This window comes from Ammospiza nelsoni, chromosome 6 (genome assembly GCF_027579445.1).
Source record: "Ammospiza nelsoni isolate bAmmNel1 chromosome 6, bAmmNel1.pri, whole genome shotgun sequence".
Taxonomy (NCBI): Eukaryota; Metazoa; Chordata; class Aves; order Passeriformes; family Passerellidae; genus Ammospiza; species Ammospiza nelsoni.
This window is the reverse complement of record NC_080638.1, coordinates 41,701,908-41,839,999: the sequence shown is the minus strand read 5'-3', so window position 1 is coordinate 41,839,999 and position 138,092 is coordinate 41,701,908. Positions and strand designations below refer to the sequence as shown.

General features: G+C 48.1%; 8 protein-coding genes and 1 long non-coding RNA gene across 12 annotated transcripts in view; 5 read left to right on the top strand and 4 right to left on the bottom strand.

Moving 5' to 3' along the window:
* LOC132074816 (uncharacterized) overlaps positions 1–919 on the bottom strand; it is a 17,215-nt gene extending 16,296 nt beyond the window's left edge. The window contains exon 1 of the long non-coding RNA XR_009418656.1: positions 853–919. This is a non-coding gene — a long non-coding RNA (uncharacterized LOC132074816). The remainder of the gene's footprint in view (positions 1–852) is intronic.
* An 11,010-nt stretch (positions 920–11,929) lies between these two features.
* Positions 11,930–14,587, bottom strand: FOS (Fos proto-oncogene, AP-1 transcription factor subunit). Its single transcript, XM_059474275.1, has 4 exons — positions 14,304–14,587; positions 13,660–13,908; positions 13,448–13,555; positions 11,930–13,327 (listed from the first exon to the last, which is right to left on the bottom strand). Exons 1-4 carry the CDS (start codon positions 14,442–14,444, stop codon positions 12,713–12,715), a joined length of 1,113 nt encoding a protein of 370 aa, XP_059330258.1. The 5' UTR covers positions 14,445–14,587; the 3' UTR covers positions 11,930–12,712.
* A 23,017-nt stretch (positions 14,588–37,604) lies between these two features.
* On the top strand, positions 37,605–54,065 carry TMED10 (transmembrane p24 trafficking protein 10). The gene is made up of 5 exons (XM_059473739.1): positions 37,605–37,872; positions 42,528–42,648; positions 47,004–47,077; positions 51,269–51,395; positions 51,837–54,065. Exons 1-5 carry the CDS (start codon positions 37,636–37,638, stop codon positions 51,956–51,958), a joined length of 681 nt encoding a protein of 226 aa, XP_059329722.1. The 5' UTR covers positions 37,605–37,635; the 3' UTR covers positions 51,959–54,065.
* A 4,347-nt stretch (positions 54,066–58,412) lies between these two features.
* NEK9 (NIMA related kinase 9) lies at positions 58,413–85,314 on the top strand. Of its 2 annotated transcripts, XM_059474463.1 has the most exons (23): positions 58,413–58,670; positions 59,061–59,090; positions 59,856–60,033; positions 62,893–62,948; positions 63,816–63,886; positions 67,617–67,722; positions 70,662–70,793; positions 71,774–71,884; positions 72,447–72,511; positions 73,502–73,552; positions 74,206–74,398; positions 75,599–75,743; positions 76,716–76,916; positions 77,300–77,346; positions 78,181–78,336; positions 78,755–78,863; positions 79,388–79,549; positions 79,918–80,088; positions 80,301–80,360; positions 80,938–81,128; positions 81,353–81,517; positions 82,193–82,405; positions 82,797–85,314. In XM_059474463.1, the coding sequence occupies exons 1-23, from the start codon at positions 58,482–58,484 to the stop codon at positions 82,917–82,919; spliced, it is 2,925 nt and encodes a 974-aa protein (XP_059330446.1). In that variant the 5' UTR covers positions 58,413–58,481; the 3' UTR covers positions 82,920–85,314. The 2 variants fall into 2 exon arrangements, with proteins under 2 accessions (XP_059330446.1, XP_059330447.1); XM_059474464.1 differs by lacking the exon at positions 59,061–59,090.
* Positions 85,315–87,538: 2,224 nt separating this feature from the next.
* On the bottom strand, positions 87,539–90,144 carry ZC2HC1C (zinc finger C2HC-type containing 1C). Its single transcript, XM_059474235.1, has 3 exons — positions 89,966–90,144; positions 88,453–89,698; positions 87,539–87,805 (listed from the first exon to the last, which is right to left on the bottom strand). Exons 2-3 carry the CDS (start codon positions 89,689–89,691, stop codon positions 87,539–87,541), a joined length of 1,506 nt encoding a protein of 501 aa, XP_059330218.1. The 5' UTR covers positions 89,692–89,698; positions 89,966–90,144.
* A 417-nt stretch (positions 90,145–90,561) lies between these two features.
* ACYP1 (acylphosphatase 1) lies at positions 90,562–91,805 on the top strand. Its single transcript, XM_059474236.1, is given in 3 exon segments — positions 90,562–90,682; positions 90,685–90,803; positions 91,158–91,805. Coding segments are annotated over 3 exon segments (456 nt in total). The 3' UTR covers positions 91,374–91,805.
* A 263-nt stretch (positions 91,806–92,068) lies between these two features.
* MLH3 (mutL homolog 3) lies at positions 92,069–112,410 on the top strand. Of its 2 annotated transcripts, XM_059474853.1 has the most exons (13): positions 92,069–92,125; positions 92,907–96,239; positions 99,744–99,842; positions 100,497–100,567; positions 101,542–101,646; positions 103,633–103,705; positions 104,347–104,418; positions 105,389–105,497; positions 108,629–108,788; positions 109,449–109,472; positions 109,672–109,753; positions 111,043–111,194; positions 111,917–112,410. In XM_059474853.1, exons 2-13 carry the CDS (start codon positions 92,966–92,968, stop codon positions 111,992–111,994), a joined length of 4,299 nt encoding a protein of 1,432 aa, XP_059330836.1. In that variant the 5' UTR covers positions 92,069–92,125; positions 92,907–92,965; the 3' UTR covers positions 111,995–112,410. The 2 variants fall into 2 exon arrangements, with proteins under 2 accessions (XP_059330836.1, XP_059330837.1); XM_059474854.1 differs by lacking the exons at positions 92,069–92,125; positions 99,744–99,842 and adding an exon at positions 92,295–92,391.
* Positions 112,411–112,767: 357 nt separating this feature from the next.
* On the bottom strand, positions 112,768–118,570 carry EIF2B2 (eukaryotic translation initiation factor 2B subunit beta). 2 transcript variants are annotated; one of them, XM_059474140.1, is made up of 8 exons: positions 118,408–118,570; positions 117,723–117,843; positions 117,046–117,194; positions 116,172–116,335; positions 115,803–115,898; positions 114,835–114,972; positions 114,239–114,269; positions 112,768–113,255 (listed from the first exon to the last, which is right to left on the bottom strand). In XM_059474140.1, exons 1-7 carry the CDS (start codon positions 118,568–118,570, stop codon positions 114,243–114,245), a joined length of 858 nt encoding a protein of 285 aa, XP_059330123.1. In that variant the 3' UTR covers positions 112,768–113,255; positions 114,239–114,242. The 2 variants fall into 2 exon arrangements, with proteins under 2 accessions (XP_059330123.1, XP_059330122.1); XM_059474139.1 differs by lacking the exon at positions 114,239–114,269 and adding an exon at positions 114,129–114,195.
* A 9,505-nt stretch (positions 118,571–128,075) lies between these two features.
* On the top strand, positions 128,076–133,513 carry PGF (placental growth factor). Its single transcript, XM_059474557.1, has 7 exons — positions 128,076–128,226; positions 128,378–128,417; positions 129,030–129,226; positions 130,331–130,407; positions 132,043–132,072; positions 132,163–132,225; positions 132,910–133,513. The coding sequence occupies exons 1-7, from the start codon at positions 128,161–128,163 to the stop codon at positions 132,929–132,931; spliced, it is 495 nt and encodes a 164-aa protein (XP_059330540.1). The 5' UTR covers positions 128,076–128,160; the 3' UTR covers positions 132,932–133,513.
* The last annotated feature ends 4,579 nt before the right edge of the window (positions 133,514–138,092 follow it).

Below are 138,092 nucleotides of genomic sequence, written 5' to 3'. Positions count from 1 at the left end.
GGTGTTTACAGGAACAGACCACTCTATCCAAAGCTTCATTAGATAAACTGCACCCAGTAGCAGCACATGTACATATTTGAGAGGATTAAGAACAAGATTCATCAAAAGGCATTGCAATTATCAGACTGCACAGCAGATACACAGCAAGGCAAAGGATTCTGAGAGCAAGCCTGGCCATGTATCAACCACCTGTCCAACCCATGAAAAGTCTACCTGCCTACTTGGTCCTGCCCCAGGTCCCTTGTGAGGCTTGGCAGTCATGGGAAAGCAGGTTGGTGAGAGGAAGGAGGGCAGCCTGAGAGCACTGTCAGTGCAGATGGGAGATGGGATCAGGTGAGTGACCAGGAAAGGGGTTTTGTGGAGAGGACTAGAGGGTCCTGGCAAAGCACACTGCTGCACAGGAGATGGAGCATCAGCTCTTTGCTTCTCACGGAGCCAATAACTGACTTTAGTTAAGCTTACAATGCCATCTACCCCTACAACTAAGCTTAGAGACAAATTAGTGAGGCACATATTTGCCTCATGAACAATGAGGTGGGTTGGAAGCTGTCTGGATCACCACACTCAACATCAGTCAGCAGTATAAAGCCCAAGTGATAACCAGTGGACTCTAGTGGCATCTCTTGAGGATCAGTACTCTGTGATGCCCTTAATAACATCCTGAATGGTGTGACAAAGCTTACAAACAGCAAATTAGTGCACAACACCAAATCAGGGGCAGTATCTAACATGCTTAGAGAGCAGTGCTACCATTTGGAGGAGCCCAAATAGGCTGGAGGAATGGCCGATAACTGTTATCATTATATCACAAAGGTTCCATATTATGGTCTCCTTAGTGCAAGAGTTTCATACCTCCTCGATGTTTCTCGTAGGCATCTCCTCTAAGCACTGACTCTTCCTTCTTCTCACAGCAACCAACTGATACCAGCTTCCCTCACCCAACCAATCCAGTCTTTTATAGCACTCTTCTTATTGGCTACAGGTGTGGCCTGTTAAAGTCAGGCCTGCTCCTAATCTTTAATAATTAACCCAGCTGCAACTCTTTAGGGGGTAAGATTACTTTCTATACTACCTTTATTTACTTATATTCTATCCCCCTACAGATAACAATTTCATATAAAATAATCAAATGCAACTCCCTTACCTGGGAGAAAATAACTCCATAAAACAGTACTGAGTGCCACCTGGCTGAGAAACCACTTCACTGAAAAAGTGTTTGGCATTTGAAAAAAAGTTTGGGAAAGCAGCAAGGAAATACTAACTCTTCAATACAAGTCCCTAAGATCCTGACTATTTACCGTAAGACCGATCAAACACTAGACCAAGTCGCCCAGAAATGTTGTAGAAACCCCATTCCCAGGGATATCTGAAATCCAACTGGACAACACAGTGAGCAACACTCTCGTTGGACCTATTTCCAGCCGGTGGCTGCAGTAGAGACCTCTGGGGTCAGAGCACCCTGATTCAATACTCCCCACCTGCCACTGGCCGCCTCCGCTTTCCTCCCCCGGTGCTCAGCTTCCCGGAGACCAGCAGGGAGCAGTGAAAGGCGAGGAATGAAGACTTACCCACCGGACCAGCAGCATTCCTGCGAGGCTGCAGACGCATGCCGGGACCGCCCAGCGCTGAAGAATGCCCAGCCCAGAGAAGCGGGAAAGGGCCCCGGGCAGCCACCGGCCAAGAAAGGGCATTGCGGGATGCCCCCCCCGGGCACGGACAGGGCCGGGACACCGGCGGCGAGCGGGGACGGAGAGCCGGGCGGGCGGCCGGGAGCGCGGGTGGCGACTGGCCAGGGGACCTGGCCAGGGGACGCAGAGTCCGGGGGTGTTTCCTACAGCCGGGGGGTCGGGCGGAGGGGCTGCCCAGCCGGCTGCACCCACGGTGCCAGCCCACGAGCCTGAGCCCCAGAACTGCGGTGAGTTTCCCGATATTGCTGCTGTCAGCGTTGGACGGTGCTTGTTGCTTCAAGCGTCTGGGGCTACAAGGTTCGTATTGCCCAACTGTCCCCTTTGATCTCGAGATATAAACACATGCTTAACAAAAACCGAAATTTAAATTCTTACATAACCACATGACTCCAGGCACTGGGATGATGAAATCCCAAGAAGCATCCAGGCTCTTTCACTGACAACAGACCCGCCAATACCCAGGAGACACTGGCCATTTTGCTGGTCAGCTTTGCTGCAGGTCGGGATAATGCTCTCACATCCATTGTGCAAATGAGCACCAAGGCCACAAAGACATTTGCATGCTGCTCTCAGTTCCAGGATAAATTTTAAATTACATTTAAATTATATATAATTTATATTACATTTAAATTATAAATTATAAGTTATAAATTACAGCATGTTGATTTAAACTATAGAACTTTATCCACGAATGACACCTACAGAAAATCAGACACAGGACAAAAAGAAGCCCCAGCAAATGGATGTCCTGGGACCCCAAAAATCTGGTGCTTTAACTCTGGGGTGAATGATTATGACTGGGGTGGTTCCAGGCATTCCCATCTAAGTCTCTCCACCCTGCTCTCCTGTCCTGGGCTAACACACCTGTTCCAGGGGAGGCAGAAGAAGAATGGGAACATCAGTCCTTGTCACTGGGCATCAGGGAGCTCTGCACAAGCCCCTTTCCTCAGTCACTTGATAAGTTAATAGCTCTGGGCATGGGCAAGGGTACAGCACAGGCTGTCACCCAGGAGAGCTAGCAACACACTGTAGACAGCAAAGATAGTATTTTAAATTGCTAGTTAGATCTGTCAGAGCATGACATCCAGATCTTATAGATTCTCGTACATAAACATAGAGATATTTCATACATCTGGAGTAGTTCCTTGCCACAAACCCTGAGTGTTACCACTCAGCTGCTTTCACACACACCACCAGGGCATTACTCGGCTCTCTGTGATACAACTGATCCAGCCATTCACACACTCAGTGCATCAACAGAAGTTGGAAGGGGTCTCTGAAGGCCACCCTTCCCCTCGAAGCAGGGTCAGTTACAGAGGGTGGCTCAGGGCCTCAGCCAGCCCAGTTTTGATCACCTCCAAGACTGGAGTTTCTACAGCCTCTCCACACAACCTGCTCCAGTTTGGCCACTTTCATGGTAAAACATAAGGATTTTAGCACATGCTCTGAAGACTGAACACTCCAAACTGAGCTTAGGCAAATCACTTAGGTCCTGGATAATCTGTTCCACAGGAGTTTATACAGTTCTGTCAGCTACAGCACTTGACTGGTTCTGCAGTAACTTTGGTCAGGGATTCAGTGCAGCCTAACTCTCCCACATAAATACATTCATTGTGCCAGTGTAACTTCCTGGACCATTTAATTGAGAGGTCAGGCTAGTAACTGTGTACAAGCCAGGAATAAAACAGAATGAAATGAATTAAGGTCTCCTGAAACTGTAGCTTCTCTGCAATAATGTAATATTGGCCTTTGCAAGGGACACAATTTTCCAAAATTTGGAGAATGAGTTCCCCAAGGACCAAGGACCCTTCAGTACCTGCCCATTCAGACTGCAAGCTCTGCTGCTTACACCTGTAGCACAAACACAATGCAACACAAAATCCGCTGGGGAGGAGAGGGGAACAAACCACACATCTGTGTATTAGTCACTTTTGAGGTTAATGGGAAAGTGTTCAGATGCTGCTTTGAATGGTTCATGGTAAGCTGCAAACTAGAACAGAACGCTTCAATCATCAGTGCCCATAAGGAATTCCAAGATCCTCAGGTGGAAATCATTATGTAATAAATACTTCATTCTCTTAAACACAGATGATTATTTCAGTGCATAATGTATCTTAAAAGGAAATACAAACCTTTGCTTAGAAGTCAGAGCCTGTCCTTACCACATTCTGTGCCTTCTCACCTGCAGGGCACAAGCTGTCATGCAATATCCAGTAATTAAGCTATATTTATTATAAGATTGGAAGCTGTGAAGTCATTCCCTGTGCTAGTACACGTGCCTTAAGCTAGCTATGATAATCATTTTCACATGCACCCAACCCATGTTTAGGCCTTCAGCCACAGTTACACTCTGATGATAAAACAGCAAGTGACAAAGTGGCACAGAGTGGAAAAATATTGCCAACTTTGGTCATAGAGTGATTTGGAAAAGAGAGATTTTGCTCGGTTTGACTGCATGGAGTTACACTCTATTCCTTATATCCAGCAAATGGAATAGGTTGGCACTTTTACTGCAAACACAGAAGTGTCACCATTCCAGAACCATCTCATTGGTTCTAGAATCATCCTTACCTACTCTATAAGGAATAAGCAAATAAGCTGAATTTATTTTGGCATGAAAATACTTGCACAGTAAAATCCTTCTCAAATTATACATTCTAAAAGATATGAAAAGAACCCCCTCAATTCTGAAGTCCTAAAGCTTTCTTGGCAAATCTTGACTTATGTAAATGACATATAACTATATGGCAGGTTTATGAAGAAGCCATGTTAATACTATTCTGGTGTAATGAGCAAGAGTCTTGCATTCCTGTAGTGCCTTTCTGCAATAAGGAGTAAAACAACAACAAAAAGAATTTCATTAGGTCTTAACTAAATGTGTCAGGACTAAGATCCAGTGAAGCATTTGCCCTTGGAACCTAAAATTTGTAGAATATAGATAAAACTTTTCTCAAATAAATATTACTCATCAGGATCATCCCTTCTGAGGGATGCAGCTCATGTGACTATTATTTCATGGTTCTTAAAGGGTGGAAACCATCCCATCAGCTTGCCATGCCCCTTGGCTTAGGTCCCAGACAGAAACAAAGATCTTGAAAATATGCATCCAGGTAGAATAATATGTTTCCATGTGTGTTATTTCACCATGTTTCCCACCAGTTAGAGCTACGTGTCTGCCATTCAGTGAAAAACATCAGTTCATGTTTCCCTTTAATCCCACTCCATATTTACGATGATGTGGAGATAATTTATCAAACACTGCTGTCATCGGGATTCCTTCTGGAGCACTGAACATGTTACACAACCCCTACAACAAGGTAAATCCTCTAACCTGCCAGAGCTTGTTTATAGCCTGGCACAGGCAGTATCTACAGTGCCAAGTGAAGCTGGGCCAGGAACTGTTCTGTGCTGGAAGGGCTGGCCAGTCACTCACCCATCAACACCACACAGCACCTGGCTGGGGGTCACCTCCAAACTACACATGGTCTTAAATAGGTATTATTTCAGGAGTGTTATTTCAAACAGGCAGATTTTAATAAAAGAGAGCTTGTGCCATAGCCCAGAGGGATGATTTACAACATGAAGCTAAAGGACTTGTCATGTGCCACAGCACAGAGGGGTGTTTGACAGTATGAAACCTGCTGGGATGTTGCTGGATCACCCAGAAGAGTGGAGGGGGTCCAGTCTCAGAGTTGTGTTCAAGGCTCACTGGACACATGCTACCCTCTGAGCTACCCCCAACCATCATCTTGGAGATTGCTGCTTGACACATGCCAAGACTGTTTCAGAAACCAGAATCATTACTGTGTAGCAGAGCACAGTGGACAAGCAGGAGTCAAATACCCAAGCTTGATTCCTCCCCTCTTTGATTCGGCAGCACAGGCATAGCCAAGGGACCCAGGCTGGTGGCACCTGGAAATTGCTGACAAATAGCAGCAAAAAACCACAGCCATGGGGGGAGGGGGGGAGAATGAAGAGGATGGGAGGATCTGAGAGGCCTGTGGATAGTTAAAGCTTTTAAGAGCTGAATTCTTTGAAAGTCTTGGAGTGGAATCCTTATCTGTGCCGAAACCCCATTCTTGGCTTTGTACTCAGTTCTTATGTAATGACAGCAAATTACTTTGTTTTATCTCCCCTGGTGTCCTCGAGGTTAGTGACACATCACCATTAGGTTACATTGCTATTTTGATTCAACTGCCATACCACATGCCTAAGTGCTGCAACAGAGCTTGTCCTTCTCCCTGTGCTACTGGCAACTGCTATTTTTCCTACAATTAGAATTCAAAGGCTTCATATCAGGAATTTCATCACTCTCATACTGAAGCACCCAATATACTTCAAAGCAGTGTCAAAATAATGTTTTATTTAAAAACCCAATTACCCTCACAATATCTGAATTCCATGTACCTTTCAGATGATATGCTTTAAGATTAACACTGCTACTGTATTTTATGGCCTTTGCAATACCATTACCTATTCAGGGAAAATATTTAATTTTGCAAACAAAACCAGATAAATACTATATTATGAGTTGCTTTCTCTTCCCTTCTTCCCGAGCATGAGAAGATTCAAGACGGGCTATTTAAAAAGCACTCAATCCTTACCAAGTGGAAGATGCAATGCAATCAGAATTAAAATTACTCCTTTAATGTTGCAGCTGGTTGTCCATAGCCAACAGAGCAAGACACAAAACATTTCTATAAAAACAGAGCTCAAATCTAATCAGTGAAGAAGAGCTGAAAATCTGTTGTGCAGACTAAAGATGCCAGGGGGTGGCAGGGGACAGGACAGCACTCCACAGAACAAGAGCTCCTTAATTGGAAATGATAAAGCTACATTGTCCACATGCTAGCTCCAGCCTTCTTTTGTTTTCCCATGATATCCTGTTGATCTAATTCCAGGTCCCTTGTGAACATCCGCTGGTTCCAAATGAGAAGAATGGGTGGTGTTGGTTTCACTTCAGCACCTCACTGGGTCACCAGCCCACCTCTGCCTGGAAAGGCTCCCGGATGCAGCTCCAAAGAACAACCTTATCAGCAAAAGATCTGAACAGATAAGGCACACGGATATATGAGATCACATCTTCTGGTAATTTAAACAATTCAAACGCCATTATCATATGGAAGCACAGGAAAAAGCAGGAGTTCAGCTAAATCCCTACAACTCCACATAGAAATAGTCATATTTGATGAAATCAAGCACAGCTTTTGCCCCTCTCTGTTATCAACCACAGTGTTCTGACACTACCTGGTAGCAACCACTTGAAGAAAGTAGTGAGGACAAAGTCAGTGGTCAGTGTGCAGTGCTGCCTCACCACTAAGGTCCCAGAAATTTCAAAATCAGGACTTGCACAGCCAAAGGGTATATTTGTGTATTTAATAGCCCTCACTAACTTTTATTTGTGTTCATTTTCTGGAGTTTCAATCTCAAAAAAAAAAACCCAAAAAACAAAAAACCTTGTCGTATAACCAAAATCAGGCAAAAAGGTTTTCTACAAGTACCCACAGATTGAGCAACCTTGTCAAATCTGGCTTTATTCCACGTTTCCCCAGGTTTTGCTTGTTTACATCATTCTTACACTGAAAGAAACCTCCCATAACTTGTGTCTGTGAAGCTGAAGAGCCCTAGTTACCTTACCTGCTTCTGACCTAGAAGCTGTCCCACACTTCCTAACATTTATCTGAACCTCTCAGAATGCTCTCTGTGCTTCTAAAGATCAGAACTGTACACAACATCCAAAGCACTGGCACACCATGGATTTATCCCGTGCCATAATGACACTCCCTGCTTTTATTCTCTTGCTCTAATTCCTTATCTCCACATACTCGATTTGCTCATTTACCAAGCCTTGAACTGGGGTTTTCACAGAGCTATTATTTTGCCAAGAGCTTGTTCCCAAGTGATAAATCAGCTTCTAAACAGGCCGTTTCTGTATGATTGAAACGGACTGTTTATCTCCCATTTAAAACACTTTACATGTATGTACATCAAATTGTACCACCCACTCACTTTGTATTGTGATGTTTTACTACATTTGCTCTCAGTCCACAGGCTCCAAATCAGATCCTTGTGAAGCTTTGAATGTTGGCTCAATCCACGGAGAAATAGTTTTGTTCTGTCTTACAGAGACCTGTCTTTGATGCAGTGTCATCTATCCACATGAAAACTTCTCTTATTTTTCAGTTCCTTCAGAAGGTTTTGCTCACAGATTTTGTTGAATACCTTTTAGAAACCCAAGTAGGAAACACCAGCTGAATGTCTCTTGTCCACATGCTTTGCTGACTCCTCACAGGACTCCAAACAATCTCTGAGGCCAGGAGTTCTCATTAGAAAGGCTCTGCCATCTTTCACAGTACCTCATTTTCTCCCTGCATCCTCTAGTTCAACTTTTAAAGTTTTCACTAACTTGGCTGGTACAGAGAACAGGCTCATTGCTCAGCAGCTCTACAGAACTTTTCAGGCTGCTGGTTTTTTTTTTTTTTTTTTTTTTTGTTTTGTTTTTTGTTTTTTGGTTTTTTGGTTTTTTTTTTGTTTTTTTTTTTTTTTTTTTTAATTGGGATATTAACTAACTTCCCTGTTTCTGTTATCAAAGCCCTTCTAAATGCAATGTTACACAAAAACCATTAGCAAGCAGCTCAGCTATTTCAGTCTTGACTTCTCTTAAAACTCTTGGATGAATATAATGCAATCCAGTTGTTCAACGCTTTTTATTTTAGCCATTTGTTTCACTACCTTTCCTACAAACCTTCAGTTTGAAACAGATCCTCTGATAAATCTTTCATAAAATCAAGTATAAGTATGGGAATATTCTTAGGTTCCTCTACAATGAGCACAGAGCAAAATATTAATTTAATTTTTCTCCAGAACCTTATCTCCTCTGAATAATCCATTTTTATTTTGACTGTCCACTGGCTCTGATACCTCTTTTGGCAAACTTTCTGTTCTATTTTGACGGAAAGCAGTTGAGTCGGATTTTTGTAACAAAATAGTAACAAAAAGTAACAAAAAGACAAATGGCAGGAGGACTAGCGGAGCGAATGTTCAAGGATGTGGGTGTCCGGTCACCCGGTATACTGCAGCCGCGTTCATAGGGCAGCTCTTGTGCTGCAACTGTAGGGAAAAAAAAAAAAAAAAAAAAAAAAAAATAGGTAATTCTTTTCTTCCACCTACTGGAGATAAAACTGGAGATAAAAGCCAGTTGTCAGCTATGGGGGAGGTTGGGGTGGTTAGTTCCATTTTGTTTTCCCACCATCACGGATCAATTCTTGATGGCTGTGGAGGTTTCCGGGTGGGGGTGATGCCACGGAAGCCAAGTTAGGGACAGCGAGAGCTGCGAACCGCCGCGTGTGAGCTCGCCCGGGACTCAGCACCCAGCTCCTTGGAATGCCCACGGCTTCTCCTGACGCCTCACCCCGCAAGGGCAACGGGAGCGCCGGAGGCGGCGGAACGGAGACCGGGCTGCCTGCTCAGCCCAGCCGGGGGCTCCACCTGCGAGGAGCCGAGTGGGGCAAGGCAGGGAGCGGTGTCGCGGGCCACGGGAGCACGGCTGGGGGGCACGGCCGCCCGTCCCGGTGCCCGTCCCCCTGCGGGCTCCTTCCCGCCGCCCGGGAAGCGCGGCGCCGCCGCCTTGCCATATATGGGCACGGCCGGAAGCGCGCGCGTCACGGCGCTGGCTCGCGGCGTCCCCGCGGGGAGCGCGACGTCACGTCACGTCCCCGGCGCGCCCGCGCGCGGCTCCCCGGCAACCAAACAGTAAACACGGGGGCGCGCAGGCGCAGAGCGGCGCGGCGGGGCGGGCCCGGTGCGAGGCGGGAGCCCCGCGCTGAGGGCAGGGACCGGCCCCGGGGCGCGGGCCGCAGGCGGGGTGCGGGCCGTGCGCTCCGCAGCGGGTCGGGACTGCCGCTGCTGTCCGCGCCGGAGCTGCCCTGGAGCCGCAGCACCCTCCTGCGGCCGGGCAGGACGTGCTGCTGGGCTGGGCAGCTCTGCTGTGTTCTGCCGTAAACGCATCTAAGGATCTTCGCGTTGTTTTACAGCTCTGCTTTCTGCTATTCGTAACAACAGTTCCACTCTGCCTTGCGTTGCGTTGCAGTTGCATTTCTAAGAATTAATTACACGACCGCCCTCAGAGGGATCAGGAGCACAGGAGGCGTCAGAAATAACACGAGAGTTCCCTACGTGTCTTATGTCGTTCCATTGTTGTGTTTCACAAAGCGTTGTGCTGGTATCTGCGTGATGGATCAGATACAGCTTGTAATTGAAGCACATGCTTATAACACATTGCAGGCAGAGATTGCTGCATTATTCCCCAGCTGAAGATAGTGGCAAGATTCTCCCTGTTTTAAGTGTGACTTCACTAAATAATTCTCAAATGCTAGGAAACAGATAAATCACGTTCATAACACAGCATAAATTTTATGTAGCATATCCTGAATTCTGGATTGTTTATGGCTGAAGGCAAGGAGTAAGGCTGGAGCCTGGGGTTAGACATAAAGTGTCTCATGTAGTGCCACTCCTGAATCTGACATCTTTGCGTAACAAATGCAAAAGCTGACGCTTAGACTTGGCACTTGCTATTATTTCTGTTAAAAAGAGAAGCCTTGGTTAGGCTGCAGAACTGATCTCTGAATTTAGCTCTAGATTTTGCTTTAGCCTGTCCGATGATCATGAGAGATGATGGGGCCAGGATCACTCCACCTAATTTGAGGTAGAAGCCACTTTTGAACCATGTGGTATTTTTGGACTTTGTGGACCCATTTGCTTTCAGCCTCTGCTGAATATCTGGTGATTTCAGCAGTGCACATGGGTTCCCAGAGACCTGAATTGTTCAGCTCTGAACTTGATGGTGTTTCAGCAAGACAGCACATTGTCATTCCAGATTTGCTGACTTCACAGGGTTACCTGTCACATAAGTCTGACTCCCCTATAGCATCACCCACCACCTACATGACTGCTTCATGGTTCAGTGCCTCTGTGCATTTGCTGCAGCTGGGTGTTACCCGTGTAAACTCAAGTGGCTATGTGAAAGTAGCTGCTGCTTAGTAGCAAGTGGGATTAGTCTTCATCACTTGTCAGCTCTGCCTACAGATTAATGTTGAAAGATGGGGAACTGCACTTGTAATATTTGCTTTTACACAGGGCAGGCCTTGTTGAGCAAGTCATGGAGCTGCAATACTCTGTGCTGAGATGAGATAGATCCTCTGTGTGTTCTGATTAGGAAAGGGGTGGAAAAAGGCAGAGCCTGCTGCAGTGACCAGGAGATGTGGACTTATAGAAACCTGACCCTGAATGCCAGCCTACAGAGACTCCCTGAGACCATGGTGTCAGGATGGCCTTCAGCTGGACACACATGGATGCACAGGTGACATCTTTGCTTTCACCTTGAGAAAGGAGTTCTCAAACTGGAGTGGCAGGGCTGGAAGCTGTCAGGGAGGCCCTGCCACTCTCAGGGGACCCTTCATGTGCAGCCTTTAGGGAGGGAGCAGACCACTGCTCTGCAAGCAGGGATAACCTGGCCCAGCTGCTGTCCTGCCAGCAGAGCACATTTCACTGCACAAGCAGCAGAGCTTACAGAGGGTAGCAGCCTTTCTCAACTGACTCAGCAGGAGAGACCACATTTCCAGAGACTCCAAGGAGGCAGCACATTCCTAGAATGTGTGTGCCATTTGCTATAACTCGTCCATTCAAGGACTGTGGTGGCTTTAATAGAAACTGAAGAGCCAGTGGTTTGCCTTTATACCACTCACCCCAAAGTAAGGAGTGCACAAGCCTTTCTCATCCCCTTATGTCCAAAGAAGATAGGCCATAGCTGCTCCTAGAGGAACCAGACCACATCCAGGGACAAGGAAGTTGAGCTGTTAGGCGCATGGAAATGATCATGTGGGGCCCAGCCTAGAGATGCCCTTTCAGCACTTTCCAGCAAGACCTTGAGCTAGCTGGTGAAAGGGCACAGCAGGTGACACACAGACACAGAAGGGGACCAGACCCAGACAGCTCAGCTGGGAAAGGCCATGGGGAGTGACCTTGGTGCCTGCCGGAATGGGTGTAACCACAGCCAGCCCTGACTAGCACCAGGACAAGGACAGGGCTGGCCTAAATGGTATTACCACCCTTATGTACCTTAGTCTCAGGCAGATTGCAGGTGTCTGCAGTTTATAAAGCCCAGACAAAATTAGAGGCTAGAGAACCCCTTTGAGGTCGCAAGGAAGCAAGTGAGAATGGTAACACAAGGACAGCTCCAGCAGTCAACTTAAATGCTTTTATTGACAATGTCTCTGAACAATAATAAGCAAACAATGCTTAAGTTTCATCCAAATTCACTTTCCACATGTCAAAAAAGACCTCAAGGTAGAAAAAAATAAAATAAAAATATAAATATCTGAGAATCCATCTTAATAAATAAATTAAAAACACAATAAAAACGTTTTCATGGAAAACTTATGTCAGAACATTCAGACCACCTCAACAATGCATGATCAGTAAAGTTACAATGAACATCAATGTAGAACTACAGTACATGGATATAGCTATTTATCTACCTACTAGAAAATAAAATAGAGTCTCTTTCCCCCCACATAAGATGGGTCATTGCTAAGTCATCAGAACACGATATTGCCAGGAACACAGTAGTTATTGTTAATCAGCTGCACTAGATACGAGTTGGAGATACCCAGCACCAGGTTAAATTCCAATCATTTAAAACCAAGAGATTAATTAGTTAATGCTAGTGATACTAAGGAGGGGAGGGAGTCACCTACCCAGCCATGTGGGACATGCTACAGACTACCAGCTCTCATGGATGGGCCACTGGGGACAAGACAAACTCCATGCGATTTGCTACATCTCTGAAGAGGTAAGAGACCTCGGTGCATGACGCTCTGCCAGGCCCCGGGGCGCCAGGCCAGACAGGGGGTGGCGGTGGCAGGGCCCTCCCCAGGCCTGGGGAGCCCCATGGGGCACAGCTGCAAGTCCGTGGGGGTGCGTGGGCAGGGGAGGGGGCCCAGCAGGTCAGTCAGTGCTGGAGCCCTTCACAAAGCCAGCAGGGTGGGGGAGCTGAGGGAGTCGGACGAGGGCTCGTTGCTGCTGCTGCCCTTCCGGTGCGCGGCAGCGCAGCTGGGGAAGGCCTCTGCCTCGGGGTAGGTGAAGACGAAGGTGGAGGTGTAGGTGCTGGGGCACGGGGTGCAGGTCACCACAGGGGTGCAGAGGGGCTCCAGCTCACCGCTGGTCCCGGCAGTCAGCGACTCCCAGTCCGACGGGTAGAAGGAGGCCCCAGGCAGGTCCATGTCGGGCACAGAGCGGGAGGCCTCCCGCGGCCCCGTGGAGAAGAGCAGCTCGTCGAAGGGCTCAGCCTTGAGCTCCAGCCCGCTGCTGCCGGTCTCCTTGGGCGGCACGGCCGGCGGCGCTTCAGGCATCAGCGGCAGAGCAAAGGCAGCCTCCTCGGTCATGGGGGGGCTGGGGGTGCCCAGGTCCAGCGCGGTAGCGGCGCTGGCAGCTGCCAGCTCCTCGGAGAAGCACAACTCCTCGGGCATCTTGCAGGCGGGCCGGTGAGCCGCCAGGATAAACTCCAGCTTCTCCTTCTCCTTCAGCAGGTTAGCAATCTCCGCCTGCAGCGCGGACTTCTCCTCCTCCAGCTGGTCGGTCTCCTGCAGAGAGAGCAGGCTGTCAGCCAGGGCCGGCATCACTCCCAGCTGGAGTCCCCTTCCTCCTGTCATCCCCGCCCCCGGTACTCCCTCTTCCCCCGCCACCTCCCGGGCAGCACTTACCGCCTGCAGCGTGTCGGTGAGCTCCCGCCGCCGGTTGCGGCACTTGGCCGCTGCCATTTTGTTCCGTTCCCGGCGGATCCTTCTCTTTTCCTCCTCCTCCGGGGACAGCTGCGGGCAGAGAGAGACAGCTCAGTCCCGGTGCCCCCCGGCCAGAGCAGCCCGCCGGCGGCGCGTCTCCCCAGTCCCCCGCAACAACTCCGATCCGCACTCACCTGTTCAACTTTGCCCCGGCGGCCGATGCTCTGTCCGCGGCCGCCCGGCGCCTTCAGCACTGCGGGGCGGGAGTAGGAGGTGGTGGGGGCGGCCGCCGAGACGCCGTAGGGGTGCCCGCGGCTCTGGGAGGGGGCCACTGAAGAGATGAGAGTGGGCTGCACCAGCCACTGCAGGTCGGGGCTGGTGGAGATAGCCGTCACCGTAGGCACAAAGCTGGCGCTGGAGGCGGCCAGGTCGGTGCAGAAGTCCTGTAGGTCAGAGGAAGGGGGGCTGCCTTCAGCGGAGCGCCCGGGCCGCTCCCCGCCGTCCCCGGGGCCGCGGCGCCGCGCTGCCAGCGCCGGCTCCACACGAGAGCGGCCTGTTATAAATATCTCTGACGTCCGCGCTGACGCAGACGCTGCTCCGGAGTCTCCTCAATGAACTCGCGTTTTATCAATGAAGCCGCTTTACACACCCGCCGCAGAGCGCGGCCCAGGCTACGGCACCCCCCAACCGCCCCACCTCGGCACCGGGGCCGCTCCCCATGCCAGTCCCCAGCCTGACCTCCTCCGCGGACACGGCCAGCCCCGCGCCACCCACTCCCGTCCCCTCCTGAGCGCTCTTGCCCCGGCCAAGAGCGCAGCCGGCACGCTCGGCAACTCACCTGCGGGTTGACAGGCGAGCCCATGCTCGAGAAGGAGTCCGCCGGAGAGGGATAGTAGGTGAGGCTGTCCCCGGCCGGGGAAGCGCTGCTGCAGCGGGAGGACGAAGCCTCGTACTCTCCGGCGAAGCCCTGATACATCATGTCGGCTCGGTGCGCGCAAGCCGAAAGTGAGAAGTGATGCGACGGTGGCGAAGCGTCCTTGGGGATGAAGCGAGGAGGGGTCGGCTGCGTGCGTCCCTGTGCCGGTCCGCGCCGCGCGTCTCTCCGCTCCACCGCCGGGGCTGCCTGAGCTGCTGGAGTACCGCGCCGTGCCTCGCTTTTATACCCCCTCCCGCCGACGTCACAGGGAACGCGCCACCCGCGCCTTTGGGGGGGGCCGCCCGCCCCACGCTCGCCCCGCGCCTCCCTGGGGCCGCCCCGCACGCCGCCTGCCCCCGCCCCCCCCGGGAGAGACGCAAGGCACGGGGCAGGGGGTGACAGCAGGGGCGGAGGGGCCCCAGGGCAGAACAGGAGGGAGCGGCCATGGAGCTTCCCCCCCCGCGCGGAGTGGTACGGCCGGGCTCGGGAACCCACTGACGCAGATATCCTTATATGGGATACATCCTGTGCGAGGGGGCGTGACTGACGGGAAGCGCTCCAGGCTGCAGCCAAGTGCGGCGGGCGGGCGGGCGGCGCGCGGGACGGGACGGGACGGTTCGGGACGCGACGGCCCCTCCCCCTCCCCCCCTCGCCTGGCGAGACCCTGCGGGGGCTGCCGTGGGGGCGCTGCCGTGGGGGCGCTGCCATGGGGGCGCTGCCATGGGGGCACTGCCATGGGGGATGCCGTCCCGTAGCAGGTGACCCTCTCCCCGGGGGCGCCGTCCCGCCCTCAAGTGATCCCCTGCCTCAGCGGGGCCCCGCACGGCCTTGCAGCCTTGGAGCAAGGTGCTCCAAGGAAGGCGGCGAAAAAGGGGCGCGGCGGGCCGGGGGTGCGCTTTGCGCTGCAAGTCAAGCCCCATCGTAAGCACTGGGCGGGGTCTGCCCGTAGCTGGGCACAGGTACTCGGCGGGCCTCAGGCAGGGAAAGCTCAGCTTAACACCCGTCCCTGCAGCGAGGAGCGCGTTATGCTCATGTGTCACTATTGACTTCCCTATTATGTGTATTTGTAATTATCGAGAGTGAGGGTAATGGCACAGGGCGATGGGAAGCCCTGCCACGGAAGCCTGAGGGGCCGCAGCCCTCCGAGAAGGTTGGGAGAGCTTGGGATGGCGGGGGGGGGGTGGGGGGGCGACTGGGATAGCCGCCAAGAGCATGGGCAAAAGGCCACCGGGAAACCACCGACGAGGAGAGAAAGGGGCGAGGCTCGTCCTTTCCTCCAGTTTGGGTTTTGTTTTGATCCTTGTTGCAGCGAAGCCCGGAGACACCCACCCACGACGGGGATGTCGGCAGCCCTGGCTCAGGTCAGGCTAAGGTGGGAGCCAGACCGCAGACTCGCCTCGCACGGGAGCCAAGAGATCGCGGCTATAGATAGTAACAGGGAAGCTGCAGCAGGGAGCGTGTTTACAGCAACAAACAGAGCCTGCAGCGCAGTCTCCAGGCAGGAGCGTCACCCAGCCAGGCTGGGATCCTGCTGGCAGCCGCTCCCTCTGTTTGAGCTCATGGGCTAAATGCAGCGCTTGATGCTGCTGCTGTTGCTGTTGCTGCGCGAGCAACCTCCGTTCTTAGAGATCTGGGCCACGGGGGCGGGAGAACTGGGCCAGCTGCTATTTCTGAACTGCCCGTCAGAGCAGAGGGGACAGCCAAGGACTGCCGCAGCTCACGGCCCCTGCCGCTCCCTGGGAAAGGACCTGCGGGGGCCCGTGCTGCTCTCAGCAGCTCAGTGCTGGCCCGCGGGCCAGTCCATCCCGGGGCAGGCATCTGCCACCCTAGGTTCCTGTGCTGCCACCGGCTCTTTGCCCCGACCAGCACTCCCCTCACGCCAGTTACTGAAATAATGGGGCAAACATGGTCTCTTTGGCAGCCCCAGGCTGCAGGTGAGGAGACCCTCAGCAATGCCCAGAGGAGGCATTGCCAGCAAATTAGCAAAGCCACAACCCTGCCATCTCTGCCAGCAGTGAGCAAAGGGCCAAACCTCTGCAGCCACAGGGCATAGGTTGACACATCGGTGCCCAGCATGGGCAAGAGCCTCTGACACAGTTTCCAGTCTCAGACATTTGCCAGGCACATTTCAGAAAAACACAGTTTAGCCCTTCTCTCTAGAAACTGCCCCAGAGTTCCTCTACCCAAAATACCTTCCCCAAAAGAAGTGTCTGGAAATCAGGGGGGGAATCCACCTCACCAAAGCCCACAATATTTTTGTGGTGCCCATGCAAACCACCTGTTGCCATCTCCACTGGTGACCAAGCATGATCTGTTTGTACCAAACGGAAAGTGCACGGATGCTGCACAGCTCTAACACGTGGAGGCAACGAAACAGAGAAAGCGAAAACACATGACGTGGGTTTGTTGTTTGCTCCAAACACAGGGTGCACACGTTTTACCACAGTATGTGTGAGAACAAAAAAAGGAAGCAGGCGATACCACAGCGACAAAACAGAGTCAGAGCATGAACCCTCCTGCCTGGGCAAGAGGGTTGCCCTCACCAGCATGCCAGGCAGATGGAGGTTCCTCACCTCCCCTGCCAGCTGAGAATGGGAAGAGGCATTAGACCCTCATAAACTACTGCGATCTGTGGAGTGGACCATGAGTTCGTTGAACACTACAACATTATTAAACCTGTACAACCAGGGCCAGCAGGGTTTTTCCAGACTCTGATGGTGCTTGACGGGGTCTCATCTGCAGGGACATGAGGGACTATTCCCTTGCTTCAGACAAGCCCACTGCACCTCCGGGTCCTATGCTAGTGAGGTGGAAGTGGCTGCTGACTGTGACCAGCAGGGAGATGGCTCTTCCCAGATGCCTGGCCAGACAGAAGAGGCCATTCCCACTGCCCTTCTTGGGCATCACAATGGTGCCGGCAGGGCAGAAGGACAGCATCCATCCAATGAGGATCTTGTCCTGCATACCAACAGAACCCCTCCACTTTACTGGCCTTCACTTTTCCTCCTAACGAGCAGGGAGATGGGAAAGCTTGCAGCTCTGAGGCTTACAGCAGAACAGTGAGATCCTAAACCTCAGAGTGCAACACTGGAACTTGGCCCCACTTTCACAGCCCTCCTTCATCTACGCTTGCAACTCAGGTTGGCCTTGCAAAACCACTGCAGAAAAGCACATGAAGTGTGGGGGCCAGTGCAACTGCACAGCCAAAACCTACTTCAGGGGCAAGAGATGGCTGTGCCTAAATCTGGCCATGCACCAGGGGAAAGTTCATGCCAGCAACACAGCCCTTTGGCAGTCACGTGACTGCCTCAACCCACTCTCTTTCAGCAGCACTGACTGCAGCATGGTTCCATATTCCCTCTCTAGACATACAACGTGATGGACATCTGCTTCCAGCTAAACAGGGACTGTTGGGGTCATTGGGAAGGAGACCAGACAGCCAGAGTTCAGCAGCAGAACTGGCATGCATTGGGCACTGCTGTGACACCATTAATAGCTCCCTGCACTGAGAAGTCATCACTGCTTGGCGAAGCATCCTGCCTACACTAACAGAGGATCAATAACCTGAGCACCTGTTGCAGTACAGATTTTATGGGCAAGATCCAGAGGCATTTGTGAAATTCTCCCCACACACACCTGCACACCCACTGCTCCTGGTGTCCCACAATGCATTCACTCCCAGCACAAGGAATCCCATCCTTCCCCTTGGCCCCAGAGAGGCTTTTAAAGCCAGGCAGAGGCTGCAGGACTTAAAAGAAAACAGGACGGAAAAGCAGAAAAGAGCATTGAAAAACCAATGGTGGGAGCCTGGCCCCTCTATTGATGTGGCTGGGGAGCAAAGGGTGGAGGAAGGGCTCATGGTATGTTATCCAAGTGTCCTGAACTCCCCCCAAGACTCACTGCACCTGTCACCCTCCCACCCAGCCTGGGAGCCTCCAGGAGGGCAGGGTTCCCACCTCTGCTGGTCTTAAAGGTACAGCGCATACCCAAAGCAAAGTATAAATAGTAATTAATAATCACAGCAGCTGGGTGTGTGATGGGGACATCCTAAAGAATAAACACCACGAGCAGAGACATCCCGGCATCTCGTGGTCGCACAGCTGCGTGCCATGGGCCGCCAATTACTGTGACTGATGCTGTTGTGCCATCCCACTCATTGTCACCGCTCTTTGCCTGCACTGTGCTGGATACAAACTCACCAGGCACAGCTGGACCTTGCTGCCCACACTGAGGAACCCATGCACTGCTCAGAGCCAGCAGGTGTGAAAGAGCTTCGCCCATCGCAGCATTTCCTCTGCGCCCTCTTGCCCAAGGCCAGGCTGGCAGCCGTCACCCCACGAGCCAGGGTTCATAACCCTGAGTAATTTGAGCACAAAGTTCTCCAGATAAAACACCAAAACTCCTGCTGCTGCCGCCACCAATGTGCCGTGTGTGTTATGGCAGTGCAACAAAGCCAGAACACCATGGCCAAGCTGGCCTCTTCCCAGCTGCAGCACCACAGGACCATCCCAGGGCATTGTGCATGCTCACAGGTATGGTTCCTGGGCACTGATCAGCTGGGAGGAGAGGAGAGGAAAATGCACTCAGTGAAAGGCAGCATGTTCAAACCCAGTGACAGACAGGATGATGCAGGACTTTTCTGATTATCAGACAAGATCCAAACAAGGCAAGCACAACTGTGATTTATTTCCTTGATGGCACCCCACGAGATGCCTGCAATAAAAACCCACACAATCAAGAGAAAGCTTGAGCTTCCTGTTGTGTCCAAGAGCCTTCTGGAGGTGGGAGCTGAATGGCCACATTACACAAGCTATCTCTTTCCTGTGTGGCTGGGCAGCAATACTGATGCTTGTGCTGGGGCCGGGGTGCAGGGGTCCTGCTCCTCTATTGGTGTAGTGGCTCTTGAGTAAAAATGGGTCAAAGGTAGCAAAGGAGGAAGTGCTGAGAAGAAGGAGGAAAATGCCACTGTGCTTAGCTAAGGAGATTTTGTTACAGATGGAGAACAAAGCAGCTGAAGTGAAGGGGCAGGATGTTGAAGATTGTTTAGCAAAGGACCGAAAGAAACCTTCTAGTTGTTGTGACTGGGGAATGCTCTGGGGAAAAAAAAGGCTCAAGGCAACTCAGGATTGACAAAGGATCGCAAAGGATAGTCTGGGAGGAAGAAAGACACACTGAGCCTTTGTCACTGCCTGGAGAAACAACCCTGCTTCACTGGAGATAGTCCCCAGGTCACCTTTCTCCTGTGCCATTGAGAGTCAGACGCCGGCATGCCAGGTGGGCTGGCTGCCCTGGAGGACAGTCATGAACACAAGTAAGATCTCTCTCTTTGAGTCCTTAACTCTTGTAGTGACGGGGCTGTCACAGGGACTCACAGAGACTCAGCCTGCCCTGGCCCACCGGCAAGTCACATTCAGTTGCTGCTGCTGAAAGGAAATGGCAAGACTTGAAGTGAGGTGTTTGCACCCTTCTCCAACTGAGCCGTGCCTCTGACTGAACAGGCAGAGCCAAAGGGAGCAGTCAGCTCAGTGCAAAGATGCTGTCACTGCAGGAATGGAGACCCCAGGAATGGAGAAAGAGAATAAATAATAAGGTATGGCTACGTGGTGAGTTGGCCTTCTCTGCCCTAGGAACAAACATTGGGAATACCCCAGGAAGCTGAGGTTCCTTAGATGGTATTTAAGAAATGTAACAAATACAAAATTCAGTATTATTAAATCGTCTGGGGTTAACAGTGCCATGAATACATAAACATGTAAACAGTGCAGAGCACTGCCAGCCCAGCCCCGAGGCTTTGATCTTCCCCATGCATTCAGATCTGCCAAGCAATTTGGTTTGGCAGGGGATAGCTGCTGGAAGAGGAAACATCTTTTGTGTTAACTCGTTCCTAAGTATCTGCACAGCCAGAGTTAAGCATATGCCTGTGCAGAGAGACCCGGGAGTAGGGCATTGACAGATCATCTGTGTGCTCTGCTCCACCTCTGCACAGTGAACAGGGTCTGGAGGAGAGTCTCTTGTGCTCATTGCTAGCAGCTCACAGCTCATCCCGAGCTGAGAAAAGCTCTTGCCATCATCCAGGCCCATACCAGACTCTGAAGAGATTGTCCATTTTCTTCGCTGTCAAGGTCACATATTAAACATGTAGACAATAATAAACATGCCGGATAATCTAGGCCTGGAAACTCAAGGACCTTTCACAGAAGGGGCACAGCAGTCCAGTTTGGGACTGTTTGACTTGGTGATTGCACATGGAGAACCTGTCCTCTGTACTTTCCTGCCAGGAGCCTGGCTGCCAGGGGCACAACTGCCAAGCCAGTGGGGTCAGGTTAACTTGCTTTGTCACTGTTTGCTTTAGGATCTCAGTAGAGCTCAACGGGCTGCAAAACTGGCACCTCTCGCCCATGTGAGATACCAGTGGACGGTGCTGGCCTCCCCGGGCACCGAGTGCCAGTGCAGATGTGGGCAGGCACCAGCCTGGAGAGAAAGGCGCCCTGTGCTCCCCAGTAAGGTAGCCCAGAGGGGTCTCTGTCCCCAGTTCCTCTAGTCAGGGGTTCCCTCCTGCCTTCTCCAAGCAAACCCAGCATTTCCCAGGGAGCTGGAGATGGCCTGGTGCTGGAGAGGAACTGGACTACAGAGCTGTGAGTTCGGGCTCTTGCGGCTGAAATGGGGCACTGTGGGCCCCACCCAGCACACAGCACCCCCACAGGGCCCAGTGTCTCCCTCCTGCCATGCACAGCTGTGCAGGACTCCTCCAGGCTGCCAGGCCCACCTGGACTAGACACTGGAGTTTTGGGGTGCTTGCTGAAGTCAACATCCCAGCCAGGCTCCCAGATCTCCCCACCCGGACAGCCGGCAGGTTCAGAGTGGCAGCAGTGGGCGTGGGACTGTATGAGCAAGTACACAGGGCAGTGGACACACCAAATGTGTTTGCACCTTACCCCCAGACAAGTGCGGAATCCAGAAAAACCAGTAAAATATTGTAAAAAGCAATGGTGCCAACCTGGCAACCCCAGAGAGACACAAAACACTGTTATGTGCTGGGGTCTGGCACTGGCCAGCAGGTGGTGAGCATTCATATTGTGCATCATTTGTTTGGTTTTACCTCCTTTCCCTTTTACTATCATTATTTGGCATGATTATAGCATGTAACTTTGTTTTCAATTATTATACTGTTCTTATCTCAACCTACAAGTTTGCCTCCTCCCCATTTCACTAGGATGGCAGGGAGAGAGGGGAGCTGAGCGAGAGGCCGTGGTGCCTGATTTCCACCCCGGTTTGAGCCCCGGCAGTCCGTTCTGTGGCCGGGGGCCCCCCGCTCCCGGGCCCACCCCAGGCGCGGCCCGGTCCCAGGCGCGGCCCGACGAGGGGGCGGTCTCGGCTCGCGCGGGCCCCGCCCCGCGTCCCTCCGGCCAATCGCGGCGCTGTTGCCGGGGCCGGGCCCGGCGCCTGACGTTACCCGGGAGACGGCGGGACGTTGACAACACACAAACCCGTGACGTCGGCGCGTGGTTCCCGTGGAAACGGAATGGCGACGTCATCGCCTCCCCCTCCCACCCCCCCGCCGGAGCGCGCGTCAGCCGCGCGGGAGGGGCGGGGCCGGGCGGCGGGCGGGGCGCGGTCGCCACGGCAGCGGGAGCGGCTGTTGTTTGTTTGGGAGGCGGCGGCCCGGCCGGGCGGGGCCTGCGGCGGCCCCGGCCCCCCCGCCGGCTCCTGCCCACGCGGCTACCGCCGGGGCACCGCGGCCCGGCCGGGCCCGGGCAGCCCCGCAGGCCGGAGTTCCCCGCGGGCAGGAGGCAGCGGTGTGGGCTGTGGGTTAGCATAGGTCCCTCCAGCCGGCAGCCCCACGGGCGGCTGGGCGCCCCTCCTCCGTGCGCCGGGAGGGCGCGGGCTGGTAACCTGAGCAGGGAGATGGGCCCGGGATTAAAATTAATGCCGCTGAGAAGGTGGGTTTATTTTTAACTGGGAACAGCGATGCAGCCCTCTGCACTGAGGAGCCTGGCTGGCAATGCGAACAGCCCAGCTGCAGGAAGAGCCCGGAGCTGGGAGAGTCGGATGGATGGATGGATGGATGGATGGATGGATGGATGGATGGATGGATGGATGGATGGATGGATGGATGGATGGATGGATGGATGGATGGATGGATGTGCACATGAGCTCCTGCCCTGCTGCAGGTACTGGCTGAGCACCCCCAGCACATGTGAACAGGTCTGCTGTGCCCATCATCCAGCTTGCTGAGTGCAGTGTGGATATAAAGTGAATGTCCAGCAAACCTGAGAAATCTAGCCTTGGAACAAGTGGAAAGAAACTAAGAAGTGAATCACAGACGTTGCAGTGTTTTCTGGTCCATCTCTTGAAGAGTGGCCTGATCCCTCAGCATCCTTTGCCAGCAGCATCGTCTGAAAAGCCTGCTCTGCCAAAGTTGCTCAGCAGACTGCCCAGTGCCATCTACACTCTTGTCACCAAGCAGCGGGGGTGCCCGGCAGAGGCGAAACAGAGCAAATGCTCTCCCTGCATTCCGGGGCAGCAGGGGCTGCTCCAGAGAGCCCTGTTCCCGGTGCATTGTTTCCGGCAGCCGGTCTTTGGGTGTTCCTTTGGGCGTCTTTCTCTCTGACATCAGCTTCCTCCCTTACAATGCGTGGCGGCTAGAGCCCTGCTAGGTGAAACACCCCATGGAGAGGCCGCTGGCGGAGGGACCCACCCACCGGCATCCCCGGTTTCCCCGTGCTAGGGCCGGCTGGGTGGCTCCTTGAAATCCCAAAAGCTGTCTTTGCAGTGGGGTTGCGCAGGAGCTGCTGGCAGACGGGAGAGGAGGGAACCTTGGGGCCGCCCCGGCCTCGGCCGCTGAGCCGGGTGCCTGCGGGGTGGGAACTCCCAGCGACTGTTCCCGCCGCCGCCATCTGCTGAGGCCAGCAAACTGGAAACCAGCTGCTTGCCCAACCCTCGCCAGCAGCCAGGCTCTTGTCATTGCTCTTGGCTTTACATCAGCTCTGTTTAGTTTGGCAGGCTGAGGGCAGCAGGTTCAATCCGGGCGATTTTACGAGGGCTGGTTCCTGTCCCACACCCCTCGGTGGGGAACACGGCGTACGCTGAGGATACCCTCGCCCTGCAGCCCCGGGGCAGGAAAGGGCGCGGCTGAAATTAGTGTTTGCTTCTCAAGGGCAAGCCTGAAGTGCCGGTGTTTGGGGAGGTAATCAGCGGGCGTGAGAAGAGGCTTTCCGCACGGTCACGGCAGCGTTCCGCATTCCGGGGGGAGCCGGTCAACTGCTCCCGGAGACCGCTGGCCGTGTGGGAAAGTGTGGGTAGGTGGCCAAAAGCGGGGATCACGCCTGGGGTTCGGGGCCGCAGTGCAGAGCATGTCCAAAGTCACTGGTCGCCAGGGCTGGAGGGATGTCCCACCAGGACATGTCCCACAGCCTTTGCCGCGGGCGCTGCCTGCCACTGACACACAGGGGGGATGCGTCTGATGCATCCAGGCAGCTGGTGCCTATGGCATGAGGGCTTCTCCTCCGTGTTTCACGTTAACACGAGAAAGGAGAGATGCCACTAATTACACCAATTATTCTTGCTGCTCCCCTTGTCCCAAAACAGGCTGTCAGCCCTCTGGCCCCATCCCATCCCAGGGCACACGCAGCAGGGCTGCTAGCACAGGCACTTGCAGCTCCTGGGCTGCAGGGAGTCACAGACACCAATTAGCCCAGTGTTCTCCTCATTTGCGCATGCCTCATCTCGATCAACTGGCCAACTGGGCTATTTTCAGTGCGCCCTGTCCTGCCAGCCAGGGCTGCTACTGGGTTGCCACCCTGTCTGCTATGGGGCCTCACCTGCAGAAAGGGAGGGAGCAGTGGGGCAGAGGACAGGGAAGGACCGGCAGTGCAGAGGACAGAGTTCAACATCCAGAAGTGCGTCTGCCCAACCCTGTTCCTGCTGCTCCATCCCAAATCTCTCCTGTCCTGTGTCACGCAGGCCCAGCTCAGTGATGCTGTGGGACAAGAGCAAGCAGCTGGACACCAGAGATGGAAGGTGGGGGGGGGGGCAATGTAGCCCTGCGGTGCTCCTAGTCCCCTCCTGCTCAAGTCACATGTTTCATTTCTTTGCAGTAGACATAGGAGCATGTAGACCTGTGGCAAGCCAGTTCAGAGAGCTGACCTGGATGGAAACAGAACACTTTATTTCAGCAGGTTGAAGGTCAGCTCAGGCTGCCTGCTGCTCGGGCTTGCCATGGGCTGAACTGTCAGGGTACCTTCACCACTGGGGGACCTCATTCCCATTCCTTGCCAGGTCCAGTTCTCAGCTGTGGTGTGGTAAGTTGCCCTCTTTTGCTAGCCCAAGAGAAAACTCTTTGCTGTTTTTTGTCAATCTGTCCTCTGCCATTTTATCATGGTGAAGTGATTGAGAGCAGAGTCAAGAGTCAGCCAGTGCATGGAGAAGGCTCCCATGGTCCCATGCCAGGAAGAGTGGGAAAAGCCAGCCCACGACAGCTCGGTGTGCATTGCTGCAGAGCTGCAACTTGGGTGGATGGGCACTCGCCTGTGCTGGCACGACACAGGGTGTGGTGCTGGCAGCCACCCCACTCCCTCCATATCAGCTGATTCAAATCTGGGAGGCACAGCCAGCACCTTCCGAGCCAAGCCGGGGTGCCCGGTGCTGCTCAGGAGCCTCGCAGTGAGCTGTGCTGGAAGACAACTAACCCCAGAAAGACAAAAGATGATGGCTTCTCTGCCAGAACAGCTCCTGGGTCTGGTTTGCCAGGCAGTTGTGTATAGTGTTGTGCTGGCACAACAGGGAGGATCTGAGTGAGCTCTGTGGGATTGGTATTGCTTACACCACTTCAAACAGCCTCAGCACCAAAAAAGGGTAAGCATGGCCACAGAGGCAACTTCAAGCTAACAGGGCTCCAGTTATCAGCAGAGTCTCTGAGTTCAAGCCTGAGACTCATCTTCACTGAATTGCTGCACTAGGAAAGGAGAGATGGATCTGAGCTCCTGCAGGAGGACTTGTCCTTTCACACAATATTTGAATATATTTGCACTTCTCTGCAGAACTCATAGGAGGCTAGTTGGCTGCTCTCCCATTTCAGTATATTCCAAGTCTGCAATATTTTCACTCCCTGAAGTATTTTAGTTTCTTCGTGCGTTTCTTGTTTGCTCTGGTGCCAGTTCTGGCAGGTTTAGTGACCTCTGCCCCCGGGCAGCATTCCACATCAGTATTGAGGGGGCTGCATTACTGCATTACTGTGCAACAGCATTACTCCTCTCCTGTGTCCGCACCCCGTGTGTAGGGTCTTACAGGGCTGCTGCTCTCTCCACACAAATACTCTCCCTCCACACCCACTCACATAATCTTTGGGATGCTCCCTCGCATCCTACACTCCTCCTCTCGGCTCTGATTATCCTCTCCCTCCCTAGCAAGAAGGAGCACTCTGGAGTGAACTACTCACTGCGATCGTGACTGTTGTGAAACAGTTTATCTTCCTACGGGAGCGGCAGCCCTTGCCTGTCAGCCTGTGCCTGGCGCTCACAACGCCTCCAGCGCTCACAACCCCGCTTCCTTCTCCCTGACGTGCACAAATGCACGCTCCTGCACGCACACCCGGCCCTCCTCCGGCATGCCTTTTGCGCCCGCCGCTTTCCCCGGGGATCATGCCAGCACAGGGGATGCGGTAGTGTGCTGAGGGGGCTGGGGCTCCTGGCGCCAGTGGGGGATGCATGAGGAAGACAGATATGGGTCCTGTTGGGAACACCCCAAGGATGTAGTTCTCCCACTCCAGCCTGTTGCAGATTGGGCGGGTGGGTGGTGGTTGCACATGGACCACAGCCCCCTTGTCCTGCGGGTTATCCCTGGCCCAGCAGTGCCTCGGGAGCAGCCAGACAGAAGGTATGGGCATTCAGGCAGGCACATGCCCGGAGGGGGAGGGAGTCGGATGCCGTGGCTGCCGCAGAGGCTCGGCGGTGTTCCCAGGAGGTGACTCTTTAGGAAGTGGGTGCGTCCTGCCGGTGCCACGGCGGGAGGCCCAGCGGGAACTGCGTGGGAGCGAGGAGAGCCACGGAGCAGGCTGGGTCCTAGCCTGACCCCTGGTCATTAGGGAGAAGGCGGCTTTGACATGAGTCAGCAGGAGAGCTGAGCACAGAGTAAGCAGCACCCAGAGACCGGAGAAGCAGGGAGGTGCCAATCAACATCGTGACACGTCCTAATTACTTTAGCTTGTGCTATTAAATTTGCTTGCTTATACAAGAAACAAAAGCAAGAGACATTCCTCAAAACTCCCAGTGGGCAGTGGGCTCTAACACCTTGCCCATATGTTGGCAGACTCTTCCAATGTCAGACGCAGAAAGGAATCCTGGTCATGCCGCCTCTTGCCAAAAATTCCCAAGCCGGCAAGCCCAAAGCTTGCTGCCCTGCCTCACTAGCCTGGGACCAAGCACCGGAGCATCTCTGACGAATGCACCACCCGCGAGGGCCAGGCGTGGAGGAGCCACAGCCCACAGGGGCGAGTAGCCCTGCCTAAAGCCTCCGCTCGCTGCGGCTGGGGAATGGCCATCGCCGAGGCTGGGCGCTGTGCTCAGCTAGCATGGGGCCGCATCCAGCGGCTGCTCACCGCGTAGTGCCTTACGTGCGGGGGGGCAGCCCCCGGGCGGCACAGCGCCTCGGCCAGAGTCAGACAGAGGTATCCCCGAGTACCAGGAACCACAGGTAGCTAGGGCACGAGCCGCCCACATCTCCTGCATCCCATGGTAACAAGCTGCCCAGCACCCAGTGCCAGTGCTTGCCTGGCTGTGCCAGGCACCTCTGCGGCCCCGGGGGCCTCCTGCACACCCGCACAGGTTCCACCGGGAGAGCAGCTTCCTCCTGCTGTGGCTGCTGCAGCTGCTGCCACCTAATGGAGCCGCTCCTCTTGCCCGGGAGAGATGAGAGCGGCGGTGCCCTGCGGCCAGAGCGTGCCCACCGCGGGCAGCCTGCAGCCGCTTGTGCCCGCTGCGCTGCCGGGGGAGCACGTGTGAAAATGCTGGCGCTGGAACGGTGAAAGCCCTGGGTGTGTGCCACACCGCACGGCAAGGAGGAGAGCCAGGCTCTCCCTATAGATGGTCGCCCCTGAATCTCGTTGGCACTCTCTCCGTCTCCGTACGCACTCACACACGGCACACACGGCACACGCTCGGCACACCTGGCCCACGCAGCCGCACGCAGGTCTCGGCTGCCGGCAGCGAGCCTCCGAGCCTCGGGTTTGAAAGCAAAGCAGCTCCCAAGCGACGCGGGTCATGGCAAGATGCTTTATATAACCCACCGCCACAGAGAAAACCAAAATAGCTGCCTCCCTGCTGCTCAGTTCGTCTCTTCCATCAAACACGGATAAAATTAGAGCAGGCCGTGACGTGCACCTACGTCTGCGCAGGGACTCCAGGGAGACGGAGGGAGCCGGCTCAGGGCTCTGCCATTAGTGGCACAGCCTGCCAGAGCTTTCAAGTAAGATCTGTCAGCAAGGCTGGTGTATGGCCGCAGGGGATGGATGTGTGGAAGAGGAGGCGGCAGGGGGGAGCACGGCTGCCGAAGGCTCACGGGGACGGCTCCATGCCTCATCGCTGCCTTTGGGGAACGCAGGCTGAGCGCTCTCACGCAAGCTGGCCTTCAGCGCTGCGCTGACCCCCGCTTTTCCAGCGTGGACACCACCGGAGGCGGAGCAGGGCTTCTCTGGAGGCTCTGGATTCACCGTGTCTGAGGCCAAACTCCCGAGCAGAGGAGTACTGGAATAGGAATACTTCTGCCAGAACTTTCCAGCAAACTTGTTTCTGTGGGCTGGAACGTGGAGCTGCTGCTGTCCCCTGGGAGGTGACCTGCAGAACTGGCCAGGTCCCCTTGTCTGCTGACTTTGCAACCTGGTAGAGCCATAGGCTGTGTAGTACTGAAAAGAGGGGAAAAGCTGCCTCTGAAAACACTGTGTGGAGACTCAGATCTTTTTAAGAAAGAAAAAAGAACAGGGAAATAAAGCCAGGAGAAAAGCCTGGAAAGAAGCTGGAAAACAGTCACTCACACTCCTGTACAGACACATAGATTAGGTCTGAGAATTTCCCTGCTGACATGAGAAATCTCAGTTGCTCAAAGCTCCTGATTACTAGGTAAAAGTAATAGTGTCATTGTCCAAAGCACACATAGATGAAGGTGTCTAACTTCTCTTTTGGATGTATTGGCTTTGATATTTTTTGCCTGGTTTACCAGTCTGAACAGAGGAATGTGGTAATCTGTTATTCTGTGACATTGCTCTTGTCTGTGACTTTGGGCACAACTTTACCTGATGTCTGTGTGTCTGTATGGGGGCTTTGGTGTCCCATCCTGAATTCTGGGGCTAATATTCTCCATCCTCATTTAACTGACATGTTGAAGACTTGTGAAGGGGAGCAAGTTAATGCAATGTCATACACTAAAGATGAGAAGAGCCCTGGAAAAAATGGCTGTGTTTTTCATTATTTATGGAAAAACAACAGCAACAACAAAAGACAAAAACTCTTCTCCTACCCTGAGGGGCATGTGCCTACTTGTGAAGGTAATATATGCTGTGTCCCCTGGACCCATGCCACCTTCTCCCTCTACCTCTGTCGTATGACCGTGCTGAATACATCTCCTTTTGGAGAGATGGCTCGGATCCCAGACAGATCCTGGAGACAGGAATCACTGATATATATATATATATATATATATATATATATATATAGCAGCATAGCAAGAGGTGAGTAGGGCAGCCACAGGAGCAGTTCCTCATGCTGGGCTCAAAAAAACCCAAACCCCAAACCACTCAGAACAAATGAAGTCTGTTCATCTTCTCCATGAGTTCCTGGAGGTGAAAGCTCAACAGGAATGAAGTGGCTGGATAAGAGAAGGAATATCCATGTCACATGGTGATGTCCCTGCTCACTCAGTCCTGCCCTCAGCCTGGCAAGGCCAGCTGGAAGTTGCTTGTGTATCCTTGGGGAAATTGTTTGCTGAGTGTCCACTGATGACTGTTATCTCTGGTTTCTGAGGAATTGCCTTGCTGCAATCCAAATGTCAACCATAAAGTGCGGAAGACCTGGTGTGTCCCTCATGTCTTCTGTTATCTTTTTCTCCTTTGGCCCATGACAATGCAATGGGGTATGGAGTGGCTGGAGTGGCACAGACTGGTGTTGTGTATTCAGTGAGGCAGTTCAGAAAGTGTGTTTGGCAATCAAAGGGCTGTACAGCAAAATCCAGCTTCCCTGGGTTGGTACCAAGGTCTGGGTGACTCTCCCAGCCACAAACTCCTCAATGCACAACTCAGTGCAGCCTCACACCCCTGTGATGCTAATCCTACTGCCCATCCCACGCGCAGGCAGAGCTCCTGGTGCTTCCTGCCAGGGGCAGGGGGCATTCATTCATCTTCTGGCTGCCCAGGTTGCCAGGTTCTTTGACTCCACTTAAATTGTGGATTTGTAGCAGAAAGCCTCTGAGAGAGCAGAGTATACAGAAGTGGAAAGGATGGGACAGGCCAGAAGGGGCCACAAAACCTGTCCTTTCCCCACAAGCCACAAGTCAGCCCTGCTCAGGCCAGGCTGGCTGTTGCTGAAGAGTTATGAGACACCTAAGGCAGGTGAGGCAGCCAGGGACCAGCTGCTGGGAAAGGGAGAGAGGGTCACACATCTCCATGGCCCAGAATATTCTAAATTTTTTGTGCTTCCACTGCACTCACACCTTGCCTGTGCCTTCTCTTACAAAGCAGCTCTTGAGGATTGGAAGATGTAACACATGCACATGAAATATCAGGGTGTATTTGCTGCAGGAAAAGGCAGGAGAGCATTGTGATATGGTCTGGGATTTCCCCGAGGCTGTTGAAGGACGGGTTTTACTAGCGGGATCTCTGCTGGGATGAGATGAATGGGAAGCAGGATTCATTTGCAATCCCTCTTACGTCAACACTTGACAGAAGACTTAATGACTGGGATTTCCCTCTGATTATCCTGGGGGAAATGGAGATCATTCTACAGCTCTTGCCCAGTGTCAGGCAAAGAGCCATTCTCAGGCTGTTAAAGTCTCTTTAGATGTCAGGAATAAAAATTGTTTCCTGTGAGCAGCAGCGATGAGTATCCTGGCACAACTGTGGTCTGAAAAGGATACTTATAACAGGAGCATCTTTTTCCTCAAACTCTCAGCATATTCCTCTTTCATAACTGTTCTGTAGCTCAAAATAACCTGTCCTGGCAGCTGGTGTTACTTGCATAAAGAGGAAGCTGAGGCCCTCAATGAGGTCAAAGGGAAGAGCACTCTGTCTAGACCAACATCCCTGGGGATTTCAGCCCCTGCCTCCTGGAAAACCCCCTGCTCCAGAATTGCCCTGGTGAGTCAGAGCACAAAGCCAGCACTGAGACAAACTCCAGAGCTATCCCAGCACTCTGACACCTCTGGGGAAGGCTTCTGCAGGGCAAAGGAAATTTCCACTTTGCTCTTACCAATTGGTCCTCATCAGTCTTCATAGCCATGCTGCAGCATGGATGAGAACCTGTGATTACACATCCTATCCATCTTCACTGTGTGTTTTTCCATTCCCTCCAGCCAGAATGCCCTCCTTGTGCAGCTCTCCAAAGGGCCTGTCACCTGATACTGTCTGTATCAGACATTGCAATGGCCAGCCAGGGCTTTGGTGCTCACTGAGACAGCCACGCTGGCAAGGCTCCCATGGCCCAGCGGCCTTGGGTACAGTGCTTAGGGGTGACTCAGTGCCTTGTTCAACAGTGAGCAAAGCACTATCTCCAAAGTACCTCTTCCCTGGGTTTTGGGGCGCCTCCTGCCCCCCCTCCCAGCCCAGCAGCTCACTCTGCCTTTGCAGAAGGAACTCCTCAATGCAGAAGTTGCCCATCTGCACCAAGTGGCCACGGAGGCTGTGGTTTGGGTGAGCCATCCTGCCCCCAGAAATCTTGCTCTAGAGGAGTTATTAATATTCCTATTGCCCACGTGCCATGCTGACTAGTTTCCAGAGATAAGTGCTCTGCTCATGTGCCTCTGGAGAGAGGGGACTTCCCAGGCCTAATTCGATGCTTCCCATTCCTGCTTTCTTATACACCAGTCTCTGTCAAGGCTATGAATATGTCCTGCTGAATCAGTGTTCATCCAGCCAACTTCCCTTTTTCACAAGGGGAAATATTTATAATCCAACAGTCAAGCTACCACGCAGTGCAGCTGGTGGAAGACATCCAATAAACATCCCATCTAACTGCTGCCTTTGCTGCCAAGCCTCCTCCCAAGAACTGGTGACTTGAGCAGCATTCAGCTGCACTGCTGTCGATATACAAGAACTCATATTCATCATGGCTTTTGCTAGGTGCTGGCCATTCTGATGAGCTGCAGGAAGGAATGTTCTTCATGCTAATCTTCAAATAATCAGCAAGGTTGTTCTGAGCTGAAAAAAATATGTGAGTCTGGAAGAATTCACTAAGCATTCTCTTCAGTGGGGAACATAGCTTGATACTCTCCATTAAATCTAGCATGAAGATATCTTTGAAATAGATATCATTACTGTGCATAGATGTCCTTTTTTTATTCTTATCAGGTGATATGAGGATAATATAATTCAGAAATCATGGCTCCATAGCTACAGCTGAGATTAGTCTTGTATTTCAAATTAGAAATTCCAACTCTATTGTCTTGGTATTTCCTCCCCAGTGTTCTTGCACTTACTCTCTATGTATAAGAAGGAAAGATCTAGGAACAGACAGATAAAAATGTTAAATATCTGAAAAGTTAAAAAATAATTAAAATTAGCCCTTGAAGAAATACAGCCTCCAGTAACAAAATGTTTCAACATTTAATCATCACTGTCATAGAATAATAAAAAGACTTCAGGCTTCCTACACAATAAAAGCTTCTTGCTATCATGTGCAAAGCCTACACAAGAGTATTTACTTTTTTAATTCCTGAATATTTTTCACATTACTTTTGACATGTGAAAGTCTCTCTGCATGGTTACATTAAGAATTCAGTTCAGAATTTTTCTTTTAAAAATACCACTGAAGTCACAGCTTGTCTTAGCTGGGAATCATTTGGAAGAGTTGCCCTTAGACACACTGATACTCAAGCCTTTCCTGGTAGCTAATCTGGTACATTTCCTCATCTATTTCCCTCAGTTGCTGTCTCCTCGCAGCTTAGGCAGACACCTTTCTTGAGAGTGAAATCAACCATGTTCCCATCAGGTACAACTGGAGGATAGGTTCTGTGACAGGATCGCAGTCATCAAAATCTGAAACTGATTCTAAGGAAATACCTTTACAGACATTGGCCAGCACCTCAGGAAAGCATCTGATTAAAGAGTTCAGCAATATTAAAACGCATTGAAATTTATATGGCTGGCAGAAAGATTCAGATTTATAAAAATGAGTGTATGTTTTAAAAAGGATAGTAAGTCTTCTTCTGAGAGCCTAGGTCTAACTCAGAGTTGTTTGATGCTGGAGCAAATATATCCTGTCCTTCTGCTGTGGACTTCTCCATTGCCCTATGCCATATCCACCTGCAGCCTTTATCAGAGAGAGGACAGTGGAGGAGCTGGTCTGAGTGCCCTGGGGATCCCCATCAGTTGGTAGGGACGAGGTGAGTGAGGGCTGGAGCTGAGCTGCATGGAGGTGGACCTGGCCAAGCAGCTGTTATTTAAGATGCTGTACACTGGGCAAGGACAGCTGTGTGCCTGACAGCACAGTCAGACTCATGCAGAGCATCACTACACAAGGTAACTGCTGATTAGACCTTGATTTCAGCATAAATTCAGTTTGAAGAAACCTGGAGTGAGATTTATCTAACCAGATTTAGATGTCTGGTTCAGGATGAGGAGACCTCTCTAGAATAACTTATTTCTCCCCATTGCTTGGAAAGGGAATGCAGCCCCCAATGCCCATGAGATGCAGAGATATGCATTTAATCAGATGGATCTCAGCTACGGTCTTTTAAGAAAAAGTAACTATAAAGTCACGCCCCAAACATAAAATGTACTCTCTTGTGTCTTGTTTTGAGCCTGCACTGTGATTCACAACTGAAAGAAAAATAATGGTATGACTTAACACTGGAGAATTTGCCTATTGAGACAAGACAATACCTCAAGCTTCTATTTTTTTACAGTTGTGGCTTAGGTAACAAAACCTCTTTTGTAGAGATTCTTGAAAGCCTGTGCAAACAGTAATTTGTTACCCTCCCTGAGCAGAGGCATGTTTATCACAAAGGTCAGAGGAGGACAGGGCTGGCACTTGAGAGGAGGTAACAAGCTAGCTGCTTCTTGCAGAGGTTGGGCGTTTCTAGGTGAACTCTGTATTGGTGTTTGCTGGAAAAGTTAATCCCAACAGTGTTGCTGGTGAGTAGGAAAGGCCAGCAGGCCTCTGCTGGACATGGTTCAAGCTGCTGGGGCTGTGGGAGAAGCAGGGCTTTGCCTGGAGCCATCCATTGGGAATGGAAGGCGATATGGGCCTCCCTTGAACTCCAGGAGGGCAGTAGGTGAAAGTTGCTGGGAAGTGAAGTGGGAGGTTTCCTCAAAAAGATGGGAGGGCTGTCAGGCTATTGCTTAAAAGTTGAAAACCTGTCTGGCAGCAGGAAATGCTCTGGGGAGAGATGAGAGAAGAATCATGAATGCTCGCTTCCTCAAAGTGGTTTGTTTGTGATTGAATCTGGGCTGTCTTTGATGAAGGACATTTTGTTTCCCTAAATGAACTCATCATTTAGGTTGAGCCTCATACAGTTGATTTCAAGCAATTCACATCCATGAAGGATTTTGAAGTACTTTGTAGGAGCAACTTTAGTCACTTGGTGAAATGGAAGCAGATACATATAAATATACTGTAACAGTAGTTCATCTCCTCAAAGGATTCAACTCTGAATGATTCTGACTATCTAAAGTTGTTTTGTTCCATGCCTCTTACCCAAATGCTATATATTTTAGCTATATGGCCAGCACACAGTACATGTCATCTCTGGGACAGATTACAGGAGAGACAAAGCAGTGCAATGCTGTTCTATGGCTGTTTAGCCACTGATTTATTTTTAGTTGGTTGAATAGCATCTCTATCTGGATTGTGATCACAATGATGACTGTGAGAGTTATATCCCAGCAATGCGTTCAAATATAGACCCTTAAAAGGAATGGCCTTGCACTTTCTAGAAGTGGTGGATGGATAATTTTGCATGGTTAGTAAAAACACTGATTAGCATCGTAAAGCATTTGTAATTTTTATAGCACTTTCTCAGTAGCTTGTAGTGGATTGCCAGGTGCAAGGCAGAATGCTAAAGGATTAGAACATAAAAGTAAGTCTAGAATAGTTTTTAAGAGGAACATTGTTTCAACTTTTTATTGTCCAAAAGAAGAAAATGCAAAAATGCCACAGCAGCTGACGCAAAAGCAGTAAAAAAAAGGTCTAATTACGTAATTCATACACATTCATACACATTGTTTCATGGAGAAAGCAAATTAGTGTTGCTTTCTGCCATTTACCATAGATAAAAGATACATTTTGGTGTGGCAGGAATTGACTTCTGCTAACACTCTGTGAACTTTGTCAGTTGGGAAAAAAATTAGAAATTTGGTGAGAAAAGGCATATTTTCTTCAATGGCCTTTGCTGTCTCAGACTCTTTAGAAATCCAAAGGTTTCCATTGCTCTTTTGCTGAAACAGATCTGAAAGCTGAATAATTCATTGCTCTTTTCATCACTTTCAAGACAGTGATAAAACTGCATTAGGGATATTTGGAAATATAAAAGATATCTTTTATCACATGAATAAAATGGTTTGAATTTTGTCAGTGCGTCACAATTGGCAGCTGATATTAATGTTTATTTTGGGGATATATCATTTGTCGATGGGTTGGTGGTAGAGAGAAGGAATACCTGCCTCCAGCTGATGCTGAGCTCCCACAGTGCTTAACACAGCAGATTAAGCTAAAATAGGTCATGGCTTCATCTGGAAAGTTGTGTAACAAGTTATCAATCTCTCCTTCACCTCTGTTAAGGGTTTTTGAATTACAGGAAGCATTTAATTTTGTTAGCCTCCACTATGTGGAAATATTAAGGCATGTCCCTGCAAGACTGTTATTTCCTAACCTGCAGCTGAAAGGATCTCCAAATGCTTTCCCTCTGCTCTAAGTTTCTTTGCACACTCAAGGGAAATTGCCCCATTGCATGTTTAAGTGCTTTTAAAAAAAGCTGAGGATTGTGAAGATACTCACAGCAGCTCTGTACCATTTTATTTCATAACACACTGAAGCACTAAAGGATCTCTGAAGGGGTTTTATAATTAGATCTGAACTTGCCTGTGTGGCAGTTTCTAGAATAATGCATCCACAGGAGGAGACTACAACAGAAAGCAGGGGATAAATTTGTTGGTCATAAGTGTAACTCATCTAAAAATGTACTGTGACAAAATGGCCACAGTAGAAAGGGATTGTAGTCAGTCATATATTTGCTTTTTGATGGTTGAGTTCACACTTTGATTCTAGAAAACGAGGCTACTTTAACATGGATGAGCCACTTCCTCTGGAAAATAAGGCAATATTGAATGTTTTAGACATGTTAGAAGGCTGGATACATATCACTGGTTTGAGGGATGTCCTGCATGAAGAAATTTGTCATGCTGTGCCAGCTTTGTGAGGAATTTTATGGTAGAACATTTCATATCTTCATATCCTAGTAATCTGTGTTTCTTAAAGTTTGTGAAATAGTTCTTTCTGCCTTAAGTGCTGCAATGGAAAGAATGTTTTCATTTGCAAATATACTTTGACATATTGCAGAAAGAGCAAAATATTTATTTTATTATGGTTACATTTCCAAATAATTTAATTGTCCAAGTAAGGGAAGGTTTGTGAACTGATAAGAGATTTAAAAATGTATTGAAATGTCCATCAAATGACTGAAAATCTCACTTCAAACAATAAACTGGAGTTTAAAGTAAGGGCAAAGGTCTAATGCTAGGAGGTTTTTGTTGTTTAGGCGGCTTTTTAGTGAATTATTTTTTTGTGAAAGTTTTTTATTTCCCTCCAAGTAATGAGGTCACTCCACCACTGTACATTTGGGCTTAGTGCCTGTTTCTGCAGGAGACCTTCACCATATTTTCTCAGTAAGTGTGAGCACAAGCAGGCAAAAAGCGCTGAACTGTTCTTTAAAATGCTCTGTAGGTGAACATCCAAGCATGAAATTTGCTGCTTAAAGCCTCTTTAGATTAAAGTTTGTACCAACTCCTTGTTATTGCTTGTCATTAAAGATATGTTTTGACCAGAGAGAGAACACAGCTGGTGAGGTTCAATGAATAAAAGTGGAACAATGGTGTAATATTTTTTTACTCAAGCAAACAGAAATAAAAAATATATTTTGCTGTCTAGCAATATTACTATCCATTTATTTCTTCCTGCTTTTCCTTATATCTTAGCACACCCAAATATTTGCAGCTGATCTCAGGAGCTGACTGCAACCGTGGTGATCATAAGCACACACCAGTGCAATTTTCCTCCTCGCTGTTCGCAGGTTATGCCACAGAGCAGTCACTGCTCCCAGCTGTGCCTGTTCTTGCTGGCAGCTGCACTGCCGGGCCAGGAGGCTGGGAATGGAGGGGATGCGGTGCCAGGGGAAGCAGCGGCCCAAAGCTGGTCAGGGTCTTCTTAATGCTGCCTTCCTAAAGAGTAAAATGTATCAACAGGGGGAAAAAAAAGAAAAACTAGATCTGAGTGTATGCTGGAAAAGGAGAGAAAAAAGTAATGCTCTGTCTTCCAAAATCATCATAATTTTATTTGCTTTTAAAAACACTGGGATACTCCTACTGAATGGTATTTGCAAGGCATTGATGCAAAGAAGAGAGACATCTGATAAAACCGAAATTTCTTGTGTGAAGAAGTCAAGAGGGAAGTTACTCTTCAAAAAATGAAAAAAACCCCCACACAATAAACAGCAAGCGTCTCTCCCAGGGAAGGACCTCAGAGATGCGGGCCGCTGGTCCGTCCCCAGAATGCTCCTGTGCCTCAGAGCACGGCTCGGTTTTGCTCTAATTTTCCAATTCTTTAACGAGGGAGATAATTATTACTCGCTCCCCTCCGTTATTACTGGATGAAGTTCATTACTCATTTGTTTCATAACGAAACAGCCCCCTCAGAGTCTCACACCGCGGCCCGGGCCCCTCACCCCGCGCCCGTCAGGCGGCCCCGCCCTGGCCCCGCCCCGCGGTGACGCGCGGCGGCGGCGGCGGCGCGGTCACGTGCGGCGGAGTCAGGCCCGGCCCGCCGCACTCGGAGCCGCCGCCATGCCGCTGCCGCCGCTGCCCGGCCGCCCCCGCCTCGGGCGGGCCCCGCTCCTGCCGCTGCTCCTGCTGCTCCTGCTGCTCCTGCTGGTGGGCCCGGCGCGGCCCATCTCCTTCCAGCTGCCGGGCAAGGCGCGGAAGTGCCTGCGGGAGGAGATCCACCGCGACACGCTGGTCACGGGCGAGTACGAGATCAGCGCCCCGCCGGGCTCCTCCAGCGGACCCTCCGCCAACCTCAAGGTGCGGCCCCGGCCGGCCGGGGGCGCGGGGGTGGCCGGGGCGGGCGGCGCGGCCCCGCCTCCCCTCGCCGGCCGTGCGGGGCGGGGATGGATGGATGGAAGGAAGGAAGGAAGGGGTGACGTGTTCCACGCGTGACACCGGCCCACGCGTGAGCCGACAGCCGCCCGGCCCCGGCCTGCACCGCACCGTGCCAGGGGACTCGCCCGGTGCGAGGGTCTACCAGCCCGCCCAGGAGCTCCGGGTGCTGGGCAGCGAGGGACCAGGGCGGCGCTTTAGCCTGAGCCAAACAGGAGCTTTTTCTCCCCAAAGATGGGGCTGCAGCGGCCCGTCCCGCAGTCTGCCATTTAATCCGCACAGATGCAGATTATCCGGCGCCTGGCGAGATGGGCCGCTGCGATAAAGCTGTAGCCAGGCTGCTGACACCGTGTGAGCAGGAAAGAGTTCTGGTGACGTGGCTTTCCCAGGGCTCCCTCCATGCGGAGGGCCTGGCACAGCGGGATCCTGGCACAGTGCAATGGGTGCTGGGAACATTTTGCTGTACCAGATTCTGGTACCCAAAATGGCTATTCTCATCTTGCTGTGTCGTGACTTGCAAGGATTTTAGGTAGGCAGATATTTGCTGCAGGGAAGAAAATGATCCTGAAGGATCTTCAGGAGGTTCAGAATTGGCAGAGTATTCATAACACATGTGTGACATGCTGCTATGAAACTTCAACATCTTCACTTTGATTCAACAAATTCACTTAAATTCTGCCCACAATCTGCCTTTCCTAGGCTTTTTTCAAAATTCCAGCCTAGCTGAATAAGGTCTGTTGCTACATAGTCAGTTCATTACAAGCTTTCTGCCCCCTTTTTTATTTCTGTCTGCATTCCCAAAAGTTTCAATACTAAGCACGCAAACGGAGACAGAATGGTCTGCTCAGGCGTTTCTGAACTTGGTGTTCTTGAGTATTTCAGACCTCCTGAAACCAGGTTGCTTTTCCAGCATCTGTCTACCAGTGTCTGAAGGCCCTGGCATTATGGACAGTTGTACTTGCTTATGGCTGGGGAAGGCTTCTTCCAGAGTCTTACTTTTTAAAAAATCATGTTGTTCTGTTCTTGCTTCATTTGTTAGAGGAAACTCATCTGTATATAGGCAGGGCCAAGCAGCATTAAGGCTTTAAAATATGGATGTGCCTGGTAAGGCACATGTATTTGAGACAGAGTGCCATGTTCTCACCTGTCTCTTAGTGCTTGGTGACCAACTCTCCTAGTTCTCAGGTTCCCCACTCTTAGGTCAGTTGACCCCAAGGTCTCTTCTAAAACTCAATTTTATGACGCAGAACTTCTCTAGGAAGGTGATGGTGAACCAATGTATCCCATGTTTAAGTCTTAGTTGGCTTTGCTGATGAAGCTAGTATCCGGGTGGTGCTACTTAGAGAAGTTCTTTTTTGTTCAAACCATAAAATGAAATAGTTTGAAAAGCTGCAAAGGAGAAAAAATAATGAATGCAGTTCTTGCTTTCCTTCTTATTGTTCAGGTATGCTGTGTCAGCAGAACAAGCCCCCAGTATGCTGGGCTTGTTCTAAGTGCTGAAACCTCTCTGCTAGTGCCTGCTTTCTCTGTGGTCTGTGCAGGAAGGGTCTGTGTAGTTGAGGGCATGATGCCTGCAGGTACTCTCTGTTCTGCTCTGGATGCTCTGCTCTGGCATCTTGGATTGGGCCAGCGAGCAGAGGAGGGTGGTGGTTAGCGGTGTCCCGGCTCAGTGGGTTCCTGCTGGTGAGCGGGGGTCTGTGTGTGTGTGTGTGTGTGTGTGTGTGTGTGTGTGTGTGTGTGTGCGCTGGCCCAGCGCTGACAGTGCCCCTCTGTTGTGGGGAGCCCGCGGCGCTGCCAGCTGCGGGGGGCGTGGGGCGCTGCCTGGCAGCCGCGTGCCTCTGCCCCACTGTGCAGCCCGACCCTATCGCGCTGTGTGTCAAGGGCAAACAATGCCCTGTCTGTAGGGGATTGTCTTACCGTAAATAACGTTAGAATAGCATGAAAAATTCCTTTCAGGTCGACTCCCCCACAAGCGTTCTGGCCGGGCTATTAGCAGCCTCTCCCGCCCTCGCACCCCGGCTGAATGGGCAGTGTGTGTGGCTCATTTGGGTAATGCTATTCAGTTTTGATGGAAGCGGATAGCAGAGCCTTTACTGTCCACAATGCTGTTCACGAGCTGCAAAGGGCAAAAGTGGATCAGGCTGCATAAAGATTAGCTCTGGTGCCTACAAAGGCATACGAAAATAGTGCTCAGAATAATAGGGGCATATGAGAGCTAAGTTCTTCTAACTCGTTTTTGTGATGGAGAACCTGGTGTACAGAATGTGTGATGTCGTGCTGATGAGGCATCTTGGTTAATTATGACCCCTGCACTAAAACAGCACATGCCACGTTGTGAAACATCCACAGTCCTTTACTGCAGAACGGCCTGCTCACTTGGGCCCAGTGCTTCCCAGTGCCTCCCAGTGCCTGGTGCCTTCCAGACAGGAGGTTGTGGGAACTCAGCACATCACTCTGGATGCCCAGAGTTACTGAGACAACCCTTGGGGGCTCGGAAATCCTGGAATGTTGCCAGAAGCACCTGGTGGTTGGATTTTGACCTTGCAAGGGATGTGCCACCTGTTTGAGGACAAGAGAGTCACTTGGGGATGAATGGCATAAGAATTAAGTATTTACAGGGTGGAAATACAGATTTTAGGATTTTGGTACAGGGAGGTTATGGAGACAAGATGGAGGGATCAGGGCATGTCTTGTCCTTCTTCTTTCTTCGTCTTGTCATCCATTTTCTGTGGTGATGTTGGCACTTTGGGATTGGTTCTTGGTGAAGGTACACTTGCTAATATGGGTGAAAGGTATTGGGAAATAAAGGTAAATATGATGTACGTAGTTTGTAGTATAAAAATAGACGACCGCCCAGTGGGAGGTCAGAGTGCCCTTGGCTGCCTTGCTGGTCAGACCTCTGTCGGGCTGGAAGAAAATTTTGTAGGTGAGAAATAATAAGCAATATCAAAGACTGAAAATCTGAAGAGTCCAGACTCGTCCTTTGAAGCGCAGGCTGTCCCAAGGCCATCCTACGCATGACCGTGCAGAGACGAACAGCCGGAGTGGTCAGGAGGTAGCTGGTGGCTTGTGGCAAGGGGATGGCAGCACAGCTGCCTGCACCTGGCTGTGCAGGCCTGCTTTCATCTGCTTGCCACTGGAAAACAGGTACAGCTCTGAGCTGCTGCATGGGGAACAGTACTCCTCTTTGTTCTCAGACACTTGACAGCATATGGTGCAGGGGCAGCTACAACAAATCCCTTAACAGGCCATTGTGGGATAATCTGTATATAGAGGAAGCTTGTTCCTGAAGTCCTGCCTGCTATGGTTTATACCATAAAGTATGAGGGTTTATATAGTTGATTGTTTTTCCTGTCTAGTGCAGCAGCTCCCATCCATGAGTAGGTCCACACTTGTTTCAAATCCAGAGAGTGCCAGAGAGTTAATTAAGTGATCTAATAAGAATAAAGAGTGTTTCTGTAGAATAGTTCTGGGTATGTAGCCCTTTGGCATGGTGTTTGTACAGGGAAAAGGGCTGGAATAAAAGAGAATGTCTGACTTACCTTTTCCTTGCCACAAATTATATTGTGTACTTTGGTCTTATTATTAAAATTATTCCCAAGCTTTTTACTTTCTTTATCTCTTAAGAGTTTCAAAGAGCCCTAGTAACTTTAGTGTCCATGCTGTTTCAGACATACCTGTTATAAATTAGCATTGAGGGAAAATGGGAAGCACTCCAGTGGATTGCACACTGTTCGTTTTCATGCAGTATTGTAACACCTTCTGTTTTTTTCACCCCTCTCCCCAGTCAGAGTTTCAGCTGGATGGAGCCTTTAATTGAGCACAATTATTCTCAAGTTTGCATCATGAAATTCGTGTCCTTTCTTTTTATACTCTTTGTTGAAGCATTTTTGTAGACCTTCCACAGTTTTTGCCTATTCTTAGTAGTTTTATAGACTTAGTGCAAGGCAGTCATTATTCTGTCTGTGTAGTCTGAATTGTCCTCTGAAGTGGCCATTTTTATGGATCTTGGCACCGAAACCTTGTGTAATTCAGGGCCACACTCATGGTTCATTTCTAGAGCAACAGATGGACCCTTCTCCATTTCACCTTCTGAGGAATGTGACTCTTGTCCCATAAGTCTTCTCCCTATCTCTGTTGCCATGGGAATTCATGATTTTTGCTTGCAAAATAAAGGCAATGAATGACAGTTTGGTTCAGCTACAATTCTTACATGTAGTATATGGGATTCATAGGAGGAAGAGAAATTAGTGGGGGTTCAGTTTGGGATTTTTTTGATTCTTTGGACAATAGATTTTTGTTGGTTTTTTTTTTTTTTTGGGAGGGGGAGTGTTGTTTTTTGGCTGATTGGTGGTTTTTGGATCTAAGACTCAATAATTACTTCTTAGTCACTCTTTGTCACCTCCTGGTGTGTGGATAAGGAGGGGAGGAATTGATGTAGTCACAAAGAAGGAGGGAAACTGTTGAAAGGAGAAAGCAGCAGATCCAAACAGGAGGCTAGGATTACTCTTGCTGCACAGGCAGCGTGAGCTCACAGCAGCAAAGTACTCTGTTTCTTACCTGCATTTTCCCTTTCACAGATAACTGACTCAGCTGGGCACATCCTGTATGCCAAGGAGGATGCCAGCAAGGGCAAGTTTGCCTTCACCACTGAAGACTATGATATGTTTGAGGCCTGCTTTGAGAGCAAGCTTCCTGTGGGTAAGTGAAACAAAATGCTGGCTGTTTCTAGCTTCTGATGAAGTTTGTGTAGCTGTGTGGATTAGGAATATGAGTAAAGTGGTCCACAGAGCACTTTTTGACTTTTAAAGCTGATTTTCAGGAGGTTGTGGCCAATCTCACTGCAGAACATGTGCTCTGTGTGTTGCATTTGAAGTAATCCCCTGTGGTTGTTGTGTAGAGCACTTGGGTTTCCTCTGAAAGGGGAATTGGGCAATTCTCCTGCAGAGGTCACCACAGTTGCAGTGAGTGGCAGTACCAGTAAGCAAACCACACTTCTTTTGCCAGTTCATGCTTCTCCCTGTCTTGCAGTTGAGCCAGGGCAGAGCTGGGTGCTATCATCTCCAGGGCCTCTTTTTCACCCCAGCAGGCCATTTCTTCCCCTTTTGTTAGAATGTGATCTATGCACAATGTGTTCTTGGTAGCTATCCTGCTACCAGGTTGACAACTGTTTAATGAGTTTGGATTTGTGTGTGTAGGGAACGTGTCCTTGATTTGCACCCACAGCTGCTCTTTAAGAGGGGAAATGAACAGGGACGTCAGCTTTGCATATGGCTGCAAGCATGGTTGCCTAACGAGGGCTGAGGCTTGTTTCCTGTGAGTGTGACGCATGTATTGCCTGAGCTCAGCTTCAGGGCAAACGTGCTGAAAGTGGCCAACGTGTGGGCAAAAGTCTCATCAGTGATGCTGTGAGTGCATGCAAGTTTGGAGGTGCTCCATATTTTCATGGCTACTGTCAGAGTTCTGCTCCTTGGGCCTGGTTTTTCTTAGGTCTTATCCTAAAAGATCCCAGAGTGTTTCACAGAGCTTTCACTAGCAGCATTCCTCAACTCATTTGAAAGGCAGCTGCTGTTTTGCTATTTCTGCTCCATATATAAGATGTAAATAGTTTGCAAGTTGAAGAGAACTTTATATAAAGAGAAGGCTATATTCTTTGCTGGGATTGGGAGGGATCTGGCTTGTAACACCTCTTCTATGGTGTTTTACAGATAAAATAGTGATTCGAAATGCTCAGGATTATGTTTTTATTTTACTCCAAAGGTAGGACTTCCAAATGTTCCCTAACACATTGAGACATGCAGGCACTTGTGACTCATCTGGGAGTCACTCATGCTATTTACTTTCCAACACCTGGGTATTTGAGAAGTCTCTAGACAGTCCTGCAGACCTTTTCATAGCTTCCATGTGATCACACACTGAAGTGGGAAAGGTTTCTTTCTTTAGTTGTGTCTAGACTCTTAGTTCGGTGCTTTTGAGTAGAGGTTTCTTGCCTAGACCAAGCCCCTTACAACTGTTTTGATTCTCAAATGTTTGATCCCTGACTGCCTTGTTGCAAGTTTGTTTTAAAGCTTTCAATATGGTTGAGGAGTAAGTATTTCTAAATGCAGTTTCTACCTTGATGACCTGTGGGGCACTGAGCTGCCAAAATATAGAGCTCATCAACTGAGCAACTGGATCCTCTTCTGGAGGCTTTGTTTTTGGACCCAAGTGCCCCAAATTCCACCTGGAGTATCTCCAGACCTCCCATGTCTCTGCTGGAAGTCAAGGAAGTATTAAAGTAAGGGACATGACGCTGTGAGGCTTGATCATCTGCAGGACTTGGTGAAGGTACTTGGAAAGAAGTGACCACGACACAAGGAAGTACCTTGTTTTCTCTGTAAGGTCAGCGTGGGAGTGGAGAAACTTAGCAAGTCTGTTTAATTCCCATGTTTCTCTTTAAAGATTAGGGTCTTTTTTCCCAGTCTCATCAAGTAAGTAATCAGGACTTAGGGCAGCAGCCAAGGAGGATGTTTGTGGAGTATTGAAAGAGACAAACTGTTGGTAGAGGAAACCTAGAGCAGTTGGATCTTAAGGGTCCAAGCAACTGAGATTTCTCAATCCCTAACCACAGAAATGAGGAAGAGGAAGTGAAAAAGAGATCCTATATTGAGGGTTCACCTTATCAGAGTGGAGGAGTTCTTAGGGTGCTTCTTGGAGCTGTGGGTATTTGCATGATGGGCTTTTTACCCTCTTCCAGGCAGTATAGTCCTGTCTTCCTGACCAGTGCTCTGCTCCCAGGCACATTTACTCTCCCATGACATGCTGATCTCAGGTGAACCGCCTGGCCTCACTGCATTCTCCCTTTAGGGCTCTTCTGTGTGCTAATCTTTAGCTGTATGCTCCCTCTGTAATCCTTCTCCTCCCAAACTTTAAGAGTGTTAGGACTCATTTTTTCTGGAATTCCTGTGGGAAAACTTTTTGATATTCAGTTCAACCATCCTGCTTTTCCACTGACTTTGCAAATTAAGAGCTCCCCTAATTTCCCAGGAAACAGTTCAGTGCTCATGTGAGATGACCACTTGAAGACTTGAGGAGTGTAGGTATCAGGAATGTAGGCATCAGTTTAGTTCATGATCTCTGAATCTGGACTGTTTTCCTCTTTGCTGCTGATGCAGCTTGCTCTGGTGAGCCTTGGCTGCCACAGAAGCAAGGGGTTTCTGAGGATTTGATGACTGTGAAGGGAGCTGCCTTGAGCTTAGTAAACTTATAGGAGAGCAGCTTGAGTTTTTCCCTGCCAGTCCCTGACAATGTCAATCTCTTGCAAAATGTCTGCTCTCCATCCCTTTGCACCTGGCAGATTTAAGGTTTCTGGTTTCTTACTTCATCTTGGCAGCTCTCCCTTTCAGTCTAAGAAATTAATTCTTCTAGCTCTGTTCTTCTGCTCACTGGTCTTTTCATCTTTCTCATCTCTTCCTGCAAACTTGAGCTCTCAAGTCAAGTTGCTATAATTTGAGCACCATTAAAAAACCTCTCATTGAACTGTGTGCTGTGAGTTTTTTTCTACAGCTGCTGTTGTCTGTCCTACCTGCCTGTCTCCATGCATGCCAGTAACGTGTGTGGCATAAGCAGTCAAAACTTGTGGTTGGGGAAAGGAGTGCTGGGGGTTGTATACAGCCTGTCTGTTAAAGAACAGTGCTGGGACTTCAGGAGTTTCTTACAGTAACCAGTCTTTTATAAGGAAACAACAAAATCCCATCCTAATCATAATTTATCTGTTGGGCTCTTATTAGTGCATTCCCATAAAGAAACTTAGGAAGCGGTTTGGTAGCTGATAATCCATTTTATCGGTGGATTATTCATTTTCCTGCTAGCAGTAGAAGGTGATTCTGCTCTGGTGTTGAAGAGCTGTTCAGTGAATGGGTAGAAAAAAAAATTGGGGATGTTGTATCAAAAGTCTGGAATATCTTCCTAGCTCCAACTGGAGTGATCCAGCATAACCTGTACATTGAATTTGTTTGTGGACTGAGGGAATGCCCACCTGGCAGCCTTCTGAGACAACATGTGAGTATTGGACATGCTCCTGGATAGAGACTCTGAAATTCATAGTTTAAGTAAATTCAGACGTTGTGTTTTGCTGGCAGCCGGTTGAGGCCAGCTGTATGTCCCAACATGCTGGGATTTGGAAATGTGTTACATACAGACGTATTTTCTTGGTGGGTGGCAGAGAATGATACTCAGATAAGCTGATGTGCAGCATTTTTGAGAGTATCTGATATGACTGTCTTATAATTTTTTTCCCTCTTGTGAATGTTCTCAGATGTGACAGTTTGTAGCAGTTGAAAGAAGCTATAAGCCACAGGTTTCCCTAGCCTGGGGGTATCAGCCTTGAAAGATACCTGCTCTGCTGGTGACTGCAGCCTTATGTGCTGTTAGTGTGGCTCCAGCTGGCAGCTCTCTGGGGCAGTGTTTTCCCAGCTTCAGAAGCCTCTTGCTCTCTCAGGGTTTGCATCAGCAGTGTGGTTCTTGGCTATCTGAGATGGCTGGTGAAGGGATTGCCTTGGCTTCTGCAGATATTCCAGTATGTAAGGCCTCATAGGCCATGTTCCTCAGTTGGAGCAGTTTATCAGTTGCTCCTTTGAATGCCATTTACAGCCATTTCAAGCCATTTACAGCCCCAGTAACCTTGACAAGTTGCTTGTTCACTTCCTGTGAACGTGGGCCTCCCACTTGAATATTTGTCCCTCCGGTGACTTGTCTTTCACTAGGCTGTCTCATAGCAGCTGGTGCTCATGTTCTAATCCTCTGCAGTTTTTACAGTGATTTGCATCTTGTAGACACTCAGTGCTTTTGGTTACAGCTTGTTCTCATTATATTTGGGAGGCTCTCCTTCAGCCAGGATTTATTGTGAAGTCTCTGTATTTTTAGGCTGGACTGCGCTGCCTCCGCAGTTAGCTGCAGACATGGAGGGAGGGGAGGGGAGGGGAGGGATTTGAGTTCTTCCTCACTGGTGGGAAGAGCTGGTGATTTCTTGGCAGACTGACTGTTTCACACAAGGAATCCTTTCATTATGCTTCCAGGAACAGGGAGGATGCCGGACCAGCTCGTGACTCTGGATATGAAGCATGGCGTTGAAGCAAAGAACTACGAGGAGGTATGTCCCCTGGCTGCCTGCACTGCAGGCTTCCCTTTCCCAGCACTCACGTGATGCTTTTGTAGATCTGGGCTCGTGATGGGAAGCTGTTTTCCCAGTGGTGATGAAAGCCTGTCTGCAAACTACAGTTGCGGTGAAGCTTTGTCTGTTACAGGAGAAAAAGAAAAAAAAGACAAACATCAACTAGAATTAATTCTGTACTCTGGGAACTGGAGCCTAATGTGTGAATTTCTTCACTAGGACAGCATGAGCCAGCTTCTGGGCATAGGTATTTAGAGGCAACAAGACACTGAGAGGTGAAGTTTCCCCAGCCCCTGCAGCAGAGGTCGTCTGAATTTAATATCAGACCCTCTCTTGAAGATCAAGTTTCAGTGTTACTAATAATAATTCCTGCCCGTAAGATGTACTGGCTCAGCAGGCCTGAAGTGGCTCTTGTGTGTTTCCAAGAACTGGCAGTGTATCAGTGTAAAGGTGCTTGGCAGAGTAGTAGCTGCTGTGAAGTGGGTATTTGGTTTGAAGGCGTGACATTGGAAATAGGCATAAAAGCCTCAACATTTCCATCTTAGGACAGCTCTTAGGCCCAAGAGCTGGCTGTAGGGTAGCAGTTATTTTGTGGCTGAGACAGTCCTGACTGGTTTGGATGCTGAATTTTTATGGCAGCTATCATGCTTTTGTCTCACTAGAATTTGGGATCAGTCATCCCCCAGTACAGAGCCTGTGCCTGAGAAAATGAGAATTATTGATGGAGAAAGAGTCCCACAGATGATTGCTGTGTCCACTCTGCCTAAGGGAGATGGGAGATGCCATAGAGGGGAGAGTGGGTAGCAGAGGAGGCTGTGCATGGTTCCAGATAGAAAATTAACAAAAAATCTGAGATGGTAATGCTGGTGTTTTTATATCCTTTCAAACTTTGGGCTGTCTGGTCTTGTGTGGTTTAAGTTGGCTGGGAGTACTTCGTATGTGGACTGTAAGGAGGTGCTTGGGGTCAGGGAAGAGCAAAGCAATCATAGCTTAAGTCAGTTGGGAGTGCATCCTACATGGAGAGTAAAAAATGTGCTGGGGGTCAGGGAAGAATGGAGCACTCACAGGGCCAGCTGTTTGTCAACCTGCTACTGAGGGATTGCAAGATGTTGAAATTTTATGGGGTGAATCCCTGAGAGCATAGCTGGGAGGATTATGTTTGCTATATTTACAAAATCCCTTTAAATACCACCCCAAAGCATACTCTGGAGTTACTTTACTGTAGTGCTACCAGAAGCACAATTGCTGTGCAGAAAGGTTCTCTTATGGCTGTGTATCTACATACGCACTGGCTGTACTGATAAAACTGTCTGGGAATGCATCTCTTATGCTCATTAAGGGAAAAGGTCCATGGACAAATACAAGAAAAGAAGAATTTAGACTTGCAGTCCCACTTGATACCAAATGCGGATCTTGGCAGCCCTGGCAATCATCCTTGACTTGTGAGGACCTCTCAAAGTTGTAGACTGTATTGAGCCTTGTTGAACAGATGCCTACAAAGGACTCAAACTGACTTATTATTTGTACAACTGCTGTTCAACCACACTGCTTTGCAATGTGTTTTTTTTTCACTATCTCTCTTCTCAGTTTGCTGTAGTAGTTTTGAGTTTTGACTTAACAGGTTGCTGTAGGGTCTCATAGGGCAGGAATGTTGCTTGGGTTTCTCTTGTGGAATTGCAGCCTTTTTGAGCCTTTTGCTTGTGATGTTCATGTGTTGTTGGGTAACAGTGACCTGTTGTACAGCCCTAGTGCTTCTTGTTGAATTGCTGCAAGGAGACTTGATTCAGGGAGTTTAATGAGGATCACTGATACTGTCCAAGTCTGGCTTCATAAACTTTCATAGATCCAGACATTCTTGGAACAAAGCAGCTGGAATAGTGAGCCAGATTAGAGAATCTAACTGCAATGTCATGTCTTAATTTTCTGGGTTTGGGAGGAATAACTTTATCCATTCAATAAGTAGAAATGAAGATTTATAAAAGTGAAAATATTTCTGGTGGCACTAAGCATGCTTGATGATCTAGGTTTTTTTCCACATTGACTACTTCTTATTAATTCTTGGCTATAGTGTATCTCTTTCTATGCTAGAAGAGAGTTAGGCTTTGACAAATCTTTTAGTGACCACTGGGAAGCTCATTGGGGTTGTTATCCTGGTGCTGGTACTCCAGATGTTCTTTCTAGGATGATGATGTTCCACTATTACAGATGGTTAGTGGGGTTTTTTACAAAATCTCTTGGAGCAGCTGTGCATATTGGGTTCATTAGGGGTAAAAGGTTCCAGGACTGCCTGGGAAAGTTGCGCGTAAGGAAAGACTGGACATGGTACTTAGTGCCATGGCCTAGTTGTCATGTGGTGTTAGGTTGGACTTGATCTAACATGTCTTTTCCACTCTAATTGATTCCACGACGCAGGATACACATCTTAGAATAATGTAGGACTAAAAGTAGCTACTAGATTGTAGCTACAACTATTAAGAGCAGCTGAAGGGGTGCAGATGGAGCAGATAAACCTTGTTTTTTCCCAGTGGAACCCTTGTAGCCTTATGTGAATGAGGAAATGAGGCCTCGAGGAAGATAAGGGAGCTGGTCAGTGCAAGGCAAGCTTGTCAGTACAGCTGCCCAGGACCTTGTGTTTGTTACAGACCTGCTGCTCTAGCAGTGTCAGCAGAGTCTGGGCTGTAGGCATGCAAACTCTGGTGCTAGTTTTTCAGCAAAGGTCTCTGCTGGCAGATACGTGGCCAGGCTGCAGGGTTTTGTCATTTCAATCTACTGGCTAGAAAGCAGGAGGGGGTTAACTTCTCCTTCCTACCCCTCCTCTCAAACACTCCAAACTGACACTGCTGTGCTGGCAGAGCTATAATATACAGCTTGCCTCAGCATAAAACCCTTAGATGATTGTTTGATGGCTTGCTGCTTGCCAGGATATGTGTCATGTGGAGACCCTTCAGTGGAAGGGCTGATTAGCTAGCACTGGCTTGGTCATGAGCATCTCTTCAGCTCTGGCTCTGATCCCCAGGCAGCTGCATCTGAAGTGGCAGTTTGGGGATACCTTTGTGCTGGGTGCCCTCCTGCCTGCCTGTCAGCATGGATCGCTGAGAGATGGCCATCATGCAGCTAGTATCTGAGTAATCCTGTGAGGCTGAGACTGGTGCTGAACTGCAGGTGCTTTGTGTGTTTTCTCTAACTCATTTTTCCTCTGCTGCATTACTTGAGGGCACAGCATCCGGCCTTCATGGCGGGGGCCTGTCACTTCTTGGTAATCGTGACAAATTCTGTTCAAGAACCGCAGTTACCCAAACCGTGGAGAAGTGTCAGGAATTGCATTTAGCTTCCTTTGAGTGTCCTTGTGTCGCGCGTTTTATGTAACACGTGTGTCAGGTTATAGCCACAGCTGGGGCAGAGACACATGTCTACACGTTCCACTTGAACACTTGCTGTTGTGTGCTGTGCTTTCTAATTGAATTTGCGGCGGATTTTTGGTTTTGGATGCCGAGCGTGTGAGGCGCAGCCGGGCGCTGTGCGCAGCAGCGCTGTCCCGCCTGGCCCGGCGCTCCGGGGCAAACGCGTTGTTCCCGACGGGAGCCGGGCCCCGCAGCGGCCCCGCAGCGCCACCCGGCGGCTCGGCGTCCCTGCCAGGAGCCTGGAGGCTCTGTCAGGGATGAAACCCCGAGCTCTTGTGGGATAATGAGGCCGCTGCTGCTGGGACCGGGCTGCCTGGGCTCTCTGGGGCGCTAGCGGTGGGAGTCTCGGTGCTAATGGGTTGTGTGCCCACGGAACTGTATCGAATACATATGTGAGTTAGTCACCTGTATCTCAGTCTGTGCCTTACACTCACTGGAGGTTTTGTCATGTGGCAAGAGCTTCTACCCACTCCTCAGAAGCCAACTGTGAATTAGCTAACATGAAGCCGAATAAGGAAGAAGTGTGCTTGCATGCATGCTGTGCTCCTCCATTGTGTAGGAGGAGTAGTAGGAAAGTGTGTTTCAGAAAACAGGTGGGAGAAGTGATAGTGTTTTATGCAATGGTAGTTTCTGGCTCTTAGAGGTATTTCCCGAGGGGAAGGATGCCCCAGATCTGTAGCGCGTGGGGAGGAGTGGCTCAAACTGGCAGTAAAAACCCATGTGGGAGCTTTTGGTTTTGGTTCAGTGATTTGACTCTCCTGTTTTCTAGATTGCTAAAGTGGAGAAGTTGAAACCCCTGGAAGTAGAATTGAGACGTTTGGAAGATCTTTCAGAGTCCATCGTTAACGACTTCGCCTATATGAAGAAACGAGAAGAGGAGATGAGGGACACAAATGGTGAGAGACTGTGTGCCCCTTCAGAGGGACGGAACTCTAAAACCCCTAATTTCTGTTAAATGTGTTATTAGGGCAGCATTTAGAGATCAAGCAATTATGGTGGTCTCTGTCTGTTCTGTTCCTAGTAAGGGAAACCTGGAGCAGTCACTGAGTCTTGTTGTTCTGTCTCTAGAAATCATTTCTTTCTGTCTCCATTCCTAATGGGAATTACTCTGTTCCATTCAGTGCTGCCCATTAACCACACTTCACCTTGTTCCCTCTTTTTATCCTTCTTGTTGTTCCCTCTGCTTTTATTCTCAAGTGCTGCTGGTTCTCAGGTGCCCTTGCCTTCATGCTATCTTGCTTTTGCACGGGGGAGGAGAAAAAGTCCTGGGAATTTTACTGTCTTGGGTGCATCCTGTGATGCCAGACTCAGGTGCAATGGTTTGTTTTCTGTTTCAGAGTCGACAAACACACGGGTTCTGTACTTCAGCATCTTCTCCATGTGCTGTCTCATCGGCCTGGCCACCTGGCAAGTTTTCTACCTGCGTCGCTTCTTCAAGGCCAAGAAGCTGATTGAGTAAAGGAGCAAATCTTCTTCCCCCTCCTCTCAGACCCAGCTGGACACCACTGGGACCTAGCCATGGCCTCCTGGAGCCATCTCACAGAGGATACCCACTGACTGGAGCTTTTGTGGAGGAACTTGGACCTTAAAGGGGGAGGGGAGCCTGAACATCGAGGCAATGGGGGACTTGTGAAATCCTGTTGGATGTTGAGGGTGGGGGAGGTCATGCTGGGTTTGGTTATTCCTGGGGCAGTGATTAAATAAAAAAAGATGTTTCCATGACAGCTGCAGCAAGTTTTTGCGCTGTCTGTTCTCCTTCTATAATCATGGCTTGATGATGTCTCCCATCTGTCTGTGACTGCAGTGTTACTCAGAACCACCTGACCCCGCTGCGCTCTTTAGGTGGCATGCAGGTCACTCTGGGGCAGAGCAGGGCAATTCCCTGTCCTCACCAGCTGGGATCTAAGCCTCGAGCAAATGGAGATGAGTGCAAAGCAATAGGATTCATCATTCCAGCAGGGCTGAGAATAGAGGGTCATCCAAGGTTTGGTCCCTGTTGTGGACCTCTGTGTTTCTCCCTGTGGGAGCTGGTGTCTTTGTGCTGACAGGTCAGGGCACTTGAGCATATGGTGATTCAGCCTGGAGGAAGGGGAGCCTTCTAAGGCAGGCTTGGAAGTGTATTTGAGCTTGGAAAGAAGCCTGCTTTGCTCAAATAACCTATCCAGCCTTGGTCCCACCCTTCCCCCACATGTTTGTCTTGGATTTGCCTCTCTTGTTTTGAAATGGTGCAGCAGCTTTCCTGAAAACCTTGGTCAGGAACAGGCTTTTGTGCAGGAGGCCTCGGTCAGATGTAGTCACAGAGCAGAGGGGAGCAGGTCATGCTAGGAAGTTTGCTCTTACATTGAGCAGGAGACTTCTCATCTATCCAGGCAGCTGGCTGAATGTCATTTCATGAGACCTCAAAGCAGGGTAAGCTGATGATAACATGAGGTATGAGGGTCTGTACCCTGCATTGAGGTCCGAGGGTACAGTAGTTCTGTGCAGGGTAGCAGAGGAATTGGAAGAATGTGGATGAACTGAAAAAAGGCAGTACAGGGTGGGAATAGGCTAATTCTACATCTGAGGGGGCAGTCTGTACTGTGCCCTCAACAGACCTGTTATTTTCCTGTGCAGTACTAAATAGTAAGAGCCAGCAGCTTCTCACCATTTCTCAGCTGTCCATTGGGCACTATGTTAAAAAAGCGAGGCTGGGAAAAAGCAGGCAGGTTAACTTCCTGGACTTGATGCAGTTTTTAGGATGTGATTACAATTCTGTCATCGTCTCTGCATTCCTTCAGAGCAAGTGGTTCAGCAGCACAGCATTCTGGTGTCCTGTGTCTGGATTCTTCTGGGTAGGTATGGGGTTGTCATGGCCCTGGGCCCAGCCTAGCAGTTTCAAAAAAAGCATAGTTTTATAATTTCTCACCTGAGTCTGATCTATTGCTAGGAAGGAAACAGTTGTCCAGGGTGAGGCAGTGGAAAAGAGGATGTAAAGATGATCTCCTGTTGTCTAAATACATTAGTTCTTTGCCATTTCCCAGTTCCTGGAGTTGTTAATTCCACTGCAAGTACTTTGATTGCTTTTAATTTGTTTGGTTTTTGATAAGGCCATATTAGGATCCTAAGTCCACTCCATTGCCCTTGTAACCATTTTATCCTTTATGTTCTTGAAAGCTGTTATAGTGCAGAACAGCAGCAGTGCCACAGGACTGAATTACAGAAGTCATTTGAAGGTAGTTTTAGGTCCTACAGTTTGAAGCCTGTAGATCTGTTAAGGTTTTGCTTTTGTTTTTATATAACTTGAAAAGACAGTACAAAAAAGGGTCTTTTCCGGTCTTGTCTGTTTTGATATCCTCTCCCCATCCTTATCTGAGTACAAAGTTACCTTAAAAATGATGGTGAGGCCTTAAGTTCCCCAGGTGACTGTTACACTCTAATTGTTCTGGTGTTAATGTTTTGATGTTCACTGTACTGGAGTAGTTACTGGGGAGCAGGTGTGGGGGACTGGTGTGGATTTACCTGTAATGACTGGTTGGGAGACTTTTGTCAGCTTTCTCAAATAAAAATTTTTGGGGAAAAACAACCCACCTCACCTTGTTGCCGTGAGTCTTGTCCTCTCTGTGCATGTTCCTACGGGTTGCTGTTCCCTGAAAGTTGACCTGTTGCAGGAAGTAGCAAGTAAACAGAGTCTCCACAAGCCTTAGGCTTCTCTAGTAACAATTAATTCTAGACTTGGGAATGGTGCACAGGCTTCTCTGTGGAGTGGGACCAGCGCAGCAAGTGAGGTGTCCCAATACAGGTTACCATTTTTTGCCTTTCTCCCTCCCCCCTTCCTAATTATATTGCTCTGTGGGGAGGAATTTTGAGGCTGGTAGTGAAACAAGGGCTGGTGCTCTGGGGTACAAGATCCAATTTTTCACCAGCAGCTCTCACGTAAAATTTTGTTCATTAAGACAAACAGAAGTACTTTCAGTTTTGTACTTCAGAGGAGATTGAAAACTCTTGCAAAGATGAGTTGGTACTATGTGAGTGGCAGATACTGAAGAGGGTGGTTAGGCATTTACTGAAATGCTTCAGATCTCCTCTGCTGGCCCTGCAAGCCTTTTGCTATGCAGTAGCCAAGTGAAATATGCCACATAACAAGACTGGGGACATAAAAATGCTAGATAACTAGTTAGTACTATCAGGGAGGATTTCAGGAAGGGGAATTCCCAGATCCCTTGATAAGGATTAGCCTCTGCAAGTTCTTTCCCCGGATGAATATTTTCAGTATGTGAAATCATACAGCTGCTTGCATGCGGTAGGTTGGTAATGGGTCTTGGTGGTTTTACAGCACTGGGGGTACAGGGCTGGTGTCTTCGTTACATTTCTCTTCTGGGAAATAGCCTCAAGTTGAGCTGCTGCAGATGCTTGGGTGTGAGCCCATCTTTGTGTGTGACAGATGCATCAGTGGTAAATCTGTGATTGCCTGTAGCAAACTGCATCAGACGTTTGCAGCCTCTTCCACCCACTTCTCAATGTGACTAACGATTTAATTATCACAGTACTTAACTCAGCACGTGAGCATTCCCAAGTAAGGTTTATCTTTGTGTGCTCTGCCAGCGTGGGCTACACCCTGTATAGGGTGCCCACTGCAGCTGCTGTTTGCCTACATGTGGGAGGGGATGAGCATTTTACACACTTGCTCATTTTTTAGATGCTGCTCAGGTATGTGAGAAGTAACCCAAGTGTACAACATCTGTGTTACCTTCTGACTGGCAGATGAGAGACATTTGACTCAAACTGGTTTGGCAACTGGTTGTCAAGATCATGAGGGGATTCCTACCCATACATTTTGGCGGGTCCTGAGGCAGAGGTTTGGGAAAGTAGCTTGGTCTCTCTTTACCTCTGTAAATTCATGTGGTATATTTTTGCCTCCCATATCTTTAGTTGTGTCCTTGTGCTGTACTTGTCTTTCAGGTGCCTGAGATGGCCATGATTTTAGTGAAGAAAGTCTTTGGGAAATAAACTCTTTAAGTTGAAGGTGTCTTATTGGGAAAGAGAGACCACAAACCTGAAATGGATAAATCTTTCAGAGAAGAAAAAAAAAGGTTAGGTCTGTTGAAGACTACAGGAGTTCAGTGTTGACAGGTTTTTACTGCTGCCCCTTATCCACCTAGAAAATTTGTCAGACTTGTGCTTGTGTTTTCTTCCCCCAAATCACTGCATGTGATGGTGTGGTAGCTCGGCAGACCAGAGCCAGGTAACTTTTCTCTGAGGAGGCTGGAAAGAGCAGAGGATTTAGAAAAACTGTGAGCTGGCTTTTCTTGGACCTTTTTGTTAACCTGAAACAACTGACCCCAAGCCTTTGCCATTGCACTAAAGCATTTGTATTTGCTCAGTAATGTTTGTAGAAATCCTATTTTGCTTTGCACTAGAAGGATTGTCAGGAGGTAGAAATTCCTCTGTTCAGCTGCAGCTGAAGTGCCTTAAACTTTCTGCAAAACTGTAGTAACAGATTCCTGTTCTGTTCTCCTATTGCCAGAGGTCCATCACCTCAAACTCAATGCATTAGCATCTGTATTTCAGCTCACTGGCACAGCCTGCCAGAGGAGCAGTGATGTCTTGGTGTCCATCCCAGTGATCTTTGCTGTGAGGATCATTGGTTTAGCTCTTGGTTGGAGAAAGCTGCTATCTCCTAAAGGACTAATTTGTTTAGTACTTCAGTTTCTGCAATAAAATGCACATGTCAAATAACTTCCTTTGGGGGCACATAACCCTCAAAAAAGCAATGACACGACCATGTTCACATTGCTTTCTCTCACTTCCGTGGTTTCCTGTCACTTAAATTCCTTTCACAACTGGTATTCCTGAGGTAGCTTTTAAATCGATTGCATTATGTGATCTTTGCATAAACTGCACCAAGATGTTCTGTTGGAACTGTAATGGTAAGAACTTGTTTTTCCTTGATTATTTGGTGGATGCTGTTCCTACAGCTGCCAATAGATGAGGCAAGCAGAGGAGACAAGGTGCTTGTGTTTTCCTGCTCTGTCCCATGGCAGCTCTGGTCTGACCTGCTGCAGAGTTTTACCCTCTTGCATTTTCTCACCCATACCAGCTGCTTGGGCTTTTCTTTCCCCCCAAGTACTTTGTTTGGATAATCTTCCTTCACACATAAAGTATTTGCTATCTATATGCAACAGGATTTTCATGGTGTTGTCTCCTTAACTGTAATTAACTATGTAGATGCCCTGTCACTTCTTTCTCAGCATGGGCTGATTTTCCTTGTAATATGTGAGCTGTTATTTCCTTAGTAATATAACCAATGTAGTGCCTTGACTCTGAAAACCATGAATGAGATCTTTGAAGTAAGGCAGAAGCTTGCTATGGTTTGGTTTAAATGACAGTTTTCCTACCCTTACCCAAATTCATCCTTCAATACTCATTTTGCAAGAGAGAAAATGACACATGGCCCCTTGATGGGGCTTGATGGTCTGATTTCTGTAAATGCTTGAGTGAAAAATACAGTGTAAAGTCAGGTAGGCTTTCTTCAATCATATTCCAATAAACCTAAGTGCACAGTGACTGCTACTTACCTTAGGGGCATTTTGCTGTGAGAATTATTGCCTGCTTCTTAAAGGGCAGTAAAGGCAGTGCTGTGGGGTGGCTAAACCTGATTGTAGCTACTACTGTAAGCATTTTGTGGAAGAATTTGTAAGACACTGTAGATAATAATGGTCAAGATGGCTCTACTTTTCAAATAGGAAAAATGCAGATTGACTTTTTCAGTTAGTCTTCTGATTTTCTACAACCGTTCAAAATTCCTTAATCCCATTTTCATGAGATTTTTGTCATGTAGATTAAAAAAAATTTAAAAATTACTATTTGCCAGGTGACATTTTCCCAAGTACTCTCCTTCCAAGGGAGAGAGCAAATGATCTTTAGCAAGACGCATCCAAGCTTTTTCATCTATTACTGCAAGCTTCCTTATCCTAAAACTGACACACTGTCTTTGCTGCTGCTGAGGACATCATCTTTGTATGGAAATAGTTTCAGTGCACAACAAATAGATGTTGATGTATAACTTACAAATAGGTGTATACAATGCCAACCAGCTCTTTAACCTTCAGCACCTTGCAAGGAGCATTGCTCATTCCTCCAAGCATCTTCCCAAGGTAGTGAAATAAGAGCTGACTGGGCTCTGTTGTGCTTGGGTTTAGGGCTTTGTGCTTCAGCTCCTGAGGTCTCTTGTAAGCATTGGATCACCTGTCTTGGAGTGAACGTTCTCCATCATTCAACTCTGCTTTCTCACCTGTAGTTGTGACTGCAGAACCTTGAAAATAAAACATTGAAATGATGATGGTGTGCATCATTTGTGAAGAAAATGAGTCAAGGCTAAGAGTAGGATTGCAAATACTTCTTCATGACAGAGAAGTCATTGCAGCTTCAGCTCTAAGGTTTATGAAGTTTTTAGTTTATTTGTTCGGTAGAGAAAGAATCATGAACTGTGAGTGGCACAGAGAGGGAGAGGGCTATGCTTTATTAACAGTGTGAAATGTGTATCCACTGCAAGTGCTCTCACTACTCCGACAGATCTTTGTGCTTGGGGTACAGTCGTGGTGTTTATTCATGTGTGTGTTCTCCCTTGTGTCAATTATTTTTCAATAATGTATATTATGTGTAGCACGGCTAAGCAAAAAGAAACATTAACATCGGTACAATAAGAAGAGTAATTACTTTTTTATATAAATCAGTTACTTCAGACAGTTTTTTATTTCTAAAAGCTTCCTAGGAAGCTAACGCTGGAGCTTTTCTCCTCGGGCAGTGAAGCGGCGCGCAGCGGCGGCTCGGTGCGCCCCAGGCCCGGCGGCGGGCGGGGCGGGGGCCGGGCCCGGCGGGGCGGGAGCGCGGAGGTCGCGGCGGCGGCAGCGGCGGGAAGCGGTTCCGGGTCGCCGTCGGGAGCCGACATGGAGCCCGCGGGGCCGCGCTGAGGGAGCGCCGGGCCGAGCGGGGCCGCCGTCGCCATGTCGCTGGGCGAGTACGAGCGGCACTGCGACTCCATCAGCTCCGACTTCGGCAACGAGTCCTCGGGCAGGGGCGGCTCCCGCGGCGGCGGCGGCGTGCCCGGCGAGCAGGAGGAGCTGCACTACATCCCCATCCGCACCCTGGGCCGCGGCGCCTTCGGCGAGGCCACCCTGTACCGCCGCACCGAGGTAGGTGAGCGGCCCCGGCGGCGGCAGAAGGGCTCCGTGCCGCCGCCCCCGCCCAGAGCCCCGGCGCCGCTCCCAGAGGGGCGGGGGCCGCTGCCGGGGCCGGAGGGGCGGTCGGCAGGGCCGGTGCTTCAAGGCGCCGGTGCCCGACGAGCCGCAGCTGGGCTCGGCCCCTGGGGTAACTGACAGCCCCCAGGGTGACATCCCCTGGCACCGCTCTGGGAACAGCCCGGATACCAAGTGACAGCTTCACCCCTGTGTCCGGGGGTGCAGGGTCTGGGCTTTGTAGCGTTTGGGTACTGCCAGTCCCCTGGGTCCCCTGAAGTTTGGCTGGGAGATGTGGAGGTTCTTCCCACGCTAGTAGACTACTCATTTTTCTGTGTTTTGTTCCAGTTACAGAGGACATGGGGTCATCTCATACAGGTAACTCTCTCACATGCTTAGCATTTCAGTGTAATCAGGGGAGACTGGATGAGAAGCCAGTCCTCCCATTGCTCCCAACTCGTTTAATACCATCCAGTTCAATTGTAGTTGTGGTTTTAGTGGCTGTCAAGGAAAAATGCTTTGATTTAGTTCCAAAGGAAAGTTCTTCAGTTTTTTTCTGGCCATCTTGAGGTGCCCTGGCTTGCACAAGTATAAGTGAACACTGTTCACTTAAGAGATCACTCTAGCATGCCTGACAACATGTGTGGGCCTAACAAGGGCAAACTAAATCTAAATTCATTCTGGTTTCCTTATTGGCTTGTTTTGGAGAGTTTTTTTTGTTTGGGTTTTTTTTCTGTTTTTTTTTCTTTAGGCTTTTTCCTTTGAATATTTGTGCTCTTGTATAACATCCTACAGTTACGGCACTAAAAATACAATGTTCTCCCTTTACTGAACAGGAGTAAGTTTAGTCTTTATTGAAATAAAACAAACCCCGTGTCTTTCCCTTGGTTTGGTGTTTTGGTTTTGTTTTTTTTTCCCCCAGAGTGAGTGTTGGCCAGCTAGCAAGATGGCTTCAGGCCATGACTGTTTCTAATGACAAACTGCAAACCTCAAAACTTAAGTTGTGAGGAATATTTTTCTGAAATATGTAAGAGACAGGAAAGTCTTTTACTTTTCCTGGTATTTTAATTCCCTCCTATAAAGGCACATACTGTTCTCTTCATAAGAGTGTGTTTTTGATTGAAAGATGTTTTTGTGTTTCAGGATGACTCGCTTGTAGTGTGGAAGGAGGTGGACCTGACCCGGCTGTCAGAAAAGGAGCGTCGTGATGCTCTGAACGAAATCGTCATCCTGGCCCTGCTGCAGCATGAGAACATCATCGCATACTACAATCACTTCATGGATAACACCACGCTCCTGATTGAGCTGGAGTACTGCAATGGTGAGGTCCCTACTCCCATCTGTGAACAGGCAGCTGCCATGTGTGTGGGTCACCCTCCTGCAGAACCTGCAGAAGTGTTTCTGGGGTCTGGAGAGCAAAGGAGTGGTGGTGAATGCTGCTGCATAGCTCCTGAAGAAGAGACTGAGAACCCTTCTGATTTGTGTCTCAGGTGCTAAAAAAGAAGCCCAGTAGTTAGTGGAGGCAGTCTATGCAGTTGATGATTTCTTGAGTTTTCTGAATGCCTGGTGCGCTGAAAGGAGTGGATTATTGGTGATAAACACTTCCAGTGCATCTTGCTGTGTTCTTTTAGGAGAGCAGTGGGAAAAGACTGGGAGACTCTCTGGCCATCTCTAGCAGTGCAGAGCGGCGCTGTTTTTTCAGTGCTGTCACTTAAATAGGTTTATAATTTGGCATTTATAAATCAGAGCTTAAAAATGTCGTGGTACGCTGCAGTCAGGTTTTTTTCCCTGATTTCTGCTTTCGGCTTTTACATTTACAATTGAAAAACCCCAAACAACAAACCTGGTCCTTCTGGTGGTGGAGAAAGTTTTGAAATTCTGTCCAAGAGTAGTTCAGATGATGGTGTTTGGAGTTGGTAGGGAAGGCAGTCCTAGCTCGGATGGAGCGAGAGCAGGATTTGCAATGAGGCTGTGACCAGCAGCTGCTCTTAGATGTCAGGAAAAGCAGCCCATAGACAGTTTACGCTGCTGGAACAGGATGCATGCCTAGAACTGCAGTGTGGCTTCTGTTTGGGTGAGTGGGACGGCTCCCCAGGCAGAGTATCTGGTGTTTGTATAGGGCTTGCATTAAGCCTTGGCTCATTAGGAAAACATTTTTTGCTGGAAAAGGGTATAGTCGTGTTGTGATCACCTTATACAACAGATTGCTTTCACTGGAACAGGTTGGAGAGCACAACAGAGTTGTGCAACGTCCTTTAGAAGGGTGTCAGATACCATGGTTGGCAGCTTGGCCAAAGCTGGTTTTTCTTCTCTGCTTTTTGTTCTTATGGAGGATGGAGTCCAGTGCAAGCATAGGGGAGTGTTAGCTCTTTGAGGCACCTTTTATTTTAGGCATTCTCTCTCTGTGTCAATTGCTTACTTGCTGTGGAAAGACTGCAATGCTTGAGGCCATGATAAATTTGTTGGAGGGCATAGAGAAAAGCTGTGTAATCTTGATGCCTGTGCACATTTGTAAATGCCTCTGTTGGCTTTGGGATAATAACCAAGAGATGAGTGTATAGCTGGTGTTGCCCGAGTGTGTCTGAATGGCAGAGAACAAGGGACATGAGAAAGAGGAAATATTCTTTGGACTTCCACGCAGTGGTTGTGCCAATGCATAAATAGTTGTTTCTTTGGCTTTTTTTTTACCGTGTACAAGCCCAAGGTAATTTGTGAGTAATTTTTAAAGTAAAGCTGGACTAGTCACTTTCAGACTTCTTCTTCTCAGAATCCAAAGGTTTTACTATTTAATTGGCTTGTCTCTTCTGAAGATCTAGAAAAGAATTTCAAATTTCAGTAAATGTTGCCCCTATTTTAGAGAGGAGGAAGGCGAGTTACGGATTTATTTGCCTTTAGTTCCATGTGTACATCGTGGTACTGTAAGACTTGGATTTACCATGGGATAACATCAGTGAATACAAATGAAATACATTTGGAAAGAAATATCCTATAAAATACAGTAATTGGAAAGAGAATAACCTGTGTTGGAAGGTTAGATGTGAGTAGATGAAACAAATACAAAATTAATTTGGTTTTTGTATGTGTGCATAGAGGTATTTGTTGTATGAGTCAAGAGCTAACTTGTCTCCTTGGGTAGGATTTTGGCAATGTAGTACCTATCGTGCTGCTCTTTTGTTCCAAAAAGCTGCCAAAAAAATGGGAGGAAAAAAGAGAGATGAAAAACACAAATGACTAAAAACCTGCAAAGTTTGAGTAGTTAGAAAAGACATTCATAAGAAGAGGCAGAAGTGAATACTTCGGTTAAATTGTGAGTGTGAAAGTAGTTTGTAGCTAATTTGTAAATGTGAACATAAGGCAGAAAAAAGAAATGCTGAGAAGTTACAGCAAGGCTGAATGAGAAGAAATATATATAATATATGATAATTGGGATTTGGAATAACAACAGGAGGTGATCAGAGTTTTGGGATTTACTGTTTGGGTGCTGATCTGACAGGGAGTTTAAATACCTGCAGCCCTCAGCATAATTTCTTTCACCTCTCCTTAATTTTCAGTCTGCTCTCTTGAATTCATGGGGTGCACCAAAGATTTCTGCTGATTTCAGGCTTCTGTTAGTGGTATAGCTGTAGTCAGTGCTTTGTGAATTCTGCACCAGTGAATTCTGTGAATTCTGGCAAGGCAGATAAAGAAGAGGCCAGTCCAGAGGGAGTAGGTAGGGAAAGACAGTCAATTGTGCTTTCAGGGACTACTCTGACTTAAAAATTGTTTTCTTTCTCTTTTTTAATGTGTTATTTGTATATACAATGCTGAGCAGGACAATCTCATGTGATTTGGTGTACACCTGATACATGTTTACATACCCCAAGAAACACTTAAAAAGATAAATAAAAAAGTAAGGACTGCTGGCTGAGCTTACTGGTTTGCTTTTCAGAGAGTATTAAAGTGTGGTGTTAGAGAATTGTCTCTGCTTAGGCTTAAACACACCACTGAAGTTCTTAGATGGAAGAAGAACTTAATTTTGTGAGTGCCTGATGAGTTTAAGTGAAGAATGCTGTGAGAGAGCTGTAGCGATTGATCAGATCTCTTAGCAGGATTGAGTATTCCCAGCAGCATTTGAGCAGAGTAACTGCTGCCATTAACTAAGATGAACATCTCTGTCTTTCTCACTCACTTATAATTACAGGAGGAAACCTCTACGATAAGATTCTGCGACAGAAAGACAAGTTATTTGAAGAAGAGGTAATTTGGAGTGGTTTGAGGGAGCAGTGGGGCTGGCCTAATGTTCTGGCAAATACACAAATAATCTGTAGGATTATTTGTGTATTTCTTCAATTTTTTTCATTGTGATGGTGGGGAATTTCTGTGTTTATCTGGGGGCTGGTATCCTCCTTGTTCAATATTGCAAGCATTTGTGGACCGTCTGAAACTTATTTTCCTTTTAAACTGTCTATAAGCAGTATATAGTTCCAATGGAGGATAATGAAAGAGAGCTGGCTTTCTTCACCTTATCATCTTGGCAAACATTTAACTTTTAAACCTTTCTGTGTTTCTTCCTAGTGGGCCCTCTGTTTCTGTCCCTTCTTAATAATTTTGTATGTGTTTTTTTTTCAAGTAATTTTGTTGAATCTGTCTTACTCTTCTCATTTTCTGTCTTTATTTTATTTAAAACTTACTTTTTGCCATCTGCTTTCACTGCATGCTGAGCTGATTAGTTTTAGATTACACTTACTTGTCTTATTTAATAACTTCTAAGGCTTTCTGGCTCATGGAGAGTATTTAGTGGTCCCAATTCATATTTTGGAGAGCACAACTGTAGGTGTTTCCCAAGTGGTCATTAGTTGTCATTCTGAAGTCTTGTCACTTATTGGATCTCTAATGCTTGTCAGGACAGACACTATGAATGGAAGTAGAACAATCTACCTATGGAAATATCTGTTTTAGAGATTTCCAAACTAGAAAATTCTAAAATTTTCATACTTCTGAAAGGGCATCTAAATGTATGGCCAGGCCATCTTGCTGTGCCTCAGTGTGACAGGGATGTGTAGGGTTTTGTGGTTTTGAATTTTTTTCAAGCCTCACATTATGTTTATATTCCTTCCTGTGCAGATGGTGGTCTGGTATCTCTTTCAAATTGCATCAGCTGTGAGCTGCATTCATCGAGCTGGAATTCTTCACAGGTAAGTGTGGCATGCAGAAAGCTGAGGTAACCAGTGCAGTTCATGGGGGTCAGTGAAGAACTTCTTTGCTCTTTTGTTTGAAGCAAGCACCAAGCTTCTCTCCACAGTGTAATAGCATCTCCTAGATGTCAAGAATCCCTTTTTTATTGGGCTAGAAACTGTCTTGTGATAAATGTGCAGGAAATCTCGTATTTGAAATTGGAACTGCAGCTGTGTGAACAAAGAGTTTATCCACAGAGGAAGGAAGTAAATTTGCCCTTTATTGCGATAGCACATGAATGATGTTTGTTAAAGTGGGTAGGAAGAGCATTTACCACAGGCCAAAGGTACTTCTGAGCTGTTCCAGAGTTAATAGCTGCAAGCCAATGTGTACATCATTCTGTAATTCCTGGAGCCTAATGGTGATGAAGACTCTGCATTTGTCCATTGCTCTAATATAACCCATGTGAAGATATGTCCTGCATTTGTCCGAATCTTATTTCTGTGGCCTGTTACTTAAGGAGCTAGTACAGTCTGTTAGCTTGTAGTGGTGATTTTGACAGTTATTCTGAGATTTTAATGTGTAGTTAATTACCTTTTTCTGTTGCCCTTTTCTGTTTGGGAGCAGTAAATTTCACATCTTATGTGTGTTTCAAGGAGGCCATGATGTTCTGGGGGGTACTGCACATGTAGACAGCCACTTTCAGCACAGTTGGATCATGTGCTGCACTAACTTATGGGGATAGCTGTGTGAGGATGTTTTCTGTAAGATAGCATTCTGGCTGCTGCCATTCTGAATCTTTAGTAATTGGCAAGCCTTGCTAGTGAGGGGTTGGTAGCCTACACTCAGCAAATAGTGCCTAAGTTTTTGGCCTGAGGCAAATGCTATGTCTGTCCTGCTTTGCAGTGATTTCCTGCTTACCACCTCTGAACATGTGTGGCCCCAAATCCTTCCATAATAACGAATTGAACAATTGTTTAAATGTTTGCAGTGATTTCTTTCTGCTCCAGACATTGTCAGAGTGACCCAGGGCTTTGTGATGCCCCAATGGATGAATGCAAAGTGCTGCTTTACTTGATGTTTTCCTGACCTACACTGGGAAGTTGTTGATGGTGCATTAGGAAAAGTGGGTGTTAAGAAGTGTTGGCCATGAAAAGCATATCATGCTGCCAGGGCTTCCTCTCTATTTCCAGCCTCTTGTGTTGATTTGTGAAACTACACACAGATTACTCTGTCTGAGAGAGAGTGTTTTCTATCAGTTTTGGCCATCAGCCTTTTGATCTCTTGGGCATAATACTTAGAATCATGGTATCATTAAGGCTGAAAAAGACTTCCAAGATCTCAAGAGTCAAACTGAACATCGCCATGTCAACTAAGCCATAGCACTAAGTGCCATATCTAGTTGTTTCTTGAATGCTTCCAGAGATGGTGGTTCTACCACTTTCCTGGACAGCCCATTCAATGCTAAACAACCCTTTCAGTGAAGAAATTCTTCTGATAGCCAACCTGAACCTCTCCCAGCGTGTCCTGAGGCCATTTCCTCTTGTGACAACAGTCACCAGTTACCTTGGAAAAGAGACTGACCCCCATCTTGCTGCAACTTTCTTTCAGGCAGTGGTAGAGAGTGGAAAGTTCTCTCCTGAGCCTCCTTTTCTCCAGGCTAAAGACCCCCAGCTCCCTCAGTTGCTTCTCATCAGACTTGTGCTCCAGAGCCTTCATCAGCTGTGTTGCCCTTCTCAGGACACGCTCCAGCCCATCAATGTCTTTCATGCAGTGAGGGGCCCAGAACTGGACTTGAAGTGTGGCCTTGCCAGTGTTGAGTATAGGGGAACAATCCTATTTGTTTTAAACAAGAAGACACACTTCTTCTGATACTAGTCAGGGTGCCACTGGCCTTCTTGGTGACCTGGGCACACACTGGCTCGTGTTCAGCTGCTGTCAGTCAGCATCCCCAGGTCCTTTTCTGCTGGGCAGCTTTCCAGCCGTTCTGCCCCCAGCCTGTAGCACTGCAGTGGTTGTTGTGGCCCAGGTGCAGGACCTGACATTTCACCTTACTGGACCTCTATAATTGGCTTCAGCCCATGGATCTAGCCTGTCTAGATCCCACTTTAGAGCCTACCCTACCATCCAACCAATCTGCACTCCTGCCCAGCTTGGTGTTGTCTGCAGACTGACTGAGGGTGCACTTAATCCTCTTGTCCAAAATATTGATAAAGGTATTAAACAGGACTGGCCCAACACTGTGCCCTGGGGAATCCCACTGGTTATTGACTGACACCTGGATGTGGCACCCATCACCACCATGCTCTGTGCCCAGGCCACCCAGAGTTTTTAACCCAGCAAAGAGTGCACTTACACAAGCCATGGGCCGCCAGCTTCTCCAACAGCCTGCTCCTGCATCTCTAAAATTTCCTTCCTAAAGTGTGTCCAGCCTTCCTAGACCCCTTTGTTTTTAAGAGCAGTTTCCCAAGGGTCTGTCTGAACCAGTGTCCCAAAAAGACCAAAGTCTGCCCTCCAGAACTCCAAGGTGTAGAGGTTTTGTTGATCTCCTTCCTTACTTCACCAAGAATTGAAAACTAATTTTATGGTCACTACCGAAGATGGCCTCCGGCCACCACATCTCCCACCAGCCCTTCTCTGTTCAGAAACAGCAGGCACTGCCCCAGTAGGCTTTCTGACCAGATGTGTCAGGACGTTATCTCCACATCCGTCCTTCAGGAACCTCCTAGACTGCCTCCTCTCTACTGTGCTGAGTTTCCAGTAGACATGCAGCAGGGTAAAATCTCCCACCAAAACTGGTGATCATGAAACATCAGCCCTTCATCCTGGCTGGGTGATCCTCCCCCTGATTCTCACCCACAGGCACCAAGCCGTATTGTCCCTGACCCTGGGCTCTGTGCAGTTGAAACGCTCCCCAACGTTCAAAGCCACCCCACTGCCTGTCCTTGCTCTGCTGTCCCTTATGAAGAGCTGCTCTGCAGCCCTCCAGTGGTGCACACAGCACATTTCCATGGTGGCAGCTGTGTCACAGCTTCCTTGCTGCATGGTGGCTTCCAGGACCTCCTGTTTGTTACCCATGCTGTGTGTGTTGGTGCAGATGCACTTCACCTGGGCTATGGATTTCACCCCCAACACTGGCATGCAGCCCACAGGCTCCTTTCTAACCAGCCTGCTCTGATCTCCTTCCCCCTTCAAATGTAGACTTTGCCTTCTCAGTCAGCCCAGCCAACTCATGGGCTGGAATCTGTGTCATGTTATAAAGAGTTCTTCTTGAGGAGTAAAGACATTATGCTGAAGTTCTAGAGTGGCGTCTGTTTCACACCCTCTGTGTGTGTGTTTATATTTGCATACATACATATTCATACTTATGTTTTTAGTGAGCTCAGCATCTCCTGGCTTGGGTCTATTTATAAAACTAGAAAAATAAGACCTGCTCAATGACCTTCATTCTTAGTAACTGAGAGGGGAGAAAGAACTATCTTTGATCTGTGGCCTTTACATAGGTGTCTGAGCCTGAGCTTCTGCAGCTGTGTTGTGTTTGTGTGGGAATGTGATAAAACATGGACAACTACAGTTACTGCCCTGATACTTGGGGCAAAATTGCTTTTGGAGAACTCTGTGTACATATGTGTGACAGAGTGCTGGCAGAGTAGCAAGTAGCTCATTTTAGGGGGAAAATAGAGTAATCTGTGAAAAACTGTGAAATCTGTAAGCGTATTCAAGTGTTTGAATTTCTTTTTCTCGTTTCAGAGACATAAAGACATTAAATATCTTTCTAACCAAGGCAAACCTGATTAAATTGGGAGACTATGGGTTGGCAAAGAAGCTGAACTCTGAGTACTCTATGGCTGAGACTGTGAGTATCTGCCATCTTTGTGTGCAAACTGAGTTGTAGTTTTTTTCATCTCTGCATGCCTTGCAGAAGACCAGGGATGCTGTACGTTCTTGCTGCTTGTTTTCTGTTACTTTCCTTTCCTTCACCCCTCAGTTTCCCTCAGTGTTATGGTATCATAGAATTAAGGCTGGAAAAGACCTCTAAGATCATTTAGTCCAACTGTTAACCCAGCACTGCTGTGTTCATCACTAAACCATGTCCCCAAGTGCTGCATCCACAGGTTTTTTTTTTAACACTTCCAGAGATGGTGACTCAACTACTTTTTTGGGCATCTTGTTCCAATGCTTGACCCTTTCAGGGAAGAAATTTTTCCTAGAATTTTGTGTAAACCTCCTCTGGTGCAACTTGGGGCCATTTCTTCTTGTCCTGTCACTTATTACTTGGAGACTGGCACCCACCTCGCTAGAATTTTACTTCCTAACTTTGTCTCACTAACTTTGCCATATTTGCTGATGTGTTGCAGCCTCCAGTTATCCTTGCTCCCAGGTTACCTTTTGGAGGTCTGTCTCTCTGGAAAGCAGCAGCAGACTAAAGATAGGTGCCACTATGGGAATAGAATTGTACCAGAACTGGTGTAGCCATGCTAGAGAGCACTGCTCTTCTTTCCCCTAGGCACGATACTTCTAAAGGTGAGTCTGTGTAACAGGAAGGCAGTGTTAGCTGAAGGACAGAGACAGCACTATGGTCACATCACAGCAACACTCTCCTCTGGGCTAGTTAAGGCCAGCTTAACAAATTACAGTAATTTTGTCATACTGCTGTGCTAACAGGTAAATTTTGCCTCAGGTGGATCTGTGATAGCTTGGATGTGTGTGCCTGACATTGCACTGTGCCACAGGCATGTCTCAAATCTCTTTAATATTCAGGCTCTGAACTGGATTGTGAAGAAGCAAGAAAGGCACTTGTGTTTCTTATGGTAGCCAGATGTATGGCTTATTGGTAATGTTCCTGAAGGGGGACAAAGCTTTGTAGGAGAGATTAATTCTGCCAGAAGGCTGTCAAACTTGGCCTTGTTCCAGACCCTGCCAGAAAGCATTTTTGCAGCCAGTTATGACACAGGGTAAGCTGTATTGCAGGCACTTGCAAGGTTCAGCTTGGATTTCTCAGCTCCATTAATTTCTGTGGTGAGTGTTAGGCTTGGAAAGGGAGACATTGTCTGAAGTTCCTGTCTGCTAAAGCCTTTATTATAGTTTGGGACACAAGCCAGCTCACACTTCCTCTTACCAGCCTGTATCATTCAATTTAAGGCCAGGCGTTGGTGTTCTGTTAGGATGTGTAGTTAAATACTTGCCAGTCTCCTTCCAGAACATGAGCACTATTGTGCAGTTCCACTGTAAATGGGAACTCAAGGCTTCTGCATAAAGCCTTCACTAGGCTGGGCTGCAGTAGAGCCACTTCTGTTTTGTCACACTTTTCATGGCCTTCTGACTTTCAGAGGCAGTTCAGTCTGTGCTGTGAATTTCCAGGTTTGTTTTTGCCTGTGTTTTCTGTATTCATCTATACCTACTAGACCTTGCAAACATTGTTTTTTCCTTTTTCACATATGAAACATTTTGAACTACACACCTTCAACCATATTTTGATTTTTACATGCTGGCTATCCCCTGGTCTACTTGCTCAATTTGTAACCTAATGACCAGTGGCAGACTGGAAGTAATTTTCTGGGAAATGAGTGCAAAACATGTTATTATCAGTATTTGTAATTGTAGCAGTCAAATTGTGATTTTTTAGAATGTTCACATCTTTCTTACTAAACGCTGATTTCTTAATTTATCATTTTCTACCATTTACCAAAGATGCAGAAAATACATCTGTCTTACAGAAAGCTTACATTATCCTTTGTTTAGAAAAGGTTTATGTGCAGTGTCCTAGTTCTCTGTGTGATACTCAGAATCTCAGGGCTCCTGAACCCTCCCATGGCAGGGACTCGTGTAGCTCTGCAGTGGTCAGGCTCTGTGACAGGAAATGGGAGGGAGATGGCACACTCTCAATGTGCCCATTAGGTATCCAGTGTACTTGCAGAGCCTCTTGAAGGGCAGGCTTTGTAAAGCTCCTTGGAGCTTTGCTGAGAGAGTTGAAAAGAGGTCGTCTATAAATATTTCTCCTTTTTCTAAATTCTCTCTTACTTTGTTTTGCTGTCTAGTTTCTTTCTAAGGAGTGAGCTCCATTCATCTGGAAGCTTCATTCTTACATCTTTTATCACGTTTGTTCTGTGTCTCCTTGTTGTGACTTTGAGCTAAGCCACTGCTTCTGCAGTACCTGGGAGACCTTTGTGTTTATATGCAGGGGTTTGAATTTTTGTGTGGTGGGGGGTGTTTGTTCTACACAAAAGAATTGTTCAGGAAAGTCCACTTCTGAAGTGAAGGCCTTTTGGGTGGGACTCAAGCCAGCTTTCTGCATACTGACCCAAAAGGAAGCCTTCTTTTTGTTCGAGACAGAGCAGCCTTTGTCCTGGCACTATCCTGTGATCAGCATGGCTCCACAGCCAAGGTCTGGCATCTGTATTTGGAAGCTTTGCTAGATCCTTTATCTTCAGCCTCGTGTGATGGTTTCCATATGCCTGGTCAGTACATAAGCCCTGATTACCCCTAAATGATGTATATTTAAGAGAGGGGAAAGTCCTTGCTGTGTTTTTGTGACTATTACTTTAGTGAGAAGTCTGTACCACATCAGGTACATGAGAAGAGAGGTGTCTAGGATCTCTTAGGAAGCTCAGGGCCAGACAGGTTTGTGGTTGACAGGAGAAAAAGTGTGCTTGTTGTTCCCATCCCTCCAGGACATTAGGGAGGTGTATCACCAGTGCTGTGTCTGGCTCTGTCCTGTGTGAACAGAATGGATACAGAGTTCCTGAATTGAAAGCTGTTGGATCATTCCTGATTTTTAAATGTTTCTTTTCCTAGCTGGTGGGAACTCCATATTACATGTCCCCAGAACTCTGCCAGGGTGTGAAATACAACTTCAAATCAGATATTTGGGCTGTGGGCTGTGTCATCTTTGAGCTGCTTACTCTGAAGAGGACCTTTGATGCCACTGTAAGTCTTCAAACCAACATGGACTGAATAACCTTATTTTTTATTGTCCTAAGATTCACACTCAGCTCATAGTTTTCTTCAGTCATATTTTTCTTTTTTTGTTTAAATCTACTAATTAAAAAAACAGTGGCCTGAGAGTGACAGCTATAGCCAGAGAAAATATCTGCATGATTCCCCTTACCCTTCATGCAGATTTCCCTCCTGCCTTCATGCAGCAGCCTCCCTGGCTTCTGCCAAACCCACCCTTGTCTGCAGCTCATGTTTGTTAGATGCAGAATAATAACTGTGCTAATTTGTATCATGGTTGTGAAGGAAGTGTCCTTTCCACTACAAGGAGGAGGTTTGTGACTGTGTAGTCTTCTTGCTCTTTTAGCATTACTAGCTGTGAATTTTCTGTGTAGCATTCTGTAGCAAAAGGTTCTGGCCTTCACATTTCATGAGATTAGATCCTGTTACTCTTTCTCAAAACTTGGCTGCAAGAGAAGTCTGGTCAAGTTGGCTTAGGGGAGGGTGAAAGCAGCGTTGCTGGCTGACACATGTGATTTGCTAGTTTGTGCCATATGATGGGAGAAGCTGCTAGTTGTTGTAGGCAAGATTTTGTAACCCTGAAAGAAAAGATGTGAAAATACCACCCTTTCCTGACTTTCTCCAGTGATGGCTCTCAAGTCCAGGCTTTGCTGCTGTGGTGCGTTTAAGGGCAGTGTACCACAGAGGAGATTTCATGCACAGAGAAGCCTGATCTTCCTGCACTGTTAGAGAATTTGGTGAAAAGCTGGATGTTGCCAAGTCCTACCTATCAGAGGTACCATTTCTGCAGGAATTGTTATTAGATTTCTGGAGAACCTGCTAGGCAGGGAAGAAGAGGGATTTGTCCTGATCAGAGATGGAGGAAGAAAGTAGTGGTGGCCTATAGCATCTCTCCCCATTGGACACATTGTCCAGTTTGGTTCCATTAGGACTGGTTTCTGGTTTCTGCCTAGAATCCCTTGAACCTTTGTGTGAAGATTGTACAGGGAAATCGTGCCATGGAGGTGGATTCCACTGTCTACTCCTGGGAGCTGATCCAAATGGTGAACTCTTGCCTTGATCAGGTTGGTGAAATACTTTATAACTTTCAGATACCCATTCCCAGCTGTCTCAGCCATGGAATTCATGGGTGAAGGGGAATGACATGCCTGTTTCAGTATGTGAGCTCTTGATGCAGGGTAATTTTTGTGAGGCCTGAGGCATCACTAAGGTTGGGCTTTCTCCAGTCCTCTGAAAGCTTTGTCTCAGTCCTGCAAGATCTGGAGGTGTGCTGGGTTTACTGTGATCACAAGTATTTAATGGGCTGGCAGAAGCAATTATTTTTTAATGCAGTGCTGTGAATGTAGGAGCATCATCTCAGTACAGTCTCTTAGGGCTCTGGCATTCTGTAGGGAATTAATTTATTGAGAGCAAACATAGTATTAATACCTTTGCAGCATGCAAGTCCCTCCTGCACATCTGTAGTATTTATCCCTATTCACTCTAAATGTTTGAATTGATTCCTTTCCCTTCTGAAGGGAGTCAAGGAAGGAAGTCCAGGCAGGCTTGAATGAGTCTTCTGGCCCAAGATTTTGTTGTAGATGATGAATATTTCCCAGAGAATTACTTGTTGCTTCCTTCTTTCAGGACCCAGAAAAGAGACCCACTGCAGATGAATTGCTTGAACATCCCCTCCTCAGCAAACGCAGGAGGTAACCTCAGATGGTCTTCCTGAAAACCTGGATGGCTGACAGGGAACACAGGAGGGGTTGTGCAGACTGGTGGTGTTTATGCTTTCATAGCAACCTTCTGAAGTGGATTTAGACTGATGTGGGGCAGATATTTAAGTACTTCATTTTCCTTAGGGGAAAAGCACATTTTTGCAGTCTTGTCTTCTGATCTGATGTTCTGTTGGTGCATGGGAAAGGTCTCTGCATCCTTAGAAGCTTTTGTATTGAGAACCTTGAGGTATTCCATTCTGAGACTCTTTGAGGAATGCTTCTTTTTACTCTTCAAATTTCTGTGAACGAAGAGTCGCAGAGATCCTCTTGCAGTCATTGGAAAAAGCCATTTTGAATATATATATTCAAAATATATATTCAGTATAGAGAATGATCATTCAGTATAGAGAATGATATACTTTCAATATAGAGACTCCCACTTTTTCCTTTTGTTGTCTCCCTCTTTGAGAGAGACTTGCATTGAAAGTGGCCCCTGTTAGCTTAGTTTAGACCATCAGCCTGCACACACTATCTTGTCATGAACAAGACAGTAATTCTGGGCTGTTTTTATTCCACATTGGTTTATTTGGGAACAGCAGACTTAGTCCTTTACAGCAATACTCTTTTGCTTGGTGATCAGCAGAGCTTGAGTTTTGTCTCACTATAGGCATTGGTCAAAGGCCAAATCCTGATAGTATTTAGCCTTTTAAGGTTATTCTTTTGCAATATGGGTATTGGTTGGCTGCATTTTCATGCAGACATAGTTTGTTGTCCTCAGCTCTCTAGAAGTTTGTTAGCTGTGTGCTACATTACTTCTGCCCTACTTACTGTGTATTGCTGCGAGCTGGTAAACAGCTGCCATGCTTCCTCCAAGAGGCAGCAGCATTTTATTGGAAAGGAAAACAGTCTGTGTGTGCTGCTTGTCAGTAAATTGCATAGACTATGTTGCTGTTTCCTAAAATCCTTTTTCTCCCTTGGCAGGGAGATGGAAGAGAAAGTCACGCTGCTTAATGGGCCAAATAAGCGACCAAGGTAATTATTTAGACATGTGTTTGAAAGGAAGTATGGAGAGAACAGCTCCCCAGAGAGGAACTGAGAGTGTTAGCCTGTGACAGCCTTAATGGAACAGTGTGGTTTAGAAGATCCCTGAATGCTAGAAGATTGACACAGCAGTTGCATGCTTATTGTCCTGTGTTTTACTCTGCCTTTTATATCCTACTTATTTGTATGGCTGGAGCTGTACCTCAGCAGGTCCCATCCAGCTCTAATCTGTCTTACTGAGGATGTCATCTTTGCAGCCTACATATCTGAGTTGTAATGTAAATCTCTCCTTTCACACAGATTCCTTTCATCAGGAGGAACATGATTGTCTAAATGATGAATATTACATTAATATAAATAAATATCTTCTATAAAACCTGATATAGCATAGCTTCAGCATAGTTCCCAGCAATCCTGTAAGCAGGGCTGCTCTGTGAAGCAGTTAGCTTCTGTGACATATATAGCTGGTTGTCTGTTATTTATCAAATAGAATTTGGTTTTTATTTTGAATTTTATTTTTGAAAATAAAAACCATGAATGGTTGTGAAGAGCAAACTGCTTAGACAACAGCAGGAAGAGGGATGATGACAGGGAATGCAAACTCATGAAAGCATATGTGTTTTGTTGGGGGGGGTCTTGTGCAGGTCAAGTACCGTTAACGAGGCTCCCATTGCCGTGGTGACTTCCCGCACCAGTGAGGTGTATGTTTGGGGTGGTGGCAAGTCCACCCCCCAGAAGCTGGATGCCATCAAAAGTGGCTGCAGTGCCCGCCAGGTGTGTGCTGGTAACACTCACTTTGCTGTGGTGACGGTGGAGAAGGAGCTCTACACCTGGGTGGTAAGTGAGACAAGCTGCAGGAGGCGGGTCAGGGTGGGAAAGGGGGGTTCACATCTACTGCTGACTGTTCATGAGCTTGGAAAGGGAGAATTCCAACTGCAGTGGACACTGAGGCCATCTGAGCTGGGGCTGACACAAGTCTCCCAAGGCAAGGGTTTTTCTGGGAGACATTTTCTTTTGTGACAAGAAGTGTCTTGGAGACTTGCTGTGCACTTGAGGTTTGTAGATGGTAGTCTTGCAGGCCCAAACACTGAGTCAAACATCTCTTCCTGAGGTGTTCATTCCATTCCTGACTACTTAGACGTGCAGTGGAGACTTAGTGATTCTCAGTTTTTGTATTTTCGAGGAGGTTTTTCAAGATCAGAATGGGTGGGATGAGTGACCTTTTTGTAATACAGTTGTCATCTGCAAGGCAACTTCCATCTGAAAGCAGAGGGATCTCATACTAAACAGCTCTGCCTTTTATGATGAGTGGAAATTCTGGAATAGTTTAAACTGAATAAAAATGTTGGCATATAATGCATTTTAAACAATCAAATTCAGCTTCTCATGTTGAGATGGTCTCTGACATGGAGGTCATTTCCTGGCTTCCATGGGTTTTTATATTGATGATACAGAATCTGTTAAAACAGGTTAGAAGTCAGTAGGAAAGGAAAGAGATCCAAATAGGAGGAGTCCAGCTTGGAGTAATTTGCTGCATGTTCCTGCAAGATCAACCACTAAAAACTTTCAGCTGGCTTTTAGTAGTTTTTGTTTCAACAGTACTTATTTTGTATAATTTTCCTGTACAGTTACTATGATGGACCATGTCAATGACATTTGTTTCAGGTTGTGCATTTCTTTGCAGCCATTAGGATTTAGAAAAGTAGTTCAAAAAGCTGAAGGATGAATTTCAGTCCTGCAGCAGGGACTAGATTCTGTAGCCTGGCAGATGAGGATGGAGCAGGGATTCCTCACCAGGTGCTGACCTGAGACTGGATCCCTCCTTGTTAGTGCATCACTGCACTAAAGTCTGTGCTGCCACTGAGATTGTTGCCTGCTGTATGTTCAGAGATGTCAGTCTCTTCCCAAGAGCAGACAGAACATTTTCTTTTGCTCCTTGCTGTTTTCTGTTGTTTGCTTCTGTTGTTTACTGTAAGCTATTGACAGCATCTGTGGGATTCTGGGAATGTAACCTCACCAGGGGTTTCTGTCTTGCAGAATATGCAGGGGGGCACCAAGCTGCACGGGCAGCTGGGACATGGAGACCGAGCTTCCTACCGGCAGCCAAAGCACGTGGAGAAGCTTCAGGGCAAAGCCATTCGCCAGGTGTCCTGTGGAGATGATTTCACAGTGTGCATCACGGGTGAGAGCTGGATCTCCTTTGGCTCAGACTCTTAAGGATATGTAGGCATTGACAAATCCTGTCACTTTGCTGAGCTGTTGGAGGTGTTTGCCTTCACCATGAGATTAGCAAAGCAGCTTCATGCACAAAGGAGAGAGCCCCATATGCTACTCATCCCTCAATTTGGAGGATAGTACCACCATTATTGCATTTGGGATAGATTGTATCTCAACATTTGAGATGGGTCAACATTATTTTGACTTCCAAGAAGGATGGGATTTTGCTAAGGATGTGCTACTTTTTGGTGATAAAACTGGGTGTTGACCACAAATCTATGTGTCTGTACAGAGTTTCTGCTTTTACCTGTGGTTGTGTTGCCTCCATTCATGCTCACACTAAAGATAGTGAAGCCTGAAATCAAGAATGTGGGTATATTTGGAACTCTCTTTGGACTGTGTGGGGAAAGAATCACCCAGTGATGAAAAAGAATGTGTATCTAGGATTTACTGTTTAATTCAGAATGCTTGACATCTGCTTGCTGTCTCTAGTTCTAACCCTGATCATACTTTAAAAGGATGTGTTAGGTGTGGTATTGTCTATTATAGAAGAATCTGACTCTGCTTTACCCATGGAAATTATTCTCAAAAAGCTTATTTTTCCAGTGCTGAAAAGGCAGAAATTTGACAGAGATAAGCTCAGGTGGTCATTTTGCGGGAGGAGTGACTTAGATGGCCACAGAATCAATTTGTGGGTTACTGTTAAAGAAATTGGCAGGTTCAGACAAAGGTTTTTTGACACTGAGGTAGCTACAGGTTGTCATGTAAGATCCATCTTAACATGAACAAGAAAGGACTCCATAGTCTCCTGATGACATTCTTCTGCACTAAAGAAGAATATTGCGGGAAAGAAGTTGTTCTGACCATGTCCTAAGAAGTTAATATGCAGCCCAACAGGAGCCCCATGTGCTGACCAAGCTTCCCTTCTGTCCTTCAGACGAGGGCCAGGTGTATGCCTTTGGCTCAGACTATTATGGATGCATTGGCGTTGACAAGGCTTATGGCTCTGAAGTGCTTGAGCCCCTGCAGCTGGATTTCTTTCTTACCAATGCTGTGGAGCAGGTCTCATGTGGAGATAACCATGTGGCAGTGCTGACCAGGAACAGAGAAGTCTACACGTGGGGCTGTGGAGAGTACGGTAGGTAGAGTCTCCCTGATCCCTAAAGGCACTGGGACGTGCCTGCTGGAAAGGGGCCTGCTGCAGGTGTGCAGTGCAGGGCCTGGGTGAGGGCTGCCTGGTATATACCCTGGGGGCAAAAACCATTGTTTCTCTGGGACTTTCTTTCCTTGTAAAAATGGGGAACTGGAGACTGAAGCCTTAGAACTTTGGAAAGCTCTAAGGTGCCACTTCGCTCCCCAATGGTTCTGTGAGTGGGGTTGGTGGGCGATGATGGATGTAGGGGAGCAGGGAGATTCTAGTTCTGTAGGGAGATCATTTTGGGACTGTGGAGAGGTAACACCAGTTCTTAGATATGGGCACTTGGGGAGGCCATTGTAACTGCAGTATTTTCATTGATGCAGGACGCTTGGGCTTGGATTCAGAAGAAGATCACTACACCCCTCAGAAGGTAGGGCTGTGACTACTTCTTAAAATCTGCAAGGGCATAAATCCAAATTAGTTGCTGTTTGGAAATACTCTCTCTCTGAGGCTCAGGTGTTTTTTTCTGAGGCATTATAGAATTTTCAAGGGTTTTAACTTTGCTGCTTCCCTTCATTTTGCTTCATTTCTCTCCTAGCAATCATGTCAGATCATCATACCACTCACAAACCAGACAGCATCATAGCTTAGAGCTTCATTGCTCTGATTTCCATGATGGAACTGGAAATGCCAGATGTTGTAGAAATCATAGTGAGACATACCAAATGGCTTACCTTGGGTCTGTAGAGAAAACTTACAGCGGTGCAATTACTGCAAGTCTTTGAATCTAATATAATGAGTTAAAGATTAGTTGAAAGTAAAACCCTCTTGAAATACAATGCTGAGGTAACTGCAGTATTCCAGCCCTCTGTGCATTAGAAAAAAATAAGGATGTGCCTGGAAGCCGAATATCTGTGATCACATAGTATCACACCCACATGGCACAGACACAAACCCAGTCCTGCTCACCTAACTGTGTTTGCTGTTTGTAGAGCCCATCTGGCCAGGTTGCCTGTGCATCATATTTCATGTTCCTGTGCTGGTCACTGATGTCTGCCTTGAATATCTGCATTGTGACCAGAGTTTCCATATGCTACAGACTTTATGGTATTCTTACAGCTTCATTCAAAGTAACTGTGTTGGCTGTTGATAATGTCCAGACTAGCTGTGCCGCTGCTCTACCCTCATATGTTTTCCACGTGCCAGCTTCCATGTAATAGGTGTTGGGATTTTTATTTTCTTAGGATGTATTTCTTCCACCTAGGTGGATGTTCCGAAGACCTTAAACATTGTGTCCGTTCACTGTGGCTGTGATGGAACTTTCCTGCTTACCCAGACGGGCAAAGTCTTGGCATGTGGACTCAACGAGTTCAACAAGCTGGGCCTGAATCAGTGCACAGCAGGGATAATCAATCATGATGTGAGTGTGGTTGGATGCTTGGCACCAGCTTTCAGCAATCAGTAGTATATGGGGAAATGGAAGTTCTCTGACAAAGTACTCATTAGCTTCATGCCAATGCTTTAATTCCAGTCAAGACAATGGATACTGGGATTATGGGAAGGGGCAATTTGTTCCTCAGTTTTCTGTCTGGCCTGTGGGCTTATGTCAGATCTGAGGCGGTGAAACAGAGTGAGCTGCTCTGGTGACTTATCCAGTGATACAGATTCTGGCAGGTTTTTATCATACTTGTTTTAGGACTGTCTTTAGGTCCTAAAACCTAGACTTTAGGTCCATTAAACCTAAACTTTGGGTTTAATATTGTGGTCAGGCATGAGTAGGTCTTAGCTGATTAATGTGTGATTTTTTTCACTCTGTGCTTACCAACATCTTTTGTCAGACATACTGTGAGGTGCCATACGCCACTTCCCTTACTTTGGCCAAGCAGCTGTCCTTCTACAAGATCCGTACCATTTCTCCAGGGAAGACACACACAGCTTCTATTGATGGTGAGAGCCTTGTGCAGTAAGAACTGAATTCTGGTTGCTGAATTACATTACATCAACTTTGCCCTTTCAGCCTGGCCCTTGACACTGGGGATTTTGCTCTTGGTAGCAAGGTTCATGCCTGCTCCAGGAACTCAGGATTCCTGTTTCTCAGCAGTCTTGTTTCCTGGCCAGCTGAAGCAGCAATGTCAGCCTTCCTGTTTTTTTAAAGGGGAGAAAAAAAAAATTTGGGAAATATGCTCTGGGCTAGCAGAGGAATTATTTGTGATCAACTTAGGTTTTGCCCAAGCCACATCAGTCAGAGAACTGTGAGGAGTCCCAACCCCCAGCATCAGAAAAGGGAAGCAGTGGGAAAAGGAAATGGGGAGGTGTTTCCAGGCTAAACCCATTCCTTTTGGTTGGCACTGTCCCCTTCCAGCCTGGCTGGCCACTCAGCAGAGCCATTCCTGTTGCTGCCTGTGCTCTGTCTCATGGCTGCTTGCAGAGCTGGGCCCTCACTGTGACTGTCTCCTCCTTCCTCCTGGCAGAGCGAGGCCGCCTGCTGACCTTCGGCTCCAACAAGTGTGGACAGCTTGGTGTCGGGGACTATAAGAAGCACCTGGGAATAAACCTGCTGGGAGGCCCCTTGGGGGGCAAGCAGGTGATCAGGGTTTCCTGTGGAGATGAATTCACCATAGCTGCTACTGACGGTGAGTGGCTCTTTGCCAAGTTGTGGTGGGTTACTTTAAACTTAATCTGCAGAGCGGTTAACTGGCTCTCACTGATCGTTTCATTTACCAGCCCTGCAGCACAGCCCTAAAATAAAGAAATCCTCCTGGCCTGGGGCTGTCTTGCCCTGTTAATCACCCCTCCAAGTATTTGCTGTCCCTAAGGCTGCAGAGTACTGACTTGGTGGCTCCCTGTTAGGTTTGTTACTGGTTTGTTCTCCCACTGTCTAAACTGAGCTGGTGGATTAGGTACTTTGGGATAGCAGCTACAGCAGAAAGACTGATCCTTACAGCAACTGCAGGCTGAGAAGGAGGGAGGGACCTGAGCCCCTGAATTTCTCTCTCCTCAGACAACCATATCTTTGCTTGGGGTAATGGCGGGAACGGGCGGCTGGCAATGACCTCGACTGAGAGAACTCATGGCTCAGATATTTGTACCTCGTGGCCTCGGCCAATATTTGGATCATTGCATCATGTTCCAGACCTGTCATGCCGTGGCTGGCACACCATCATCATTGTGGGTAAGTGTAAATTTAGGATGTAGTTTTGGGATCTTGTTTATGATGATATATTCTTTTGCCAGGAGAGTATAAATCTTGCCTGAGAACAGGCCAAATTTCTGGGGGAAATGTGGCAAGCTGCTCTGAGCCATAGGCCTGCACCACTGGCTTTGTAGGAGTTATCCTGCTTTCTGTGTGGCAGTCTGACTGAAAGCATGCCTCTCTCCTTGCAGAAAAGGTGTTGAACTCCAAAACAATACGATCCAACAGCAGTGGTCTGTCCATTGGTACTGGTAAGTAACATGCCCTGAGGAGCTCTGGTTTAAGTCCACTCAGTGGTTAGTTTGAGTGGAGGAAGTTTGGTCCTGCAGCATGGTTTCTCTGTGTTTGAAAGGCCTCACAGAAGAGCTCAAAAGGAAGAAATCTAGTTGGTGCCATGTACAGGAAGAGATGGCCCAAACCCAAGGAAGCAACACTTGAAACAGGAGAAACAACATGGGTGCAGAGAGGCCTTTGTTGTTGAGGAACTTCAATTTGACATGGAAAAGCTGAGAGGAATTCACTGAAGGGGACTGATATGAGAAGGGGCTATAGTTGCTGGAGAGGTGAAGTCCAGTTTCTTGGACCTGTGGGAGGGCTGGGGCCAAGAAACTGCAAAAGACTGCTGCACACAAGCCCTTGTGGAGAGGCCTGCAGGGAACGTTAGGAGCTAAACTGCTGAGGGGAATAATGCTAGCATGTGCTCTCACCATGGGCATACAGTACACATTTATGCATCTTCTCTGCTCCATCTGGGATTTGCAACAGGAATAGCAGAGGTGCACAAACCTCTCTGGTGCACAAACAAAAGTTTTCCCTTTTGTTTGCTAGTGCCTCAGAGCTGCACAACTGGGGGAGGAGAGGAAGAGGATCGTGAACAGGAAGCAGAAACCCCCAATCCCAGTGGGGGCTTTCGGGGAACCATGGAAGCAGATCGTGAGCTGGGGGGCTGGATCAGCACTGCAGAAGCTACAGGAGGCAACAGTGCTGACAGCAGCTCCTGCCCTGGCTGGCTTCGGAAGGTAACGTGGCTTCTCAGAAATACCTTAAAGGGCATCTAGGCTGGGAGAGCTGGGTGGCCCCTTCCACCTTTGAGGGATACTTGATAGGTTCTTAGAGCTGTGTTGCACAGAGCCCTTAAAGCCTCGCTGCCTGTTTAACCACAAGAGGGTGTTGGTGCATTGATTGAGATGAAATGACCTGCAGGAAGTTGGCAGGCCTGAGAGAGCTTCTTTTGTGTATCCAGGAGCTGGAGAATGCTGAATTCATCCCCATGCCTGACAGCCCCTTTCCTCTGAGCATGGCATCTTCAGAGCCTGAGAAGGAGACTCTTCCTTACCAGAAACTTCAAGGACTCAAAGTGGCCTCTGAGGAACCCGTTGGATTAAACAAGCCCAAAACAGAGCCCTGGGTAATGTTATCAAAGTGAATGCTTGGCTAAAAGCTCTTGGGGACCATAAATGGCAATGTTTGAATTATGGGGAGAGCTGAGAAGAGACTGTTGGATAGGCCTAATTCATCTGGATGAGGAAGAGAGGGCTGGTGATAATCAGAGATGATGCTGCAAAGAGAAAAATTCTCAAGGATTTTTTGGGAGTACAAAGCTGATTCTTGGTCAGATTTAAAGTAATGAGATCAGTTCTGTGGGAAAATGTGTATAATGCAATTGGAAAAAAGAGAAGCTGAGGTCTCAGAAGCCTAGCAGAAAACAGAAATTTAGAAAGCAGAGATAGGAAGATAAATTGATACAGAAAATCAATGAGAAATTGCAACCTGTGAGACTACCTAACTTCAGGAGTTTTCTGTCCCAAGGGAGGCATGGATCCTACACTTAGGGAATTGGGGGTAAACTGTATGGATTTTGGTGCTAGGAGGATAGGAACAGGCTTCCCAGGAAAAGAAGGAAGCTAGTGGCTTTGTACAGAGGACAGAAGGAGAAGTATCTTGTTGACCCTGCCTACTAGAAATTTGGCAAGTCAGGGAACAAGCTGGGATAATACTCTGGGCGTGTTTTTTTTTCTTGTGGCATATACAGCTCCTGGCCTTGCACTCAAACCTGGCCTGCCTTCCTTCCATGTCTCTGCAGCCTACTTGCCTGAGTCCAGCCTTACCATGTGGTGAAGGGAAGGATGCATCTCCCAGTGCAGGCTGCATGTGCAGTGCTCTGCAAGTGGAGGTGACACACCTGCGAGGCCTGGTTTTACAGTGTCTGGATGATCAGAAGAAGCTGCAGCAGGAAACCCTTCGTCTGAGTGCCCAACTCCAGCGGTTCTGCAGGAGGATGGAGGAAATGCAGCAGGTGAGAATCCGTCATCCGGGTGCACATCCGTGCTCAGGGCTCACCATGCTCCTGCAGATTGTGGAGGCTGTGCAGAAGAGAACAACTCTCAACAGCCATCTCCATCAGAACAGAATTTGGTGGGACTAAGAAAGATGCCTGTTTCTTTTATAAGCTGCTGATGCAGGCTCTGGTAGTAGCAAAACAGGAATGAAGAGTTTCCTCTGAGGACAGCCCACCCTTTGAGGACTTGGGATTTCCCTTTATTTCTCTTGATGAGAAGCGATGGTCAGTCATATGTTGCAAAGAGTAACTAATGGCTGTGGAGAACACAAACTGGGCCTTGTGCAGCTTTTAGCTTTTGTGCAACTTGTCCTGGTGCTGTTTGGGTAACTGCTGTGTGTTTTGGCAGGTGAAGGTTCATTCCAAAGGAACACAGACAACCAAAGAGGAGATGGAAGTGGATCCAAAACCTGATGTGGATTCAGATTCCTGGTGTCTCCTGGGAACGGACTCGTGCCGCTCCAACCTCTAGTCTCCTGAGCCCACTGGGATCCATCTAACTTCACAGCACACTAACCAAATGCAGAGAGCGGCTTTTCTGGCGTCAGGTCACTCGCGGACAAGGAGCGAGGCCAGAGGCTCCAGAGCAGCACCCATGTACGTTTGATATGAACTAGGAGTGAGTTTGAGAGGGGGAGGGCCCTTGAGCTCTAGGCCAGCTCAGTGATTGAAGCAGCAGCAGCTCCTCTTTGTACCTTACCTGTCAGTTCTGCATGTGAGGCAGAACGGCCCCATTATGGCGATGGTTCCAGTAGCAGCTTGTGGCCCTTTCATTGTTTCACTGTTTCCTGGGAGCTGCCTTTGGGACCCCAGTATTCATCACTGCATCTCTAGATGAGAGGAGGAAACATGTTCTGTACTGAAGCTGGCTGAGCCCTAAGACTTGCCACCTTCACTTCAGAGGGGTGAAGGACTAGGATCCTCTCCTTAACACATGATAAGGCCCCGGCCTCTGCTCAGGTGCAGAGGGACCAGCGAATGTGTCATTCTGGAGGCAGTGGAGATGTTCCTCTTAGGGAGATCATGGTAGACAGCATGTCCCTGGCCTCGAGGCATAGCTTCTGGCCATATGGCTGAGTCCACTGGTCTGTATAGACAGAGTTTGAAGGCTTTATTCTGGGTGCTGAGGGCTTTCCAACTTCCAGGCAATGCACCAAGATGAGTGAATCGGGTGTTTCCCGTAGCAGTAGTGGGGACTGTCTGAGATTGGATCTGTAGTTCTTGGTTTCAGACCACATGTCTCCCAACCAGATGCCAAGCATCTGGGCCTCAGACTAAGTTACCCATTTCTTGCTCCAGCTGTTCAACTTGGTTTGAGTGCCAGAGTTTCTGGTTTCTTGGCATAAACCTGTAGCTGCTCCCTGCTTGGCTTCTCTTCTGCTCAGTCCCTGTGCCTACACTCTGTGTGGGTGTGGGAAAAATCCGTGTTTTTCCACTCAGTGTTCTGATGAAGCTGGAATGCCATTTCCTACCCAGAATACGTCACTACTGCTGTGATCTCAGGATACAGCCTTCCCCAAAGACCATGAATGATCAAATCTTAGTCCAGAATTCACCTTCTTTCAAGAAGTGAGACGTTTTCCCAAGAAAATTGGAGATGGGAAGAGGCATGGTCTGATGCTCAAGATTTATTCATTTTCTAGAGAAAATGAATAAATGAGGTTAGAGAATGAGGTTAATTTTATTCCCCTTAAATTTATTAGCAAACTGACTTTGAAGTAAAGCTAATGGGATTGGTAGGATCTCTGGGAGCAGCTAGCCTCCCCTGCCTTACTTGGTGCCGCCAAGGAGTCCTAAGTTCCTCTCACCTTTGCTGTGAGAGTGGGGTTATCATTTCATCAGGTTTAAATGATCCCCATCGATGGCATGTTACTAGAATTGCCTTAGGTCTACTGGAGGTGAATATCACATCACCTCTGACAGGCTTCTTTTGAGAGACTATTCCGGGGAATCCAGCATTCTCCATTTGTCTCTAGAAGTGGATGCCAAACCATTTGCTCATAACATAATGCTTCTTAAATACTTCTTTGGTGCCTATTGCTAGTATCTGGGAGCTGAATCAAGTGCTGTCTTCCCAATGCAGTGTCCAGGGCAAGAATCGTTCCAGAGTGCCTGTCCACTGCTGCCAGAAGCAGGGCAGGAGGAGAGCCCTCCTGGGAGGCAGTGAGAACCAGGTGCCCTGGTACAGCCAGGCTTGTTTGCCCTTGTGGCTCTGCTTTCCTTTCCCCCCCGTGCGTTGGAGCCAGTTCTCAGGTCAGGGTCCCGGCTTGAGGGTCGTTGGTTAAGTGCAACAGTGCCTTTGAGGACTGAAATGTTGAGCCTGAGCCATGTCCAAAAAGCAAGCACCAAGCTGATGAGAGTCGCTCTCCTGCAGTGCACTGCTATCCTCATTTCTCAATGCTCTGCAGTTGGGAAGCTAGGTGCACAGACTGGATTCCCCTTGGATCTAGTGGAGGATTAGGGCTCCTGACAGAGGATGCCCTGTGCTCCACAATCTCATATGTGCCTTAGAGGATTCACGCTATCCAGGTTGTGCCTGTTACAGACCACAGATTTCACACCAGCCAGCTATGCAACAAAAAAAAGCAGTTTAAAGGTAGCACCTTTGTCTTGGGCTGAAAACGGAAAGGCAGGCAGGCAGAAGTGCCTTTGAGCAGTTTCAAACCCTTTTTACTTCTCCCCTTCTTGCAGTGCTAGTTCCATATGTGTTGGTCTCCTGCTAGTATTGCTACTGAGTGTTGTAGTGGAACACAACTTATGCCTGCTCTGACACTCTGGCTGAAAACTAGTTTGTCATTGTCTTTCTTTGAAAGGTTAAAGGGTGGAGTGGTTTGGAATTTCTGTTTAAATAAATGTTTAAACTCATACTCCCGTGTTTGAACTCCTTTTCTTGTCTTATTTTTTTCCAAGAAAGGAAAGGGAAATATGCATACAGTCATCTGTTTTTTTGGCATTCTGGTTTTGGTTATTTTCTTTTGCTTATAGGAAGAGGGTGAAAGGGCTTTTAGATTCTGTGCTCTGGTTAAAAAAAAAAGTCAGTTTCTGTGTCCCTTCATTAAAAGAAACCAACAACAACCAAACAAAAAACCCATTCTTTTCTCATACTGCTACGTCTCCTCCTAGTGACGTCAGGAGCTTGTGTGTGTGTATTTATTTCCACAGTTTGAATGCCAAGTGGGGAAATGAGTAATGGGAAGAGAGGCTTAAAGGGAAGAAGTACCTGTTTTTCTCAGAATATCTTTACTGATCATTAAGGCCTACAGAAGGGAAAACCTGCCTGACACCTGCTCATCCAACTGTTCCTGCACTGTCACTTTCATCAGAAACGGTATTAAATTGTGAAATATCTTGACAACCAGAGCAGAGTTAAAGATTTAAAATCCACTAGAGATTTGGATGCTGAAAATGCAGCATGTCTCTGAGAGGGGGATTGTACTGCAGGAGCAAAAGAGGAAGCTGAGCTGTCATGAGTAACACAGCTTGAGTAGTGTCAGGGTAACTAACCATGATAGCAAAGCAGCACCCTAAATATCTCTGTGCTGACCCTGATACTTGGTCTGACATGTTACTAAGTTTTAAACCAGTTATCAGAGACTTTCTGGATACTGAAACAATAGCAAGGAGGGGTGAACTGCCTATCTTAGCTCCAAAACATGTAACAATGAAGCCTGGTGATTTAATTTTAATAACTTTTATTTAATCTACAGTGTCAATCTTTTCAATCTCAGCCATTTGCCTGTCAGTTGTGAGAAGTCCCATGGGTTTATTTTACAGCATCAATGCTTTTTAGTGTGTATCCATGTGTCACTATTTACACTGCTGACCTTTAGGGTCCACTAAATATAGTCAATAAAACATAGTGCAAGGAAAACAGAGTTAATATTAGAAGACAGGCAGTGGTGCTGAATTTTTAAACTAGTGTGTTCAAATCACTTGTTCCTTTCATGAATTCAAGGAGGCTGACATAAAGGTTTCAATTTACCCCTTTCCTACCTTTTGCTATCCTGTTTTTCAAAACTCGCAAGTTAAAGCATTGGTCTTGCTTCTCCAATCAGTTTGGATACAGTAAATTATTTTCCCTTCTTTTGAGTCTGCTTTTTGTCTCAGGTTTGTACATGGGTCGTTGGCTGGCATAGTGCAGCAATGATCCTTTCTGGGACCTTCATGCTTTTACAGGGCGTGCCAAGGGACTGAGATTTCTGCTCACGTATCCATAGGACAGAAGCTCTCCAACCTTTTTCAGGAGTCAGGTTCAGTCATTGTGGCTGGTTCACTCATTGAAAGCTGGAGTATTTCTTCATATTCAGCTTCTGACTATTCCAGCTTAATCTAAGTGCTTTAGATCTTTCTCTAGGTTCCCATGAGCTGCTGCTATTGCTACCAGGGACTTGCAAAAGGAGCTTCTGGAGCTTCTTTATTCCTTGTTTGTTTCTTGTTGCAACTTTCTCATACAAAGTAATCATTCTTACTATGAGAACACAGACCACTCTGTGACCATTTAAAAGAAGTTTTACACAAGAGAACTAGTTTAATATATTTAATAATCAGAATCTAGAAAAATAGCATCTCAAGAAGAAAACAAGGGATATATTTTTGTCATAATTCCCTCCCATTGCAGCAACCAAGACGAAATAAGCAGATGACTTCAGGAAGGGTGAAAGCTTTGCTTTTAGAGGTTCCTAGCAACTTGGCCTGCAGGAAGAAAACTCCATTTTTAAAAATCTGTTTGTTATGGTTGTTCTGTTGCCTCAAGGGCCTGGCTGATTCAGAGTATCCTTGTTCTATGCACATGAATTGACTTAAGGATTTAAACAGCAAGTGCCTGCTATTGCTAGCTTTTCTAACCCCTGGAATTTCTGATCCTGAGCTTCTTATGCTGAGGAAAGGGACATCTTTTGTGGGGCAACCTAGGGTGCAGGTCAAAGTATACAATTTCTGTTTTTCAGCTGATTCATCCTGAGCTTTTCACTGGCTTTTCATAGAAGCTTGCAGCCAGTATTGAGACTATAGAAAACACAAATGTGCATAACTGTGGATCTGGCAAAAACCAGGCAGGGAATCACAGCAGCAGATACAGCTGGCACTGCCTCATCAGAGCCTCCTCTGTGGTGGAGGTGGGGGCCTATTCCTTATGTTTTTGCATTTGGGAATGTGCCTCTCAGCTGCTCGGGGAGCAAACTTTCGTCCGCAGTAGGTGCAGGCAATGTAGTCTGGGTTGTCGATGGGAGGCAGTGGGGGCAGGCCAGAGACCTTGCTCCCCTTAGCAAGGGTTTGCTCCACCTGGCGGGCCTGTGACATGATGTGCATGAGAGCCTCGTGCTTCTGTTTCCAGTTGTTCTTTCTGGGTGGTGTTTTACTCTGTGGAAGGGAAAGGCAGTCAGGGCAACTGGGACCACCATCAGCCTCCATCCTCAAACTTACACTCAGAGCCCAACCCATGTCACCTGTCCTGTGCATTCCCTGTTGACATAAAACCCAGCCTGAGAGGGAGTCAGAAAGACCAGTACAAAGGAGGATGTAAAGGAAATACTGATGGAAACATCAGTATTTAGAAAGAGCTTCAGGATAACCAGAAAAGCAAGCAGTAGGGCCAAGGAACTAAAGAGGGTTGCTACATCTCCTTTTCAGGAAGGCCTGTTTCCACTGCCTTCATTAACAGATTGTGCTATTATCTGGATTTTCAGTCAGCTCCCTGCAGTCCCTGATGTCACAGAGCTTTACTGCAGCAGAACCACTCTGCATCCTAACTACAGCAAGGAAGTGAGCTTTCTCCAGTGGTACACCCTTGACACGTTACAAAGCCAAGTCAGGACTCCTGACTCCATCTATGAGATTTTAAATGGATCTGTTTATCCATTTGGCAAGAACCTTTCAGAGACAATATCTGCATTGTATCCCTTGGCCCCATGTACATGGGAAGGTGCTTGCACCTCAGTCAGAGGTTGAAGTGGAAGGAGTAGGAACAGTAGATGTGGATCCAGGGAGGCAAAGGGACTGCACTTTACCTGAGGACTCCTTGAGCTCTGCTGCTGCTGCTGCTGATACTGTTCCAGTTCTGTTCCCCTAGCTCTGGCTTTGCTAGAGTCAAACACTTTCCTCTTGGAGTCTTGATTCTTGCCACAGATACTCATGTGTTTCTCAAGCCTTTCGCAGAGAAACTTACGTTTGCAGAAGCTGCACTGTCCAAAGCCCTCCTGCTCCACAGCACTGGCAGCCTGCATGTGAGGCATCTCTGCAGATGGGTGGGCGTCAGAATCTCGGTCTGAGAGGGCAGAGAGTGAAGGGCTCTGTTTGGGGACCAGTTTTGAACTAGAAGCTAAATGCTCCATGGGGATGTTGTCTTGTATTTTGCTGTTGTTTATTTTGTTGTGTTTTGCGACTACCAGCCACTCCTTGAGATTCCCCACAGCCAGTTCTTGGGGGTGGGGAGTGGTGCCAGGCTTGGGGATGGAGTCCTCTGCAGACTGTGCCCCGCTGAAGGTCCCAACACCTGGCGTGTCTGCAGCTCTGAAAGTTTTCTCTTCAGGGTGCCTCGTGGCCTTTTGCTCATGGGTCCTCTCCACTTCACTTTCTCTTCTCTTCTCTACCTTGATAAGCTCCTTCTCTCTTTGAATCCTCCTAAGTGTCTCCTCTGTCCTCTTTAGCTTCTCTCCAAGGAGGGCCTTTTTCTTTTGAATTGCCTCTTCTAGGTTCCTTCTATCTTCCTCCAGCTTTAGGATGTAGGCCAGCTCTCTCCTGCAGAGATGGAGAGCTGATGGTTCAGGCTGTCGTGTCCAAGGGCAGAGCACTGCAGCTAACTGAGATCTCCCAGCTGGAACCATCTCTTTGCTTATTGAGCTTGATTTACTATTTGGAGCTTCCTGCACGTGGGGGGAACTTCCAGTGCTGAGCAGTGGATCGCTTGCACTCTTGTGGTGAGAAATTGGTTGCAGGGGATATGCACGGTCCACTCCTTCTTTATGTCTGCCTAAGGATTTAGCTGACAGAGTGCAGGTCTGGTTGATGAGATACTTGCTCTCTAGTCCACCTGACTGAAAGCCTCCATGCCTGGGCTTGTCCTGAGTGCTTTCTGCAGACATAGAGTAGGAATATCTTTGGTTCTTTTGTGCATAGAGATATTTTAAACTTTCCTCTTTGTCAAGTATGAGTCTACGCTGAAAGTTGTCCTTCTGGTATTTCAGTTGGGAACCAGGAGAAAACTTAGTAGCTTCCACCACAGGAGCCCCCGGTGGAAAAAAATCCATTCAGTGCCTGAGAAAGAGCCTGAGGTTAGAAGCTAAGCCATTACAAACAATTTTATCCAAAACTGGACAAATCTTCTCCTAACAGTTTATGCATGGACGCTGCAGACAGAGGTTATAAGTATTAGTAAAGGTTTTGTAACTTTCCTGCTTTCTATAAATCTTTACATTCCTTCCATCTAAGGAGTTTCCATGCTGCCTCTTCCAGTCCCAACCGTTTATGCAGACAGAAATAAGACACACTTTTATTTCTCTTTCTGTCTGAGCGTTTCCTTACCATGGTAGCAGCAGAAATATACTGCAATGACAGAGGAATTGTTATAGTACCCAGCCAGTTCCCCATAACGTGTCCCTTCACTTTGTCACACGCATCTGACATGCAGGAGTCCGACCAAGCTCGGCACGATCTTCCTGTGGCTCGTTCCACCACATCCCCTGAGGCGCGGCGGGGCGAGCGGGGTTACCTGCGGGGCGAGCGGGGTTACCTGCGGGGCTGCGCCCGGCGCTCCGCCGGCCTCCCTCCTCGGCAAGCTGCGCGCCGCACGCTGCGCTCCCGGCCCGAGAGACCCGACCCCTCCTGCCGCTGCCCGCGGCTCCCGGGGCCCCGGCGCGGAGCTGTGCCCGCCGCGCCGCCCTCGCGCTGCCGGCGGCTGTTGCCGGGAGACCGGCGCCGCTCCGGCCGGCGCGCGCCGCTGGATCGCTCCCGGCCGCGCGGCCGTTCCACCGCGGCACGAGCGCGGCGCCCGTGGGCGGCCCTGATGCATTATTCATGAGGTGGTCCGAGATGCACTACTCGTGAGGCGACCCGATATGCATTATTCATGAGGCGGTCCTATATGCATTATTCGCGAGGCAGTCGGATGGGCATTATTCATGAGGCGGCGAATGAGGGACCGGCCCGACCCCGCTACGGCTCTTCATTGGCCGCGGTATGGAGGCCACGCCCCCGGCGGCCGGTGCGCGGCGCAGGCGCAGCAGGTCGCGCGGCGGCTGCGGCAGCCGGCGAAGCGGGAGGCGGCAGCGCTGCCGCCATGGCGGACGGCGAGGGCTTGGTGTCCATGGACTACGAGGTGCACGGCAAGGTGCAAGGCGTGTTCTTCCGCAAGTACACCCAGGTGCGTGCCACGGTCCCGGGGGCGTGCCTGCTGTCAGCCCGCTGCGGGCGCCTTGGAGGGGCCGAGCCCGCGGCTGAGGGCTGGGCTCCGGCTGCTGCTAAAGGGGGCCGGCATCGCGGTGCTGCTGGCAGCCCGGCCGGGTTATGTAAGCATGACTGAAGAGAGTTTCAGCTCCAGTATTTCGCGTGAAAGAATATATTGAGTAGTGGAGTGAATCCTCTGCTGCTTTCCTGTTGCCTGACTTCCTTGGAGGTCTGTGTCTTGCCCACAAAATTGTCTCCTGTATGCGAATGCTGTTCTGTTGCTCTCTTACAGTTTGGATTAACCTCATTTTGCTCTGCATTGTCTTCTCAGGCAGAGGCTAAGAAGCTGGGGCTTGTTGGCTGGGTCCAGAATACCAGCCACGGCACTGTGCAAGGGCAAATCCAGGGTCCGGCTGTCAGGGTGCGGGAGCTGCAGGAATGGCTCAAGAAGATAGGAAGTCCCCAGTCCCGTATCAGCCGAGCAGAGTTCAGCAATGAGAAGAAGATCAAGGCGCTGGAGCACAAGGAATTCCAGATTTTGAAGTGACTTTGTCCAGGAAGAAGCAAATTCTGAAGCGTGAGCTGCGCTCATGGAACATTGCCCCTCTTCCTCACTCGTTCAGTCAGCCAATGCTCTGCTTTAGAGAACTTTATTTTATTAAATTTCTAATTTATTGTTTTGTTAGTTTGATGCTCAGCTTTTCACAGAATTCCTGTGGATAGTGGAAGGGCTGTGTTGTCTCTGTTAAATGGGCTGTTCAGGGCCAGAACCTCTGTTTCCAAGTGTATGTGGTTTCGGGAGTGTACATGAGATAAAACTGAAATTTGTAGTGTGGTGCTCATGTGAAGAAAATCACAGGGTCAGTGCCGCTAGAAAACATCACTAAAAATATTATTTCTATGTACTGAATGTCTCAGAAACAATTTATTTTATCCCAGAACTTCATATTTTCTGTAGAATAAAATTGCTTGGATTTCACCTTCTCTGTGGAATGGATGTCGGATGGAGGGGCTGAGTGGATGACGGCCCTCGGAGCGCGGTCTGGTTGCCAAATCTGCCCCTCAGTCTCCCCGCTCGGTGCCGCTGTGCGGGAATGGCCAGGGGGGAGCCGGGCCGAGCTCTCTCTTTCCCCGGCCTCCTTGGGCCTAGTGGAGGGGGGGGAACTACAACTCCCGGCGTGCTCTTCGCCGGGCCCCGCCCGCTCGCGGCTGCGCACGGGCTGTCGTCCCGCGCGAGGGACCCGGAGGCCCGGCCCCGGCGGTCTCGCGCTGCGGCCGTTGCGGGCCCGCCCCTGTCCGGTGGGTGCTGAGGGGCCGGGGCGGGACGCGGGAGCGGGGCCCGGGGCGGCCGGGGAGAGGAAGCAGAGGGCGCTCCGCCCGTGAGGGGGGGGCACGAACAGCGTGTGCTGGCGAGCTGAGCCGCGGGTCCGCGCTGCCCTCCTCAGCCCCCGGGGCCAGGGAGCCTCGGCAGACCTGTCCCAGCGGCGGCACCGGGTCCCCGGGCACGGCTAGCAGGCCCCTTGAATGCCACTAGGAAACCACTAGGCGCCAAGGACTTGAAAACAGTGGGTTCCCTTTTGCATAAACAGCTTGCTCTTTGTGCCTGACACCCATTGCTAAGCGTGCTTTGCTCGTTTCCTGCGTAAGTAGCAGCAGATGCTATTTGACCAGGACTGTCAGTTTTTGTGGGGATGTAAAAACAGGAGAAAAGCATCTTTCTGCCCACTTCTTGGTGATATTTACTCTATAATTCTGATGAAAATTGCAGTAGAAACCTTTTGCTTACAGGTTCTTTGAGTTTTGCCTCACACGGTAGGAGTGTGATTTGGATATGGTAAGTTTGAGAACACAGCATGTTGTTAGTAAGGAGCTTAGGCTCAGGCTCTGGCTGTCTACCCTGAAGGTGCTGACAATGTGTAGTCAGAGCATGAGCATGAAAATAATCACAGAAAAAGCCTCTGAATGCTAAGAAAACTAAGAAAAGTGTATCTATGAGGATGAATGAAATAAATCAAAGTCTTTTCAGGTCTTTAATTTGTATTTATTTAATTTTTCCCCCTTTATCTCTCCGTGTTTTAAGGAATATGGAGCAGTGAGCTCCCTGTGGTTTCTTGTGGCTCTCATCTATCAGATTTTGACATGATCAAACGTTTGGTGGAAGATGTGCGAGCCAGGCTGCGTTCTGGAGTCACTGTCAACTCACTCGGGCAGTGTGTTGAGGAGCTTGTCCTCAATAGCATTGATGCCAAAGCAACATGTGTAGCTATCAGGGTGGATTTGGAAGCTTTTAAGATCCAGGTGGTGGACAATGGCTCTGGGATTGGGAAGGAGGACCTAAAGGCTGTTGGAAAGCGCTACTTCACCAGCAAGTGCAGCTCAGTGAGAGACTTGGAGAACCTGACTTTCTATGGCTTCAGAGGAGAGGCTTTGGCAAGTATAGCCAACATGGCCAGTGTAGTGGAAATCTCATCTAAGACCAGCAGGACAGCAAAAACATTTTTGAAACTGTTTCACAATGGGCAAGCACTGGAAGTGTGTGAAGCTGAGTTGAACAGACCAAGTGGCGGAACTACAGTCACCGTGTGCAATCTGTTCCATCAGGTACCAGTGAGGAGAAAGTGTATGGATCCTGTGCTGGAAATTGAGAGAGTGAGACAGAAGGTAGAGGCTGTTTCGCTAATGCATCCTTCTGTTTCTCTTTCCTTAAGAAACGATGTTTCTTGTTCCATGGTGCTTCAGCTCCCTAAGACAAGAGACGTGTACTCTCGTTTTTGTCAAATTTATGGACTGGGCAGATCCCAGAAGTTACGAGAAATAAATCACAAGTCTGGGGGATTTGAGATAAATGGTTTTATCAGTACTGAGGGACATTACAATAAGAATATGCAGTTCTTGTATGTGAATAGGAGGCTTGTTTTAAAGACAAGACTACATAAACTAATTGATTTTTTATTAAGAAAAGAAAGCCTAATTTGCAAGGCAAAGAGTGTCCCTGCAAGCCGACAGGCTAATTCAAGTCCTGGTCGCCATCGCTGTGGGCCAGAGTTGTATGGGATCTTTATTCTCAATGTAACCTGTGCATACAGTGACTATGATGTGTGCCTGGAGCCTGCAAAGACTCTGATTGAGTTCCAGAACTGGGATGTTCTTCTAACTTGCATAGAGGAAGGAGTGAAAATATTTTTGAAACGAGAGCATTTATTTATTGAACCTTGTAGTGAGGACATCAGAGAATTTAATGAACACAATGACTTTTGTTTACATAATGCTCCAGTTCTGAAGCCTTCAATTCTTGATGAGAAGAGCATCCAGGAAAATTTTAAGAAAACATGTAATGAAATTGTGGATTCTTATGAAATACGTAGCTTGCAATCAAAAGATGTCAAGAGGAAATCCATTACTGGGAAAAAAAGTTCAAGTCTTATAGAGTCAAGTAAAAATGTACAGGAAACTAAAAATGCCCCAGTTCAGAACACTGCTGAATCATCTGATCCATGTAGAAACAATAAAGCAGAGATTCCGTTGCCAAGCAAAGATGACACAGTTTCTGATTTAATTAAATCAAATACCTCAGAACAGAAGCCAAAATACACTAGCAGTTCCCAAAAAGTATCTGATACTCGTCTGAAACCTTCAGAACATCTTTGTTCCTCTTTCAGTGGAGGAACCAGATCAGAAATAAGGGAAATAGATGGTTGTTGTGACCTAGAGGATTGTGCAGAGAATAATATAAAAGATGTGGGCAGCCAGCAAGGTCAAGTAATGCAGGAAAGCAATAAGGTTCTTGTCTTAAATAAGGATTTTATTCAATCACTGCTTGAGAGAGAAGACCCCACTGAAACAGCAGTGGGACCTGAAACTGTCTTTAGAAGTTCATTAATAACACTGTGTAATGCAAGAAGAAACAGGGGAGCAGCTGAAGTGATAGATGATGCCAGAAGAGGGGCTGTTAGTTCAATACCATTAAAGTCGCGCCTTACAGACCTTATAAAAAGTTTTGTGCAAAATGAGTCCCCACATGACTGTGAACAGACAGAAACAAATCTTGCATCAAACTCACAGCGTAGGCCTGCCCCTCTCAGTGCCAAGGATATTTTTGACCATAAAGTAAATGTTGTGATTCAGTCTTCAAATGCTAAGGGTATTTCCAGTAATGCTAATAAAGAATATACAGCTTCTCTTACCAGAGAAGTATGCAAGACTGATGGTCATGAGAACAAAGCTTTGTCACATCGGGTGAGGGAGGAGACAGCTCTGCCTGCTGCTACCAATAAACGACCTTATGAAACATTGAACAGTGCGGAATTGCCACTGGCAACTTCTTCAGGTATTCCTCGCAAGAGAATTGTTATCAAAAACACTAGAAGGCAGATAGCTGTGCCAAGATCACAGCCCTCTAAGAAACTGAGCTTGTCCACACAGCTGGGATCATTAGAGAAGTTCAGGAGATATTATGGGAAAGTTAAGTCTACACTACCAACACCCACATCAGAGCAAAATGAATGTGGTCTCCCAGTTCTTAATTCAGAAACTAACTCTGACTTTTCAAAGGATGGGAATGGCAATCATGATAACTTTGGCAGTTGTGAAACTCCACCTGCAGCAGAAGATAAAGATTCTAATAATATTAGCCAAGGTTTTGGTTCCTTGGAAAAGACTTTATTTTGCAGTGGAGAAATGTCACAGGACAAACGAGCCCTTTGTCAGAGTCCTTTGACATTGTCTGATTACTCTCTGGTTAGTAACAAAACCACAAGTTGTAGAAGATCTCCAGGATCATTATCATCCAAACTATCCAGAATGAAAACGGATCACAAAGAAGTAGAACAACTTGGTGAACAGTTCCAAACAGACTCAAATAGAAAAGATGTCCATTCTTTTGATTGTGAATCCTCAAATAATGATTTTTTGTATAATGTTTGTCAAACATACAAATCCTCAGTGGAAAAAATGAGGGAGTGTAAGTCCAGCATTTTTAAGGAGGCCGTGTGCTCGCAATCAGATGGTGTGATAGCAGAGTCTGTGAAGAGTCCTGTCAGCTCATCACCACTCAGCAGTATAGGAGAGTACACAGTCTCTTCAGTTTTAGCATCACCTGCTAAAAATGATTGTACTGACATCATCTGTAAAGTCAAAAGTACATTAGGTGAATCCTCAGAACAAAATATGAAAGATACTGAGGTTCCCCATGTGACCTTGCAAAGGCACTTGTTCTCTGATGACAACACGAGCACAGGCAATCTGAGGAATGATTCTGTCTGGCTCCAAGATTTCGATGCTTTATCGGGTAAGACAGTGTACATCAATAAAGCAACTGGACTCAGCACCTATGGCACTCCTCCTTGTGAAGGATTTCAAACTGCCTGCATTCAAGATATAACAACAATGGCTGTGAATGTTGTTTCAGAAAATGGTAAGAGGGGTGGTGGTTGTAAAAATGGAATGAGGAAAACTCTTCTTCTAGGTGCATGAAATAATCTTGCTGGCAGTACCTGAGAGCTTTTACTGCATTAGTTACTACCTTATAGTTAATAGCTGCATGGAAAACAAGAAAGTGTTGGGAACTATGGAGACAGTAAAACATTAACAGTAAAGATATTAAAAGATCTTTTTAAATAAAATGATAAAAAGAAATGTCAGCAGCATGACAATTAACTGATAGCTGCCTATTTTTCGCTGGGCATCATGACATTCTCTGTGATAACAGTTACATATAGCTGTTGTCACATCTAAAATGAGGAATATACTTCAAAAGAGGTGTACCAGAAAAGTACTGTGTTTTTTACCATTTGTCCTAAATAGTTATGTTTCTAAGAATGTGTAGTTAAAGAGAACCTTATATTAAAATGATCTTTTTTCAAACTGCATACAAAATTTAAAGCAATCCGTGAAAGATAAAGAAAAAATCTAACTTCATTGAGAATGTGTAGTCTCCTGTCCATGGATTTTAGAAGGGCTGTTCTTTCTCACTTTGTAGCAGATGTACAGCATTGTTGCTTTTTTGATGGTGGGCCTTTTCCACTAGTGAAAGAATCCTGCATAGTATTATTTTTTCATGGGCACAGTGTTCATGAGTCTTGCAGATCTGTCTAGGAATATCTCTATATTCCTGATCTAGTTTGTCTGTCTAGTACTGTCTTTGATAATTTTCCCTTTAAGGGAAAAAATATCTGTGTTCTTGTTTTGCATTCTGTCTGTAGGCAGATTGTATGAGTGAAGATGCAGCTATTCTTGGTGTAGACTTTATTTTCTACTACATAAATTATTTTGAAAAAGTAGTTTGGACTTCTTTCTAGTTATCATGTTAAAAATTTGTCTAATCAGTTGTCATGGCCTTTGGTTTGTTCCATTTTTGTCTGTTACTTCCTTGTTTGTCACCAGTCACAGAAACACTGGTGCAGTAGGTGTTTCAGTTGTTGAGCTATTCCCCTTTATGTATAATAATTGATGCCAAAAGCTTTTAATATCTATCTAATTATCCAAAGAAAATGTGATGCAAGTTTTTATTAAGCAAAACTACTTGCAAGTGCAAATATACACTTTTTGACTAATATTTTTGTTTCTGTGGTATACCAGTTTTGTTGCTCACAGTACTCTTTAGTAACCAGCCAAAGCCCTGAGATGCAGAACTTGACCTTCTATCCAAAATGTTGGATAGTGCATTCATGTTTATAGAGATATGTACTCTTATGCTTTCAGATGATGTACAGTGTGTAGGCTTTGAAGACACGTGTTGTATTGCATCTTTTTACCTCCCATGGCACTGTCCTTAGCCTTAGCATTGTTGTTACTCTTTGTTCTATCAGTGGTGCCAGTCTTTCTAACTCTGCCAGTTCTTGGCAATATGTCTGATTTTATTCTTTACTTAGATAAGAGCTGGACCTCACAATTCTTCACAAGGTGTTTGAACTGTGGCTAGATCCTGTAGGTCTTAGGTTTTCAAAGTTCAACAAACACATTCTTTCATATGTTTTTGAAGCAAAGGATGGTTGCTCCTTTCAGCCATAGGAATAAATATAACTGTGTCCTAACACAGCATTCATGTCTCTTAATGTTGAGCACTGTTTTAGACTGCTGTTAAGGCCCAGGAGCAGAATCATTTCCTCACTTGTATGCTTTCATTTTGGTTTTTAGAGTAGTGTCAGTAACCCCATGTTGTGTTAGAATTTGACTTAGAATTTCATAGCCCCTAAGAATAGCATCTTTACACAATTCTAGGGAAGTTACACTGCTTAGCAATAGATGGAAGTAGGTAAGAACAATCCATACCCTCTTTTTCATGACAGCAGTGGCTGTCTGACATCTTTTCCAGCCACAAGCCACATGCTCAACAGAGATGTTGGATTTTGTAGGCCAGATCCAGGCAGCTTCATACTGATTAAACTGATTGCTACAAGAAAATTCATCAAACTTCATTTCACCATTGGATGCCTTCTTTAACAATGCATTTGTAGTAGGAAACTATCCTAGCTCAACCTGGTCTTTATTGTTACGCCAGCTATATTTGCAATTTTTGTTCCTTACATTATGTTGTGTCATTACACTGGAATATCTTCATGATCTAACTGAGGCAAGTGAAAATGAATGCTCAAGCATGGTAGTTGTATGGGGCTTGCCTGCATGAAGTATATACCTTACTATCCTCTCCACCTTTTCTGATGCTACTTGTCAGAAGAATCATATTAATAATATCTCTGCCAAGTCTGAAGTCTCACCAGCCTTGGAGCAAGTAAATCCTAACTTTCTGAGCAATATATATCTTGAACAAGGATTTTTCCTTCAAAAAAACCCCCAGGGAGATGACTCTTTGTCTATCACATGTATAAAATACTGGACTTGTTTTGTTACAGATGGTAGATTCTTCCCTGAACTTGAGAGATATTGTCTTTTCATGACAATAGTTATAAAAGTTATGCCAGAGTCTGAATTAGGCAGCACTCTTCAATTTGCCACAGTTTAGCAGGAACTACATCAGGCCATTTTGTCCTTTCCTCTGGGTTTTGTGACAATGGGATGCTGAGTTACTCTCCAGTGCTGGGCTGCCCATTTGGATTCTTGAAAGGATTCTCAGTCCCCAGGGTCACTAGTCCTCACTGGAATGGAGCCAACAGTCAGGAGTCTATGGACTGGCCCAAGATTTTATAGAGCCTTTTCACACTGAGCTTATCAGCACACAGCTCGTTTTCTTTGGCATTATCACTCTGCCTCTTTTCCTGAATGCACACCCTTAATTTCTTGGTAGAAAGGAACTTTATTAATTCATTATTATTTCACAAAGAATAGAAGACTGAATTGTACCAAAGGAAGGGTGAAATGTTTACCAACGTGCTGGAAATCTGAGCCACTTTTCTTAATATTCTTGATAACAATACAAGTTTGTAATATTAAATCATTTCTGGGTGGGTGAGAACATATTGTTGGACTAACTCTGTTACCTCATGTGGGCTCACTGATTTGTAGTTTTCAGTTTTACAAATTCCTGATAACTGTATTAAATATTGATAGGAATGGTGATAGACTGACAGTTTTGCTGCTCCTTAACCGAGGGAATTCAACAATGTTTTGATCTCTGATAGACTACTATGTGCATCCTTTCTCTTTGGGGAAAACACTTCTGGTTGCACTAATTCTGGAAATAATTATTACAAGTTTAAGGCATCAGCCAATTTTTACATACAGTCCTGCAGAAACCATGGTAATATTTTTACATTTCCTAAGGTGTGTATGTCTGATAATTCTCAGCTTTTTACGTATGTGTTGTTATTTCTCAATGTTAGGTTGCAGAATCTGTGTGATACTTGAAATTTTACAGGGCTAAGCACATGCTCATTTATAAGAATATGGTAGATGTATAGCTTTTAGTAATTTTGCTTGCTGCTTATTAAGCAGCAACAAATAATTATTATTATTTGTTTAGGGTTTCAGTTCAGATGCCATCCCTTCAGAAGTGAGATTGTGCTTCCCTTCCTTCCTAGACCTCAGAAAGAGAAGACTCAGACAAGCCAGAATCTGAGAGGTAGGGCCAGCTTTCCAGGACACAGTGTTCTGTGGTAAAAACAAATAAAAAAATTCTCCCAGATGTCCCAACAGGAACCAGAATTACTCAAGGTCTGTTAACAATGGGACTGTGTGAGTCATCTCAGATCTAGAACTGGAAAAAAAATTTTTGGGTTGAAGGCAGGTTAAAGAATACTTATATACAGGATGAAATACCCAGTTCTTTGTTGAATTATGTCATGAGTTTAAAGAATAATTACCTACTCACTTCTTTGTACTCATTCCAGCCTTGGAATGTGAAAAATAGCTTCAATCCTCACACTTTTTTTTTTTTGCAGTGGAAAGGATGAAATAATCTTTTTGGTATGTAACTTTGTCCAGAGGGAGTGGGTAGCTAAACAGGTCTTTCTTTCCCTACAATCCCTCCACCCCTTTTCCAGGCCTGTTGAATTGTGCTGTAGCATTTTTAGGAGTCAGAAGGATGCACACTCTCCTTCCTAGTTAAAGCAGACAGTACAGAAGCCTAGTGCCATGTTCCATTATTTATTTGTACACTCTCCCCTTTTTGTGAAGGAAAAAAAAGAAATAATATTTGAGTGAGGTTGAGGTCCCCAGTGAACATTCTACTGACAGATGGTGGTAGTTCCTCTATTATCTGTGTGTTCTTTCCTAGAGGCTGAAGGGGAATCCCTCCAGTCATTGCTTTTGGAATGGGATAATCCTGTTTTTGTTCCCTGCCCAGAGGTAAGTATTGCCTTGCATCTCATGCTGAAATAAGAATAATTTTAGATTTTTGTTATTTTCTGACATTGGGTCCAAAATTGCAAATGTAATGATTGTTGCCTATAAGTTATCCACAGATATATTACACTATGGACCTGGAAGTTTTGGTTTTTACAGACTGTTTAGATGCAAGTCATTGTTGTGGGTTTATTCAAAGAGAGGCAGGTATCAGGCTAATCTTTCATTTTACATAATTCCAAAACCAGAACATTGTAAACTGTCTTTCCCTCTACAGAGATAGTCATCTCAACATTAGAAGTTATCGAGTGGCAAAATTGTAATATAGTGTTTGTCTGCTTTGTGGACAGAGATAAAATAACCCAGGTTTGAACAGGTCTTAAAAGTGTATTTTAACATAGCTGTTTTTAAAGCCTGGCAGGGTTACAGCATGTGAGAGGGAAACAATGTTGGAGCTTTTATAAAAACTTCCTTTGCTGTCATGAGGCAGCATTATCTTTAATCCTCATGTTGTGTGTGTGTAAACATATGTATGTAACCATTTCCACCTGCAAACAATAGGCACGGAGTGCAAACCACCTGCTGGTGAGTTTCTGGAAGGGAACACTTCTGTTCAGCCTTGCAGTGACGTGTGCTCTGACTCATTCCGGGGTAATGCAGCCTTTGTAATGCCATCCCCTGAGAGCTCACGTAGGCTGATCATTAACTTCAGCTTTTGATAGCTACTTGGAATCCGCTGGATGCATTGAAATTAGCAGGTAATAGCCAGATGGGAAAGATACGTGGTGGTAGAAGCAAAGGTATTGTCAGATGGTTTTTTAGTTGCTGTTATTCTTGTATAGAAAGCTTGGTTTGTGAAATGCAGAGTTATTTCTAGTTTTTGTTAAAATGGTTCATTGGGAGTATCTGCTCTGTGTGTTTGGGGTTTTTTGCCACACTGTTGAGCTTTTCCTTGATGTGGAATCCTGTTTTTACAGATTGCAGTTGATGTGGCCAGTGGTCAGGCTGACAGTCTGGCTGTGAAAATTCACAATATCTTGTATCCTTATCGTTTCACCAAAGACATGGTTCATTCAATGCAGGTACAATATAATCTATTACTTGCTTTCATCCCCAAAATCCTGCTCAGCAGATGGGATTTGCTGATGTTTCTACCTGCTAGGAAAGAAATATCCAGGAAAACAGTTCACATTCCTAATTTTCACAAGCACTAACAGAATTCTTGGTCATATGTGATACCAGCAGACATGTGTGTCATGCCATATCCTGGTATCATCTCATGGTTAACCAGCTATCTGTAAGTGACTGTAAAGTTACTTGACTAGTATGATTAGATCAAAATCAAGAGATAGCCCTGTTACTGCTGCTTAGAAACATTATTAACTAAATAACAGTTCAAAGTACAGTTTTTATATTTGTTGTTTAGCATTTTCTTAGTTCTTATTTCTATTAAATCTGTGCCCTGTATCTTCCTTTTTTATTTACCTTAGAAATATAATTCCTTAGTAGAGTGATTTCAAAATCAAATCCAAATTTTAATGGAAAAACTTGAAATTTCACCCTAAAATTTATGTCTGCACTTAAAAGTGATCTTTAATAGTGGCATAATAACATCAAGTTTTATTATTTCGGTGGTTTTTTAATCAAATGTTTTGGGTGTTAAAAGCTAATGTAAATATAAGTCTTCAGCTTACATATGCGATGGTTTGCTTGGGTAGGAATGCCAGAGTGGATTCTCTCCCTCTCTTGCATCCCAGTGACAAAAGACCCAAAGGTCCACCTAACACTTCTCTTATGCAGTCAGGCTGCTGACTTTGAGATTGCAGGTTCTGACTCTGTGAGGCATGGTAATGTTCATCTCCAGGGTGGAGATGATTCAAATGATTCCCTTACTTATGTTGTGAGTGCATGAATAATAGGAATAAATAAAGTTACTGTAGTGAACAGGTTATGTTTCACAAAGACAAGAGAGGAAAGATGGAGAATAGAAGGTACCATTTGTCTTTTTTCTCATAATAAGAACTGTTCTTTAAAACTTACTGAATGTTTCTGCGTTTACCTGTATTGTGTTTTCCTTTCTACGTTTTCAAGAAGGCAAAACTAGAGGAAGTTAACTACTTTCTGTCTCTGAAAAAACAAAATACTACTTCCAGTACCCTACAGCAATTTTGAGAATCTCTCTACAAAGATGAAAAGCAGAAAATGTTGCATCATGCAACAGGAAAAGAATAAAAAGAATCATTAGTCTTGTGTCCCTGCAAAGAAATAGTCATCCATTAATTTTTACCTACCAGGTGAACATGTTGTGAAACAGAGAATTCAGGGTGAGCTGTCTATGTAACATTGGGAGAAATTCCTCCATAACACCATATCTGTATATTTGAAATCTAACAATAAGATACTGAAAGCATTGTGCACCTCATCTCAGTATTGCATGTTGCTCTGGTGGATTTCTGATGCTTGAGGGGAAAGTCGAATCAAGTCACAGAGGCAAATTCTGCGTCAAAAATGAAGGGAAAAACTCTTCCTTTCTTCTGCAGATGATTATCAAGTGTAAAAAAAGTTGTTTACATTCTCTTTTGGTGATAGCAACAGATCAATTACTCAGAGTCACTGTGCACAGCTTTCATTCCCAACTCAAGGAGGTTTCTACATGGCCATTTCATTCACCTTAGAACAGTTAGTACTCATGCCCTTATTATTATATTTGAAAAAGTTTATCCAGATTTTTAAAATATATTTTGAAACTTTCTCTTAGATCCATTTAGAAAACTGTTTCGTGACCATTTAATGGTCATTTGACCTTCTGCCAATATTATCTTTTAACTTAAATAATGTCTGCTTTTTCCATATTTAGTTCCCCAATGTATTGATAAAGAATAACTATGTAGCTTCTCAGTCCAGTTTTGCTAGGCCTTTTGGGTTAGGAAAGATGTGGCTTCCAGTCCTCTAGTCATCATACTAGCTATTTGTTGGTCTTGATCCATTTTGATTGTTGTTTCTTTTGTTTGCCTTCATTTTAAAAATAATTGTACTGCCCTATAATGAGTTTTTTGAGTATCTTACAGGTTCTTCAGCAAGTGGACAATAAATTTATCGCTTGTTTAATTAACACTAGGAATGGAATGGAAAAAAAGGCAGGTGAGACTGGTTAATAGCATGAAGTTGAGGTGGCTGTCAAGTGGACTGCAGAGGGAGCACTGTCCTATTTGTAATCTCTTCTTGCCTTGGGCTGATGTTAGTAGAGGAAAACCTTAGTCTTTGCTTGAAATTTCTTGGATCTTCTTTATCTTTATTTTGGACATTGTTGAGTGTTCCTACTGCCTTCAGATTAATGTTATAAAAATAGATGTACTCAAATTGCTAATATCTTTCAGTCTCTGTTCACAGTATCTGGACATATTCATTGTTGAAGCTTTCTGAAGCTGTACAAAAAAGGCATTCAAAATCAGTAGGTTTTGTAACGTTTTAAAAGGTAGTGTCAAACAGAACAGTTTATAGGTGATCTCAGCTCTCATTCTGAAGTTAGATGAACATGTCAATAGACAAGAGTTTCTGACTCAATTTAGTTACCTAATTTAACCACCATTTTGGATCACTGAATTTCTGTTCTATGGTAACTTTATGTTCTGCCAACACAGTCTCCTCCTCACTTTGTTTCTGTGAAACAAGCTGATACTTATGTTCTAAATGTGGCTTCTGGGAAGTGGTTATTCTTTCTGACCCCTGCAGTTGCCTGGTACAAAGTTGCCTATTTCTCATCTGTTGTGGTACATTTTTAGATGGAAACCTCCTGATTTTGGTGGACCAACATGCAGCTCATGAACGGATCCGCTTGGAGCAGCTGATTGCAGGTGAGGATTCAGGTGGTCTAAGAAACAGATAATCAGTGCACAGAAAAGTATAAATGAGCTCTCTGGCATGTACAGAACCAATAGGATATCTATCCATTTAACATCTTTATCCTGATCCCTAGAAGAGTGCAGGCATTCAGTATCTGTAGCAATCATAATATTGGCAGCTGAAAATTCTTACAGCCTTTCCAAAAATAAAAGATATGCTCCCTACCCACAGAACTATTGAACTAAAATAGTCCTGACATAATGAAAGAGCAGGAAGACTGATAGGAAAAACAATGAAGAGGAAATAAAACAACATCAATAAGTTTGTGTGGTTACACTGTGAAGAATAAGACATGGGATGCTGAATAAAGAGTCTAGTTCATTTGGTTCCTTTTTAGCTGAATACTGTGTTTAAAGCCTAAAATTTCCACAGTCTGACTGTTTGCAAAGGGATAATAGTCTTCTGTGTAAGCTCATTAGCCATTGGTTTCAGTGTTAAAAAGCACAATAGCCGTCCATCAAGCACTTAAAAATCATTGACCTTCTCTTACATCAACAAACACTGTGCAGTTCCTGCCGAGTGTTCCAGGAACTCTGTTCCTTTTGGTCAGGTACTGAAAAAAGGTAAAGACTGAAGGGAGAAATGCTTAATGAATAGTATTTTAACTCCATTTATATCTGACTTTCTGTGGAAAAATTGTTCTCTCTGAGTTGAACCAAATATATCAGTAGGTTGTTTTGCTATTTAGAGTGACTCTTTTTTGGAACTGGTGGGAAAAAACAAAGTGGCATTAACCAACCCTTCCCCAGAGACTGGATGTCTGGTTTGTGACATTCCCAGTCCTCCACAAGTTTCAAGAGAAGGCATTCTGTGGTCATTTTTTAATCCAAGCAGAGGATTACATGCCAAACCAGAGGGTCATTAAGGGTAATGCCTCCGTAAATATTTTAAGAAGGATACTTCTAAATGTTTCATTCACAGATTCCTATGAGAAGGAAGCTGCAGCATGTGGCAAGAAGAAAATACTGTCATCCTCCATCTCTCCCCCTTTGGAGATTGAAGTTACTGAAGAACAAAGAAGATTTCTACGGTTAGTAGTGACAAATAGCTCTCAATTTTGGGGGATGGCTCTGTTGATCAGGAAGATATCTATATATTGTGACCATGAAACTCAGGAGAAAAATTGTTGATTCTTTCCTGAGCAGAGCCCAGTTGGCTCTCTCTGTACTGAGGGAAATGGATACGCTTCTTAGGCACGTTGTTACAACATCTCAAGACAAAACCCTGGGGTGTGCCATTTTTGTGCCTTGCAATGTGCTCTGATTTCCCCGGGAAAGTAAACCTTCATGTGTGGGCCAGAAGACTGCCAAAGCAGCTTCCAACAGTTCCTCCTGTCTGGGGCTCAGGACCTGGGAGTGCTCAAAGGACTGCAGTGCCCAGACTGTCGACCTAGGTACTGACTTTACAGGCACTTTCTGAGAAGAGGAGGATGGGATATGGAAAATCTGTATTGTGAATCCTTCAAAAACACATTCCTTTTTCCTAGGTGACTGCCAAGAGTAACTAATGAACACTGTTTCCCAAATGTTTCAGAATGGTGACCTAGCTACAATTAGGATATTTAACTTTTGTTCTTCAAGAGTTTAGATACAGATTTCTTGTTGGACTATTGCAGACCTATTGGACACTCATCATAATTTCTTTTCCCCCACATCTTTGTCTGTCGCCTGCCACATCCATTTGTGAGGTTTTTTCAGTGCATTGTTCTGAATTTTTAGATGAAGTTCTGTCAGTATTACCTCATTACTCTTCTTTTTTCTTTTTTGTGATTCCTGTGGCAAGCTCAACAGCTGCTGATTCAGTCCTTATTAAGATTGTTGCCTACTACAGGGATACACTTGCTTAGTGTTGATCATATTTCAGTAATATTTGGATTTTTTTTTGTTCCCACCTCTCAATGATGTTGTTGCTAACATCACAATATTTGTAATGCCTCTTCTTCAACTTTGATTTATTTTCGCTCTGATCTATGAATGTCTCTCATTTCTAATAGATCTACTTTAGAGAATGGATGGCTAAAACTGAATACAATATTCCAAGTGGGAGAATCCCATTGATTTGTACAGTAGCTTTGCAGCTGTGCTCATGTCTTCTGTTTGTTATATCCACACCTGATATTTTGTCTCCTTTTTTGTCTACTGCTGCTTGCATGAGCTGCTTCTGTGTGGATGGTCAAGGCAAAGAACAGAGTAGGGGGGGTTATTTTTTGAATTTCTGTTGTTTATGTAGAAGCCAGCCAAAAGTAGAAATAGATTAAATTACTTCTGATAATTTGTATTTATTTGTCTTTAGGTGGAGTAAATTCTGGTTTTCTGCCCATTTTTCATTCATCCTACTGATTTCTATTCTATTTTTCTTCTATTTTTCTACTTGTTTTAAATTCTGATTGAGTTCAACTTTGTCTCTATCTAGTCTCAGCTGACCGAAATAATTTTGTACTTTCTATAAATTTGCTTGCTTGACCGTGCTGCTTCTTTTCCACATCATTAATAAACAATCATGAAGATAACAGATGAGGACTCGTGTTGAACACTGACCATCTGTTGCCAGCACACCTTGCTTCCGTAGTCTCTAAATCATAATAGATGTTCCTTCTCTATCCATGACAACCTTTTGCATTTCCTTTTTTATCTACTTTTAAGTGGTGACATGAAAGACTTTTGGAAAGAGCTAATAAATTATGAGAGCTACTATTTTCATCAGGTAAATCACAAACATTCTAGAAAACTGAGTAAGGAAGTAACTCAAAAAGGCATGTGTTTCTTCTAAGGACATTGGTTGAATATTCAGCACAGAGGGATGCCAGTTGTGATTTTCAGCAAGAAGCTTACTGGTGCTAGCTTACTAGTACTTTTATTGTGTGACTTAATAATTTTTCAGTATGTATTAGCAGTTCATCCCTTGCTCTCTGAGACTATCATTACTAAAAAGTTAGGAATTAAAAGTATTATGTGAAAGTCTAAATTCTATTGTTATTGTTACTCTCAGACTGTGACTGTATTCTGAGGTAAAGTTTGGTGTAATAAAATAAAATAACCTGTCTAAAAGACCTTTCACTTCAGCTGTGCTTGCAATTTAATCGTTCAGCTGGACCTCTCGTTCACCTGCAGCTTTGGTTCTGTTATTTATCTACTAGGCATTGTAGTAATGCATTGTTCTGTTGACTCTCTTGCACTTCCTTCTTTATTTTTTCTTTTAATAATAATAAAAAAAAATAGAAAAGCCCAGTTGACTTCAATAGCTGCTTGGATTTTGTAATTTCATTCACAATAGGCTTTTTGTCTTTCTTTCTGTATAGCCTGCTGAAGGCTATACATGTCTTCTTTTTTTTTAAATAGAATTTCATAAGCCACGTTCATATGGAGGCTAATAATTGTACTATTCTCATTATTGATTTAGGTAAGTTTAGATTTGCTTCTTTCTATTTTTTGCTCAAGGAATTTCTTTTCTAGAACTAACCTTTACCACCTTTGTTTTAAGTGAATACTCCCTGAATTAATAAAGTATAACTCCCTGAATTAATAAAGTATATATTGTTACAATTGTTTTCATTTTGGAGATAAGCTCTCATCTGTCTTTGAAGTCTCATTTTTGTGTGTATTTTTCCATCCACAGGCTGATATATGTCATAATTAACTAGAGGTTGTTCTTTCCTGTATTCTCTTTGCTTAACAGGATATAAAGTTCATTAAACCATCATAAATTTCTTAAAATACTTTTTCCATTTTAAGAATTTGCTCATATGTGTTAATTGAAATCACAGTTCTTTTAGATTAGACTTAAAGTAGTCTTTATGCTGTGTAATTTCAATATTTGGAATATTTTTATGTTGAACCAGACATCTCGTGCACCTTCAGAAAAGGCAGATTTATAGATTTAGAAACAAAGCCTCTCTTCGCATAACACAGGAACTCTTAGATCTTGTAGCTGTGGAACATGAAAAATGCACGGTTATTGGAGTGAAAAAACATGTCTGAACGTAAGCTGAAAAGGCAAAATTACTTGGAATCTCATGAGGCATGGATTTCGAAATGGGAAACTGTTACAGGAAGTGATATGAGAAACCATGTATGTGGACAGAAATACAGAAATACTTACATGTGCTATGGAGTCATAGACACAGTGGTTGATGTCTTATTTCTCTTGGTTTTTCTTCCTCAGATGCTGCTACAAAAATTTGGAGGACTTGGGTCTTGAATTATCATTTCCTGAGACAAACAACTCCTTGCTTCTTGTGAGGAAAGTGCCAATGTGTTTTATAGAAAGAGAAGCCAATGAATTACGGCGGAAAAGACAACCTATCACTAAAAGTATTGTGGAGGTCAGCTGTGTATATGGTGAAGTTATGATAGTGGGTCTTGTTCTGTATTCATGGACCAGGAAATTACAGGATCTCTGTTATGAAGGAGACAATAGAGTCCCCTGGCAAATGTGAATGCCATCCCTTTTTTGTAGCTAAATAGTCCCCAAACTGAAACCACTGAACTATAACTGAAATGATAGAAGACTGTTTCAGACTTGGACTAGTGGAGAAGCTAAGAAAAACTGTGTATAGCAAAGATATTTTAACTGATTACTGCACATGGATGCTTGAATGGACAGTAAATGCTTCTTGCAGGAACAGAAAAATTATTAAATGAAGGAACAGTAAAATGAATAAGTAATAACAATATTTATGTATCAGCAATATTAAAGTTGCTTCCATGAAATCTCTATATCAGTGGGGTCAGTGGGGCTTTCTAAAAACCACTGTTTCAGATGTTCTGCAGTTTTAGGGTGAGAAATTCCTGAAATGATTACTTGCAGTGGGAGGTCAGGATTTTCACCTAGGTCTTCTACACCATGGTCAGTACATACAAACAGTATCACTTTTTCTTATTCTGGCAGTCACACAGTAAGTTATACACAGATATGAACAAAATAGGATAGGGGGATGGAAGGGAAAAATAGCAACTGATGACATTACCTTTTTTCTTTCTAGGAGCTTATTCAAGAACAAGTTGAGGTGAGTTGCTCTCTACTTCTAGAGTTGACTATAACATCCAATGCTTACTGCATGAATCAAAGGGAGCCTGTTGAGCTTCAAATGAGAGAGTGGGCTAAATAATCCCCTAGCTTTTCTTCATTTTTAATTTCCTTTGTGTTACAGTTCTTTTTTCTCATATTAGAAGGAAAGTAACCTGATGTTCCCTTACTGCTTTTAGCTATTGCAGACCACAAGAGGAGGAGCGCGAGGGACACTGCCTCTGACGTTTCTGAAGGTGTTAGCTTCCCAGGCCTGTCATGGTAGGGAAACTCTACTTTTCTTTCATTCTTTCTTTTTGGCTTTTTTTTCCCCCCAAACCTTTGTCTCCACACATCATCCTCCCTGGGACAGTGTTTGGATGTGTTTGCAGCTATTGTAGGGTTAAAGACTATATCTTAGGGATGAGGAGGTAATGCTCATGGACAGCACTAAGGGATAAACAATACTCCCCCAATTTATTAATGTATGGGCCTAACATACTTCCCTTCATGTGAAACATACAGTTCTGAGATGCATTTATCTGTGTGTGCTCTAAACCATTCAAATAACAGCTCTATGATGGGCCAACGGAAAAGGTGCTACAATCTGCTTGTAAGCATGCAGGAAAGAACACTTAACCACTCTTTCCAAACTTTTAATTTCCTTTAAGTATCCCAAGTGGTAGTTTAAGTGTGCCCGCAACATTTCAAGTACTTTTGGAAGGAGTGTGGTAAAAATTTACATCTTCTCAGGGAACTGTTGCTTTCCAGCACCTGGCAATGAGCAGGCCTTCTTGGTCTTGACTGCAGTAGCTCCAGCATCTTGTTGCAATTCCTGTGCCATATACAGTATCAATGAGATCACGCTGAAAGGGCAAATGTGAACCAGAAGTATCTGTTTTCTCAACAGTGTCTCAGTTTTCAGTTGGCAGTCAATAGGTTTTGGGGTTTTGTGTCTAAAAAAGTCTCAAGGCTGAAAGCATATTGCAGATGGTCTTTTGCATCTGTGCAGGCTGAAGTTTGCAAACACCTCTGGAATAACTCCCTAATGTTGTGCTTGAATTTCCTCTGGATGCCTTTAAGTGCTCACTTGTGAGAATGGACCCAGTGGCAGGGCTAGCACTTGGTTTCAGAAGTGACACCTGTCCGTGGCAGCCACAGAGAGCCACTCAAGCCTGTGAAACTGTTATTAACTGTTGTCTTGGTTTAATACTTCTTGATTTGTGAACTGTTTCCAATTTCAGCTGTAACACACACACACACACACACACACACAAAAAAAGCCCATTTGCCTCTTGCAACATTACCTGAAATGCCAAATGTAATAATCTTACCGTCCATCAGACTTGGACTACGTTAAAGTTTAAGCCATGAAAAGCTGATCTCCTTGTACAGCAGACTCTTTAACTGAGCCAAGCCTCAAGTCTGCCACACTGCAGCCTTTGGGTTGCCTTTGCAGCCTCTCAGCTAATCTCTGGGAGATGCCCCCAAAGTTTTCACTGAAAACCACAGCTGTAGAAGGAAGTGGAGTCCTCTTTGGCAGCAGGGGCAAGAATGTGTCTCTTTTTCAGGAGCTATTAAGTTTAATGAGCATTTGACTTTGGAGGAGAGCTGCAGGCTTATTGAAGCTTTGTCATCTTGTAAGCTACCCTTCCAGTGTGCTCATGGAAGACCTTCAATGCTGCCTCTTGCAGACATAGACCATCTACAGCAGGAAAAACAGGTACTGTGTGGGACACACCTCTGGTAATCCGTGCTCTGGGGTATCAGAGGCGCATCACGTATGTGTGCTAGAGCTAAGATCATACTGTTTGAAACCACCACCACTGGCCTTATATTACTTGACTTGTTACATATTGTTACCAATAAAATGAAACTTTAGGACAAAAGCCATCTGTCCTGTAAACACTTAAGCAAGGATGTTATCATACATTATTTGAATAGTCACACTGACTTGAAGAGTGTCCTTAAGGTTAAGCATACATTTAAAGTGCTTGCAGTTTTGAAGTGTAAAATTTGGAAAGCATGGAAATTCTGAAATTCTGCTAGTGGCAAAGATGCTAATTAAACTAATGCTTACTTTCCCAAAGTTTAAGATGCTATAAAATGGAGATAAAGCACAGGAATAGCAACATTTATTATAAAATCATAGAATGGTTTGGGTTGAAAGGGACCTCAAAGATCATCTTGTTGCCATGACTACGAACACCTTCCACTAGACAAGGTTATATTTAAATCAGGTTACATTTAAATTTAAAACAAAATCATTACTCCTCCCTTTTGCTGTTACTGTGCTTTATTGTTATTAAATTGGATTCTGTTGAAAGTCAGGTGGGACTGTGAATTAGATATTAACTTAGGAAGGACTGTATTAGGGCAAAGAGTATGGAAACACTGAAACTTATTTACTTAGTTATGACTTGTGCTTAATTTTTCTCCCTCCAGCCTAAACCTAATTTAACTAGACTCAGGAAGATGGCAAGAGCATGGCAGCTATTTGGAAAAAAAAAAGAACCTATTTAAAAAAAGTTAAAACTGTAAACTGCAACCAGTAGAAGCACTGGTATAATCCATGATCCTGTGGATAGACTACCCTGTGTGAAGCCAAGTTCTGAGCCAGTGCAGTCACCAGAGCTCTCCTTTGACTACTGACCGAAGGAGCAGAGACCAGCCAGGAGAACATGGCAGGAGGAGCCCACCCTTGGAGCCTGGAGAAGCATCTTCAACCTTAAGGAATAGCACTGGAAGTCTGGGTGCTATGTCACTGCTGCACTGCTGGGTGTAAGGAGTTGCAGCCACATGCAGCTACTGAAGCAAAGCGCTTCTTTTCTGCAAGCACAGCATAATTCTGCATAATAGAGAGGGGAATTTTAATTAGTGTATTTTGTAGTACTTTGAAAATTGGAAGGTATTTTTTAATAAAGTTCACATTCAACTCACTCCTTAGGCTCATGGCAGTGGTTGGAATGAGGATTAACCAGCTTCATAGTATATATAGGCCAACTTAGACTCAAGAAACACTTCACTTGGCAACAAATGACACACACAGCTGCCTTCTCCAACTCCTTGCAGTTTGTGTTCTTGAGTGAGAGATTCTAAATCCCCACCTATCCCCACTGCAATAACTCAATAGCTAAATAATCCATTTTGAAGACAACTGTTGATGGGTTCCTAGTCCCACCATATTTACATGTGAAAGCACACTGTAAAGCCAACCACAGCATCATGCAGTGAGTGCAGGCAACTGATTACACTGGTAAAACTCCTGCTAGTTAAATAAACAAAACAACTGCATATGGAAAATGTGCTTAACAGTGAGATCACTGTCAACAGCCTTTATTGCAGCAGACTTTGAAGTAACAGCTTAGCTGCCCCAGAGTTACACATATGCCTTGCTATTTCAAAATCAAAGTGGGTTAGGAGCTCCACATGGTTTCTCACACAGCATGTGATTTAAACCTGTACAAGAGCTCTGCCTTCTTTTGCTTTTGGGTAGAAAAGACATTACTGAGCAAATTCCCACTGGCTCCCCACAGCAACTTGCCTTTGCAACATACACTTTAATTAGCTGTTGTATCTTTCTAAAGAGAAAGGTAAGAGTCTGAACAGTGATGTGCTTCACAGTATTAGAGTTCATAGTCATCGGGATGGTAGAGCTCGCTCATCAGGCGGTAGATGTAGGAAGGTGCGTTACCCCCAATGTTAGAAATGAAGAGAGTAATGAGCTCCGGAGGGACGTAGTCAAACACTGGGCAGTGAACATTGATTTTTGCCAGGATCTCCCCTGTGAAGTGAGTAGCAGCAATATCAGTCAAAGCAACTCAAAGTACAGTTAGTCTTTTGCACAGCTTCTGGAGTCCCTAAACAAACTGGCTATGCACACGCCACCCCGAAGTCAGTACCTGAACATCCTGAATACTTTCTGACTTCTTCACTGATGTCATCAAATTACAGCTATACAGCAATCTTCAATGAATGGCAATACTTTGTTTCTGGTCATTTTTGCTGGTAGAAACCCCAGATCCCCTCTGATGTAGACTGACTAATTGCTAAAAAACCCTACCAATATGTAAGACAGTCCTGATACTGCCAAAGTTATTATTTAAAGAAATGCTCAGAAGGCCAAAAGTAAAATCTGCTGCCAAGCTGCTATCTTCATTTCAAAACCCTTTGTCACATAGAAATGGGGCTTTGAAAGAGACTTTGCTAACTGAAAATGGGCTTGGGCACTGAGGCCTTTCTGAAGATGGTGCTTGTGTGGGAAGCCCATGGCAGAGACACTGTTTGTTTCAATGGCTGTATCATGTAACAAAGTTTCAAAAAGTTACAGGAAAGAACGGAAGGTGCCCTTGGTGCTGGGCATCGGCCCTGTCCCACAGAAAACTGCTACCTACCTGGCATCATTATCACCATCCTATAATAAAACAGTTTCAGAGCAGAAGCAAAACTGCCAAGACAGTGTTTAAAAGAAATCCTTTTTCTCTACGTAATATACAGTTACAAACTGGATGGTTCACAGCACTCTTTTCTGTCAAAGACAGTAAAAAAGGATTTTCTCTCTAAGGTTATAACATGCTCTGATGTTTATTTTTTTGTATGAGTTACAAAAAAAAAAATCTGAACCAGCTTGACCAGATGTATAAAGAATAACCAGTACCTTCTGTGAATGGCAGCACCTCCTGTGGTGACACAAACTTGTGGAATGAATCTTCTTCATTAGGGAACTAAATGAGAAGGAGGACAGGAAGATGAGGAAAAAAGTCCTACCTGATTATCCTTGTGAAAACAGATCCTGGCACTGGAAGGAATTAATGCAGAGGAAGATGACTTGCCAGGTGATATTAAGTCTGTTTACAATAATGACATAGTGCCTGTGTCTACAACCTCTCTAACATTTACAGGTGAAAGGTTTTTCCCCAAAGCTTTTAGAGCCTTCTATGACATGGCTGCCCTTACCAAAGCCTAGTGAACTGGAGGAGTGACTTCCTCAGTCTGCAACTTCATATTGACAACATTGAAAAAGTACTGAGTGTAAGAGTCTCATTCTGCATTCTCTGCCTTTCAACACTAATGGCATAAACTGAAATCTGTCATGGTTGAGGAAAAATAAGTGCGGCAATGCCAGTCTCATCAGTCTAGGCAGTGGTTTACATCCTGATATCTAATGTACTGCTTTGCACATGTGGCAGAGGTGCTTCAAGGAGATCCTGAGGTGTGCCAGATTTGGGTAAGGATCTCCTCTCTGAAGTAACAAAGCTAGATGGGGGAGATGGCCCATTTACTGACAGATGGTGCTCTCCCCCCCTAAGCTCCTACAAGCAAAAGCCCCTGCAAGCACAGTCCTGAAGAGCTGCTGTACTTACCTGTGGTGAAAGCTTGAACATGGGGGCACACACAATGAGTGGAGTGGAGTGGTGTTTAGCTGCCAGTGCCAGAGTGTGAGTCCCACTCACAGCAATCAGGGCACCATTGGCCAGGATTGTCTTTGTACCAATGATGACCTTAAAAGGGCAAATCAGAATTAGATAGCATGTTCCACAGCAAACTGGGGAAGGAACACTTCCTGGCTCAGACCCTGACAGATGAGCTGTAGGAGGACTGTGTCGGTAGAGCCAGCCAGCAGCTGGAGTTCTAGGGCAGCTGAATGCCTGATCTGTTTCATCTGGCACTGGCTCTGCACTGAGTTCCTCGCTAACAAGAGCATGACTCCAGCCCAGAGAACTTCAGGAGACAAATGTATGTTCTACTGCAGGGAACACCAAGCAGAAACTGGGCTGTGGTCCCTTTTCTACAAGCTTTGTACAAGTAACTTGACTACTCACTGCAAAAATTCCCTTGCGTTATGCTTGAGGGAGTAATATAAAACAGCTCAAAATATATAGATAAGAACTGATGTGGCTGCATTTTAGTATGTTACAAGTACTTTTATTCTCCCCATTTTGGGGTGCCAGGTTTTCATCTCTAAAAGTACAGAACATGTCTGTTTAACAAGACAAACCTTAATGATTCCCTTCATCAGTCATCTTCTGTTTCAGGCAAAGGGGCGTTTCTTCCCTTTAGAAATGCTGCTTTTTGTTCCATCTCCTTTAAAAACTGAGGCTAATCCTTTGAGGCCCTCTTGTAAGTGTAGCCACTAAGCCAGAAAAACCTGTCACCATTCAGTCAGTCATCATACTGACTCTGAATCTCCACTCCAGCAATGAACAGGGACTATTACAATTCTGAGTCTTCATTAAAGAGACACATCATCACTACTAGGACCTGCAGCTGATTTGAGAGGCCTAAGCACCCAATCTGCCATGAAATCCTCCCCCAGTGGAGCCCTCCTTACCTTGTTGACTCGAGACATGACAGCAAAAATAGCTGCATCACTCATGACAGTAGTTTCAATACCCTCTTTAGACAGTCGGACAGCCATTTCATGACCCTAAAAAGAGGGAGAATCCAATTGGTTCCCTGTGACATAGCTCCTGCAGTGTAACTGTAAAGGTATCAGCACTTAATTCTTGTCTGAATTGCAAAACTACCAAGTGATGAAACCTGAACACGGCCCTTCAACTGAAGGATGCTGGGGTAGGATAATGAGCTATCTCCAATCTCTCAACTACAGAGGAATTTCCATAATGTTCACCCTGATTCCAGACACAAGACTTCAGTAAGAACATGCGGGACAACAGGGTCCAGCCAGCGTGGGCCTTACCTGGCAGAAGGGCGCGCACTCTGCCACGATGACCTGGAACTTGCGCTTGCGAGCGGCTTCCTTCAGGAAGGCCTCGACCGTGCGCGAGTAGCTAATGGTCATGATCACCTCATTGGAGTGGATGTGCTCCAGGGCCTGCATTGCAATGTTATCAGTCGTGCCCTCTGGAACACAAGGAACGTGTGGGTGTAAAGGCAGCCAGCAAAAGCAACACTTGTGCTGCTAGGACTGTCCTACAACAAGAGATTTTTCACTAAAGCAATGTTATTAGCACTGGGAGAGCAGAAGCAGTGTTTCTCTCCGTTATTTTTGCCAATGGAGTGGAACCAAGAAGCTGGCCCTTGAATGCCCCATGCTCCCTAGCTATACCCTCATTATATATAACAACAGCTGTACTGAAAACTCCATTGTGAGGAGAGGGGATTATGTCAGCACTGCTCCAGATAACCATGAGACCCACAAAACTTCAACACTTTTGTAGTTCAATAGGGGGGCAACTTGGGCCTCAGAAGGTGGGTCGGGTGCCTGATTTGTCACAAGAATCACAGAAAAAGAAAACTGTATCATGGTTCTTTGTGACAAGGGTCAGGTTATATGTGCACTTTACACTCTTCTTTACAGGACTCAAGACTTCCCAGAAGACCAAGAGCACAGCCTACAGCCCCCCATATTGCTCCTTCCACAATCTACCCATCTCCCCATAAGCCAAAGAGGACTTAAAACTAATTCATGGGAGCAGCAGGGCTTCAGTCCCTTGGTTCCTTCAGATTAAGCTTCCCAGATCCTTATTGTTTTATTTCACCTAAAGAAGGGGGAACCATCAGTCCCATCTGATAAGAATTTTCACTCAGGAGCAATTCAGACCCATCTGTACCTAGCTCAATTAGCATCTCATTAATAGCTTCAATAACATTAGCTCTGAGGGAGGGATAAGGGGTTCTGAAATCTTCGCTCAGTCCTCCAGAAGTCAGGAGTTTGTGCAGGGATTCTTGCTGGTCACTTTCCTCACTGCGCCCGTGAAGCCTGTGGAGAGAAGTGGCCTCTTCAGCCTCAGGAAAGAGCACAGGGCCACAGCCAGGCTGAGCTGGCACACCTGGATGTGAAGAGACAGGAAGGAAAACCACCCACAGGAGGCACACCATGCCACACCAAAGAGCCTCCCACAGCTGTCTTGGCAGAAAAACATCCAAATCTCTGCCAGAAAGTGCCTTCTTAAGACATGTGCAAACACTGCTGTCCAAAGACAAGGAGCAGGCTCGAGTCTACTGCTCCAGTGGGATGGACCCCCCTAGGCACAGAGAGAGAGCAACCCAAGGCCAGGGCACAGACTTGTCATGCACTCACAACACATACACCAAGGGGTTTCTAAAGAGGAAATGTCACCATCCATAGTGGAAACAACAAGGTTTCCTTTGGTGTTAAACTCCCTGAATCCCTCTCTAGGAGAGGTGGGAAAAGGGGCTGATGGAAACTTAAGGGGTTTTACAGAAGCAGCTTAAAAGGGCAGTTCTGGGTTTTCAGAGAGATACAGGGAGCAAGAGGGCGCTTTACCGGCCATATTCCTCACGAATGACCTTCAATACCCGTCGCACCATGTTGCCCACTGTTGTCTCCGACGGCTGAGCTGCTGTCATCCTCTGGCCCTCTGTCCGGATCAGATCCATGAGCTCCCCTAAAAGAGGGGAGGGCCTTGGTTAGCGCTGCCCAGAGCAAGCCCATGTGAGCATCAAACCAGCGCACCCCCTCAATATCCCTGGGCCAGCAGCTGCTCCAGCACAAGGACCACAGCACCAAGAAAAACCAGCAAGGGGCGAGCAGAGAGCCCTCACGAAGCAGCCGGTTCCACTGGTGGGTTTTGTAGTCGGAAACGCTTGGACACAACACAGACCTAAGAGAAGGCCATCAGCAGTGCATCTGGCCTTTCCTCTGAAAGAGAAAACGGCGTGCTGCTGGAAAGGCCCGTGCTCGGACTGCCGCCGCGGAGGGGAGAGCACGGCTGGAGCAGGGCAGCTCCGCAGTACCGCGGCCGTGAGCGCGGCAGGCCGGGAAGGGCTCCGCCGCGCCGGGGCAGCCACTGCGAACGCGCTGGGCGCTGATTCCTCCGCGCCAGACAGCCGCGACTGGGCCGCAGCTGCCCTCCCGCGGCTCGCCCCCGCCGCCGCCTCCTCCCGGCGCTGGGGGAGCCGCAACCGCCCGGGGAAAGCCCTGCGTCCGCCCGCCGCCGCCCGGCCCTCACCGGCCCGGCTCCATCGCCCGTGCCCCACGATCTTCCGCAGCAGCGAGAGCGTCTGCCGCGCCGTGTCCTCGGAGCGCGGCCGCTCCCCGCCGCGCCGCAGCCGCGCCGCGAAGGCCTCGATCTGCTCGGAGAGCTCCGAGCCGCGCTCCGCGGCGCCCGGCATGGCAGCGGCACTTCCGCTTCCTCCCCCCCCCCGTTCCATTGGTGGAGGTCGCGGAGTTGTGCCCGCCCCCCCGCGGCGGCTCGGCCAATGAGAGGCGCGTCCGGCGGTGGGCGGTGCCGCGGCCGGGGCCGGGCCGTGCCCGGGGCTGTGGGAGCGCCGGGAGCGCGCACGGGCGGGTTTGGTTTGCTTTGCTTTGGAGCGCGCACGGGAGGGTTTGCTTTGGTTTGGTTTGGAGCGCGTAGTGCCGGCCTCTGAAGGGCCAAATCAAACGGGCTGGGAAAGGCGCAGTTCCTGGCAGCCCAATTGTTCTTGCTGGCAGAGCCAGAACCGGCCCTGGATAAGGCAGGAATGTAGCTCCTTTGTGTCTAGTTCCTGGAGCCATGGAATAATTCTCATTGCTCTACTGCTTTACTCTATCGCTCTGGTCTGTGTCCTGTTGTTTGAGATTAGGAAATAAAAGCAAACAGGTTTATGTTGGAAGCTTTCAGTGATTGCTTCATGGTGAGGCCCTATGTTCATGACATCTTTTGTTCATCTGGTTAGCTTAGGACTCACCCTACAGCCAGCTCCTGTCCAGGGGCTCCTGGGTCCCCAGCAAAACACCAACAGCTGGTGTGCTGGCTCTGAGCACTTAATGCAGGTGATTTGTCACCCAAAGCCTGCAGGGGACTGAGAGTCCTTCCATACCTCTCTTTTCCTTCTGCTTGCTCAATGCCCCTGCCTGCCTGGCAGCCAGAGAGCCCAGCAGCCTGGGGCAGGGAGCTCGCTGTATGCCTCCCATGCCTGGCAAAGGGCCACACATCTGAGTTTGGCTGGATGTGCTCGGGGAGTGCAGCCCTGGGTAGAAGTCAGAGCTTCACTCCATGATGAGCTTGTGCCATCCTTTACCCCTGGAGAGAGTCAGTAGAGGGTGACAGGGTTTGCCCAGCTGTTGGCTCCACTGTGCTGGGCCCCACTGTCCCAGCTGGACCTGTCCTGGTTCCCGCTGCCTTGTCTCCTCCTTCCCAGATTTAGGCGTGTGTTTTCTTCCACAGTGCGTAAATCAGAGGCTCCCTGGAGCAAGGTCTGCCCAGCTCTGCATTTGTGCAGGGAAACCCCATTCCCCTTTGCCCCTGTGCACAGCCACTTACTGGCATGCACTGTGCCCATCAGTTGCCTGCTGCTGGTCCTGCAGGGCTGTGTGCCAGCTGCCTTGGTGTGCAGAAACAGCTCCCACATGTGCACCCAGAGACTGGGACCTGCAGATTGGCCAGAAAAATAAAAATCACTGCGTTGGAGCTTTCCTTTGTTTGTTTACTTATCTTGCTAGTAAACAGAGCAGCTCTTGGAGATTAGGCAGGGTGGAGAAGAGGAAGGGAAACAGGGCTCTGAGGTTATGACCTCCTTGTGGATGCTGGGCTGTTTACATTCCCTGCTTTGGTCCCAACAACTACTGCAGGACAGTTTTTTCCCAGTGCTTTGCCAGGCTGCAGAGCTTTTCCCGTTTGTGCTGTTTCTGTTCTTTCCCCTGTGGCACTTTCTGCTGGGCACTGCTGCCACGGCCAGTTTAGGCAGCTGGCAGTCTGGTGTCCCTTGAGGGACAGAGTCCTGTGCTTGGTCTGCTGCCCTGTGTTTCATGAATGAAAGCCTCTGAATGGGGATTTCGGAGCCGTTAGCTCTGCAGAGCTGAGCTGAGCCAAGGCCTGGGGCTCTCTGGAGAGCTGCAGGCAAACCCCAGGCTGCTCACAGGGACCGTGGCTGCGAGACATCCAACTGTCAGCAGCCAGCTGCTGCTGGCAGGACCCAAGGAGTCAGACAGGAACTGCCCAGCAGGACTGAAAAGGAGGCATTGAGGAGGAGGATGGGCAGCAAAGTCAGCACAGGGACTGTAGGGCAAGTGGGGAAGGAAAGATGCATGTTGATGCCCTGGTGTAGTCTGCTAAAATCCCACTGCCTTGAGGCTGTGGCAGGGTGCAGAAGGGATGGGGGTGGGGAGGTGCAGCCCTGTACAGCTGGAAGGAGACTCACCTGCTGCTCCACAGCTGCTGGGTGTAATGGAGCAGGACCCCCCTCTGCTGCCACAGCCACAGGGAGCTGTCTCCTGCACAGCCCACCCGCCTTCCCTTCCTTTCCCTTCCCTTCCTGGGTGTACCCTGGGCAGAGCTGGTGCCTGCAGCTCCCCAGCTGGTGCACGAGCAAGCGAGGAGGCTGGCACAGTGCAGACAGTGCTGGTCATGTGCACAAAAGAGCTGAGCAGGGAATGAGCTGGCCAGCCGAGCATGGCAGCACGTTTTATGGGCCTGCAGGGGAGCTGAAAACTGTCTCACCTCCTTGGAGAGCAGCCAGCCTAGCCAGGATGGCATCCTGCTCTGTACCATCGGGGCTGACTGCTGGAGACACTGCTTCCCTCCAGCCAGGGAATTCTGCATCCCTGGGGGCTGAATGTCATCCCCCAAGTGCTCATGTGAGGGAGGACAAGGCAGGACAGAGGCTGGGTAGAGCCTGGGAGCACTGGAGCATCGTGTGCTGGGAGGCTGTTTGGATTAGAAACTCTCAGTGGATAAGTGGGCTGGATAAAATGCCAGGGAGGAGAATCGGTTTGCTGAACTCCAGTAATTGGACTCATCTGCAAGAGTTGGGTAAGCAAAGTGAGCTGCTCACGCTCAACACAGGCAAAGAGAAGGAGCCAGCAGAGCAGAGCCAGCTGAGCCATGGCCCAGCAGGAGCAGCAGGGCAGGCTCTCAGCTCAGCATGGACTGTGAAGGCTGGGTGGGTGACATGGGAAGAAGCAGTATACTGCTGGGTGCCTAAGCCACTTGCTGAGCACAAGTGACTGAATTAAGGACATCACAGTGCGTGGGTGTGGGGAGAACACAAAGCACAGTCTAAAGGGAAGGATGCACTAAGGTATCTTTGGTGTGATTTGACTGCTCTTTAGAAAACCTGTGCTCAAAGGCCTGGGACAAAAACAAGGCAAGACCAAAGCTTTTGTAGTCACAGATGGAGAGGCAGGAATGAATCTGCTGAAGGGAGCCCAAACCAGTGTTTTCTGTGTGCTAGAGGGGAGAAACCAGGCCACTTAGTAAGTGAAGGGGACGGAAATGGTGAGCTGAACTGAGTGTGGAATGCATGTTTAAAACTCAAGCTTCCAGGGAAAGAAGACAAAAAGCCCAAACAAACAGCTGCTGATCCAGTGCAGGTACGTGAGCAGCTGGAAGACTGAGCTCTGTGGCTGTTCAGGCGCACGCACGTTGTCTGAGTCATCCGCAGCTTTGGCATGCTTGAAATTCAGCTTGACACTGCAGGTACCAGGACACGTGTTCTGCTGGTCCTTGCTGATCACTCTGTAACAGCTGTCTCTAACTGGTCGTGCTCAGGAAAGCCTGGCTGCTGTGGCTGCCTGGGTGGCCAAGGGGAGACAGGCAGGGATTGCTGAGGGGAATGACAGGATGGATTCAGTACCTCAGGTTAGCAAAGGATTTGGTGCAGCTCCTGGCTTGGCCGCCTGCGTGTACGTGTGCTTGTCGCTGCCTGGAAAATGGCTGCTGTCTCATCCTCACGTCAGCACAGCACACACAGGCAGGCCAAGCCCATAGCCAGACCCTTGTGGTACCAATGGAGTCCACAATCCCTATGGAAAATGAGTAGGCGGTTCTGAATCCGGCCCAGGGACCGTCTCTCCTGCCAGCAAGTTTGTAATTTGCGCCCCCCTCCTTTTAGGAGCCTTAAAAATAGAGACCAAGGCTGGGAAGCATGAAGGTTTTTCCAGGGCTTGTTGTGGAAGCAGAGCAGGCTGGGCTGCCTCTTGCTCTTCCCAGCCCCTGGGAGAGGCATGGGAAGCTGGCGTCCAAATGCCTCCCCTGGATGTGGAGCCTCACTCGTCGGCTCATTCATCTATGGCAGTAGCCCAGGTCTCCCCTCGTGATAAAGGCAGCTGGAGGCAGCTGGTTCAAAGGCCAGGCTGGTCAGGAAGAGGTGAGGGAAGTGTGGGAAGTCACTGCATGTCATGTAGGAAAACAAGCTCTAGCAAGGGATGAGAGAGCACGCTACAGAGCTGGGTGGGATCTGTTGTCCTCAGCATTGCTATTAGTGTCCTGGACCTTCACACCCTGAAAAGGCATTGGCTTTTTTCCCTGCCACCAAAGGCACAAGTGCTCAGAAAACCCAGTGGCACCATGCAGGTGTTGGCTGTGGCCTTGCCACCACTTTGAGGGTGCATGGCACATGGCACTCTGCCTGGGCTGCAGAGAAGGTGCTGCTGGGGACTCATCCCTCCGGGCTGGCTTCAGAGGAGTCCCGGAGCAAACCTGGTGTGGCTGCAGGAAGCCAGGCCCTTGGAGCGAGACAAAGTGCAGCCCGGACGCCGTGTGGTCACCAAGGGGTCCGTGACACCAGCAGTCTGGGCTGCTTCCTGGTCACCAGCCAGCTCCCCGCAGTTCCTCTGCTCCTGCGCTGCAGCTGGCCCCGGGCTCGCTCTGCTCATTGTCTGCTGCGGGTGATGGCAGCTATTCAGCGGCTGCCAGGTTTCAGGGAAAGGGAGAGATGAGCCACTCCTCCACCCACATTCTAGGAAAGCCTCTGGGATGAAGCCCTGCCGATACACACGTCCACTCTCCCCATCAGGGAGGGTGTGCTGTGGAGCTTATATTCCCCCTCCGCCCGCATCCCACATCCCCCTCTTATCAGCAGGAGTGATGCTGAGGAGCAGAGCTGGGAAGCAGCCCTGGCTGCTGCCCTGTCCCACACAATAGCGGAGTCTGCTACTCCCCGTCTCCTTGCCTGTTTGCCTTCCAGAGCCAGGCAGAGTCTCGCCATCACTATTATTTTGCTTTGTGTCAATATTATGACAACTAAAAGCAGGAGAACTGCATCCACATGATAAGCGGCCAGAGGCTCTGGGCTGGGCGTGGATTGGGTTCCAGTTTGGCAGGGGAGAGAAGCGCCTGGCAGCCCCTGCCCACCGACAGGCTGGGCTGGGAAAGTTGGAGAGCAGGGGCAGCAGCAGCAGAGCAGCAGCCAGTTTGTGCCTGTGTGCCGCTCCTCTTGTTCAGTGCTCACTGCCCTTTCCCCAGGGTAGGTGAAATGTGATTAATGTGCAGAATATGCTTGATTCTCTGGTGGAAAAGTAACCTCTGTGTCTTTCCTGAGGAGAGGGCTGCTCAGCTCCTGCTGGGAGAATCTCACCCCTCCCACGGTTGCCATTCCCTGTGCCTCCATCTGCTGCGGGCCCAGGCTGTTCTGTCTCTACCCGTGGCAGAAGGCCATGCACACTGCTGCACCAGTCCGTCCTGCTCTCAGCCTTGTTTTTCCCAAGCACAGCACTCTACAGCTACTGGAGAGAAATTCCTGCAAGCTTTCTGGGACTTAAAGCTGCAGCTCCCACCCAGGGCTTCAGGAGAGGAGCTTGGGCAGAGCAGGGTGAGCTGTGCTGTGATTTCTGTCTCTGCCTCCTGCTCTGGTCTCTCAGGCACTTGGTGTGCATGGGGCTGCTGTTTTGACGCAGTAGCTGTGCTCGCTGTCGGGGCTGCTGACTGAACGCTTACCTGTAGGTGCCCACGTATGCTTGGGGCTGTGGTGTGGCTCTCCAGTGCGTCACCCTGCCCCAGGCCTGTGCTTTTCTGCAAACACCCGTGGCCTGGCCAGTCCCCACAGCATGGGTCTGCACAGGCACTGCCACTGAGCACTGAGCAAGTGGCACTGTGTCTGCCAACGCTGATGTGTTCCTGGAACGCTGGCTGGACGAGGGCCGCACGCACCCAAACCAGGGCTTGGGTCTGGCACTCTCAGGGACACCCTTCTTGGTAGCATCGTCCCTGCCCCCACGAGGGATTAGTGTCTGAAAGCAGCACCCAGGCTTGCCAAGGATTCCCCTTGCCTGGGTTCTTCACCTGGAGTGCTCTCAGGCAGTCCTGGTGCTCATTCCATGTCCCTTCAAAACTCACGTCTGACCTAGGCCAGCCTGCAGTGCCCGTGACCCGCGGGGAACAGCCCCTGATGTCCCCAGGCATGGAGCTGGAGTGTCAGGTGCCTGCAGGTTTGGCTGTGGGTCCCCAGGGAGGCTGAGCTCCCCTCCCCAGGAGCCCAAACAAACAGCAGAGTTCCTGCCACGTGCGGCCGGTGCTGACTAAGGCCGGACGCTTCCGCCTGCCGCGGGCCGGGGCTGCAGGCCGCCACCATCGGGGCGCACAGCCCGGCCCATTTCCCCCTATTGTCAGCCTCCCCTCGGCAAACACATCCCCTGCACACCTGGGCTGGGACAGGCGCTGACGCCACCACAGCAGCCGCCAGGGACAGGGGATGTGCTGCCGAGGGCATCTCGGAGTTGGAGCTGCTGCAGCACAGTTCTGAGGAGTCTTTCCGGGCCCAGGTGCCCAGGCAGCTTGTTTGCAAGCTGTTTCCTTGAGGAGCAGCCCTGACTGTTCGGGGGTCATTGGTGCAGCTCTGCTTGCCTGCAAGGGCATTGGAGATCCCTGCATTTCTCAGAAGTCAGCAGCAGTGGCCTGAGAGAGAGGCCTGGGTTACCTGTGCCAAGAGGCTGGAGCTGGGGATGCCCCAGCCAGCCCATTCCCGTCCTCATTCTCACTGCCGAGATACAAACTGCAGATGATTGACCTGGTTTATCCCAGTGCTAGCATGGACTGACTCTCTGGTAGTGGAGCTTAGGAGACTCTCAGAGAAGAGATCACAGAAGCAGGGAAAGCAATCAAATGAAACAGTGAGGGTGAGACCTGGGGGCTCTGGGATGATGGCAGGTGTGAGGAGCCCAGTGCCCTACATCTTCATGCTGCTCTGACCTCAGGAGTCCCGTCACAATGCAGGATATAGGGAGCTGCTGGTGGGGTTCTTGCCTACTGGGGTCAAACACAAGAGGGTGACTGTGCTGGGCACTGGATCATGGATGGACTGGCCCTTCCCCTGGTAGAAGCCTATAGCTTTGATGAGACTGAGTTATCTGTCCTACATAGCAGCAGAACAAAAATAATGCCCTGAGGATTTCAGAGGTGTTCTCCGAGGGCTTCAGGGGTGACACAGGAGGCCCTGGCTGCAGTCAGTTTAAGAATGATGCAGGGACAAGTTTTTATTGGGTTCTTCCATGTGAGATGCCAAAGGTGGGATTTTGCAGAGTATAAGATGCCCGTGAGAGAACTCTGATGCTGACATGGGGCTGTTTTATGGAAAAGATTACTTAGGAGGGACCTTGCCTGCAGTGAGCAGGGTGGGGTTTGCAGGGAAGAGCCGCTGCTTGCTCTGGGCTCCTTCAGTGCCCGGGCAGCCAGGGCCCCTGCTCTTCCCCCTCACCCTGAAGGAGACATGGAGGTGACCCTGTTCCCTGGCAGGGCTGTGCCATGGCATGCTTGCAGCGGAGTGCCAGGGCTGGCCTTCCTCACCTGACAGCCAGGGCTCACCCACAGCAAGGACACTCCGTCATTCCCCACTCACCTCGGTGAGCAGGGCAGGGAGGTGGCACAGGCAGCAGTGCCATATTCGAGGGGATGCTCCCAGTCAGCAGCCACTGCGTGGGGCTCACTGCAGGGAGGCATTTGCTCTTTAAGGAAATGTCTCTGTTTGCCTCATGTCCCTGGCTGGTTCCTTGAGCTTCCTCTGTCCCTTCTCCCTAATGCGTAACTCCGCTCCCCAGAGCCGAGTGGGGGCGGCGCGAGGGACATGCTGGTGCATTTATAGCATCGACCTCCAGCCCTGTCCTGCAGCTGGGGAAGGGCACATTTGGCCCCCCAGGGAGGAGCATGGCACAATGCTCCAGCAGCTGTGACCCCAGCCGGCTTGATGTTTCTCCCATATGCAGGAGGATGTTGCTGATCACAGGTGACTGGTGTCCAAATATTATTCCTCTTCTCCTGTCTCTGCTCCACACTGCCTAGAAAGTGGATGCTCATCCCAGGAATGTAAACTCTGCCCAAGGCCTCTGAGGAAATAGCTTCAGACCAGGAACAGGACTGCACTCAGCAATTAAGGGCTGGCCTCCCCAGCCACACAGCTCCTGGGGGAGAGCCCTTTGCTCCAGCGCCAGAGGCTGGCCTTGTGTCTGAGAGGTGGCCCCAAGGGACCTTCCTACAAGGACAGGCATGAGGCCCCGTGTGGTCACGGTCTTTGCAATAACAGGATTCTGTCTGTCCAGTGAGTTGGCAGCAGCTGCTGCTCAGGGCAGCCTCTGCTCTCGGGTGGGAGGAAATGCTCTCTTCACCCCATCTCACAACCAGCCCTGGGGAAGTGGGAAAGGGGTCCCCTTGGCCCAGGAGGGTCTGTAGGGTGGCAGAGGGAGACCACAGGCATGCTCCAGTCACCACTTTAAGGATGTTACCTGCTTTTTGCTGCCCAGCCAGGAGAAGGAGCATGAACAGGCACTGACACTGCCACAGCAGCCCCAGCAGCTGCTGAGTTGGTGCTGAGTGATGAACTGCAGCACACCCTCCCCGCAGTGGGGCTGGGAGTTCTCTGTGCTTATCTCTGCAGCATCTCCATGCTAATTTGCCAGGCCTTGCTCCAGCAGCTTTGTGACACACTCAGTGGTACCAATGCCTAGAAGCTCCCGATTGAGCCCAGCTCCTGCTTGTGCCTGAGTCACTGCCACTTGCATGGCCCAGCAGGGCTGAGGACAGGCATCTGGCATGCCCTGCATCCCTTGGGGACAGATCCCACAGGCTGGGAGCGGATCACTGGCATCCTCATGCTGCAGGGACAGACCTCACATGGTGTTGGGTAGGGAAGCCCTGAAGCAGCCTCCCCACTCTCCCAGGAGGACGTGAATCCTGGCACGGACACAGAGCTCGTTATTTCCCTGGGACCTGCAGCCCACGGGGGATCGTGTTGCCTGTCGGCATCTCATCACACCTCCCATAGTTCCAGCTTCCCTGGCCTCTGGGGCTTAAAAATAGAACAGAAAAGGCCAACAGAGCTCCTTTGGGTTGGCAGCAGGGTTTGACCCAAGACCTGCTGTGCCCCCTTCCCTTCCGAGCTGTAGACCAGAACCAGGATGCTGTACCTGAGGCTGAGGGGGCTGGAAACCCTTTGGCAGGGGTCCAGCGGCAGGGGCTGATGGAACAGGCACGGGGCAGCTTGAGGGGGAAGGGGATGGGTGGACAGGCACGGGAAGTTTGGGTGGGAACAGGGCATCAGTAGAGGAATTAAGAGGATGGTGGGAAAGGGGCTGTTGTATGGGGGCAGGAGGCAGGTGGGCGCAGAACGGGTGGATGGGCATGGGGCAGCGAAAACAGCAAGCCGAGAAACCCAGCAGAGCCCCGGTGGTTCCCGCCGGCCGGGGATTCACCGGGCACGGGGCGGTGAATGGAAGCGCCGGGACAGCCCGATGGTGCGGTGCCCGGAGGCGGTGCGGGGGCGCTGGAGGAGAGGGCTCCGCCGCGTCCGGGAGCACCGGCCGTGCCCGCGGCCCCCGGGGCCAGCACCTGCTCCCGCCCCGCGGCGGGGCCGGGGCGGGGCAGCGGTGGGGCGGTGGCGGTGAAATACGGCCGCGGAGCGGGGCGCGCTCCCATGGCCCGGCGGCGGCGGAGGCGGCACGGCGGGGCCGGTGGCGGGGCGGCATGCCGGGAGCGGAGGGGCGGTAGTGGCGGCGCCGAGTCTGTACCGGGGCGGCGATGCGGCTGCTCGGCGCCTTCCTGCGGCTGCTGGTGGCCGGGACGCTGGGGGCACCGCCCGCCCCGGTGAGAGCCGAGGGGCGGGAGGGGGCTCGGAGCGCGGTGCGGCTGCTCGGGGCGGCCGCGGGGGCCGGGACGGCTCCTCCCGGCGCTGGGCGGAGGGCGGCAGCGGGTCACCCCGTTATGCCCCCCCAGAGCTCGCCTTTCTCTCCTGTAGGCCCCGGAGGAACGGGGGACCGCCAGCACGGAGTCTCCCGGTGAGTTGGAAATGGGCGGCCGCCGGTGCCACGGCTGGGAGGGGGCAGCAACCCAGGGAAGGCTTCGCGCAAGGCCGGGGTGCGTTGGGTGCTACCCGGGGCTGTGTTACCTCTGGAGCCCCGTGGTGACAGCCGGGGAGGTGGCCGGGAGCTGTCCCGAGGCTCGGAGCAAGCTGACGCCCCCAGCCGTCCTCGGGCACCGGGTACCGCCGCGGGCCGGAGCGGAGCGCAGCCCGGTCCCGAGAGTGCCGCCCCTCCGGTGCCGGCATGCGGGGTGCCGGGTGAGAGAGCTCCGCTCGGCTCTCCCTGCCCAGGGGACGGCTGTCCGGCCGGGCGAGGTGCGGGGGAGCCCCTTGGCGGCGGAGCTCGGGGGTGAGCAGAGAGCCGGGGCAGGAGACCCACTGGCGGATAGAGGAGAAAGAACCGTCGGGGCGGCTGTGTGAGCCCCCGCACAGTGATGTGCACAGTACAGTGACGAACTTACTGGGAGCACAGAGTGGTCCTTTGCTTCCCTGTGCTCCGCGGTGGCTGCAGGACCACCCCGCGGCTGCTGCACCTGCCCGGCTGGGCTCTGCCGCCCTGGGCGCCCCTGACAGTCCCTGTCTCTTGCAGTCCTTACCTTTCGGGAGATCTGGAATCGTAGTTTTTGCCGGCCTCTGGAGCAGCTGGTGGACGTCATTACCGAATTCCCCAACGAGGTGGAGTACATTTTCAGACCCTCCTGCGTCTCTCTGCAGCGCTGCGGAGGCTGTTGTGGGGACGAGGGTCTCCGCTGCGTGCCCGTAGAGACGAGCACGGTCACCATGCAGGTACGAGCTGCTGCTGCGGGGCCGGGGCTGGGGCTGCCGCACGGCTGGAGGGGGGCTCACCAGCGCCGGGAAGTGAGCTAGCAGCTTTGCATCCTCTAGGCATTGTAGCAGTGCTGCTAGCGAGGGAGAGGACTTACAACTGCTGAAATGCGAGCCAAGCCAGTCGGGTCCCTCTGCCTGCTCTTTGGGCTTGGCCCTGAGGTCAGGTGTCACCCCATGTACCAGGCAGCAGCTGTCCTCACACTGCAGCCCCTGCACTGAGCTGCCAGAGATCAACCTGCTGATCCTGCAGGGACCAGGGAAATGCTCTGCTTTGCCATGGATTATGGACTAGGGAATGCCTGCAATAAACCACCAGTGATTTTGGTCTCTGAGGTTGAAAGTGTGTTGGAAGGCAGGATGGCAAAAAGCTCTTGGCTGGGATGGATCAAAAGCCTGGTGTGAGCAGAAGGCAGCTCCCCAAGCACAGGTCTCCCTCTATGGGAGGGATCCTGCTGCTGTGTGCAGGGTGGAAATGCCAGACGCATCCGCATGGGCTAGTGGGGATCACAGAATGATGAATGTATCCTGTAAGGCCCTTGGATGTCCAACCTGAACTTGAAGCTGGGCTGTGACATGTGACACTGCAAATCCTGTACCCCTGGGCTAGGGAGACACTGTGGTACTGACTCCAGTCAATTCCAACTCAGTGCTGTAGGAAGTGTCCAGGAGGAGGCAGCAGCAGTGGGATTGGCCTGAAAAACACCACTGGAAGGATATTTCTGTCAGAGAAGGGAGGTGTGCAAAGGGGTCAGAAAAGTGAAAATTGTGCAGAAAGGTAGAGACTGAAAAATCTTTTCTAAGGCTGGGACCTCCCAAGGCCATGGGACTTAAATTAAAGCCCTGAAGACAAGGGGTGGCACTGGCAGAGCCTCCCAAGCTGCCGGGGCAGCTGGGCCTGGCCAGTGCTGCCTATGTGTGGAGGTGGACTCTGTTGTTGGAGGTCCCGAGGAACAGGTTAGACATGCATCTTCCCAAGAGCCTGGGGTGGCAAGGCAGTGGCTCGGGAGTCTTTCCAGCCCCCTCCTGCTACTGCCTGAGAAGTAACCTTTGCTCTTCTTTCAGCTCCTGAAGATAAAGCCAAACGGGGAGGCACCCTATGTGGAGATGGCGTTCACCGAGCACAAGCAGTGCGAGTGCAGGTAGGGACTCCTGGGGTCCAGCACGAGCAAGCCTGCCAGCTCTCCCTGTGTGCGGAGCAGGGGCACCCTCTGGGCACCCTGGCTGGGCTGGCACCCCTCTTGCTGTCTTTGCACTGGGGCTTGCAGGTGCTTGTGGCCCTTGTCCAGCTGCAGGCTGCAGCACAGCTCTGCACCTGCTCCCCGCAGACAATGGGGTGTGTGCCATTGTGAACACAGGTCAGGCACCATGCACTGTCTGCAGGCTGTGCTCCCCACCCCTGTAGCTGCCTTGGCATGTCTGGTCTATGCTCTTTAGCCAGGGGATCTGCCTGTGGGTAATGGAGCAAGGCTGGTGGCTCTGTGGCAGCAGTTTGGTGTGTGATAGCACGTACAAGGTGGTGGCTCTGCAGGGAGCTCCGTGGCTTGGCGTGCCTAGATGTGACTGTGGCCCAAAGAGAAAGCTCAACAGCTGAGTCTTGGGCCACCATTTAAGGGAGGCTACCCCATACAGACCTGGGGGTACAGCAGAGGTTTACATCCAAGCCAACAAATGAAAGCCTAAAACACACAGTGCCACCCTGGCCTGGATATGCAGCGCTGGCCTGGAATGGATGCACAGCACCTGCCTGCCGCAGACTGCTGGCACCTGTCAACCCCTTGGGGTGCTCACTGTGTCCCAAAAGTGGTGAAAGCCTGGGCAGGATGGGGCCTCTGCAGTGCTGTGGGAGCAGCTCTGGTGCTGCCTGCAGCTGGTCCTTGCCATAGAGACTCCAGCACTGCCTGCATGGGGGGCCCTGGTCATCACTCTTCATCATGATCCCAAGGTGATTTAGTATTGTGAAAACTGGGGGATGAGTGTCCTGCTGGGCAGCCATTAGACATGATCCTTTCCTGGAAGAATATCCTGAGGATTCCCAGACTGGTATTCCCCTGCAGTTTTACGAGCAGCTGTACTGGAGCAGACCCAGCTCCACACGGTCTCTGTCTGTCAGTAGATGCAGAAGGCAGAGTGGGAAGAAGCAGATATATTACTTGCCTCCTTCTCTGCTTCCAGCTATTTCCCATGCAGGGAATTTCCTAAGCCTTTTGTGCTTTTCCTCCCTAGGGTAACTTTCAGGGGATCTCCTATGAGCACTTGTGCAGGCTGCCCTCTGTAGCAGTTTTTGGCTTCTTCCTAATGTGCTCTCCACACCTATATATCACTGCCTTCTGTAGTTAGTGTAGGAATGGCAGATGTCCTGGCTGTGACGCCCACAGGGGAGATAGGTCATGGCTGAGAACCCACCACCAGGACTTTGCAGCAAATCCCCCATGTTTGTCACTCAGGATGCTGCACCTTGTTTCACTATGGGATGTGCAAGCTGCCACTGGGAGCAGCTGAGGCTGAGCTTGCCCTCTCCAGCCTCACTGGCAAAATGTCACAGCCCCAGGGTAGTCACCCAAGCCAACCAGCCCCTGTGCTGTCTCTGCCTGCTGCAATCAGCTCCTGATTGAGGGCTTGATGAGGTCAAGAGAAGAGCTATTTTGTCTGTTTTAAACATGAATGATGACAGGTAGATTGTGCAGTGTATTGGGCATGTCCCGGGGCCAGCTCCTGCAGCTCAACATGCAGCACTGCCCAATAACCACTTCTCTCTGTCATTTTCCAATCTGCAGGCCCCGGCAGGACCTGATGAGGTTGGGAAGGTGAGTGACACCAGGGGCTTTGTTACTGGCTGGGATTGTGGGTCTCATCTCCCACTCATCAGCCCTTCTTGTGATACTTTCCTTCTGAAGGAGGAGGTCCAAGGGCCGAGGTAAGAGAAGACAAGACAAGAAGGGATGGAAAGACTGTGAACTGTAAGTGAGCAGGGGCAGGTATGGGTGGTGTCTTCTGGGTTAATTTTCTTGGGATGTGTCTTCATTAAGCATTTAGATCTTTACTGACACTGTGAGCAGTGAAGGGTTTGTGCAGAGCAGACACAGAAGTAAGCAGGAGGGGACAGTGGCTGTGGGGAAACAGGCCTCCTGCCGAAGACTCAGGAGGTACCTGGTAGTCCCCAGGCTCAGCAGCTCAAAGCTGGGCAGAATGGGGATGGATAGGCTTGGTGACTTGATGGTGTTTTGCTCTATTGCCATCACAGACCATGGCGGATTTCATGGATCCATGAATTTCCAGCTTCAGCCTCATCTTGCTGCCAGTTGTGTCCTTACTGCTGTCCTTGACTGATTGTTGTTTGGGTTACTCTACTCTTTCCATCCTTTATCTCACTTTCTCAAACTCCTTGCTGTCACAGCACAGGCTGGACACACTTTTGAGGTGTGACACCTGTGGCCAGCAGTTTGCTCTGGCATTCCCCCCTTTTGTGTGGAGGCTGCTGTTGGGGCTCAGCAGTGGCAGCCCCACCACCCTCACTGCTCCCCCTGAGGAGGCTGCCTGCAGGCCCTGCCCCTGCGCTCCTGTGTCCCAGGCACAAAGGGGGCCCCAGGGCAGAGCAGGTCCCGTGCTGGCAGTGCTCACCCCGTGCCCTGCTCTCTTTGCAGGTGTGGCACACCCCGCAGGTAGCCCCTGCCCTGCTCCAGCCCTGCTCCCACCATGGGCCGAGCCAGCTGCCCTTGTCTCCAGCACGGGGCACTGTGTAGCCGTGTCCCTCCAGACTCCAGCACGGAAGAGCTGACTGTTACTCCTGCTTGGCCCTGCTGGGAGCACCGCCTGGCACCAAGGACTCCCTTGCCCATCTGCCCCACTGGCAGCAAGAGAAAAGGACTTGAGACCAAGCCTGGGGCTGAAGAGGAGGAGCTCAAGCAGTGTGCTGCTGTTTGAGGACATTCTGGGGACAATGAGGAGCCAAGCTGGTGCATGTGCTGCTGGAACTGGCTGGGGAGGACAGCATGATGTGGCAGTGAGTGGAGATGGCTCACAGGGCTGCACCTGCAAAACTTCTCTGTCCTGCAGCTGGGGAGGAAGGAAACCTGGGGCAGGCAAGGCTGTAGGGCTGCATCCGTCCCAGTTTTGGCACGGGGCAGGTGCCAGGGATCTTGCCTGGGAAGCTGTTCTGCTTGGGAACAGAAGGGAACTGGGCTCCTCATGTTTTCACAGCTGCATCTCAGCTTTGCCCTGCTCAATAAAAGCTGGTCAGATATGGGAGCTGGCAGCTCCTGTCTGCTTTCCACCAAGGCAGAGAACTTCCCCATGGGCACCCACTCAGGCTGCAATAGGGCTGTGACCCAGGGTTTGTGCCCATCACCAATCCTGCAGCACCAAGGGACTGCCCTTGCTGTGATGCTGGAGATGGGCAACCAGCAGGTTGCTCCCTGGGCTGGGGGCTATCCTTGTGCTGGAGTTCAACTGGGTGCCAGGAGACCCTTGGGTGAGCTGCCCTTCCCCTCCACAGCACAGTGTGGGACTGGTACTTCTCCCTGTTCACCCTGCCCATCCTGTGCTCACCCATTCTCTTTTTTTGTTTGAAAGCTTCAAACAAAAGACCGGAGGGCAAGATCTGCAAAGGTTTCAAGGTTACCCTTAAATGATGGGACCTGTGGTTTATCCTGCTCTGAGGAACAAGAGTGGAGCCTAACCCAGCAAGAACTGGGGTCCAAGGTGGCTCCTTGCCACACCTGACAGAGCTGCCTGTGGTAGGGGTTACGTTATGACTCTCCAAGCCGTAATGCTGGTGTTGCCTGAGGCTGGGGACATGGGGACAGGGCAGATCCCTGCCAGGGGAAGCTGAAGGGGGGTGTTGAGGTTATGTAAACCTGCATACTGCCATCATATAGCAGGGAATTCACTGTGTGAGTTGTAATTGTGCAGCTGGGCATTTCGTTCAGGAGCTTGCTGGATCCCTTTTGGATCCCATTTCCAGGCATCCACAGTGTCCTGGAGCACAGCCTACATGGCCTTTGCCTCAAAAATAGCCCATGAAGTTCCTCCTTCACTACCTCACAGATGAGGGGAACTCACTGCTCCCCTTCCCACATCACTCAAAGTCTGTGTGGACCATGTGCTGGCCTGGTCCACACAGGCTTTCCCTGTCACTGTGTGTCATTTCTGCCTGGCTGGCTCTGCTCTGAGGCCAAGGAGAACCAAGTGCAGCACTTGAGGATGTATGTGATGGTTTCTGTATTGTCTTTAATACCCTGGTAGTATTATGTGTTTAAAAAAGGAAGCTACATAAATCAAGTATGTTAATTAATAAAAATAAGTTTATCAAGACTCATGATTAGGATTAAAACAAATTCAAGCACACTAACACACAGTGGCTTTTCCTGTACACAGTTCCTGGTGTCTCTTTGGCCACTGCCTGGCACTGAGGTGTTCCAGGCAGCTCTGCCCATCAGACGTGGCAGGGCCAGACCCCTGCCTTGCACAGACCCCTGCCTTGCTTCTCTCCCTCCATCACCTGGGTGCAGTGTGTGGCCTTGTCCCCTGCTGCTCCCGTGGCATGGGGTGTTGGAGAGCAAGAATGTGAGTGCTGGGAGGGATGTGGCTGTCCCACTGCAGCCATGGTGAGCAGAATAGCTGGGGCAGGTCTGGAGCAAGGGGAAACATCACTTACGCAAGAGGTTTGGGAGCTGCGGCTCCAGCTGTCAGGGCTCCCTCCAGCTCCATGGAGGTAACAGGAACCGAATGAGCCTAGCCCATGAAGTTCCTGTGCTTGCTGCAGGCATCACATGCCCAGGGCAGTGCTAGCTCCTTTCCCTGTCCCTGCCAGAGGGGAGAGTCCTCAGACCCTCCTCACTCCAGGGTGGCAGGGACTGCCAGCAGGACCTCCCACCCAATGGAAGGATGAGGATCAGGGTGAGGGACTGCTGCTCTGAGGGGCAGAGGCTTCCTGGCTTCAGGGCTTGTGTCCAATGCCCATGTTTCCTCTCAAGGGGACCCACCACTGTCTGCCTGTCCCTCTGTGTGGTCCCTGTTGTAGGTCTTGTTATACCACAAGCTCCTGGGAGCTCTCCTTGGCCACAGCAGATGTGTGAGCACTCTGACAAGATCAGCTACATCTACAGAACCCCATGTTTCCAGGTACTACAGTGCAGGGCTGTAGGTGCCCTTGTGAAGGGACCCTGACATACCTCAGCCCCAAAGACAGCAGCATCCACCATGGACAGGCAGAAAACCTGTTCCAGCCCCAGTGCTCCCAAATCCCTCACCCTTTCTTTGCCTGAGTACCCCTTGCAGCTGTCCCACAGAGCCCAGGAACAACACACCACTGGGTTATCAGCGTCCCTGGGCTCCCTGTGCCTTCCAGCTTTACAGGGCAAAGGTTTGTTTAATAAGGCTTTAGGAGCTGCAGCAAGATGGTTTAGGAGGATAGTTATAGGGAGACAAAACATAAGGCAGCCTCATGCACCAGGAAAAATATCTTACATTTTTTGGGAAGTAACTGTAAAGGTGATGTGGGCATTGGCCCAGAGATGTAGCATTGTAGCTGGTGAAGCCGTGATGTTGAAGCTTCCCTGTCACCTCTGGTGTCCCTGAGCACAGGCTGCCATCAGAGCTCTGCCACCCAGCAGTGTCTCCCAGCCATGCCCAGGCAGGTCTCCAGCGTGTCTCCATGCAAATAAAGAAACACCGAGGTCCTAACTTCACGATTGTGACTTATAAGTCTTTTGCACCCTCACAAAATTTGTCATAATCCTGCCTGTTGAAGCCAATGATGTTTGCAGTCTCAGCATATTTTAAGCTTTTGCCAGCTCTCATGTGTCAGTTTTAGCTTGTGAGAAAAGAGGCAGCTCTCACTCCTCTCCCTGCTCTTGGTCTGTGCTGGTTCTGCTTTGGCAGTTCCCACTTCCCAACAAGGAGCACAAGCTCTTCAACAGGTTAATCTAAAAGTAATCCCCTAAATTTAAGGGACTCTGTCCAGCACTGACATGCAAACCTGGAAGCCCACAGGTAAAGGCAGTTGTGTCTCAGGGCTGGTACTAATCTTCTTCCCCTGCAAGGCTTTTCCTCACACGAGCGTCCTTGAGGCACTTCCTGCTGATGCCTTTGACTCACTCTCTTCTGGCCACTCCAGAGATGTTTAATGAAGAACTTAACTGAGTTTTGTACCCTCTTGGTGACTCCTCTTCCCACATCTCCCTGCCACCATCACCTCAATATCCAAACCACTCTACAGATAGATTTTGCTGGATTTTGTGGTTTTCCTGTGCTCTGTCCTCTCCAGGCCCACACAGATCTGCTGAAGCCAGGCAGGTGAGTTGTGCCAGCAGCACCCCTGCTCTCATCCTTGACTCTCCTTCACTTCTTGCCTACTCAGACTTTTCACTTCAAGGAGGAGCCTCCAGTCTCTGGTGGGAATTAAAAGACCACCAAGACTGTGGGGTGTAAATAGGCTGGGCAGAAGAAATTGGTCTCTGTTAGGCAGAGGCTGGAAAAGGAACCTGGAAGTGTTTTGAGAAGAAACCAAGGAACCAAGCACATCAATTGTGTTTGGGCAGCAAGTTGTCTTACAAAGCAGATGACTTTGCATCCTCCTAGACCTGCCCTCTGAGGCACAACTAGTACTTTCATACTCCCAAAGAAATGGTCTTTGTAAGAGAGGCAGTGTTTGGTGCTGGATGCTGAGCTGTGGGCACAGGCTTTACTGCCCTGTGCTGTTGTTAACAGGCTGGGCTGTGCACAGGAGCTGCCCAGGGCACCTGAGCCCAGGGACATCCCCTACAAGTGTGTGCAGGGTAACCACAGGCCTGGCACAAAGGGGGGCCCCCTCTGCCAGCCCCACAACAAGTACCAGGTCCAGCAGGGGCTGGACACAGTGCCTGACCAGGCTGGTGTGGCTGTGATGGCACAGCACAGGGCCAGCTTCCCAGAATGAAAACCCCCATCCTAGGATCATTTCCTGCTGTAGTGGGACATGCACATAGGTTAGCAAGGGATGGACAAAGATGCAGGGGCCTCCCTTTTCCCAGGCAATCTTAGCACAGTTTTCCCAAGGGTGTCCCTTAGCTTTCATTCCAGCCCTTCTCCCTTTGCAGATCCCCTGCCATGCCAGTGGTAAGGAAGTTATCTAGTCTGGGACCAACCATCCCACAGACACAGCAAACCAGCTGGCCAGTCGGTAGTAAGCACTTGAGCACTCCTGGTTCAGCAAATCTCCTTCACTAAGAAGTGCAGTGATCTAGCAGACCCTGCAAGGCCTCCTGCCCTTCCATGAAAAAGCCAGGCCAGGAGGGCAGGAATACATGTTTCTAGGATAAGCCAAAGACTGGTATTTTTCACACACAAAGCATTTGTTTACCACCAGCTGGGATATCGATTATGCTGTCACTTTGCTGCACCTGAATGCACTTGTGCTGATCTTCCCTGTGCTGTACATTTAGAATAAGTTGGTAAAACCCAAAGAGTCTGCAAGAGCTGGTAGAAGGTCAGGCTGAGAGCTCAGTGTCAGGGCCAACGGCACTCATCTGAAAGAGGAAATCGGGAAGGGCCAGGGTACCCTGGGCTGGCCGTGATGAAGTGGCAAGATATCACCATCGTAACTGGCAGCGGGGAGCTGCTGGAATGGGTGGACGGCAGCAACAAAGGCTAATTAAAACACAGCTAATTTAAGCTTTATGGGAGGAAGGAAACACGGCTGCGAAGGCACAATTTAATGAACGGGAGCTTGGTTAATTAAGGACAATTAATGGTGAATAAGGATGATAATAAAGCAAGTGGAGCGACGCTTACCGCGCGTTAACGGGGAGGAGGAGGGCCTGCTTCGGGCGGGGGCGGGACGCCGGCG

What these genes read in the sequence shown, in the direction of transcription:
- PGF (XM_059474557.1), top strand. Translation starts at nt 128,161, where the DNA reads ATGCGGCTGCTCGGCGCCTTCCTGCGGCTGCTGGTGGCCGGGACGCTG. An exon ending in CGAGCACGGTCACCATGCAG is followed by an intron (nt 129,227 to 130,330) that starts GTACGAGCTGCT and finishes CTCTTCTTTCAG; the next exon opens with CTCCTGAAGATAAAGCCAAA. An exon ending in GACCTGATGAGGTTGGGAAG is followed by an intron (nt 132,073 to 132,162) that starts GTGAGTGACACC and finishes TTCCTTCTGAAG; the next exon opens with GAGGAGGTCCAAGGGCCGAG.
- MLH3 (XM_059474853.1), top strand. Translation starts at nt 92,966, where the DNA reads ATGATCAAACGTTTGGTGGAAGATGTGCGAGCCAGGCTGCGTTCTGGA. An exon ending in ACATGGTTCATTCAATGCAG is followed by an intron (nt 101,647 to 103,632) that starts GTACAATATAAT and finishes AGTATCTTACAG; the next exon opens with GTTCTTCAGCAAGTGGACAA. An exon ending in TCACTAAAAGTATTGTGGAG is followed by an intron (nt 108,789 to 109,448) that starts GTCAGCTGTGTA and finishes TTTTCTTTCTAG; the next exon opens with GAGCTTATTCAAGAACAAGT.
- EIF2B2 (XM_059474139.1), bottom strand. Translation starts at nt 118,570, where the DNA reads ATGCCGGGCGCCGCGGAGCGCGGCTCGGAGCTCTCCGAGCAGATCGAG. An exon ending in CGGGCGATGGAGCCGGGCCG is followed by an intron (nt 117,844 to 118,407) that starts GTGAGGGCCGGG and finishes CCCCTCTTTTAG; the next exon opens with GGGAGCTCATGGATCTGATC. An exon ending in ATTCGTGAGGAATATGGCCG is followed by an intron (nt 117,195 to 117,722) that starts GTAAAGCGCCCT and finishes TTCTCTCCACAG; the next exon opens with GCTTCACGGGCGCAGTGAGG.
- FOS (XM_059474275.1), bottom strand. Translation starts at nt 14,444, where the DNA reads ATGATGTATCAGGGCTTCGCCGGAGAGTACGAGGCTTCGTCCTCCCGC. An exon ending in GCTCGCCTGTCAACCCGCAG is followed by an intron (nt 13,909 to 14,303) that starts GTGAGTTGCCGA and finishes TCTGACCTACAG; the next exon opens with GACTTCTGCACCGACCTGGC. An exon ending in TCACCGACACGCTGCAGGCG is followed by an intron (nt 13,328 to 13,447) that starts GTAAGTGCTGCC and finishes CTCTCTCTGCAG; the next exon opens with GAGACCGACCAGCTGGAGGA.
- ZC2HC1C (XM_059474235.1), bottom strand. Translation starts at nt 89,691, where the DNA reads ATGGATTTTTTTCCACCGGGGGCTCCTGTGGTGGAAGCTACTAAGTTT. An exon ending in AGAGCTCAAGGAGTCCTCAG is followed by an intron (nt 87,806 to 88,452) that starts GTAAAGTGCAGT and finishes TCCCTTCCACAG; the next exon opens with AGTAAAACACCACCCAGAAA.
- NEK9 (XM_059474463.1), top strand. Translation starts at nt 58,482, where the DNA reads ATGTCGCTGGGCGAGTACGAGCGGCACTGCGACTCCATCAGCTCCGAC. An exon ending in CATGGGGTCATCTCATACAG is followed by an intron (nt 59,091 to 59,855) that starts GTAACTCTCTCA and finishes TTTGTGTTTCAG; the next exon opens with GATGACTCGCTTGTAGTGTG. An exon ending in AGGAGCTCTACACCTGGGTG is followed by an intron (nt 74,399 to 75,598) that starts GTAAGTGAGACA and finishes TCTGTCTTGCAG; the next exon opens with AATATGCAGGGGGGCACCAA.
- TMED10 (XM_059473739.1), top strand. Translation starts at nt 37,636, where the DNA reads ATGCCGCTGCCGCCGCTGCCCGGCCGCCCCCGCCTCGGGCGGGCCCCG. An exon ending in TGAGAGCAAGCTTCCTGTGG is followed by an intron (nt 42,649 to 47,003) that starts GTAAGTGAAACA and finishes TTATGCTTCCAG; the next exon opens with GAACAGGGAGGATGCCGGAC. An exon ending in AAGCAAAGAACTACGAGGAG is followed by an intron (nt 47,078 to 51,268) that starts GTATGTCCCCTG and finishes CCTGTTTTCTAG; the next exon opens with ATTGCTAAAGTGGAGAAGTT.